This window comes from Carassius carassius, chromosome 3, assembly GCF_963082965.1.
Source record: "Carassius carassius chromosome 3, fCarCar2.1, whole genome shotgun sequence".
Taxonomy (NCBI): domain Eukaryota; kingdom Metazoa; phylum Chordata; class Actinopteri; order Cypriniformes; family Cyprinidae; genus Carassius; species Carassius carassius.
Genome location: NC_081757.1, coordinates 34,762,688 through 34,906,866, shown reverse-complemented (window position 1 = coordinate 34,906,866; position 144,179 = coordinate 34,762,688). Strand labels below are relative to the sequence as shown.

Below are 144,179 nucleotides of genomic sequence, written 5' to 3'. Positions count from 1 at the left end.
ACCTATCAAACTTTCTGCGTATGCAGATGATGTAACTGTGGTAATTAGAGATCAAAATGATGTTAAATTGTTAGAAAAGGCGTTAGAGTGTTATTAAAAAGCATGTTCAGCAAAGGTCAATTGGGGCAAGAGCGATGCTCTGTGGTGTGGTCAAGAACCTCAAAGTCCACTACTCCCAAGGGATTTAAAATGGGGGAGGACAGGTTTTAAATATTTGGGGGTGTTTTTAGGGACAGAAGAATTTAGAAAAGAGAAATTGGTAGGGTTTAGTGGAAAAAGTGTGTGCAAGGTTGTCTCACTGGAAATGGACGCTACCCCAGTTGTCCCACAGGGGAAGAGTGCTTGTCTGTAACAACCTGGCTGCAGCATCCTTGTGACACAGAATGAGGATTCTGGAACCCCCCAGAAGATCTAGTACGGAGACTTCAAAAGTGCATGGTAGACTTCTTCTGGTCGGGACAACACTGGTTGAAGGCGTCAGTGCTGTATCTACCAATACAGGAAGGAGGTCAAGGACTAGTGTATATAAAGTGTAGGTAAGATCCAGAGTCAAAGCCTTCAGACTCCAGACCGAAAAGACTCCTGTATGGAGAAGATGTGAGCTGGGCTAAAGTCACCTGTAACCTATATGGGACTAGACCGCCATCTACATTTATTCATTTAGCTGACGCTTTTATCCAAAGCGACTTACAATTGCATATGTCAGAAGTCGCATGCCTCTGGAGCAACTTGGGGTTGGGTGTCTTACTCAGGGACACATTGGTGTCTCACAGTGGATTCGAACCCGGATCTCTCATACCAAAGGCATGTGTCTTATCCACTGCGCCAACACCACAGAGTTTCTCGAGGACAGAATGGGGTGCAGAGAATGTGGCCGAAGGAAGAACCGATTCTTTTAAATCCTGCATTGGATTTGAACGTCTTAAAGTCACTATCTCTGAGAAAGACTCTAAAGACTGCAAAGCTTTTAAAAGTTGGAAAATTTTTCTTGGAGGAAGGATGGATATCTGCAGACGTTTTGGCCAGAAAACTGAGTATAAGATCAATTCGGCTCACCCAGATCATACTGACTCAGCTAAGGGTGCTTTCACACCAGCCTCGTCTAGTTCGGTTGAATTGTACCAGAGTTCGTTTCCCCCTTTGGTGCGGTTCGTTTGGGCAGGTGTGAAAGCAGCAATCGCACTCAGGTGCGCACCAAAGGCGGACCAAACAAGTGTACCGAGACCTGCTTGAAGAGGTGGTCTAGGTACGCTTTCAAACGAACTCTGGAGCAGTTCGTTTGTGGTGAGAACATGATCAGACCTCGAACAGACCCAACTGCAAAAAGTACTGATCATTTTTGGACTAAACCAGCTGCCGTAGTCAGCTGCACTGTGCATTATGGGATGAGAAAGTGTTTGTTGACAGTTTGCACTTTAGCATGGCAGCTCGTGGACAAACTTGGAGTAGTGAGGAGGTGCGGAGCCTCATACAAATTTGGTCCTTTGACCATTAGCATGTCAGAGTTAAGAAGAATTAATGCCCGCTTGCCATTTGCAGTGCATTAGAACGTTGTTTTCAAGCCACATCCGCGCTTCATTATAGAAATTTATTGTTTGCATATTGTGGTGTATACAAACAATGTACTAGATTATGGCCAGGGACAAAACCAGCCCACGCAGTCGTCTCTCCATAGTTGTATTGTCTCCGTGTTGTTTGCTGGCTTTTCCTTTTATGTTGTTAATTTTCCCACACATAAATTCTGACCAATCGAAAAGCAGTTTAGAAAATACTTCATGGCCAATGAGTGATGTGGATGTTGTCATGTGACTGCATTTTGGTTCGTTTCAACTGGTTCGGACGTAAGCAATCAGTGTGGTGTGAAAAGGAACCAAAAAAGCTGAAAAATGCTACAATGTATAATTGTTTGCCCTTGGTTCGGACCAAATGAACCGAACTAGAGATGTGAATTCGAGAGGTGGTGCCAGACGTTGGGTATTGTTTTTGCCCCATTGAACTTTATTTATGGGCCAAAATATATTAAAAGCAAAAAAGAGGTAATAGTTTTACTAAATTTCTTATTTGGACAGGCAAAAATGGCAACATGGTTGTCACGTAAAGGAAAATTAAATGATACGGGGTCAACTGATGTTCTATCAATTTTGAAAGGATTGATAAAAACACAGGTTAAAATAGAGTATGCATATTATAAGCTAGTTGATAATCTTGAAACTTTTAAATGTAAATAAGAAATAAATCAATGTGTATGTGAAGTTAATATTGAAAGTAATCTACAATTTAATGTCTAAGGTGCTAAACCTCTATTTTTTTCCCTCTTCTATGGGATATTGTTATAATTATGTCTATGGAATATTTTTCTGTTTTTAGAGGGTAAAAAAAGAAACTGTAGACTGTATTTAATGTGTTTTATAATTATGAAGTAGATTATTTTTTTGTAAAATAAAAGAGACCCTAAAAGTCAAGTGTGTGTGTGTGTGTGTGTGTGTGTGTGTGTGTGTGTGTGTGTGTGTGTGTGTGTCAAGTCAAGTCAAGTCAAGTCAAGTCAAGTCACCTTTATTTATATAGTGCTTTAAACTAAATACATTGCGTCAAAGCAACTGAAAAACATTCATTAGGAAAACAGTGTGTCAATAATGCAAAATGATAGTTAAAGGCAGTTCATCGTTGAATTCAATGATGTCATCTCTGTTCAGTTAATAGTGTCTGTGCATTTATTTGCCATCAAGTCAACGATATCGCTGTAGATGAAGTGACCCCAACTAAGCAAGCCAGAGGTGACAGCGGCAAGGAACCGAAACTCCATCGGTGACAGAATGGAGAAAAAAACCTTGGTCCTGTGGTCTTGTCCTGGTGGTCCTCTGTGTGTGTGTGTGTGTGTGTGTGTGTGTGTGTGTATGATGCAGGGCCCATGGGGGAAGGTAAGGATGAGTCCAAGGGCCCTGATCAGAAAAAGGGCCCATCATTATAAAAGAGAGGCCTGACCAAATCTGGTCCATTTCTTGTTAGTCATAACTGAAACAAAACAGTATCTTGTATAGTTATCATATGAGTTCTGTAAAGGGATGATGGCCCTTAAGTGGCCCACATGTGGCTATTAGGGAAATGTATTATTTAATCATATAGATCAATTGGAAGAAGATGTCACAGTTACATCACTTGCAGCTGCATATGCACTGTGGTGGCAGAAAAGGAAGGAAATGGGAAAAGTCTGTGGAATAAGAGAGGAAATTTATTGATGTGCCTTTGGATGTCATAATTGGAAAACAAATCGAAGAACATTTTTTATAGAATACTGTCACCAAAGACACCATTTGAAGTTAAACACAGATGTTTAAAAGGAAAGTTAATGGATGAAACCTGCTATGATGACTCTACTTTTAAAGGATAAATTTGATTTAAACAATAGGTCTACATAAGATTGACAAATGAAGTTCATAGGGGACATAATTTATCAGTCCTACAGTTACAGCATGCAATACTATTTGAACCTATAGCATTTCACATAACATGTACCTATTATATATCACAATTCTGACAACCTTTTTTTTTTTTTTTTTTTTTCTTTTTACAAATTGTGGATTTATAACTTGATTTAACTCAACAATAGTGAGTTTGACAATTCTGAGGAAAAAAACAGAAGTGTAGGAGAAAAGAGAGAATGACGAGTTGTTTTCTTATCAAAAGTTTGAGATATAATCTCTGAATTGCAAGAAGAAAGTCAGAATTTTAAAATATGAAGTCAACTTTACCTTTATTATTATTATTATTATTATTATTATTATTATTATTATTATTATTATTCTCCATGGCTTCCATATACTGCTACTTGAAAACTGTCCCTTTCTGCCTCCAGATAGGCTTTGTGCACAAAAGCATCATCACTTTTTGCAAACACCAATATTGTCTATTTACACCACACCTATGCTGAGGTGCCAATATGCAAAATTTAATCCAGGCAAGTTGTCATTTAGGGTATACTCAAAGATGGATCTTTCTATCAACAGGTACTTCAAGAACTAATTGGTGATATTAGCAAAGTTTTTGATTTTTTTGAATTTTGACTCTCTCCTCTTTTGACGGATTTCTTTCAAAGACTGAAAAACAAAGGCAGTTTGTTATACAAAGTAAAAGTCCAAAAATAAGGGCCACCCTAACATGGGCCCATTACAGTTTGTATATAGGTCTAGCAGGTTCACAGATGATGTCATCAGCTGTATCCTACACTGCCCTCTCCCAACTGTATCAGAGGAACAGGAAGTATGTGTGGATTCTTTTTGTGTATTATATATTCATCTTTAGCACCATCGTCCCTTCACATCAAAAGTTTCCAAAACATAAGGCTGAACCCTTCCATCTGCCACCCTCAGATTTACTCCAACTATGGCAACTACATGGACAAAAACAGCTGCATAAACTGAAGAAGATTGCTGACAACACAGTGGTGGTAGGCCTTGTAAGTACTTAGAGAATCTAGACATCCTCTACGGTGTCGCATTAACAGTCACTCCCTGAATTTTACCATCTCACAGAAGATCTCTCCTAAAAAAACATCTACACTTAGCCATGTAGGATCAGGCATTCAACACCCAGGACAAATTATACTGAGTGATCCCATCTGGTAAGTTCTGCTGGATCCTGATGACAGAGGGTTTGTAACCTCATGCAATCCGGCTACTGAACAAGGTCAGTTGGAGAGTCTGCATACACAGACACATACATAAATTGCCCTAAATACATATATATATATCTTTATCTCCACTATCTTCCATATATTTTGTTTTCCTTTTATTGTTTTCTTCTTTTCTTTTTCGTTTACATTTAAGATCATCATCATCATCATGTATGTCCTTAATTGGTTGTTGTTTCTGTATGTTGTTGCACTGTCAGATTAGGAATTAAAGAAAAAAATTTCACTACATAACAACATGTGTATGTAATATTTATATGACCATTAAAGAACTCTTGATATATCCCCTACTGAAACATTTGGTGCAGGTTTTTCTGATAAAAGGAGTGTATACAAGTCACAAAATTCAATGATTCTCTGATGTGAAAAGTGAAAAGTATAAAATAATAATATACAACTGTTTGATTTATTAGTTGAGTCTAATTACTGTACAGTCGTGGCCAAAAGTTTTGAGAATTACATAAATATTAGTTTTCAAAAAGTTTGCTGCTAAACTGCTTTTAGATCTTTGTTTCAGTTGTTTCTGTGATGTACTGAAATTTAATTACAAGCACTTCATACGTTTCAAAGGCTTTTATCGACAATTACATGAAATTTATGCAAAGAGTCAGTATTTGCAGTGTTGGCCCTTCTTTTTAAGGACCTCTGCAATTCGACCGGGCATGTTCTCAATCAACTTCTGGGCCAAATCCTGACTGATAGCAACCCATTCTTTCATAATCACTTCTTGGAGTTTGCAGAATTAGTGAGTTTTTGTTTGTCCACCCGCCTCTTGAGGATTGACCACAAGTTCTCAATGGGATTAAGATCTGGGGAGTTTCCAGGCCATGGACCCAAAATTTCAACATTCTGGTCCCCGAGCCACTTAGTTATCACTTTTGCCTTATGGCACGGTGCTCCATCGTGCTGGAAAATGCATTGTTCTTCACCAAACTGTTGTTGGATTGTTGGAAGAAGTTGCTGTTGGAGGGTGTTTTGGTACCATTCTTTATTCATGGCTGTGTTTTTGGGTAGAATTGTGAGCGAGCCCACTCCCTTGGATGAGAAGCAACCCCACACATGAATGGTGTCAGGATGCTTTACTGTTGGCATGACACAGGACTGATGGTAGCGCTCACCTTTTCTTCTCCGGACAAGCCTTTTTCCAGATGCCCCAAACAATCGGAAAGGGGCTTCATCGGAGAATATGACTTTGCCCCAGTCCTCAACAGTCCATTCACTATACTTTCTGCAGAAGATCAATCTGTCCCTGATGTTTTTTTTTTTGGAGAGAAGTGGCTTCTTTGCTGCCCTTCTTGACAACAGGCCATCTTCCAAAAGTCTTGGCCTCACTGTGAGTGCAGATGCGCTCACACGTGCCTGCTGCTGTTCCTGAGCAAGCTCTGCACTGGTGGCACTCCGATCCCGCAGCTGAATCCTCTTTAGGAGACGATCCTGGCGCTTGCTGGACTTTCTTGGACGCCCTGAAGCCTTCTTTACAAGAATTGAACCTCTTTCCTTGAAGTTCTTGATGATCCTATAAATTGTTGATTTTGGTGCAATCTTAGTAGCCACAATATCCTTGCCTGTGAAGCCATTTTTATGCAATGCAATGATGGCTGCACGCGTTTCTTTGCAGGTCACCATGGTTAACAATGGAAGAACAATGATTTAAAACATCACCCTCCTTTTAACATGTCAAGTCTGCCATTCTAACCCAATCAGCCTGACATAATGATCTCCAGCCTTGTGCTCGTCAACATTCTCACCTGAGTTAACAAGACGATTACTGAAATGATCTCAGCAGGTCCTTTAATGACAGCAATGAAATGCAGTGGAAAGGTTTTTTTGGGATTAAGTTAATTTTCATGGCAAAGGAGGACTATGCAATTCATCTGATCACTCTTCATAACATTCTGGAGTATATGCAAATTGCTATTATAAAAACTTAAGCAGCAACTTTTCCAATTTCCAATATTTATGTAATTCTTAAAACTTTTGGCCACGACTGTATGTTTATTTATTTGTGACCTTAATTGAATACCAACTGCATTGTAAACAATGCCGAAATATTGTGGATATTTTCACAACCTTATTCTTGCTACTGTGGGTTCAAGAATAATCTGATATGCAGACATATGTGCTTTGATGAAGAGAAATAAACCTCTGTCAAACACTGCACATTTTGCATGCATAATCTTAAAAAAAAATACCATTAGGATTTAGTTCAGCATTTACACATCAGCTAAGAATAAATGTAAGGCGGTTGTAGGCACTATAACAGTTGAAAACACATAAAACATCACTGCTTAACTCCCTACAGTCAATTGTTATTTTTCACTCATAATATTATGTTTTGTCAGGAACTGTCCTTACAGTGTAAGAATTTGACTAAATCTATTATCTTATTTTTGTGTAGTGCTTATATTGGTTTTGTAAGATGATTCAGTATATGCCGCTATCTCTCTCTCTCTCTCTCTCTCTCTCTCTCCCTTGTTTTTGAGAGCCTAATTGAAACCATACCAATTTTATTAGTAATCAATGAAGAAATATTGAGGATATTTTCACAAACTTATTCTTGTTACTGTACGTTCAAGAACAATCTGATTTGCAGACATAAATGTGTTTTGATTGAGATAAATAAACCGCTGTCAAACTGCACATTGTGCATAATCTTAAAAAAAATGCCATCAGGATTTAGTTCAGCATTTACACATCAGCTAACAATAAATGTAAGGCAGTTTTACACTAGAACAATCGAAAACACGTAAAACATCATGCGTAACTCCCACAGTCAATTGTTATTTTTCACGCATAATATTAATTATGTTTTGTCAGTGTAAGAATTTCACTAAATTGGCTTAATTCTTTTTAGTGCTTATATTGGTTTTGAAAGATGATTCAATATCTCCATATGCCGTTATTCTCTCTCTCTCTCTCTCTCTCTCTCTCTCTCTCTCTCCCTCTCCCCAAACACTCAATCCACTAGGGAGTAACGCACACTTGTACGTTTAGTATTGAGATTTTACATGCACCAAACAGACTGGAGTAACTGGCGCCGCTATGAAGGTTAGTAAACCTGCTTAACTACAGAATGTTTTTTTTTTTTTTTCAGTCAAATTAATTGCCAATTATTGTTAATTGTTGTTGTGTTGTTGTTGTTTTTTTCATGGCAATAATTTGAATACATTTAGGAAGCATTAAACTGAGTGTAATCTCTAATTTTCTTTCCCCCAAAGACCCTGATAGTTCCTGTAAGGTCCAGGTGGACACTGCTGCTGAGCGCGTATCTGACGCTGACTGCGAGAGCGGACTGTGGCGAAGACTGCGCGTACTGCTCGCAGCAACTGCCTCTTCAGGTCATAAAAATACACTCAATAGTAAGTCTACTGTTTTAGTACACGTACAAATATAAATAAAACCTCGCATATGTATAGAAAACGGGATAGGCTACTTATTTGAAATTTAATGAGCCAAAATGACAGCCTATAGCCTATGCTATTCAAAGTATCGATGTCTTGTGATCTGAAGCGCCCTTTGGCTGAAGGTTTATTACTATTAATTTGTATTTGAGATATTTGCATACATGTTTTCTTAAGTCTTTTTATATTTGTTTAATTAAAACAAATAAACCATAATTTCGTTAAATATTGCAACACTCTGGAGAAGCTATCAGTAATTCTATAATGAACTTCTAAAAAAGCTGGAAGATGATAGGCATCAACTCTTGCTTGGAAAAGTCTCGAACATTTTCTAAGAACAGTTCATATAGGCCTATTTCATACGTTTAGCCTACAATGGGGTCTATGATTATTTTCAGCAGTGGCAACAAATATTGTGATTACATTTTACAGCGATTTACATGGTCAGGATAGAAATGGATTTCAAAGCCATATGCATAGGTTATTAAGGTGATCAAGAACTGATATGAGAAGAAATAAAAAAGAGAGTCTGAAATCGTAAAACGCACCAGACTGTTTGTGAGACAGATCACCACTAGGCTGCACTAAATTGCCCTAAATCCTTAAAGAACAGCGTGTCGATTCGAAATGGCGCAGTCCGAACAGAAAGATATTATCCGCTGTTAATATAAATCACCTATGGATCAAAAGAATAATGGCGTGATCAAGTAGCCTAATTGAAATTTTGTAGCAGAATATTATACATCTTAAAAGCTATAGGCCTACTTTATTTAAAGCAACAATTAATACGATCTTACACTTTATGTTAATAATTTGAATCTAAACCAGTCTGGATCTCTTGAAATTCTTGCAGAAAAAAACAAAACAAAAAACATACACTTCTAATTGTTTAGTATTGCTGACCTTTGTCTAATGTCAATAATGATTTAAAATATGTGATATGTGAAGGAAACTAGTATTTGTGCCTATAGGTCATGAGGAGTAATTCAGTTTATCTGGAGATTACTGTAAATAAACTTTGTAAACTTTACTGCACAATGAAACCATGCAATGCACTTTGGTATTCTCTTTTTCCCCTTTGCACACTCCTTTATGTCCTTTCCCTTCATGCGTTTACAATACATTCCAGTTGTCTTGCTACAACGCTTTAACATCACTTGCAGACGGCACAGCAATCTTGCTAACCTGCATCCTATCTGTACATTTTGTACTGCACCTCTTCCTTTTTCTGTGGGTCTCTGGAATTGTCAGGCAGCTGTCAACAAAGCTGACTTAATTTCTGCTTATTCTTTGCAATCTACACTCTGAGACCTGTCCTGAGACCCGAGACTGAGACCTGGATTCATCCAGAAGACTCAGCAACCCCAGCTGCTCTGTCTTACAACTTCTCTTTCTCTCACAACGAAAAAAATTTAATTTGAAAAAAAAAGAAAGGAAAAAAAAAAACCCTTGAGGAAGTGAAAATTACATATTTTTCAATTTTGGTTGAATATCATGGATATGTTCTTGTCAGTGTGTGCAAATTTAATGTAAACAGAATTATGCATTTGTTGTTCTGTTATTTGTACTTGTTATGGACTTTTAGTGTTTAGTTTCAACTTGTTCTTGTTTCCTTGTTATCTCCTGATTTTGCTTCTGTGTCTTGATAGTTAATTTACTGTAAGTTAAATGTTTGTTAATTTATGTCCATTCTTGTCATTTTTTCAGTGGTTTGTTTTGTTTTGTTTAATTTTGTCTTGATTTGCTTTGCTCTGTTCTGTTTCTGTGTCTCTTTGTTCAAGTGTTTTGTTGCACTTTTGTTATTTTTAAAGTTATTTTAAGATTAAACCTGAAATTAGATTCTGCGCTCTCCACGTTTCTGAGTTCACCAAAATTTACAGAAGGCCTGACCAATAATGAAAGCAGCAGATGAACTCATGAGCTTTCGGCAAGGTATGAACACCATCGTGGCCTATACCGAATCATTCTGTCATCTTGCTGGCTATGTGGACTTGAGAGGGATTGTGTTCTCAAACGCTTGTTTTGAAAAAAAAAAAGAATACAATTTTTTAAACAAATCACGATATGTCCAAGCTGTCCCGATTCTGATGTGGTGGTCTCTTCCTCTGCTGTGGTTCTCTGATCTGCCAGCAACCCTGTGGTCTCGTTCTCTGCTGAGGTGATCTTTTTCTCAACCATGGTGGTCTCTGGCTTTGCTGTGGTGGTCTGTTCCGCATGCGCTTCAGTGGTCTCTTGCTCTGCAGTGTTTATCTCTGCTCCACTGTGGTGGTCTCCTGCTCACCTGTGGTCTCCAGTTCCTCCATTGCCCCAGAGTCCAGGTGCACGTTCACTTCAAAATCCTGGCCCATCATCCTGTCATCCATCGGCTGAATTTTGGTTCTTGGTTTGTTGTCCTTTGACATGACAGGAGTTGAGTTATATGCCGTATATAACCCTTGTGTTTACCTTGTTAATGTTTCAGGTCTTGTTCTAAAAAGGTTACGTTTTTGTCATGAGTCAGGTTTTTCTTCCGTTTTCGCTCTCGCACGCTCTCACTCATTTACACACACACACACACACACACACACACCTTATTAGCTTATTATATTACTCTTTGTCTGTCCCGCTGACCTCTCTCTCTTCATGCACCTGTTTGTCATTGCAATCAGCGCTCGCGCTGATTTGCTATGACACCTGTTTCTACTTTGCCCTAAGTGTTCACCCTTTATCTGGTGTTTGCTCGGGTAGATTCTTGGTTGGATTATTGTTACATGTCATGCGTTTTGTCAGCAGTTACATCCTGTCTGTATTGAGAGGTACTCACCTATTCTTGTCTTGTCTGCCTGGAACAGTCTAGCCCCTAAGTTTTTGCTGTATTCTGCTGCTGTTGCTGCTGATTGTAGACCAATGTGGTTCTCTCACCCTGCCTGAGTTATCTACTCCTGAGCTTCGAGTCTGCTACAAGGGAGTCCTGTTCTGTTACACATCGAGACAGGAGTCTTTCCGTTTGTTCAAGTTTCTATTTACCAGTTCTGTGTGCTGAAAGGACGGACTGCCTTTGTTATATATTTTTTCATTAAAGACTGTTATTCCTGTTATCTCTGCATTTGGATCTTTCATTTACCAGCGTGACAGAATAATCCAACCAACATGGATCCAGCAGACGAGAGGCCTGTCCGGTCGGCGATCGAGATCCAGGGAGCTATGCTTGGCAAACATGAGCAGGAGTTGGCCGCCGCTCATCAGGCTGTTAAGAGTCTTTCAGCTCAGGTGGCTGATCTATCTGCCCGTTTACTTCACCTGCATCAGGAATCTGCCATGTCTCACAATCGTCAGCTGCCCTCTGAGCCACGAGTCAACAATCCCTCCTGTTATGCGGGTGAGCCTACGGAGTGCAGAGCTTTTCTCATCCAATGTGAAGTTGTCTTTTCCCTTCAGCCCCAGACGTATGCAGAGGATCGGGCCCGCATCGCTTATGTTCTCTCTCTCCTCACGGGACGAGCACGCGAGTGGGGTACGTCAGTTTGGGAAGCGCAATCTGCATGCTGCAGCAAGTACACTCTTTTCAAGGATGAGATGATCAAGGTCTTTGATAGATCCGTCTTCGGCAGCGAGGCATCACGTCTACTTGCTGTGCTACGTCAAGGCAGAAGATCTGTTGCAGATTTCGCGATAGAGTTCCGGACTCTGGCTACTACAAGTGAGTGGAATGATCCTGCACTAACTGCTCGCTTTCTTGAAGGGTTGAATGTAGACCTTAAGGAGGAGATCTACGCGCGGGGGTCGCCAACTCAGCTCGATCAACTTATCGACCTGGCCATCCGCCTTGACAAGTGTTTCGAGCAGAGGCGTCGAGTTCGTTCTCCACTTTTCACATCCTGTGATAACTTTCCTTCTGCTACTGCTTCTGTTCAGAACCAACCTGATGCTGTACCCATGCAGCTGGGGGCCGTACGCATCTCCCCGGAGGAAAGACAGCGGCGAATTATTAACCGTCTCTGCCTTTACTGTGGTACGGCGGGCCATTTCGCTTCATCCTGCAGTTTAAAAGCCAAAGCTCGCCAGTAGACGGAGGAGTACTGGTGAGCGCTTCTGTCATCTCCTCATCACCAAGGTCTCGAACCACTATAGCCGCTGTTCTCCGTTGGGCTGGTTTTTCTGTTACCGGTCTTGCCCTCGTCGACTCGGGTGCGGAGGGCAATTTTATCGATGAGATGTGGGCTCGTGAGAACAAGATTCCCTTAGTTGATTTGACTGATGTCGCCACTGTCTTTGCCCTGGATGGCAGAGAGCTTTCTTCTGTTCGTCGTGTCACCAGTCCGGTTAGTCTCACTGTTTCCGGCAATCATCATGAGACAGTCTCATTTTATGTTTTTCAGTCTCCCTTTACCCCCATTGTTTTAGGACATCCCTGGCTTATCCAACATAATCCTCACATTGATTGGGTTAAGGGGTCTATTCATTCATGGAGTTTAGCTTGTCATGTAAATTGTCTGGTTTCCGCTGTTTCTCCCGTGTCTTCTGTTCCTCTTTTCCAGGAGGAGCCTGATGATTTGTCTGGTGTCCCGGAGGAGTACCATGATCTGCGGGCGGTTTTCAGTCGTTCCCGGGCGGTATCCTTACCGCCTCACCGTCCGTATGACTGCTCTATCGAGCTCCTTCCTGGCACCACGCCCCCTCGCGGTAGACTGTACTCTCTTTCGGCGCCCGAACGAGAGGCTCTGGAAGGATATCTTACAGAATCTCTCGATGCGGGGATCATTACTCCTTCTTCGTCTCCCGCCGGCGCTGGGTTTTTCTTTGTAAAGAAGAAGGATGGTTCTTTGCGTCCTTGTATCGATTATCGAGGGCTGAACGACATAACAGTCAAGAACCGTTATCCTTTGCCTCTTATGTCGTCGGCTTTTGAGATCCTACAGGGCGCAAGGGTTTTTACAAAATTAGACTTGCGCAACGCCTACCATTTAGTGCGTATCAAGGAGGGAGACGAGTGGAAGACCGCGTTCAACACTCCTGTCGGTCACTTTGAGTACCGGGTTCTACCTTTCGGTTTGGTCAACGCTCCCGCTGTATTTCAAGCATTAGTAAACGATGTCTTAAGAGACATGCTTAACGTTTTCGTGTTCGTTTACTTAGATGACATCTTAATTTTTTCACCCTCTCTCCAGGTACATGTTCAACACGTTCGCCGTGTCCTGCAGCGCTTATTAGAGAATCGCCTATTCGTCAAGGCTGAGAAATGCGTTTTTCATGCCCAATCGGTTACTTTTCTCGGTTCGGTCGTTTCAGCGGAGGGGATTAGTATGGACCCTGACAAGGTTCGAGCAGTTCTTGATTGGGCTGTTCCCGATTCTCGAGTCGCACTCCAGCGATTTCTGGGGTTTGCGAATTTTTACCGGCGCTTTATTCGTAACTTTAGCCAGGTTGCCGCCCCTCTTACCGCTCTCACTTCGTCCAAGTCCAAATTTGCTTGGTCTGAGACTGCTCAGGATGCGTTTGACCGTCTTAAGATGCTTTTTACGTCTGCGCCCATCCTGATCACTCCTGATCCAGAACGTCAGTTTATTGTTGAGGTCGATGCCTCCGAAATTGGGATAGGAGCTGTCTTGTCGCAACGCTCCTCCCAGGATGACAAGGTTCATCCTTGCGCATTTTACTCCCACCGTCTTTCGCCCGCGGAGCGCAACTATGACGTGGGTAATCGAGAACTCTTGGCTATCCGTCTGGCGCTAGGTGAGTGGCGACACTGGCTTGAGGGAGCCAGTGTACCATTCATTGTTTGGACGGATCACCGCAACCTGGAGTACATTCGCTCTGCTAAACGTCTTAACGCTCGTCAGGCCCGCTGGGCATTATTTTTTGATCGCTTTGATTTTTCCATTTCATTTAGACCCGGTTCAAAGAACCTCAAGCCTGACGCCCTTTCTCGGCAGTTTGACTCATCAGAGGGTGCCTCGACCGATGAGAGGATTTTACCTCAGCACTGTGTGGTCGGGGCAGCCGTCTGGGGAGTGGAACAAGCGGTCAGGCGTGCTCTTTCTCACACTGCAAGACCGCCCCGCGCTCCTGAGGGAACTTTGTTTGTACCCGAGGCTGCTCGTTCGACGGTTCTTCGCTGGGGTCATTCTTCTAAATTAGTCGCGCATCCCGGAGTTAGAGGTACTTTAGCGGCCATCCGCCAGAGATTTTGGTGGCCCACTCGTGAGCGCGATATTCGTCGTTTTGTTGCTTCTTGTTCTATCTGCGCTCAGACTAAGTCTAGTAATAATCCTCCGGCGGGTCTTCTCAGACCTCTTCCCGTTCCTTCGCGTCCCTGGTCGCATATTGCGTTGGATTTTGTTACCGGGCTTCCCCCTTCGTCTGGCAATACGGTCATTCTCACCGTCGTGGACCGTTTTTCTAAGGCTGCGCATTTTATTCCGCTCCCTAAATTACCGTCGGCTCAGGAGACCGCACAGATTATGGTGGATCACGTTTTCAAGATCCATGGTCTTCCTTCGGACATTGTGTCTGACAGAGGTCCGCAATTTACTTCTCTGTTCTGGAGGGAGTTCTGTCGCCAGATAGGGGCTTCCCCCAGTCTGTCGTCAGGATTCCATCCACAGACCAATGGGCAAGCCGAGAGGACCAATCAGATTCTTGGTCGCATGCTGCGTAGTCTTACCTCTCAGAATCCCGCGTCTTGGTGCGAGCAGTTACCATGGGCCGAATATGCTCATAATTCTCTCCCATCGTCCGCCACTGGGTTATCCCCGTTTGAGGGTTGCCTTGGCTTCCAACCGCCTGTTTTCTCCGCCCAGGAGTCTCAGGCCTCGGTTCCGTCCGTCGAGGCTTTTATTCAGAGATGTAAGCGTACCTGGAGGAGGGTGAGATCTGCCTTATGTCAGACTAGGGAACGTACTCGTCGTGCCGCTAATCGCCGCAGGGTGAGATCTCCCAGATATTTTTGCGGTCAGAGGGTGTGGTTATCCACCCGCAATTTGCCTATTCAGGAGACGTCTCGCAAGCTCATGCCTCGTTTTATTGGACCCTTTTCTATTGTTAAGGTCATCAGTCCAGTCGCTGTAAAGCTAAGACTGTCTGGTCAGATGCGCCGTGTTCATCCGGTTTTTCACGTGTCTTGCATTAAACCCGTTATTCGTGCGCCCGCACGTCCCTCCGTTCCCCCTCCTCCTATTGACGAGGGGGCCTCCATTTACAGAGTTCGAAGGCTACTCGACGTTCGTCCCCGGGGGCGTGGTCACCAGTTTTTGGTGGACTGGGAGGGGTATGGTCCTGAGGAGAGGCGGTGGATTCCAGCCCGGGATGTCCTGGACCGCTCGCTGATTGACGACTTCTACCGGTCCCGTCAGGCTCCTTCCTCGAGCGCCTAGTGGCGCTCGTTGAGGGAGGGGTACTGTCATGAGTCAGGTTTTTCTTCCGTTTTCGCTCTCGCACGCTCTCACTCATTTACACACACACACACACACACACACACACCTTATTAGCTTATTATATTACTCTTTGTCTGTCCCGCTGACCTCTCTCTCTTCATGCACCTGTTTGTCATTGCAATCAGCGCTCGCGCTGATTTGCTATGACACCTGTTTCTACTTTGCCCTAAGTGTTCACCCTTTATCTGGTGTTTGCTCGGGTAGATTCTTGGTTGGATTATTGTTACATGTCATGCGTTTTGTCAGCAGTTACATCCTGTCTGTATTGAGAGGTACTCACCTATTCTTGTCTTGTCTGCCTGGAACAGTCTAGCCCCTAAGTTTTTGCTGTATTCTGCTGCTGTTGCTGCTGATTGTAGACCAATGTGGTTCTCTCACCCTGCCTGAGTTATCTACTCCTGAGCTTCGAGTCTGCTACAAGGGAGTCCTGTTCTGTTACACATCGAGACAGGAGTCTTTCCGTTTGTTCAAGTTTCTATTTACCAGTTCTGTGTGCTGAAAGGACGGACTGCCTTTGTTATATATTTTTTCATTAAAGACTGTTATTCCTGTTATCTCTGCATTTGGATCTTTCATTTACCAGCGTGACAGTTTTGGCTCAGTTTTGTGTTATATGTTTCCTGGTTCCAGTGTTTTGTGTACTTTTGTTGTTGTTTTATTTTATAACAATAAAAAAATGAGCAACTGGTCCTGCTCTCTCCATGTTACTGAGTTCACCAAATATTATATCATTTAAACATTTTTGTTTGTGTGTTGGTGAGACTAGGGTTATTGGTGTATTTTGTTCACATTCAGTATGTCACTCTGTATTAGTGTTTCTATGGTTTCCCACAAGCTTAGCACACACTCAACACCTACTCATCCCCATATCACCCAAAACACACTCACTCATTTGCATATTGCCCAGTTATGAATTGGGAGATGAAGGCTGAGGGAGAACATTTTTTTATGTTTGAGCAAATATTTCATATCCCCTTTTAACTTTAGTGTCTGGGCAAAAGAGACATCCATCATTTTCTAAGAATTTTTTGTATGTCTCGTTGACTATTTTACTTTTTTTTCACAGGAATGTGTGGTGGAGTGTGAGGAGCATTTGAATGCAGGCAGCTCTTGGAGTTTGTGCAAACGTTTTATGCTGAATGCTGATAACACTCCTGAGGGTAACCGAGCATCCACAGAAATGGAACACTTGGACACCCATCAGCACCCAGTAGACAAAAAATACGGTGGCTTCATGAAGCGGTATGGGGGTTTTATGAAGCGTTATGGAGGCTTCATGAAGCGTTATGGAGGATTCATGAAGAAGACTGCAGAGCTCTATGGGCTGGAGCCAGAAGACGTTGACCATGGCAGAGCAATCCTGACTAATCATGATGTTGAAATGCTGGCCAATCAAGTTGAGTCTGATGGTGAGAGGGAGGAGGCGGCTCTGACAGACGTCCTTGATTCAAAAGGAGAAGCACAGAGTGTAAAGGGTATGGCAAAACGTTATGGGGGCTTTATGAAGAGGGGAGAGCTTTATGAGCTTTATGAGAGTGGGGTTAAGGCACTACAAAAACGATATGGGGGCTTCATGAGGCGTGTAGGTCGACCACAGTGGTGGCAGGAGTCTAAACGCTATGGAGGCTTCTTAAAACGCTCCCAAGACGAAGATGAAGATGAAAATTCATCAGAGATAGAAAAGAGGTATGGTGGATTCATGGGATATTAAGATGGTATTTTCTGCTGTCCTAGTCCCCTTTCTCTCTTGCCCCTTAGATACCACATGAGAACTGAAAGAGGAAACACGCTTTTAAATGCGCACATAATGTTTTAATGAAGTGTTCATGTCTTTATTGTGGTAATATGATTTAATGTGAATAAGACCTATTTACGACCTCAAACCATGGATATATTGTCTTAACATTGCATGTCAAATCTGAATTCAAATTTACATTTACAAATTGTGTAGCAGATTTTAATAATCATGATTACCTACTTTTGGCAAATGCTGTATCACAGCCATTTTTCTTTTTTAACACTACAATTCTGGTTGGCATAAGACATTCATTAAGTCTAAAATGATGAAAATGTTAGATAAAACAAGACTGACATTTATTTCTCCATTACATGAGGATTATTTATTCACAACACTTGTCTTTTACACAGATGTATATTTTATTGGCTACAATTCTGAATATTGTCATTTGCTGTATAGCTTGAATAAACTGCTCGAAACTGCACTAGAATGTGCGTCTTGAATAGCAATGCCTTCTCTCTCTCTGTGTGTGTGTGTGTGTGTGGCACAAGACATTAGCATTTTCTGTCTGAGGTTTGTGCCTCAGCAGCCTTTTGTTATTGAGTAAAAGCAAGTTGCATTACCTCTTTTGAATTGTGCTGAGAATATGATGTCTTCTCACAACCAAACACATTTATTTGAAGTGGTAGTGTGATTGCATGTTTTATGATGTGAGTTAGAAGTGAAAAGCACTTCTACTAATTACATGACTATCATGAAACTCATACAATCAATGCAAGAGGTAGTACATTTTCAGTGGGATTTCAATTTGTGAAGCAGCTTTCAAAAATTTTATCCTGCATGGAAAATTCACCACGCAAGGTCTTTATTATTCAGATTAGATTAAGCACCACTAGTGTGAGGAAGCAATACAGCATGTTATTACTGTCATTTGAATATATTTTACACGTGGCATATCTAAGCCAGATGTCTCTTACCTTTGATCCTAAGTATAACCATAACCCTGTGATTGCGAAACAAGAGCTCTGCCATGCATTAAATTAAGTAATTTAAATTTGGGGTATCATACAGGGCATATAAAATCAAAGGGTTATCAAGAAAGCTGTAGGTGCTCCCTAGTTTAATCAGCTAATATCAGTAATGGAAATTGATAGATCTTCTTCCCAAATCCCAATTTTATTGCACCAATTCTCACATAAGGGCTGTGAAAGTCAATGGTATCAAGAGAAGATATAGGCTCACCTTTGTTCTGTGAATGTGAAAAGTCTCATGATACACTTTATTTGGAGTGCAACCTAATAACTAAATGCTTGTTCAAACCAAGGACGACAACTGTAACGAAATAACTAGCCTATAAACATCCACATAACAGACCAAAACATTCAGTTTATTTATTCCTGCAGTTATGTTTTCAGCCTATCATTCAGCTAGACAAAATTCACTGTAAGTGATCTCGATTAGCCTATAGGCTATTATGTTAGGGATATGGATTCAGCTATTCTGCTCTCTCTCTCTCTCTCTCTCTGTTGTAGGCCTATGGTTATTGTCATGATTATGGTTATCAATGTTGCTTGAGCGGATCGTGTCCATTGCTACAGAAGTTATAGGCTAACAACACAACGCTAGCTTTCGAAATGATTTGTAAACGTGACATATTAATTCCACCACCATAATTAAATGAGCTGCTTGCAGCTGTAATTCACTTTATGAATTTATTCAAGGCAACTGATAAAGATTTACTTTAATAGTTACACAGTTTATTTTCGCATATGCGCGCGTTGTTAAGGAAACTGGCGGGCGTCAAATGGTTAAACATATGCCGCGCCCATCACATCCTGTCCCGTTAGTAGGCTACTCTCGCTACACAAATACTGAACTTTGTCATTCGGTAAACACGATTTGAACAGCCGGTGGTAAGGTCGATAATCCATCCACTCGGGTAAAAGCTGGAGCAAAGCTGTTGTTGTATTAGTGAGCTTTAATCGAAACGAGTGAGGTAAGACTGTTGTTGCCTATCAATAGACAACGAGTAAATACGACGAAAGGATAACTTCCACCTGTATTATTATGTGTGATAGCAGCGTACATTTTCGATTGTTGAAAAATTGAATAAACTTGCTAAGCGAATAACCATTGTGTCTAGGTTCTATTCATCATCATCATCATCATCATGAACTTTCTCTTGGAGACTCTTCAGGTGCTTTTGTTGTCACTGGTCTACAGCTTAGAAGCATTCGTTAGGTTATTTATACCGCCTCGAAAAAAGAATGTGTCCGGAGAGATTGTGTTGCTGACCGGGGCGGGCAGTGGCATAGGTCGCCTCATGGCCCTGGAGTTCGCGCGCCTGGGCGCGCAACTTGTGCTGTGGGATATTAACGAGGACGGTAATAAAGAGACTGCTCGTATGATTAAAGAAACGAATGGAGCGCGAGCGTACACATATACCTGCGACTGCAGCGACCGGGAGGAAGTGTACAGAATCGCAAACCAGGTAGAATACACGGTTGCACTTTGAACTGCATGTACAAAGACATGGTACACTACATGTAAACTGCAGTGTACATACTGTACATAGCTGACAACTGGGCATAGGCCTAGACACATTATATTTGATTTATTTATATATTTCACATTCATATTTTAGAAGTATTAGGATTTATTTATCTGTACATTTTAATGGGATTGCCTTTTCATTTATTTGAGGTCAGGAAAAGTATGTCATTGTGTGACTCAGGACCTACACAAGTGCCAAATTTGTAATCACCATAAACATTATGACTATAAACATTCACTCTCTTTTGCTTAAATGTTTATTGTGTTTTTATGTTGTTTTTATTTTCAGTACACTGTAAAATGTTTTATCATTACAACAGTGTCTATTAATAATTTTTAATGGTTTCAGCTATATTTTCTTAGTATAATAAAAAAGGTTGAAAAACCACAATGAAGTGATGTGGCTAAGTTATAACTATGGCACTGCTTTGATACTTTCAACTTTAGGACAACAGTAATCCCTTAGGTGTTAAATTTGAGTGAGTTTACATTTTGAGTCTAATAAGACCTTGTTTAATTCATGACTCAATCCCTTTGTTTTATTAAGGTAAAGCGTGAGGTTGGTGATATCACAATTTTGATAAATAATGCAGGAATTGTTACTGGGAAGAAGTTCATGGAATCTCCTGATTCACTCATAGAGAAGTCTATGGAGGTCAATAGTCTGGCACATTTCTGGGTATGTATGCCATCTATCTATCTGTCTGTCTGTATGTATTTTTTGCCTCTAAATTATGCTAAAACAAAGCATGATAATCTATATCTTTTCTTAGATGTACAAGGCATTTCTGCCAGCAATGATTGCTGCTAATCAAGGCCATTTGGTCAGTATTGCAAGCTCCGCTGGACTTATTGGAGTAAATGGACTGGCAGGTAAAAGTTAACAATGTAAATCTCTCACTTAGAAATAAACAAACATTTCAAATGACAATTGTGCTTTTGTACAGATTATTGTGCAAGTAAATTTGCTGCAGTTGGCTTTGCTGAGTCTATGGCACTAGAGCTGCTGGCCATGGGCTGTGATGGAGTGAAGACCACCATAGTCTGCCCATTTTTCATTAACACTGGCATGTTTGATGGTGCCAACACAAAGTAAGAAACATACTGTTTATAAAAAAGTAAACCTACATTTCCTTCCTGCTTAACCAAACATTTTCTGTATTGCTCAGAACACTGTTTATAATTATTATTATTATTATTATTATTATAAACCTGCCTGTGGACATGGCTGTATAATTTATGAGTGTAATCTGTGACAATGTAGCATGTACACTCTGCAGCAGTACTGTACAATGGAGAAGCATGTACATTTACATTTATTAATTTCCGTCATGACAACTCTCAGAAGAGTTTAGCATGGTAATATACATTCAAATGTTTATGTGTTTGGTCTTGGCGAAATAGATCTACTACACTGCCAAGACGAAGCAAGTACTAATGCCAGTACATCCACAGACATGCTGCTATGAGCACATAGAAAATACTGCTGCTGCACATTTAACATATGAAATAACCCCCATATGTAACATGCATAAAATTAACCTGTAGCAGATCTATACAGGTGGAGCTGGGAAGGTGGATGGTTTCTGAGCGTGCTGCAACTGCTACAGCAAGCACTAGCCAAGTACTGTATTTGAATGTTGAGCAGTAAGCTCATTTGCTGCTTATGTGAAGAGAAACCAATCAACTGTGACATTTGAATGATGATATAGTTACATCTATATAATTGAGTTAGAACATATTGGCCTGCGCCATCTAGAGTTTCATTACAGAACTTTATATTTAACACCTACTTTTATCCAAAGCAGCTTACATATGAGAAATAAAAAAGTGTTTCATCTTATAGAAATAATAAATATCTATACAATTACATGCTAGAACAATAAGAAATGGTGAACATAGAGCACAGAGATTTATTTTTTAATACAGTTAACATCAACAGGATTATGTCATGTTCTGAGGGCAGTTCTTGAATATAAACTTTTCTTGAATATTTAAAGGAAATTAGTCTGTAGGGTTAGTACAAGAGCATTCTACCAGTGATGAACAATGTACATGAAATTTGTGAATACGTGGGAAAGTGATAATGTGTATTTATTTGGTGGTATCATGAGTCAGCTCACTTTATAACTGTAGGCTTTTGGAGTGGATGTTAATTTGTATGAGTGGAGGTAAGAGAGTGTAGAGCCAGGGCTGTTCTGCACACAAACATCAAACATACAGTACAGTGCACTTAAACATGCATTACATTGTTATATAATAAGTTAAAAACATAGAACCAGTTTTATCCAGAGTTTCTGCAAATCTTTATGCATTATGCAATTTTAATTAACTGGGTTATAATGAAATAAGAGTAACAGTGAATTCGCTTGAGAAAGAGACACTCATGTAGGACAGAGAGAAGATGACAGAGCTCATGTAATTAACCCTGTGCTCTCTAATATCTCTGTGTGAGTGAGTGTGTTTTTCTCTTATTCTCAAAATGGAAGATTGTTTCTATGTTTGGAATTTATTACTTGTTGATTACTAGGTGGGTTCAGTGCATTTAAATGTTGAAATTCAATGGTCACTTTTCTCATTCAGCCTATATCATGTTAATAATTTTGTATATTGAAGGGTCTGTGTAGTTCACTGTATACATTTCATCGTTTGATTCTAAGGAGGTTTTTGTTTAACTTTGTTCATTTGTTTAATTCAAATTAAAACTAAAATGTGTTTAGCAAAGAGTGTCACAGTATTATTGGTAAGTAAAAGTATTTTCAAATTAGAGAATTATTCCTGTAGTTCCTCTTATCTGCTTTGTAAATGTCTTCAAAGACAAAGTGCTTATACTGGTGTGTATGTGTATTTTTTTGCAGATGGCCCAGAATCATGCCTATTCTTGAGCCGGAGTATGCGTGTAGGAAAATTGTGGATGCTGTTAGAAGGGAACAGGTTTATGTTTATATGCCTCGAAGCATCTACATAGCCATCGTTTTGAAGAAGTAAGTCATGCTGGACCTCAGTATTAAATATCTATTTTAATTTCATGTTTATTTATTATAATTAACATTATTTTAATCTGTTATAAAATGGCTGATATGCTAAAGCTATACAACTTAAAGGGAGGTATCACCATTGGAACAATTAGGTCTTAATAAAAAAACAAAAGCTATATATACAGTAAAAAGTTGTTTTTCTCTCTCTTATTGTGCTCTGACAATAAACGGGGATAATCTCAGTGCAGGTAATACTGAGAAAGAGTATGCATTGTCTATTTACAACAATGTGAGAATACAAAGCAAACATATCTTTTACACTTCTCTGATCTAGGGTTGTCTTTGACCTGTCTCATCACAAACATTATGACAGACACATGCAAGACTAAAGTCTTTTTCTCTGTGAAGCCAAAATCTAATTGAGAAATTTAAATAGTTGTGTGTATGTGTGTGTGTGTTTCTTTCAGTTTGCATGTATAACATTTTACATCTCTGTCTTGCTTCAACTCTGTCACAGTCTTTTACCCACTAAAATGGGTGTGCTGCTTGGTGAATATCTAGGAGCGTTCAACTTTATGGCTAAGTTCAAAGGCCATGGAAAAAAGAGCAAATAATTTCCACCACCAGAGGAATTCAGAACCAACCAGTGGACCAGATGGACAAATCACAGAGAGATATTTGAGGAAACAAAACAGTGTTCTGCCACAAAGTGCTAAGAGAGTGACTGAAATAGTTACACATAAAACAAGCATAAAAGCACTTATTACACTCAGCACTGTTTTAGCCATTACAATGAACCAGTTTTTATTTTGTTATTATTATTATAATTTTTTAATAACAGCGATAAACTAATTTTGAGCCATTTGCACTTAATTTGCACCAATGTTTTTATGTATGTTTGACCAGAACCAAACTACCTTCTAATGACTAATTTAATGACTGACTGATTGTATTATGGAAGCAGTTGACTTGGCTTATTATTATGGCTCATTAATAAATGTATAATAATATTATTGGTGTCACAAATCACCTGTTCTACGACTCCTACTTTGTGCATTGTTCATATTTTGTTTTGTTCTTCTGTTCATTGCTTTCCATTGTCACTATGTTCTCAGTTCCTGTGCTTAGTTTCTGTGTCCTTGGTTGCTAGTGTTCCTTTGTTGGTTTCCATAGTTAATCATTTGCTGTGTTTGAAATTGCCCCCTATACCCTCATTCACTATTGCCTACATAAGTCCACTAACATAGTCCACTTGAAGGAGTGAATGAAAACAAATGAGTGAATTCAGACACTGAGTGCACTGGAAGTGCTGCCGCCTTTGCATAGTTTGTGGTTGCAGTTTATAAACTTAACTCCTCAAACTGGCAGCTACAGTAAAAAAAAACAAAGAAAAAAAAAAACAATATAGTGTTCCTTTATCTCAAGTGGTAGAGCATTGCGTTAGCAAGCACAAGGTTGGGGGTTTGAATCCCAGGGAACACATGTTAGAAGAAAATTGTTAGCTTGAATGCAATGTAAGTCACTTTGGATAAAAGTGTCTGCTAAATACATTAATTTAATTTAATTTAAATAAAAGGGAAATTTGTAATTTTCTGATATTACGCTGTACCCACAAGTAGTTTGGAAAATAGATGTATAGATGATTCAGCTGTAGGAGTCATCTTTTGATGAGATGCAGAAATTTGTATCCTGTTTAATTATTTGTTATCTCTTACCTATATAAATCTACTGCATTTTGATCCTCCCCCTTAGCCTGCACATTACAGGATAATCAACCACAACAACTACATGGATCTGCCAGCAGTGGTACAGTTTCCTCCACCATACCCTTATATTTAGATCCGGCTTGTCTATCGCATTATCCGGAGGATTCCTTCTGGGCATTCCTTTTGGCTGGATTGAATGCACAGAACAGAGCACACCTGCCTGGTGATGGTCCCCAATAGAACTTCTCCAAATTTTATACAGTGTGTCCTGTTCCACTGTAGAACCCCTTTTAGAGTGATTGAGAAAAATGAGTCGGAGCCAGTGCTGTCACCAGTTAGCTTGTTTAAGGACTCTTTATTTTGATGTTCTTTTCTGTGTATTTTTCTTATTTTTAAGATAATTTCTTTCCCGTTTCCCTTTCCATTGTTTCTGAAACTTCCAACTTATATAAATATGTGGCATTTTGATCATTGTCCTTAACTTCTCCATCGCCTGTACTGTATGTTAATTTTTTTTTTTATCAATGCACTATAGCACCATAAAACACTAAAACGTAATTTATACAACAGGATCTGTGTACATTTAGTATAACTACACTAGAGGAGTGCAGTAAATAGACCTACATTTTGGAAGTTTGCATAATATTATATACATTTATTAATGTATTTACTTATATATGTTCATACCTTATTAATATATTTTATGTAAAATTAAATTTAAACATAAATATATACATAAATTATCATTAGAAATTATAATGCAAGATCAACGAGACAGAAAATGACTGCTTAAAATGTAATTGAAATCATAATAAGTTGCATTTGCAATGATTTATTATTTAATAATTATTTGATTGAAATGTATAATTTTATTGAAATCTTAAAAGTGTGTATACATTACACCAGAATGGAGGAAGACCTGGGGTGCAATGTTAGGGTGTATGCAGAATGCTTTTAGGCAGTGCGGTTTCGGAATACTTGTGGCACTTTTAAGAAAGGAAATTATAATTTCCCTTGCTTTGTTTCAGAGAACATTTGTTTAAAATGTTAGAATTTATATGAATTTCTGCTGCCTTTTATTTTTTTATGTCTGCTAATTTGACACTACTAAGGTTTTTATATGAATGAGACATTTTGTTGTAGCTTGAGTCCTGCCTTCGATGACATTGTCTCTTTGATTTTATGTAATCACGTTTCTTCGAGGATTCATCAATGTTTAAAATGCCATAGGGTCTGACTCATCTTTAAATGACTAACAGATTAGTCATTAGGGATCATGACATGAGTAGGAGTGTACAATCTCAGCATATCAGTAATTCCAATGAAGGGACACTAAAGGCTTCCTACTGTCTTTACCTAAGAGGAATTAATAAATGTTAAAAAAACAAAAAACAAAATTAGACTTCTAAATGTGAATCTTGTGACAAAACATTAAAGCTGTCTAAAGTAGCTGGGGTTGTACATCTCAGTGGAGTATCTGTTGTGGTGCCTTTATCTTATGTCTATGGTAAATTTTGACAGACAGTCCCTCAGTTATAAACTGGGGTCGTATGCATGTTAAAAAAGGTTCACGATGTGAAGACTAGATCTCAGCTCCTAAATTAGATGATTAAAGGTATTCTAACCTAATTAGAAGTAACAATATGACAGTAAGATTTCGGAGACCACAAACATTCTATTAAAGATAGAATGTGTTGGAAATGTATGATGATGATACAGAGTTGCTAAAATGATACAGATTGTGAAGGTATTCTTTTTGTTACTGACCTTGTAAGAAATTCAGTAACTTCTCCAACTCTATGAAACAATGCTCTGACAGAAATGAAAGTTATAAAGTCCCAATGACAATTTTTGGCAACTGGAAAAACGCAGCAGTTCACAGGTGATGACTTGGAGCCCAACATAGTCGACAATAAGCAGGTTATTAAATACATTGCAGCCCTAACCATACCAAACATGCTATGGCAATTCATTGACTTCCCGACTGACCTTCAAACTATACTGTAAAAGCAAGCCTCTTCATGTATATATGTATATGTGTGTTTATATATATATATATATATATATATATATATATATATATATATATATATATATATAATTTTAGGGGTAGTAGTATTATGCACAATCTACTGAACAATATCTAATGTATTTCTGGCACAATATGTATGTCCCAAATCACATACTTATGCTCTATGACATATTGTAATATGTAGGCCTATTTACTTTTTTTCTGGTTATCAAATGAAGACTTAAAACATTAATTTAATTTTTTTATTTATTTATGATTAAACTTAGATTAAATTAAACAAATAAAATGTTTTGGCAAATAAAGAGGATTTACTATTAAAATGAAAACTATTAAAACAATTATACAATTTTTTTTTTTACATATATATATAATTGTAGTTAAGTCAAGTCCAGTCACCTTTATTTATGAAGCGCTTTAAACTAAACAGATTGTGTCAAAGCAACTGAACAACATTAATTAGGAAAACAGTGTGTCAATAATGCAAAAGGACAGTTAAAGGCAGTTCATCATTGAATTCAGTGATGTCAGTTCAGTTCAGTTTAAATAGTATCTTTGCAATCATTTGCAACCAATTAGTGGTAGTAGTAGTAGTATTATGTACAATCTACTGAACAATACCTAATGTATTTCTGGCACAATAGGTGCTTCCCAAATCACGTATATGCTCTTTGACATTTTGTAGTACCATATAAATAGTGTGAGTAGTGCATTCACACTGAAAATTCCTAAAAGAAAAAAAGCACTTTAAATACCTGGATGATGCATTTAAATAACTGAAAAAATACAGTGTGGAATGTTGGACTAGTCATGCACTCAACTGTCGCCACTTTAATTACGTCGCAAAGAGGGAGGGGCTATCAGACTCAAAAAAACATACAAAATTCATACCCTACATGGTTGAGTACATAGTGTGTAAGTACATAGTGTATATCATATGGGACATAGTTGTCTTAGAGTTAAACCAAACTTATTTTGATGAGGTTGCCTTGAATTTACAATTCTGTGTGTATATGATAAGATGCTAGTTTAACTCAAATGCAACAGTAAAATGCTCATGAAGTGACTCTCAGAGCAGTTCTGGAGATGTTGTTTATGTATGTCCTAGTTAGACTGTAGACGCTGTCACCACGAGCTTCACACGTAAATTTAGCAAACAAAACTGCAGATCTGCACCATTCATTTACATAGAGTCACACAGAACATGCAGGATTCATATTTAAATAGTCTTTTTGCTGCTTAATATTTACAAATACTAGTCCATATTGCGGTTTTGATTTAAGTGTAATGACCTTTTGATTAATTCAGCCAAACTTTAACAAATTCTGTGAAATTCTGCGTTAATTCCTGTTCCTTAAACTTTAAATTCTGTTTTTATATCTGGATGCTGTGATTCCGTCCACATTTTCCACATTGCATAAATCATAGGGGCCTATTGCTCTGGGTCCTAAATGGTGCTTTTATAATTTATTCTCAAACTATCAGAAAACTACACTACAACATGTCTACAATGTCAGTGCCTTCTGGAAATTTAGAGCGCATGTAGCCTATACAGTACATCATACCTCGCCAATGCTGTCATAGTCTCCAAACACTGTTCGTCACTGGTAGAGTTCATGTTTGTAAAGTGTTGACACTCCTTTCTGATGCGGGAGTTCACAGCCATTGTTACTGTCAATGTGTATATACCCCGTGTGATAACGCTTCACATACTGTATAGCTCAGTAACAAACCAACAACCGTGATGGCTTTTTCATTGTAACTGGTGACGCCAACCAAGTAAAGACAGTTCTGCAGAAGTTCTACTAACATTCTAACTTTGCAAAAAGGTGAACACACTGGACCTGGTGTACACAACCAAAAAATACTGCATTCAAAGCTCTCCCCCGCACCTGCCCCCACCCCCTTCTCAGGTACTCGGATCACATCTTTGTCATGCTAATTTTAGCATACAGATCTCTTTTCAAACTCGCCAAACCGGTTCAAAAGAATATCACAGTATGGCCAGATGATGATGTCTCAGCACTACAGAACTGTTTCCAGGACACAAACTGGAACGTTTAAAGACACAACCTACAACCATCACACAAACCTGCAAGAGTACACTGAAACAGAGACTTCTTACATCAAAAAGTGCAATGATGATGTGAGTCACCAAGACCATAACCATATGTGCCAACCAGAAGCCATGGCTAATAGCAGATGTCCATAGGCTGATAAAGTTCACATTAGGATATAAAGCTGCCTTCAAAACAGCAAGAACCAATCTGAGACAGATGGAGCCTGTGGCAGGCAATTCAGACCATCAGCGACTATGGTGCTAACACATCCCTCCCATATGCACGCCAAAAAGGATTCAAGATTCAACCCTCCCCTGAGCATGCTAGACACATTATTATGGCTGGTGTCATTTTACACAGTATTTGCATATCCCTCCTTGGTGATGATGGTGACCATGATTATTTCTGACGAGAATGATGAAGATACTTCCTACCACACAATACTGAGTGTTTCTGGGAAAGCATCAAAATGGGACTGCTTTAGCTTTTTTGATACTGGCGAAACATGTTGACAATATGTAATGATAAATCAAATTTGTTGTCATCGTATTTGATTTACTCAAAACATATGCACAATCATTGTATGTTTAATCACATCAGTTTTAGTATGTAATATCAATATTCATATTGGATTTTAAGTTCACTACCTCTGTGAACAGACTGATGTGCCCTCCAGAAGCTTGTGCTCTGCAAGTGAACAGCAAATTGTACTACAGTACAATCCCAAAGAGGCAAAAAATCACTTTCACATACTTTTATTTTAATTGTACCCTGCTAATGGAATGACCTGCCCGACTCGATCTTAGCAGCTGAGTATTTAGCCATCCTTCAGAAACGGTCAACACATTTACATATTGTTTCTTTCTTTGTTAATTTTTATTTTATTTTATTTATTTATTTATTTTGACTTGATTACTTATATTTTCCTCATGTTAATTTGGATAAAAGCATCTGCTAAATGATTAAATGTAAATGTAAAATAAATGAAGAATACCAACAGATGTGACCAAATTATTCAGTAACCATGGTGATTAGCAGATGGCAGTAAAACAGAGTAACAAAAGTGACCAACTATAAATAACTAAGGAAGACAAAACATGAACTGAACGATGAAAAATAAATTAAATCACATTAAAATTAAAGAACATAATTTTTCACCTGTATCATTGTAAGGCAGAATGGACATTTGGAAGACACAGGGAGACATCTAGTGATGGTACAGGAGATACATCAGTTGGATTGTCTCCACCATCATCCAACACATTCACAACATTAAATAGTTAAAACAAGTTTATTATTATTATTATTATTAATTAATTTATTTATTTTTTTGATTGATTGATTGATTGATTGATTGATTTGCAGAATCTGGGATATCTGCATTGCACTAATGGGAGGAACATTCCTAGTATCTCCATTACAATTTTAGCAATCTCAGAAGATTACATGGAGGGCTGGCCTCCTACAATATGTACATGTATATATATATTTGTATATACATACACTGACCCCATTTTTCATGAGCTAAACTCAAAGATCTAAGACTTTTTCTATGTACACAAAAGGCCTATTTCTCTCAAATACTGTTCACAAATCTGTCTAAATCTGTGTTAGTGAGCACTTCTCCTTTTAATCCATCCACCTCACAGGTGTTGCATATCAAGATTTATTCCTAAATAAAAAGATCTTTGAATTCAGCTCATGAAAATTTTGTTCTGTATATATATATATATATATATATATATATATATATATATATATATATATATATATTCTTCGTGCAGTGGAGTATCAGTAAAATGTAAAAAAACGTAGTACCACAAATTTTTCAGAAACTATGCCTGACCATGTTTTATCTAAAGTGTGTTTCCTTATGCTAATGCAAATGTTTTACACCACAGACTAACAAAATGAAGCATTGGTTGGTTGACCTAAATTGGTATTATCTAATTGTGTACTTTAATTTAACAGCTGAATAATATTTGGTGGATTGTAATTCATTTCACGCTTTTCTATCAAAGTTATCTGACATTATCCAGATAAATATGTTCTGACACAGTTTAAAGAGTTCGTCATGTTTTATTACCATTTTCTAAACTATTGCAAATACATGTGATAACGTGACAAATGTTGAAGGTGTCTGAGTAAATTTTGGTTTGACTGTATGTGCGTGTGTGTATACAGTATGTATATATGGAAAGAAGATTTATGTGCAAATACAATGACATAGTAAATATGCTAAATAGCAAATGCATTCATTAGTGAAATTTTGTGACTGTTTTTAGTAGTTATATATATATATACACACACACACCTTTACTGCTTAACTGTTTATAGCCTCACCGTATCTAAACATCCCTATCACCCATCTCTCAACTGCTAAATGTGGACATTTAATCATTAACATTATGAATTTCTGTAAAACTGCTTTAATACAATTTGTATTGTGAAAAGCACTATACAAATGAAACTGATATGATACAACACTCACACATATTAAAAATGTGTTCCATTTTTAATAATTGAATACATTAAATTAGGCTGTAATAGATTGCCATTGACAGTATACAATCACAGCATTAGTTGTTATACAACCACATAATTGCTGAAATTATGCAAGATGACATTTAATCCCTTTCCCCACAGGACTGAAATACATTTTCATAAAACCAGAAGGATAAATTCATAGTGTGTGTCCTCTGCAAGAAATTAGCTTTTTTGATTCCAAACACACTTATGTTCTAACTGCTACTGTGCAGTTAGTAGGGCTTCCCTCCAAGGGCTGTTATGATCTGTTTCACTCCTCAGCGGTTGGCATATCAGGCTTTACTTCATCACGCCTACACTGCACCATCACACCATGCTGAGAATGTGAAATACATATAATGTTTATATCAACAAGAACCCAGTGAAGCCAAAGTGACTGTGGTAAAAATTTTCAACTACTTTTCTAAAATACTCCACACAACCTCTGGTTTTATGATAACTTCCTTTATGTATCATTTAAAGTCATTGTTTATATAATTTTTAATAGGCTATACATATTGCCTATATTTAAACTCATTTAACAAACATTAGAAGAAAAATCCAACATTAAATAGAAGTAATCCACGTGTAATCCACCAGTCTTGGTTATTCTGTTTCCACTGTAATGACATTGGTTCCCGTGCCCAAGTTGGAGTAGTGTTCGGCGGGGAACAGACAGCCACCCTGCATTTCACTCTATAGACAAAACATGCTGTGACTCCATAACCTGCAAAAAAACAAACAATAAACAGCTCTGAGGACGTTTTAACATCCAAAGTATTATATTATATGTATATATATATTCATTAGAAATAAAATCTTTTATTTTATGCAAAGCATCAGGCTTTTCCACCACGCAACAAGACCGTGATACTCGTTAAAAGTGATTAATCACGTGGGCCTGTATGTTGCCATGCATAAAATTTAATTATATACAGCATGGTAACGATTTTATAGATAAAATAAAAAGTACACAAACCTGCATTTTACCGAAAAATGGCAGCTACTTTTAGGTCTTGTGGAACATAAACAGTGACAAGGGATCAGTTTATAATAGGATTAATAGATTGGACGAGTGAAGGCAAAAGGGTTTTGAGTAAGGATGTTGGAATAGGATCAAGTGTGCAGCAGGCAGAGTTAGATTTGATAATCAGTAGTTCAACCGCAGATATATTTATGGGTAAGAAAGTGTTGACTGGGTGACCTATCAGACATAGAGAAAGGTGGGCAGAGACCGATGGAGAAAAGTCTTGGTACTTGTTATAAATTTTACGTAGGAAAACAGACTGAAAGCTTCCATAAAGATTAACAGAGCCATTAATAGCTACGGACGGTGGCTTAACAAGTTTGTTGATCTCAGAGAAAAAAGCTTTAGGTTTGCACTTGGCTTAATTAATGACAGTAGAGAGATATGTAGAGCGTGCAGTGTTAAGTGCTTCTTTATATTTCATTACTGAATCTGAAAAAGCAATAGCATGCACTACAATTTTTTTATAGTCGTTCTAGACGCCTACATTCAGCTTTCATTACTCTAGGTTAAGGTGTGAGCCAAGGAGAGGAGTGAGCAGAAGGGACTTTTCTTGTTTTTAGTGGACCAAGGTCATCCAAAATATTACAAATAGTTTAATTTTAGGTTGAGAATATCTCATCAGCGCTCAGGAGGTGGAATGTGGATGAGAGAGTGGAGGCAGCAATAGCAACAGAAAAAAAATGTCAGTGGTTACATATTTCAGGTTATAGTAAGATATAGTAGTTTTAGTTTTTGGTTTTACAAGGGTGAGAGGAAAACCAAAGACAATAAGTTTATGATCAGAGATGCCCAATTCATGACCCTGAGCACCAATATTGTTAATACCAATAATGCAAAGCAAATTAAGAGTATGAAAATGTGAATGCATGGGAAAATCTATATTTTGTGATACATCAAAATAATACAAAACAGACAAAAAGTATTTTTGCAGCACTATTACAATCAGAATCAACATCTATGTTAAAGTTACCTAGCATTATGATTATGTTATGCTGGGCACAGTTCTTCATGGTTTAGGCTTTAACTATCCTTACCCAGAAGCAGAAATCTAAGGTAAACCCGGGGATTCACAAACATAATTAAACAAATTTATCCTTAGAAGAATCCTACATTTTGTAGAGTCCCATGCAATTGTATGCCTTTTTTTCTCTCACTTCAAGATTGTACATTTCTCCACAGAATATGGTTATGAAATGTCAGATTAGTAAATTAGTAAATGATGATTAGTAAATTTATGCCAATTCACCATTTCCTTCATTAGTCCACTAATATATTCCAGTTGAAAGAGTTAATGAAAACTCGAAAAAAGCGAATTCAGACACTGAGTGTGCCGGAAGGGCTGCTGATTTTGCATAGTTTGTGCTTGCTCTTTAATATTCATTTTAATCTTAGCAAACTGGTAGCTCCACTTATGAAAAGATTTATCTTGAACTCTGTCATGAAAACTAGCAAGTATAAACCTTAATTAACCTATGAAAGAAATCTATACCTGTATGACATTACACTGAACCCCCACTGAGCAAGCAGGTTGGAAAATGTTTGGATGGAAGGATGATTCAGCTCCAGGCGCCATCTTCTGGCGAGACGTGGGAACTCATTCAGCATGACCATCACAGTGCAATATGGGTGCTATGGTTAACATTGGTTGTATAGTCATTTTTGTGGTCCATTGCTGGATTGAATTAATGTACTTGATAATGTCCACTATGTTTTCAAACCTCACTAGTGCCCTATTTAAAAATATTGGGGGTGATTTCGGACACAGCCTGGTAATCCTGAACACCTTGATGATCCGGTTCAGGTGTGTTTAATTAGGGTTCCTGTGACGAGTGGGGCGGGGCCGAGGGACATGGGAGCGAGGCCGGGGGAGTGATTGGAGATGAACTACACCTGTTCGTCCCACCGGTCTCGAGGCCCATGGAGGAGATGGAAGGATATAAAACTGGAGCGACGACAGTGAAGGACGAGAGAGGACCAGGCCTGGGCTTTTAGTTGTGTTTTGGGTTTTATTTGCGCGCACCAGTCGTCCGTGAGGGGCTGGTGCGCTGTTTTTGTGTTTATTTTGTTATTAAAATGTTTTTGATTATCCGCCGGTTCCCGCCTCCTTCTTCCGGATGAATATCAAGGTTGATATCGTTACAGTTCCCTTACGAAAAATAACCATGGTTTTATTATAGTAAAACTGTAGTAACCCATGGTTTTTTGGTGTGTTGACTACCATTTGTAGAACTACAGATTTACTACAAATACCATGGTTAAACTATGGTTAATTTGGCAAAACCATGGTTAATTTGTGGTAACCATGGTTTAACTATAGTAACCATGTTTTTTTGTTTTGTTTTATTTGTAGTAAAACCATGGTTACATTTCGTAAGGGTTGGAGCTACCCTTTGCAGGACAGTGGCCCTTCAGGAACAGATTTCAGGATTCAGACTCCCCTGAAATAATGCCGCGTTCCAGGCAACCCGTAACCCGTTTTTTCCAACCTTCTACCCGTGTTCTACCCCGAAAGTGCACTGGAACAGCAGTCAAACCTGTGACTTCCCACCTGTGAACTCGTACTAGATCGATGTACGCCCAGTTCCGAGCTGACGTCACATAGCCCGTGAAACAACAATGGCAGCCCCTAAAGATAATATTGTCTATGGATGCGGTGTTTATGCAAGTGGTACACATTGAAAAAACAATTTTAGGACAATATAATATTGCAATAAAAAGTATAATCTAGCTTCAATTGCTTGCGCTCAGAAAGTTTGGTGTGACTTGACTGGAACGCTACAATGTCGTGAGTCATGGTTTTAAGTCGTGACTTACGGGCTCAAAAACCTGCCTGGAACGGAGCATTAATTAATCAAAATTAATGTTGTGCATTACCATTTGAGACTGTATGAGTTAAAGTTAGTGAATGAACACTGAAGTGAATGTAAACTGAAGTGCTTTGCTAGCAGGTTAATAAACCTTTAGGATTAATCAGATAGATAACAACTCCTTTAACCATCACCATGTTTTACCCCACGAGTGACAGCTCTGTGTTTAAACAAAACATCTTGAATTTTATCAAAAGGAAAAATAGACTAATGTAACATTAACATGAGCTTACATGGGACATTTGCACTGTCTGTGGTACAGTCCAAAAAACAACAACAACAAAGTATACAGTGGTGAACAAAATTATTAGAACAGTAGTATTTTCACAAGCAAACAAATTCTAAGTCAGGTTTTAAATAAGTTATTTCTATCTTTTGTTGTAGTGTGTCAGTAGGAAATATCAGTATATATTTTCCAACATTCCTTTTTGCCATTAATTGTAATAATCCATTGAGATTTTTCAGAGGGGAACAGTAGTGAAGTATTTTTACTTTACTCAAGTAAATTTAAAAAGTATCTGTAGTTGTTTTACCGTTAATACTTAAGAACATTAAAAAAGTAAACATTAAGTCTTTGAATTACTTTTACTTGAGTAAAAGAAAGAAAGTAATAGATTTGTAATGTAATTAAATATTAAATTATATTTAATATGAGATGCAGTGCTGTAAAAAGTACAATGCTTTGAATTAAAGTTTTCTGACACTTCAAAAGTATTTTTACAGCGGAGTAAAAATACTTCACTGTTCACCTCTGAGATTTTTGTTTGCACAATGAGTCTGACAGCAGCCAGTGCTCTACACAGAGATCTGCTCTCATCATCATCAGTCTGTCTGGAATAACATGAAGAAACAGAACAAACTGAGACTGAGACTGGAAATGTTTCCAAGATTCTTGAAGAAACCTACCTGCAAAGCTTCAGTACTGTTAAAAGTTTTAAGCACTTGTGTAGATTTTCTTTATCAACTGACTTAAATCAATTGGTGGGACCATTCTTTGCATTTAAAGCAGCTTTTCCCCCATGTGGACTTGCACATAGGTAGCTTTGCAGGTAGGATTCTTGAAACATCTTTGAGACGTTGCCACAGTTCTTCTGGATTAAGTCTGTCTCAGTTTGTTCGGAGATTAAATCAAAGGTCTGTGTGAAGCACTGGCTGTCGTAAGACTCCTTGTGCAAACAAAAATCCCACTGGATTATTACAATTGGCAAAATGACAAAATACATTTGGAAAGGTAAACTGATATTTCCTTCTGACACACTATAGCTAAAGATCATGCATTTATCTAATTTGCATTTGGAAGCTGTTGATCTGAACCCACATCATTTGGTCAAAAGAATTCTGAAGTGTATAGTGATATACTGTCAGCCTAGATTCAGCCAAATGCAGCAAAGTTGATTGGACAGCACTTCATAAAATAAAAAAATAAATAAAAAGGCAGAAAGACCCACAAACAGAAAATAACTGAAGTCAGCTGCAGTAAAGGCCTCGCAAAACATTACAAAGGCAGTCATTGCCTGCAAAGAATTCTCAACAAAATATAAAAAAATTACCATTTTAATTATGATTATACTTATTTGTCCAATTACATCTGAGCCCCTGCAATTGGGGGGACTTTGTATAAAAATTAATGTAATTCCTAAGCATTTATCTTATAATTTTGTCAAACCCCTTGCATTAAAGCTTCTGCACTACAATTTCATTTTGATTGCTTCATATTCTAATCTGGTCGCATACATAGCCAAATTACATAAACTGTGTATGGACCTAACAGTGTATTTATTATTATTATTATTATTATTATTACATATTTTATTTTTTACTTTTTGTTTGCTGGGTTTCTGCAGGTTTTCTTTGGGTAACCTTAAAAAGAAAATTAAAACCAAGTATAAATAGAGAGGCTAATAAAATAATTAACTGAAGGGAACCCATATGTCAACATATTCTCTAATTGTAAATGTCTAGGGAGCACACAATATATTAGGAGCACTTAAAAGTCAGTATTTACAACTTTCTTTTTATTAAACTCTGGTTTGTATTGTGTTATAATTTTGTCAATCCATTTATCAATGCATTCATTGTGAGCATGAACTTTTGCTAAATACTTTTGCAGATTCATTGAATAAATCCAAAATATGGAGCATATGATTGCTGACATGTTTATTTAGGGTTGATAAAAAAAAGAAAAGAAAAAAATGATGTTGTTGGTTTCTGCTTAGATGCATGTTTATAGGTTTTGTAGGCACATCTAAATTGTGCCTTTATATAAATTTCTTAAATCAAATAATTAAATAGTAGGTGTTTTGGCTGATAGTGAAACAAAAATAGGCAAAGTGTTCAACAGTACAGTATTAGGGGTCAATAAGGTTTAAACCCATACATTATTAGATAGATAGATAGATAGATAGATAGATAGATAGATAGATAGATAGATAGATAGATAGATAGATAGATAGATAGATAGATAGATAGATAGATAGATAGATAGATAGATAGATAGATAGATAGCATATGTAATAGAACTTAAATGAAATTCAATTAAATTAAAATATACAAATAAAAACCAATTAAAAAAAAAAATATATGTATATATATATATATATATATATATATATATATATATATATATATTCTAATAGTAGCTTCTTATTGTTGCTAAAATAACAAGAAGGCCAAATGTATGTCTTTCAGGAATTTTTGCATTTCTTCATATACAATTCTTTTCATTTTCGTAAGGGCTACTGTTTCACATGTGGCATAATGCAAACTAATTTAGATCTCCACAACCTCTGTCAGGTTGGTTTAGTTCATCAGTTGCGAGGATATTGCAAAATAAACGCCTCAAATACCAAAAAAAAAAAACGTCATGAAGACATCGTACCTTAACTCACTTTAAAACAAACCACGAGAGCATGGAAAACAACCAATCTCAGTCATTTACTTTTTTATTACAATAAAAAGAAACACGTTAAATAGCAAAATACAAATAAACTGTGCTTGCCACTAAACAATAAGTTTATTGTTGCAAGTACGTTACTTACAATTTACATGTCGCATTGAACACTCAACCTTTCCTCGTCACGTGTAGTAATTCTTGTTTTTCATGCCCTAAGAGCAATAAAAACACATAGGAAAAAAAATCCTGACTGAGGTTAGTTTTTTTCAAAAGTCCCACCCCGTTGCCAGTGACACTGCGTTTTGGAAAAATCAGAGGAACAATGATGTTTGGATGGCTCACGGTTCTGAGCGTTCACCTGGAGTTCTGACTTTGAAAAACCTTTTTGCTGGGGAGGTTTTGCACTACTTTAGCGACCCGAATGGACATTTTCTGCTTTTGGTTATTTGTTTAAACAACACTGTTGTAATACTAATTAATATCTATGGGTATAATAGTTCTCATGAGAATGATCTACTGATTGATGTGATAGAAGGGAAAATTCTGCTGTGGCTTAATGCATACCCAAATACCTTGGTTTTCATTGGTGGGGACTTTAATATTGTACCTGATAATAATCTCGATAGACTGCCACCTAAACAGACTGCCTCTGCAAATTCTAAATTAAAGATTTTAATGGATAAATTTGATATTATTGATATTTGGAGGGAAACATTTCCGAATACTAAATCCTATACTTGGAGTAACAACAATTGTTCCAGACAGTCCCGAATAGACTGCTGGCTTGTTTCACAAGCTGTTAGGGACTTTTCTCCCTTCACCCATGACTGATCATAAAGCAACTCTTATTCAGTCCCCTCTCTCTTCGGTTATCTCTTCTTTTAAACCTAGAGCCTCTTATTGGAAACTTAACTCTTCTTTACTTAAACATGACCAATTAAGGAAAAACATTTTAGATTTGATTGAATATTACTGGATCAAAGCACAAAAGGAAAATAAATTCAGCCTCAATTGGGAATTACTTAAACATGAAATTAGCAAGTGTGCTAGGAATTTTGGCAGCCTTCTAGCTAAACGTAAAAGACTTGAAGAGGAGTCTGTCATTTCCAAAATAATGACTCTCTCTGGTAAAATGCAGGCTGGTTTGTCAGAAGCTGAATTGGCAGAATTTATTGATCTGCAAACTCAGTTAGATTCAATGTATAAGAATAAGGCAGAGGGCGCTTTTATTCGTACAGCATATTTTTTCAGAATGGAAAAGAATAATTTTAGAAATCTAACTAGTAACTCTTTAAATGTAAACGGTAAGATAAGTTCTGATCCTAAGGAAATCGGCACATTTTGTCACTTCTACTCAAATCTTTATGACTCTAAATATTGCAAAGACTCTGCTTTGTCTTTTTTCCAATCTCTGAAAAATGTTAGGACATTATCTAATGCAGATAAGAGCACCTGCGATAGGGATATATATATAGTGATGAAATAATTGAGTCTATTGAAGCTCTTAAGAACAATAAGTCTCCGGGCACAGATGGGCTGACAGCCGAATTGTATAATAATTTTGCTATAGAGTTAGCACCTTTCTTGCTTGAAACTTATTTGGAGAGTATTGCGTCTGAGACACTTCCACCTACAGTATCACAGGGATTACTTACTTAAATACCCAAACCTAAGAAAGACATTCTTTTGATTGATAACTGGCGTCCAATTTGCTTATTAAACTGTGATTATAAGATTTTAGCTTTGTTACTGGCCAAAAGACTGAAAACTGTTTTGAGTACAATAATAGACGAGACTCAATCAGGTTTCATCCCAAAGAGGCATATTGCTAACAATATACGCCTTGTTTTAGATTTGTTGGACTATGATGAACTGATTAGGAATGAAAGTTTTATTCTTTTTTTAGATTTTTAGAAAGCCTTTGATTCCCTTGAACATTAATTTATTTTACAATCCCTGTATAAATTTGGTTTTGGTGATTTCTTTTGCAAAATTGTCCGTACGTTATACAAAAATGGAAACTGCTCAATTATAATAATGTGTTTATCTGCTATATTAAAGAGGTATCATTCAAGTTGCTACATCGATTTTACCCAGTCAATTTTTTATCAAAAAAATGTTTCCTGAGTTGGATCCCTTATGCTCCTTCTGTGGAGTGGAAGACAAGTCTATACCTCACCTTTTATGGGATTGTGTTTATGTAGCTACTTTTTGGGAAAAAATTTGCCTATTTGTACGTGCTTCCTTATTAGTCAATTTTTCTATGGGGTATAAGGATGTGTTATTTGGTTCTTATAACTCTGACAAAAATCTGAAAGTCAAGTATTTTCTTGTAAATCTTTTTATTTTTCTAGCCAAGTTTTCTGTACACAAGTGTAAATTTTTGTCTGTCAAACCTCTTTTTATTGTCTTTTGCAATGACCTTAAATATTATTTGAGTACTATATCTTCTTCCAACAATGTCAAAGCTTTAAAATCAGTTACATTATGCACAAAGTATAATATTTATGTTTTTTTATAATGTAAACAAAAGGGACTTGAGGCATGTCTATCTCTCTTGAATTTATTTAAAAGATATGTTACCCCTGGCTCAATTATTACTATTATTAATTTGTAAATGTATAATTTTTTATTTTGTTATTTTGTTTTACTTTTGTCTATTTTACTTGCTTTTTACTTTACTTGCTCTTTGTCTACTGTTTATAATTATATTAATTTTTGTTTTTGTAGATGAAACTGTATTTGCTGTTATGTTTGTTCAATAAATAAAAAAAAAACACAAAACACCACAACTTAACTTATTTGTAGGTGATTGACAGGCGTGAATGACCAATCAAACAGTAAGATGAAAATCGTCACCGTAGCAGTTGCATGAATTGTCACCTCTTTCAGCCAATGGAATAAGGATGATAACTGTTTTACCCTCCTATTGACTAAACAGAAATAAAACGAAGTCGTGCAGATTGACAGAATTACCGACGAGTCCTAAATGTTAGATTTTCTTAAAGGGAAGTGAGTGGCAGTAAAATCGGAAAATGACAGTTTATTACACAAATCATAAGCGCGAGGAAAGGAGGGTTTTGTGGTGGGCGTGGCCAAATCTTGGTTTGGTTGCATCGCAGCGCATACACAATGGCTGCTGGAAAGAGGGGAAAGCAAACAATTTTTAGGCCCGCCGCGTCCAGCAAAAAATATGAGAAAAAAATTGTTAAAAATCCGGGGAATAGTTGAAAGTCAAGAAAAATACCATAGAAGGGATGTTAACGCTCCCACGGTGAGTTTTATGCATATTTAGGAAATTGTTACGACGTTCTTTAATTAAAATATCGGGGTTATTCAAATTATGAGAGAGGGGTGAGCTAGAGAAAAAAGTTTGGGGTTAATCAGCGCCTAGTTTGGGACCTGAGAGAAAAGCAACGAAAGACTGAATTATATAGTAAATGTAACACAATTCTGTTTTTTTGTTTCTGTCAAGTCAGGTTGCGCTCGGGCGAATGTCAATAAACAGAGAAACGCGTGAAGTTGTAAAAGTTGAAAAAAAGTTTTTGAAAAAAAAAGGTTTTGAGATTTTCTCCAAAATACAGTAACAACATGGCTAAGGTGATAGCTATAGCAAACCCCTGAGAATTTAAATATATAAAAAAGCACGCTGCATACATGGTGCGAAAGTTTTGACACAAACATGCACGCGAATCGAACATAAACACGGGGTTAGTGATTTAAGCACCTTTTCATGTTTGTAATCACATTTAAACGCACAATGTAATAAGTAAGCGGCGTAATTCTGCTCAGTGTTGGCACAATTTACAAAGTTAGTTGTTTGGGAGTCACAGTCAGTGAACTAGCCTATTGGGGTGTCAATGAGTTATACAAAGTTGCACTAGGGTCATTATAGGAAGAGAAAGCTGCTTGTCAATATCGAAAACAACCAAAATGGTGGGAGAAGTGAAGGGGGACTAATTAGAAGATGCTGATCAGAGCTCTTCAGTGTTCATCTGTCTAGCTTCTACTCCGAGAGAAAGTCACCAGGAAGAGTGATTGACGAAGGGCCATTCGATCTTAAATCTTAAATAACAGAATCCTGTAATGATGCTGACAATAGTTTGATTCTACTCTGGACACCGAGAAGTAAATAGCCTATCGGAGTTGTTGGTAAGACAAGGGTTGTGGTGTGTTTCTGTAGAATGTCAGCGTTCATTTATTGTAGGCTATAGTTTCCAATCAGATATAGTTTCATATGAAACGTGCATGTGATGGAGCTGCGTGTGGTAACGCGAGAGCATCAGCGGCATTGTGCGCAAAATAGCCCACAATGTAGAGATGTTAAAATCGGCGCACTGCGCGCGCGAGTGTTTGCTATTAGAGATAGAAGGTTTACATAAACATATATTGGCTACACACGGCATATGGCCAAATGCGGTGGAAGGTTGGAAGTTAAGATTCTCTATCTGGGCTATGAAGCACCTTTATCCATACTGCTCCTGGATGTTCTTATTAAAAAAAAAAAAAAACACGTGAAAGGGGTCATCGGGTTTTCCGCGCAGTTGTTGTGAATGTGAAGTTCGGAGTCCTTCAAGAGAAAAAAAAAACAAACACCAAACCTTCCCCTGTAGCCCACTATATTAGCAGTGTGAAATGCATGGATCAGTTTAGGGGAAAAAAGCCTAAGATTTAGCATTCAGGAAATGTTTTCGTAGCCTATATTTAGACCTTATAATTTGTTTCGGCAGTCAAAAAAATGAAATAATTGTTCGTCCACGTAACGAAGTTGTAAGATTTGGTGCCGCGAGGATTGTAAAAAATGTGAAATATGAATAACTGAATAATTAAAAAAAATTTGGAAACTGGTCCATGCAGGTTGCACTCCTAATAGCCTATAAGAAACTACACGGGAATTTTTTTTTTTGTAGACTTACTGCAGCTTAAACAACACAAAGACCATAGGTTTGATTCCTAGGGAAAGCTAGAACCTTTACCCAGATGAAAGTTGTGCCTTAAATAGCTTTGGATAAGCTTTTGCCAAATTACATGTATTATGTAGCCTATTTAATTAAATGTGAATGAGTAGAATATTTTATCCTTTATTTGTGTTTGTTTAGGCTACGTTTTATTTATTAAAACTGTTACAATTTAGCCAAGTAGTGAATTCTTAGATAAAGATGGTGCTTTATGTTCTCTTGCATTGAAATGTCTTGAACTTCATTAAAATATGTGTAATAAAGTATATATGTTAACTAATGAATCTCTGCAGACAATAGTGCTTTATCTCGCCAAGGACACTACAATTACAATTAATTTTTTTCCTTGTAAGATATTGTTTAATATTAAACAATATTTGTTTAATTCCCTTCTTTTTATTCTTCTTCTTCTTCTTGTTATTTAATAAAACTGAACTTACTTGTACGAATATATTGGACATAGCATTTCAGTTTTGTGCTGGTACAAAAACAAAAGTTTTTTTGTCATTTAATTTAAAAGTAATTACTAAAGCTTCAATGCTAGAAAAAGATCTTTGATGACAAAAAAAGTTGATGCAATTCTAAGTGACAACCCATTTTGTTCTAAATAATAGTCTAATTGTAATATACACATTTTAATAAATCATAGAAGATGAGACATAATAAGTTAACTGGTTTATCTTTTTTATTTAATTTCTTTTTTTAAGGAATGTCTGTTGTTGTTTTAATGTTTAAATAGTTGTTGGATTTTAGTCTTTAATCCATCCAGTATGGAAAGGAACAATGTAAAAGAAAACATAATTTAAATTTATTTGAGAGAAAAAAAAAAGAATTGTGTTGAATGGCAGCCTTTTAGCATTCAAATTTCACACTTCCTATTCTGTCTTTCATTGCAAACATTCCACTGAAATAGCAAAACACACATGGAATGCCATGGGGGAACTGTATAGCACTGAAAAAAAAAATGCAGGATATATAGCTGGTCAAATTTTTGTGAGTTTGTGAAATAAATTAAGGAAAAAATATGTGAAAGAGAGACTTGAAGTAAAGAATTGATGTTGGCAAGGTGAATACTTTCCTAGGTATAGTCTTTGAAATATAGGAAGGCAAGTGGATATCAGTGTAAAACGCAAAGTAAAGAAGAGCAGCTGAAGTTATTAAAGAGTTTAAGTTTAGAGAGTCTGGACTTCTGTGTTTTTAGTAGGTTTAGTGAGCCTTGCCCTTTCACACAGTTCTTCATACAACCTGCATATTCTGTAAATGATGTATGCCAATAAGTATAGTTTGCAACTTTGTATTTATTGCATGTTTTCTATATTTTAATATGTATGGAGTGTGCCACTGTGTTCACACAGTTTTTATTGTTTCAATAGTGTACACTTTACAATTAAATCAACCTGCAAGTGGCTTCTATGTGACAGTGCATACTATGATGGCATGGCCGTAAATGAAAGTATTTTATTAAAGGAAAGCAAATATTATATTACTTTGTAAGGTTTTAGCTAAAGTTTTTTATTAAGCATTCATCATTTTGCCTGGATACAGATTTCTGTATCCTGTTATCATTGTCTAGCTAGTGATCTCAAAGTGTGGTACGAACACCATCAGTGGTACACTGAGTGTCCCCAGGTCATAAACCGAGGAAATGAAAAATTTAAAAAGGTAATCTGAAATCAATTACAGATTTGAAAAAGTAATTTATTTTTATTATTATTATTTATTTGTTTGTTTGTTTAATAATTGTTGGGGCTCCAGAAATATTTCAATAGCTGTGCAGGTACTAGTGCAAGTGTGTTTATTTTTATTTACTATGATGGCATGGCCGTAAATGAAAGTATTTTATTAAAGGAAAGCAAATATTTTATTACTTAGTAAGGTTTTAGCTAAAGTTTTTTATTAAGCATTCATCATTTTGCCTGGATACAGATTTCTGTATCCTGTTATCATTGTCTAGCTAGTGATCTCAAAGTGTGGTACTAGTGCAAGTGTGTTTATTTTTATTTTTTTTACTAACACTGTACTACATAAAAAGTAGTCAGTTCATTCATCTAGCCAATTCATTGTTTGCTGTCTTTTTCTTAGGGCATTGTGTCTCTGCTGTGTTGAAGATTTGGGCTGCCACACTCTGGGACATATCACTCCTGTCCACCACATGGCTTGCTGTCGCTAATTTGCCATGGCAACGGTATCTCTGAACGACTGCCCCACCACGGCAGAACATTGTCGAGTGCGGAAGAGGAGAGTAGAGGGTAAAGTGAGGAAGAACTTCTCCTGTCAGTTGTGTGAGAAGGCCTTCAACAGCTTGGAGAAGCTGAAGGTACACTCGTACTCCCACACAGGAGAAAGGCCGTATCACTGCACACACACTGACTGCACCAAGGCCTTCGTCTCCAAGTATAAACTCTTACGGTAGGAACTTATACTTTCAAAACCATTCCATGGCCATCATATGTCTCTGATGCAAACCCACTGTTTTTGTCTAAGTAAAAATTTACAAATAAATGAGTGGTCTGAAATCATATGGTAATTGTTATTTTGCAAAATAAGGTGTTCTTAGTTCAGTGGTCTTGGAATAACATACCTACATCTTAATCTTGACCATCAAAAGGATTGATCACTTAAAATTAAACATTCTCCCATTTACTGTCCCTCTTGTTGTTTCAAACGGTATTTCTGAAACTAAATGGGGTCGAAACCACATCACCAAACTTGTGGATAAACTGTCCTTTTAACTACCACATGATTCAGAGGTAAATAAGTTTATTATGTTGTTGAAGCCCTAATACCAATTTACACCTAATATCAAAAGGTAATAATTGATTGAATTCAAAGGTACAGCACGCACATCCAAAACAATAAAACTGGGTGCTGGGCAGACAAGTAGTTGCAAAGGTAAACAATGAGTCCGCACACCAGAAAATGCTCCTTCGCAATTTTAATGATTGCTCACCACGTGAAGGGCTTGGGCCCGAAACGTTACATGTGGTGAGTAATAATTGATTGAAAGCTATGTTAAAGCCCCAAACTGCAATTCTAACTCCACCTTCTAAGCTAAAACCAAAAATCTGATGGACTGATTGATAAGAATATTGGTCCCGTAACTTGATGCAATCTTATTAAGCAAGACCAGATATACTCAAGTGTTTTTTTTATGAAATTTGAACATGAACAGTTTCTATTCTGGTCAGTGTAGTTTAATGTTTTTGTGTCCATAGGCACATGGCCACACACTCTCCAGAAAAGACACACAAGTGCAGCTACTGCGAGAAGATGTTCCACCGTAAAGATCACCTGAAGAACCACCTCCACACACATGACCCCAACAAGGAGGCTTTCAGCTGCACAGAATGCGGCAAGAGCTACAATACCAAATTAGGCTTTCGAAGGCACCAAGCCCTTCACGCCGCACACCGTGGAGACCTCACCTGCCAGGTGTGTCTGCAGTCATACCCAAGCACTCCCCTACTGCTGGAGCACCTACGTGGGCACGCAGGGAAAAGCGCTACCGCAACTAAGGAAAAGCGACATCAGTGCGAGCACTGCGAAAGGCGTTTTTACACCCGTAAGGATGTGCGACGCCACTTGGTTGTGCATACAGGACGCAAGGACTTCCTTTGCCAGTACTGTGCACAACGATTCGGCCGCAAGGACCACCTTACTCGGCATGTTAAGAAAAGCCACGCTCATGAGCTGCTGAGGGTTAAGGCAGAGCCCGTAGATTTGATGGAGTCACAATCCTCACCAACATCTGGGCCTCTCTCTCTAAGGTATCCAATAGGTCATGCTTCTTACTCACCACCACCACCACCACCACCACCACCACCACTGAGGGCGGAGCTTGAAAGTTATCTCTTAGAGCTACAGGCTGAAGATACACCCAAGCTGAGTGCTTCTGCAACGGTGACTGGAGAGACAACATCATCCCTGGACTTTCTGTCTCCATTGTTTAATTTTCTGCCTTACAATCAAGGGCCAGGGCCTACTTTGGGAATGGCCTACAGCCAGGAGGAGGGGCCACTGACCACCCCCATGCAAGACACCCCAGAGCCTCTTAGCCTCCTTCACACAATCACACATTCACACACACTGTCACAAACAAATGCACTCACTCCGAGTTATACACATCCACCATCTCTGAATACAACCACCACCCTGCCTCGCTTCCACCAAGCCTTCCAGTAACCCAAATACATTCACACACTTACAATTTTTTGTAGCACTTATTAAAACACTCTTATGTTTATTATTAACTTAGCCCTTAATCAGATTCATACAAGCATAGAGTATCTAAGAAATTTTAAGGAAAGTCTTGAGGACAGTATCACACTTTTCAAGAAGTTAAAAATGCAATGCTCATTTTATTTTGGGAATCATTTTAACAATGGAGGATGGCAATCACCTTACAAATATAACTGAACATTAAATATAAGGTAACGTGATTTTTAAGTTGTTTGCAGTGAGGTTTCACTCCCAAAATGCTGAAAGAGAAAGAGTGAGAGAGAGAGATTAACACTTTTAACTCATTAACACTTAAAATTTATAGCCGCGTTGAAGTTTCATCAAAGCTGAAAGATATTTTGTCTAATGTTGTTTCCATCTTGTTGTTTAATATATAGCTCATAAACTGTTGGGTACTGAACTACCACCATTTTTAGTGACAATGTCACAACTATTTAAAGCCAAAGGCAACCAAAACCTTCACATCTTAAAAAAATAATAATAATAATTACAAGGAAGGTTCATCTCTTTAGGTTTTTTTTTTTTTTTTTTTTGATGGCTGTTTGCCATCATGCTGCTACTCGTTGTAAGGGCCTCAAAGGATACCAGTGCAGGAATGCTTCACAATTCACATCAACAAAGGGAAAGAACGATGAAGACTCTCTCTCTCTCACCCAAATACACACTCACATCCTTTTTTACTTTCTTACTTCATTCAACCTCATCCACCAGAATGCTGGCTATTGCACTGATCAAAGCTGTCAATGAAAGAAACATTCATATCAGTTTTTGCTGTCTTGGTTTTAAGCTCACATCTTATATAATTTCCAAAATACAAATTACAGTCTGTGACAGTGTGTGTCATTATATTGACTTCTCTACAGTTTACCTGAATATAAGCTGAGGATGTAGTTGATCTCGGTATCAAATCTATTGAAGTTTGTAATGAACATAAAGGTTATTCACATTGACAGTAATTTGCAAAGCAACCATTTGCCATTTATGTTTAATTAGAGTTGCCAATTTTAGGCGACACAAGTGACCGAGACAACTTTATGCAAATGGCCAGTGAAGCAGTGTGTTGGTTACTAAAGGAAGTTTGCACACATATGATGAGATCACTCATATGATCTGTCACTGAATAAAGAAGCTGAAAAGGAATACCTGCTAGTAACCCACAGTACAGCAAGTGGTTGATCTTCAGCAATGTAACTGCTGTCAGTATGATTACATCTTCCTCTATAGACATCCTTTAGAGACTGATCTGTGTGTGTGTATTTGGACAGAATGTTGGCTAAATGTCTGTTAAATTGAATTGTGTTTTACTTCATATGGAGCAGAATGTTGTTAAAAGCATAAATATTCAGAGAACCTCCATTTTGGGCATATATTTCATAACAGCACTTTCAGAAAAAATATGACTTTTTTGTGAAAGTAAATAGTATATATGTCATAAGTAGCTTTTAGAAGATTTTAAGCATACATACACAATGCTATATGTGTGATATTTTTACAGGTACACATAATACAGTGTTTTTGTTATTGTTGTTTTGCTTTATTGCACAAAATATCTAATTGTCAGTGTCTCTCGATTGAGGCTGCAGCCAAACAAAGAAAAAAGGTAAATTCCATCAAGATTCCTTTATAAAGTACTTATGACATTTAAGGTTTCTGGTAGCTTCAGTATTGACAAAATTGTGTAGATAAAGGTGGCCCGCTACGATGAGGTCATCTGAATGAGTGATGTCATTCATTTATATTGCTGCTGAATCATGGACTTATATTTCTATAGGATTGCTCTAAAAAGAAAACTTTATCATTGGGAGCCACAAACTCTCCTGTTCATTGTCATTGGTACAATCACAACACAGACTGTGTGAGCGACACTCCTGCAATAAATCTGATGGATAATGCTGCTAATGGACAGTGTATAGCCCGTGGTAGTACAAACGACTTTCTCTCCTCCTTTAACCCCCCGACATTTTAAGCTGTGTTTTAAATTGTGTGTGTGTGTGTGTGTGTGTGTGTGTGAGAGAGAGAGAGAGAGAGAGAGAGAGAGAGAGAGAGATAGTGTGAGTGAGAGTATCATGGGTTGGGGGTTATGTGAGCCATATTGTTAATGTGCTTGTAATATGGTGCATATGACACATACCATTTAGAGGATGGACAACACCACAACATGGGGAAGGCCGTGGAGGTACTGACCTATGATCCAAGATAGATGATATTGGTAGATAAACAAGGTCAGACAGCATTCCAGCCATAAATATGTGTGTCATTGTGTTCTTTTTGTTTTAATGCCATTCTGTGTTAATGGCCTGCTATTGCTAATCAAGTATATTTTACTTTAATGTATTTTTCAAACTACTGTTGTACATGTATAGCCTAAGACAGACAGAATCTTATATATCTATGTGTATGAATGTGTGTTATGCATTTGTCTCCATCATGAGAGCCTGCTGCCACAGCTGATAATTAATTTGTCTCCTACTGATAACATCATCCAAAGAGAAAGTTATTTATTCACTGACTAGCTGAGTCAGGTGTGTGTTAAGGAAGGCAGGCTGTTGGCAGTTGTGCATGTTAGATGAAAAGTTTGTGTTTCTGTGTATGTTCAGACGACCTTTGCTGCTATGTGAGGAGAGGAGAGATTTGGTCCAGTGTTAATACTGTCCACAGTAATGAGTGATCAATAAACACAAGAAAGACTCACTCTACCAGGTGTTTGTGTAAATGCACACCCACACACACTGGTTTACATTTTTATTAGGACATTCGATTAACATAATGATTTTTATACTTAACAATCTGTATTTTCTACTCCTCTACCCAAACGCTATCCCTAAACCTATCCCTTATAAATATTTTTATATTAAAAGATAAAAATAATAATAATAATAATCTGTATGATAAATGTGACCCTGGACAACAAAACCAGTCTACTGGGGTATATTTTTTTAGCAATAGCCATAAAAATATTGTATCAAAATTGTCGATTTTTCTTTTATGCCAAAAATCATGAGGATATTAAGTAAAGATCATGTTCCAAGAAGTTTTTTTTTTTTTTAATTTCCTACAACAAATATATCAAAACATAATTTTTGATTAGTAATATGCATTGCTAAGAACTTAATTTGGACAACTTTAAAGACTTTATTTCGATTTTTTAACCCTCAGATTCCAGATTTTCAAATAGTTGTATATTGGCCAAATATTGTCCTATCCTAACAAACAATACATCAATGGAAATCTTATTTATTCAGCTTTCAGATGATATATAAATACATTTTAACGTTAAAAAAGAGGAAAAACCTGTACACACTGTGCTACATAATGAAGACAACAAGAACAAGAACAGTTGTAGGATAACTGTGATAACTTTGCAAACATAAGCAAATAAATAAATAAATACCTAAATAAATAAATAACTGACATAAGTTATTAGCAAAGATTTTCGCATAATACCCAAAAAAAGTTAAAAAGTTAAGATTCTGAATATTTTTTCAAAGTGTCTGTTACTTTCTTTTCCCTTTTTTATAACATAAAAAATATAGTGGAAATATCGTTTTATTTAAGCATTGTCAATTTAAATTGAATATTTTGTTAAAAAATAAATTCATTTTCATTTTATTTGCAACATTTATTAAATGTAATAAATCCATGTTAGTTTTTTTATCCTTTGTATTTGCCAATTGCCATTATCCCCAGTGATCGGCAAAAATCCAGGAAAAATGACTTTTTGCTAGGACGGAAATGTTGACGCGGTGTTGTTGTCACAGAATACCCGGATGCTTCATATAAATGAACGAGCAGGCCTTAAAGCCTTCCTTTCGTTTTGTGGTGGTGGTTGGGAGCGGGAGTTCTCAAGCGGAAAAGGTTGTGGCATTGGCGACAACGGCAACCCGACTTTGTGGGGTGGAGGTGTGGAGTGATGATGGAAGGAAGTAGCGTAGATTCCGGAAGTGATCCGGAAATGGAGGATGTGGATAGTGGAGGCGGCGAGAATGGAAGTAGTAAGTGGAGTGTAGTAGAAAATCGGAAAAGAAAGAAACAATCTTCAGAATCGGGTAGTGAGAAAGGAAATCTCCAGACTAGAAGAAGGAAAGAGGAATATAAGGTATTGTTGAAGTTTGTTGACTCTGTAAATGCGATTAATCCGTTGAAGCTGACGAAAACATTGAAAGAAATGATAGGGACAGTTGAAAGCATTACGACTTTGAGGGATGGCAATCTGTTGTTGTTTTGTAAAGACAGTAGGCAGCAAAAATCAGCTCTGGGTATAAAATCGATGATTGGACATAAGGTGTTGTGCTCGATACCGGAAGAAAAGAATTGGGTTAGAGGTGTTGTAACAGGGATTCCGACAGATGTCACGGAGGAGAAGATTAAAAGAAATATCACGGGAGCAGCAGTAAAGTTTGTTAAACGGCTCAAGTGTGTTAGAAATAACGAGAAGATGGATAGCCTCTCAGTAATGATAAACTTTGATGAAAATAAAATGCCAGAGAAAGTTTATTTAGGATTTGTAAGATATGCAGTAAGACCATACGTTCCTCCGCCGCTAAGATGTTATAAGTGTCAAAAATTCGGTCATGTAGCGGCAGTATGCAGAGGTAAGCAGAGATGTGCGCGGTGTGGAGGTGAACATGAGTACGGCAAATGTGGGCAAGGTGTAAATCCTAAATGCTGCAACTGTGGTGGGGATCATAGTGCAGGATACGGTGGTTGTCAGGTACGGAAAAAGGCAGTCAAGGTTCAAAATGTTAGAACGACAGAAGGAATAACATACGCTGAGGCATTGAAGAAAGTAAACCAGATTCCTAAAACAAATGAAAATATGAATGAAGAAATTCATTCAAAACAACAGAGTAAAGAACAAAGAGATGAAAAGGTAGTAGTGGATGATAAAGTGGCATTTGTAACATTTATCGCTGAAGTAGTGAACTGTTCAGCTCAAACTGAAAGCAGGACTGAAAGAATTAAAATCATTATCAGAGCTGCAGAAAAGTACTTGGATCTGGGGAATGTTACTGTTGACATGATAAATGAAAGGCTCAAGATTCCAACATTAAATAGTCAAGCAGTAAATAGTCAGACAACATGTGGTGGATCTTAATGGTGTTATATATTTTGCAATGGAATGCAAGAAGTTTGATTGCAAATGGACAGGAGTTTAAGAAATTTATAGCAGACCAAGAGAAAGGCCCAGATATTATATGTATACAGGAAACTTGGCTTAAGTCACAATATAACTTTCTAATACATGGATATACTACTATTCGGAGGGATAGACAACAAGGGAATGGAGGTGGAGTAGCTACTTTTATAAAGCAAGGAATCGGGTATAAAACAGTTGAGGTAGATGGGGAAGTAGAAGTTGTGGTGGTGGAAATATGGGAAGGATCAAGGTGTATTAGAGTAATTAATTTTTACAATCCATGTGATAGGTTAAGCAAGGATATTCTAGAAAGTATAGGAGGAAATGAAAGTCAAAAAATGGTGTGGTGTGGTGATTTTAACGCTCATAGTTCAATATGGGGAAGCGCAAAAACAGATTATAATGGTAAGATCATTGAAGATATGCTAGATTGGGGAAGATTAGTGTGCATTAATGATGGAAGTCATACTAGAATTGATTTGAATAAGGGAAGGCATTCGGTATTAGACTTGACAATAGTATCTGAAAGTTTAGCGAGTAAATGTGAATGGAAAGTACTAAAACAAAGTACTGTAGGAAGTGATCATTTTCCTATTTGCAGTAAAGTTGGAGTAGATATAGAACAAAGAGTGGGGGAAAGAATGCCTAGGTGGAGGTTCAAGTCAGCGGATTGGGATAAGTATAAGGAGTTATGTGGAAGCAAAATGAAGGACATTAGTAAATGTATAGAAGATGTTGATGTTTTTAATAATGAAATATGCAAGGTTCTTCAGAGTACAGCAGTAGAAGTAATAGGTAAGAGGAAGGCAGGCAGCAGGAAGAAAGTTATGCCATGGTGGAACGAGGAGTGTAGTGAGGCAACAAAAAGGAGAAATAAAGCACTCAAGAAGGTAAGAAGGTCACTTAATTATAATGATTTAATAAGTTATAAAAGGGCACAAGCTATAGTGAGAAGAGTCATTCGGACATCTAAAAGAAATTATTGGAGGGAATTTTGTAATAGAATAGGGGAAGACATTGAAATAAGTGAGTTATGGAATATGATACGAAAGATGGGAGGGATACAAAGAGGTTACAACATACCTGTATTAGAATATAATAATAGACAAATTATATCTGAAAGCGGTAAAGCAGAGGTATTTGCAGAAACATTCGTTAAAATTCATAGTAATTCGAATTTATCAGAGGATGCGAGGAAAACTAGGGACCAGATACTAAGTAAATATCCTCATTTATTGGAGGAAAAGGGACTTTCAGGAAGTACAATGGATTCAGAGTTTAATTTGTACGAATTGAAAAAAGCGCTTGCAGGGGTTAAGCAAACATCTCCAGGCAGAGATGACATTTGTTATGAGATGGTAAAACATTTATCAGAGACAGCATTAGAGACAATTTTGAGGCTTTTTAATAAGGTTTGGGAGTTAGGAAAGTTACCAAATGACTGGAAGCATGGTGTCATAGTGCCAATTCCAAAACCAGGCAAAGATCATACACAGCCAAATAATTATAGACCTATAGCTTTAACGTCTAATCTATGCAAAATAATGGAGCGTATGGTCATGAGTAGATTAGTATATGTCATTGAAAGGGATAATATTTTATCACCTTATCAAAGTGGATTTAGGAAAGGACGTAATACAATGGACTCAGTACTGTGCCTGGAATCTGAAATAAGAAAGGCTCAGGTAAATAAGGAAGCTTTAGTTGGGGTATTTTTTGATGTTGAAAAAGCTTATGACATGATGTGGAAAGAGGGACTTTTAATTAAGTTAGAAAAAATGGAAATTAAAGGAAGAATGTATAACTGGATCAGGGATTTCCTGTTTAACAGAACTATACAAGTAAGAGTAAGTACTGCTTTTTCTCAGATACACACAATAGAGAATGGAACACCTCAGGGAAGCGTTAGTAGTCCAATTCTGTTTAATATTATGATTAACGACATCTTTACAAAGGTTGATAGGGGCATTGGAAGATCTTTATATGCGGATGATGGAGCACTGTGGAAAAGAGGGCGTAATGTAAAGAATGTGGAAAGATGTTTGCAGAATGCCGTTAAAATGGTAGAAAATTGGGCAAATGAATGGGGATTTCGGTTTTCAGTAGATAAAACGCAGGTAATTTGTTTTGCAAAAAGGAAAAGTAACCCTACCATTAACATCAGATTGTATGGACAAGAAGTGAAGCAAACAGCAGTTGTGAGGTTTCTGGGTATATGGATGGATTTGAAATTGAATTTTAGTATGCATATCCAGAAACTGGTTGACAAATGCAAAAAAGCATTAAATATCATGAGGTGTTTAGCAGGAGTTGATTGGGGAGCATGTCGCCAGTCTCTTAAAATAATATATTGTGCTCTAATAAGATCAGCAATAGATTATGGCAGTATGGTATATTGCACTGCATCCAAAACACAACTCGTAAAAATAGAGGCAATTCAGTCACAAGCTTTGCGAGTTTGTTGTGGAGCGTTTAGATCCTCTCCAATAACAGCAGTGCAAGTAGAGATGGGTGTAATGCCTCAAGTAATTCGTAGGCTCAAGTTAAAGATGAGGTATTTTATAAGTATAAAGGGACACTTGGACAGTCACCCAGTTAAAATGGTGTTGGAGGATTGTTGGGAATATGGACATAAAAAGTTATCAAGTTTTGGATGGAAGGCCAGTGAGGAAGCCCGGAGAATGGGATTAAGTGACTTCAATGTTGCTCCTACTGTGGCTAGGTCAGCAATTCCTCCTTGGTTTTTCCCAATGCCTTTGATTGATACTCAATTGCTTAAAGAAAAGCATAACAATACAAATGGATTAGGAAATTTTAATATACAGCAATACATTGATCAAAGTTATTATAGTGCAGTTCAAATATACACTGATGGTTCAAAAGATCCAGAATCTGGGAAAACAGCAGTAGCGGTATATATTCCACTTTTTAACATTAGAATAGCAAAAAGAATATCAGATTATCTTTCAGTATTCTCTGCAGAAATTATTGCAATATGTCTAGCGCTTCAGTGGATAGAAGAAATCCAACCAACAAGGGTAGTGATATGTACAGATTCTTTATCCGCACTAAATAGCTTGGAAAGTGGAACATCATCAGCAAGGCAAGACATGATAAATGAAGTAATGCAGAGTCTTTACAGAACAAGACAGTATGGACTTCTGGTGAATCTTGTATGGGTTCCATCGCATATGGGTGTGAAAGGAAATGAGGAGGCTGATAATCAGGCTAAACAGGCATTAAATCATTCACAAATTGACATTGAAGTGGCATTAAGTAAAACAGAAATTAAAGTGATAATAGCTAAACAAATACAGGAAATTTGGCAGAAAGAATGGAATGAAGGAAAGAAAGGTAGACATTTTTACTGCATTCAAGGAAAAGTTGGGTCAGAGAGAAGAAGATTCGGAAACCGGAAAGAGGATGTTTTAATAACAAGAATGCGTATTGGACATTGTTTATTAAATCAAAGCTTACAAAGAATTGGTAAACATGAGAATGGAAATTGTGACAAATGTGGGTTAGTTGAAAATATAGAGCATGTCCTTTTAGAATGCGAAGCTTATGAAAGAGAGCGGTCCCAGTTAAGACATGCTTTAAGAAGTGTAGGAATCAATGAGTTGACACTTCAGGTTCTCCTAGGACAAGGTGCTAAACAATCAAGAGTTTATCATGAGTTATTTATATTTTTAAAGGAAACAGGATTATTTAATAGGATTTAAAACTCCATTATGTGTAAATTTTATATGGATATATATATATAATTTTTTTTTTTTTTTTTTTTTTTTTTTTTTTTTTTTTTTTTTTTTTTTTTTTTTTTTTTTTTTTTTTTTTTTTTTTTTTTTTTTTTTTTTTTTTTTTAAAGAGTAGATCTAGTTTAAACTTCCTTTCCAAATATGCGCTTCACACTCCATATCAGTAGGTGGCGGGAATGCACCTTTTAAGTTGGTTTGCCAACCGCCATTAAATCCTAGAAGAAGAAGAAGAAGAAGAAGAAAGCCTTCCTTTCTTTTAGGACCGGAGCGAGTTCGTGTTGTGCATTTCCCGACTCACCGCTGTTCGCTTCTATTTCCACGAATAAGTCGGTCAGGAATTAGTAACCATGGTAATTTGAAGTTTAACAAATATTGTATTAACACGGAGAAGCAGCGGTTGTTGTGTCTTATGTGTCGGTGTTTAGGTGTTGAGCAGCTCGTGTAAACACGTGCCGCGCTCCATGTTTCTGAATCGCTCCGGCGTTGCGCCGAGCCATGTTTTGCAGGCTTGGGAGTTTGAGGAGTCTGCGATCAATGAAAATCATTTTATGCCAAGAGACAGCTTATGATTCTCTGTTGATAAATTATGACACAGTTAACTTGGTGTTTTATATGGTAAAATAGTGTATATGTTTGTGAGTACACATTTTATCTTCCAATTTCTTTTGGAAGTAGAACATAGACGATTCATAGCATGAGTTGCGTATTTTTGGCTTGTTTAAAATGTTTTATGTTTTACGACCTCCTCACTTCGGAGAGACTAAACATTTGACATTAAGTATGAAGATTATGTAAATGTAGTGATTTGCACTGTATTTTGTATTAATATATTTGTCATAAAATCCAATTTCAATACATGTATTCAATTCAAGTTTATTTCTATAGTGGTTTTTACGATTAAAATAATTGCAAAGCAACTTTACAGAAAAATATTTTCTACAATATTTAGTAGCTTAGTAGTGGTTATTTCTACATACGGTGGAAATGTATGGGAAAATCTAAATATATTGTGCACTGAGTATTTGATAATTACAGGTAAAAGTGTGCCCCAGACTGTTTTAAGTGAAATAATTTGATCCAGGATTTATTTAGAAATGTGTATGGGTTTGTTATGACACCCTCTGCTGATACCTTGACCTGTTTAAGTTTAGTGGGTATGTCAGCCCTCTGGGTTTTAACATGAAAGTAATTTAGGAAAAAAGTTTAAGTATCAGAATTTCATTGTTTGCACTGTTTAAGAAGTTTATTAACAGCATGTGTTTTGCAGGCATTCAAAGACACTGGTAAGGCTCCTGTTGAGGCCGAGGTGGCAATTCACCGTATCCGCATCACGCTGACCAGCCGCAATGTCAAATCTCTGGAAAAAGGTGTGTTTGCTCCCTGGTGCTCTGCTGGTATTAAATTGATGGCAGTGAGGATAATAATATATGAATGACATAAACATGAGCTATATTATACGCTATTCTGAGCCTTTCTTCACAAAACTAATTTGTGTGTCTGAATAGATCAGGCATGTTGTCATTAAACACTTTTTTTTTTCTCTCTGTCTCTCTCTCTCTAGTGTGTGCTGATTTGATCCGAGGTGCCAAAGAGAAGAGTCTGAAGGTGAAAGGACCTGTGCGTATGCCCACCAAGGTGAGTACCAGTTTTGACTTCTGTCTTGATCTTCTCATATCTAAGCAAATGGAAGTTTCAAAGGACTTCAATTAAATACTTGTATCATTAACAGACAGATGTTTGCCAAGAGATTCTCCCAGTTTAAGATGCATATCAGGCTGTCATTCTAATTAATATTATTATTTTTTTCTTATTTTCTCTCCCTATCAATAAGACTCTTCGTATCACTACTCGCAAGACGCCATGTGGTGAAGGTTCCAAGACCTGGGACAGATTCCAGATGCGGATTCACAAGCGCCTCATTGATCTACACAGTCCATCTGAGATCGTCAAGCAGATCACCAGCATCAGCATTGAGCCTGGTGTTGAGGTGGAGGTCACCATTGCAGATGCATAGTTGCTGTTGTCCCACTTAATCAGCTGTGTGTTTGCTATCAGCTCAATAAAATTGAGATTTTTGGATTTCTGTCTGGTGTGTTTTATTTATTTATTTTTTTTTCTTCTCCCAAGTAACCTCAGACTGGTTTGGTCTCCCATAAAATTAATTGCTTGTCTTATTCATGTTGCAAGAAGCCTGTATGCATTTATTTCATTGTCAGGAGCATACTGACATTTAAAAAGGACACTCGGTGCATTTCAATATTGTTTGGGTCCAACATTCTTGAATGTTGTATCTTGTGATCTGCAGAAGAAAAAAAAGTTATAAAGGTTTGCAACTTACATGAGGGTGTGTCAGAAGAATGAGTACTCCGATATGTTAAATTGCTAACCACACACTATGGCCTTGATGTTGAATGAATTTATATATATATATATATATATACTTGTTTTGGGCAAGACTAATAAAAAAAATAAAACCCAAATTGCACCACAATGAATATACATCCTAAAAGGAACTTACAGGTGTGATAAATGTCTTTTTAGGACCTGATCATTAAGTACTGATTGGTGAGCAGCTGTGACAAATGCATTTTGGGTATATATTGTCTTGCCCGTGTTATCAAAGCATTTTTTTGGTTGTTGTTTAAAATAGTTTCAGTTGTTGCAAGTTATATCAGTTTGCTTTTGGTGTCTTGTCCAAATCTCTTACCCAAGCTAATGTCAAGTTGAAGACTTGAAAATTTGACTCCCATTGTTTTAAACACATAGCGGTTTTATTACCATTTAATCATGTCAACCGTTATTGACATGACAAATGAGGACACTGTGTTAGTGGCTATGGAGTCAACTGCTTGTGAGCCTCATCATGCAGCTCTACCTGAACTTTCTGGAGTTTCTTCCATAACATCACAGGTAAGATTGCAAGTACTAATGTTCTTTTGAACTCTTTTAATAACATGTTGTATTGTTTTATCTATGTAGTGTAGTACTTTGTAGGGTGTTTGATGTCTTTGCTATGTGCAGAGTGAGACTGCTGAAATCTCTGAAAAACAGCAACTTCGAGTTTACTTGAAGGTACGCCCTTTCAGTGAAGAGGAACTCAAAAGCAGTGAAGATCAGGTATTGTATAACTTAGTATAATGTTAATCAAGTTGTGTGTTTGCTTTAGGAAATGCTGGACTTCTGTGAACGTCATTTTTTTTTTTCAGGGTTGTGTTGTTTTGGAAGACTCTGAGACCATTGCCCTTCATGCTCCTAAAGGATCTGCCACCATGAAAAGCAGCGAGAAAGGAATTGGTCAACAGGTTTATAAATTTAGCTTTACCCAGGTACAATACCATTTTAAAAACCCAGAATTTGGACTAATCTTGATTCCACAGATAATGACCCCCCCCAAATCCCCCCCCCCCCTTTTAATTTTTTTTTATGGAATGCAGATCTTTGGACCCACCTGCACTCAGGCAGAGTTTTTTGATGGCACAATCAGTTCACAGGTGCATGACTTTGTTCATGGGAAAAATGCATTGGTGTTCAGTTATGGTGTGACCAATGCTGGAAAAACATACACCATACAAGGTGAGCTTAAAGGAATACTTCACCCGAAAATGAAAATTGTCATTAATCACTTACTCCCATGTTGTTCCAAACCCGTAAATGCTTCATTTGTCTTGGGAACACAATTTTAAGATGTTTTGGATGGAAAACCGCAGGTTTGAGATTGTCCCATAGATTGCCAAATAACACCGTCAAGGTCCAGAAAAGTATGAAAAGCTTTATCAGAATAGTCTGTCTGCCATTAGTGGTTCAACTGTAATGTTATGAAGCTAAGAAAACAAAAACAATGACCTTATTCAACTACTCCTTTTGTCAGTCTCCTCTGTGTCTCTCATTATCGCCATAGGCTACCCATGCTCTCCTGTGTCCTCTGCACCACAAGGATGCACTGTTTCTTTGTTCATTTTTATTTGAAAGAAAACCGCGCAACCTTCTGGCACAGCTGATAGAAAAGGGCATACACCACATACTGTGTAGTATTCTCATTGCTTCATAACATTACGGTTGAACCACTGATGGCAGATGTACTATTCTGACAATGCTTTTCATACTTTTCTGGAACTTGACAGTGTTATTTACTTGGCCGTCTCTGGGACAGTCTCAAGCCATCTGGTTTTCATCCAAAATATCTTAAATTGAGCTCCTAAGATGAACAAAACTTTTTTTTTTTTACGCGTTTGGAACGACAAGGGCTAAGTGATTTAATGACAATTTTTCATTTTGGGTTGGAGTAACCCTTTAATACATTCACACTGCATATGCATCTTATCTTATTTTGTTGTTGTATGTCTGTAATTGTTACATGTGAATCTGTCTGTTTTAAGGTTCTCAGAAAGATCCTGGCATTTTGCCCCGTGCTTTAGAGGTTGTATTTAAACACATTGCTGGCCGCCAGTATGAATATATGGACCTAAAGCCATATTTGAGCTCAGATGTGCAAAAATTGGACTCTGAGCAACTAAAAGTAGAGAAGAATGCCAAGGCGGCACTCTTCAGTTTGCTCAAAGAGGTAAGACTGGTCTGCACCATATGTACTGCTTCTGAAAGGCATTGTTAAATCTTGTATATCTCTTTTTAGGAGCCTGAACCCACAAAATCAAGTAGAAATAGAAGTTCAACATCCTCAGTCAGTAGTTTGTCATTTTCCAGCGTTTCGTATGACCACACAGGTAATCTGCAGTAGGATCACTAAAATGTGTGTAAGAACCCGTTTTCAGCTTTCTGCCCATGTCTTTCAGCCGACAGTGTTGATGGGACGGTTGAAGGGCAATGTCTGTACTCTGTTTGGGTGGCGTTTTATGAAATCTACAATGAGCACGTGTATGACCTGCTTCAGCTAGCCCACACCAGCAAAACTAAAAGACGTCTTGCACTGCGGGTTTGTGAGGACAGCACAGGGAGCTCTTACATTAGAGGTATAGATTCTTCACTAAAAATAGATGTTTATTTGTTTTTATTGCTTTTAGTGAAGTTAGTTGGTCTCTTTTTAGATTTAAGATGGGTTAATGTGCAGAATGCAGAGGAGGCTAGTAAGATCCTGCGTGTTGGCAATAAGAACCGCAGTGCAGCAGCAACCAAGATGAACCAGTCATCCAGCAGAAGGTAATTTATCCATATACCCATTTAAAGAGACTTGTGTATTGCGAGTATAAAGGTGCTTTTTCATGGTTTTTAAATTTAAATGTTCCCTCTTGGCGGTATGACCTGCCGAACTGAGATGCTGAATCCTTTGCTATCTTTAAGAATCTGCTTAAAACACATCCCTGCCATCTTTATTTTACCCTCTAGCTCTCTCTATTCTGACTCTATTGTGTAAAAAAAAAAAAAAAACCTTGCCCCTTTTAGACTTGCACTCTATTCATTTACTAACTGCTTGTTTTCTTAAAGTCTTGACACTAGCTTGCTCTGTTCTTTTTATTTTATTTTTTTAATCCTTGCTATGTGTACTGTTAAACTGAGACTTGTTAAAGTGATTGCTTCCATTGTCCTCATTTATAAGTTGCTTTGGAAGAAAGTGTCTGGTAAATGTAGTACAGTACATACTTTGCAGTTTAGTGCAGCCTATACATTTGAAGCAAGTGAAGAACACTTTGGTCTGTTTGCAGTCATAGCATCTTCACCATCAAACTGATACGCATGGAAGGAGACGTTGTTCAGGGACTGTCCGAGTAAGTGAAATGCATATATGTTTTGAATTGTGTTATTTTGAAAGTGTAACATCTCCTCTTTTCTTGCATAAGTCTCTCACTTTGTGACTTAGCCGGCTCTGAAAGGTGTAACAAAACCAAAACATTTGGAGAGCGACTGAAAGAAGCCGGTAATATAAACAACTCATTACTGATTCTAGGCAAGTGTATTGCAGCACTCCGGAATAACCAAGGTTGCAGGTACATTCAAATACTAACTAGATGGTTAAGAGTGTCTGGTTTATGTGCGGTTTTCAAAACTGTTGTTTTCTTCTCTAGGATGAAGATGAGTTACGTCCCATTTCGAGAAAGCAAATTGACAAGGCTCTTTCAAGGAATGTTTTGTGGGCGTGGCAGGGCTTCCATGATTGTGAATATTAATCAGTGTGCCTCAACTTATGATGAGACCCTACATGTGATGAAGTTCTCTGCTGTTGCCAGACAGGTTTGTGAGGGTTTTGTGTTTTTAACATGAGCTTTTGCAATTGGCTGAATCATCATAAGGTTACAAATGAGAGATTCTATAGTCATGGTTTTGATGTTTGCATAATTCATATGACTACACTGCTCACTCAAGTGTGCCATCTGAGGTCTGTGTATATATTAGGTGTTACAGGTTATACCTCAAAGATCTCTTGAGTCTCTGGCACCACGACTCGTAGGTCTGGATGGGAAGCCATTGCTGAAAAATGGAATTATTGATGACCATGCTGTGGATGACTACTTGTCAGAGGAAGAGCTGCTGGATGGAGATGAGGCAGATATGTCAATATTGCCTCAAGAGGTGATTCTTTGCTTTTCTTGAATGCGTGCATTAGCTGTGACACTGCTTCACTACAGTAACTGAAGTTGCTCAGTGCTCAAATAAGACTAACACTTTTACAGAAGCCTTTGCAATGTGTTCACTCACTTGGCTATTTTAATAATTCTGTAGGAGTTGGTGAGCTTGGTGGAAAGCTTGCGTGTAAAGCTGTTGGCGGAGCGCAGGAAAAATCTGCTGCAGGAAATTCAGATACGAAAGGAGATGGGAGATGCAATGTTGCAACAGATCATGGAGGCAGAGGAGCTGCACAGGTATGTTCTTGTGAATGCAGAAGCAACAGAAAGGCAAATCATAGTAACATGGACTTGTGAGGGTTTTTTTTTTTTTTTTCCTCAAAGTCGTCAGATGGTGGACCTAAAGGAGAGTTATGAAGAGAAGATGGACAGCACATTTGACATGTATAAAGAGGCGTTGAAAGAGCATGCATACCAATGCGCTCTGGAGAGACTAGAAGAAGATTACATCCCTGTAGAGGAATACAATGAGGAGCAAGAGCGAGTCAAGGTATAGACACAATTGTTCAAATATAATTAACCCCCAACTATATAGTGTAACGGCACTGGGTGTGATACATTTGCCTGTATATTAACTATATCTAGGTATGAGAATATAATAGGCCAGCACTCTAGCGTTGTAACTGTACAAAATGTCAACCTTGTTGCCTTTAGTGCTTTCCCCACCTTTGACGAGTTATGGCTTTTCATGTTTTTTACTGTTATACACTTGGGGGTGCTATTGCACATCTTCTGAATGAGTGCAAAACCTTCTGAACAGGATGGAGAAAAAAGTGATCTCATGTAAATGGATACATATTAAAAATTAATGCGATCCGCAATAGGCAGCATACAAATGAAAACCACATGACGTTACAGAGGAATTGTTGATCCAGGAAGTGTTAGTCTGTGCAAGCTTTGGGGGTGTTGATGGAAGAGATTTTACTGGATTTGTGCTTTTATTATACTAAATATTAGGTAGATGTAGTTTTTGACTAGGCTTTTTTTTTTAATGCTGGCAGGGGAAAGAGTTAATTGATTAACATACTATCCATAAAACACGTGATTTGTGCTGGTCATTAATATAGGAGCTAGAAAAGCTTGTTCGAGAGTTGGAGGAGAAATGCCAGCATTGTGGTCCTCCTCCACTCCTGCAGGACAACTCCATGCAAACAAATCCAGTGCCTGCCACAGAAGAATCAGGTATTCTCTATTTGGTGTGTGAATGGACCTGTCTCTCTGCGAGTTGTGGTGAAAATCTATATCATTTGTTTTATCTTCGGGTTTTTTTTTTTTTTTTACTGGAAAATGTAAATGCAGCTGTGTGTGGTGAGGATTTAGTTTTTGTTAGATTTGTACAGTCATCTCTATCCATCCTTTGCAGAAAGGTTCAAAATGCTGTACAAGGAAAAGTGTGCAGTGGAGAAACTGTGTGTTGAGAAACAAGAGGTACATGGAAAACGGAAAGTTTCTGTAGCAGTTTCATGATTTTATTGTTCTGAGGGTTTTTGAGTTAATTGTCTTTCGAGCAGCGGATCAGTGAGTTGAATGAGACTCTGCAGGAAGCTGGGGAGAGCTACATGGAAAAACTTGCAGAGGTCCAAAACCTACAAAACAGACTCTCAAATCAAGTAAGAACAAACTTTGATGAAACCTACTGTATGGCCATGTGCTCATTATCAAAGCTTTCTATTTGTTTACAGGAGCAAAAAATGGAGTGTTTACAAAGTGATGTCATGGCCAAAGAGAAGGAGATAATCCATTTGCGGCAGGAAATTGCAAAGCTGTCTAATGATTCTGTAGGACAGTCTCTTCCAAGATGTGGTTTGCTGGTCAACATTAAAGAATCAATGACGCCACAATCTACAGGAAGTCTATGTCGCACCATTAAAAAGTCTGTAAGGGCAACAACATCTCTAAGAAAAAAGCCGAGCTGATTACACTGAAGCTCTACTGTAGCACTATTTGTTAAATGTTTTTATCTTTGTAATAAAAGTCTTTTTAAACTTTTGAGTTCTATCAATGACTGACTTAACATGCTGATACAATATTTACTGCCCAAAGGATCTCAGAAACCAATTAATTGTCTTTATAAAGGAGTCATGGTATGAGAAATCATGTTTGAGACGTTGATGCATTGGAGGGGTTTGTACCACGAAAATTTCCTGCATGTTTCATTAAAATCTCATTTTTATTTTAACCAAGCTCCTGACACTGCTTAATTGGACATTGTGAAATTGCTGACATTAAAAAGGCAAATACATTTGCATATGAAGATCCTTCTCCAATTTTCCCATTTTGTAAACCGGTATTATTGGCTTAGTCCCTAATTTTAAACCTCACTTGTATCTAATTTGGATTAAGTTTACTTTTAATTTTATAAATGGCTCAGTCTTTAACTTAAAAAAAAATTCCTGTTGCTCTAAAAGAGTTTGCAATTGTGGCTGATGTAGACACGTGTTAAAATTTCATGCTTTTACTTTCCCATCCTTTTCTCTCAGTGGATCTTTGTAATAAAACTTTCCAGGAGAAAGAAAGTGCAGTAAAATGCAATTTGGGTACTTTTTTTTTTTTTTTTTTTTTTTAATACTTGAAATCCTAAATTGTTCTTTACTAAAAATAATCTTAGGAACAGTGAAGTGTACTCCGCTGTGCTGTTTTGGAACGCCATGAATGTGATCCAAAATGTGCTTTGAAAATGTTTCATATACCTTTAAGTATACTCCTCATACACAAAATACACTTATTTTAATTTAACACATGTATTCATAGATTTATTTTTAGAGTTTAATTTCAAGTTTATTGTAATTGTCAACACTCACTTTGTTTGAGTGGGTGCTTATTTACATTTTGCATATTTAACTGGGTGCTTATTTACTGACCTTTAACCAGTCCAATAAGGTCAAATAAACCTCAATTGCAATCTTTTTAACTCTAATTGTATTTCCCCGATTTCTGTAATGCAACTGTATATAGACTAGATGCACTACAACATATTCTTAATGAGTTTGTATGTCAGTCTTTTTCTTCAGTGACAATGATGCTGAATTGTAAGCCTGTCATATTCAATTGTAGATCTAATCAGAGCACAGTATACTCTCTAAAAGTTACTGTCAGCTAGCACCCCATTCTAGACACCTTATATTAATATCCTTCTTGTATTTGTCAAATATCTTTTGAATATGGATGCCAATTGTCAATTTTGAATCCATCCACAATCTTAACACACCTGCTCCAACAACTGATTATAAATCTTTAATTTAACTTTAGGTCTTTTTCGCTTTCTTAAAAAAACGTATTACTAGCCTCTTGGAATTCATTTCTACATAACTTACATATCTTTCTCCTCTCTCTCTCTATATATAATACAATAAAAATAAAAATCACTCATGCGTGTGTCATTCCAGCTTACAAATTATTATTTTTTTATATATAAATTTGTAAACTACACTCACCGTGTTGTCACTGTCATGTGACCTACCAGCATTGTGTTGCTTTACTGTCATTCACAAAAACTCTCATGGGGCCTCATGGGATAGTAAAATGTCCACCACATTCACACTTTAGAATCTCTCCCACAAGTAGTGGGTAATCCAGGTACTTTTTTACCAACCCATTTATGAGTATTGTGAATTTGGTCATATTAGTTTTATAACTTTCTTTTTTTGACCTGCTACATAATAGGGAAGTATGCAATTTTAGATACTTATTTTATTGGATTGCATCCAGGAGGGCTGCATCACTGTCTTGCGCTACAGCACCACACTGGTCAAACTATGTTATTGCAGGACCTTACTTGTCTATTTTTGACTATGTTAATAATGTTGATTAATCATTTCAGCCCCAGCAGATGTTGAAATATGGGCTACAAATTGAAATGTCCCACTTCTGACCTCAATGCATCAATCATACCACAACATGGCACCATGACTCACCAAAAAACATTTTATGTTCTGGAAAGTCTTATGATCTAGTTGGGCTGTGATTTTATGCCCTTCACTTGCTAACTTCTGTACGTCATTGATTACACTGCACAAGTGCCCATTACTGGCAGAACCCTTGCTATGGGCTAAATTGGAACCACCTACGCCCTTGATTACTGGAGTTAATTTACTATTTATTTATTTTTCCCCTTAAAAATTTGTTTGATGCAGCATTCTCTCTCTCTCTCTCTCTCTATATATATATATATAGGTATGCTTGGGCTGTATTAAATCTTAAACAAATAATTAATATATTTTAGAGTTGTTCGGGGTGGGCGTAAATGAAATGAAATGTGCTATAACATCACAATCATGTTGCAATATGGGTCTGTCCATATGAACTATCCTTGTCCACTTTACTAAGTAGAACACACTTCAGAGTGAACTTGGAGCATATTGGATTGATATATTACATATATGACATGCTGTCTTAATATTACTACAGTTTGTTCTGTGTTGCATTTCTGTATTTTTTTTTGTTTGTTTTGTTTTTGGCACAGCTAGGCTCTACCCTCAAACTATGTCATTGCGGTTTGCAAACACAAAAATGGTCTTAAAATTTCATGAGTAAAAGAACAGTGAATGTGTCAGTGACGATAGCCTTGTATACGCTTTGGGCAGTGTGCCAACATACAGCACTGTCGCACTCGGGGCATCCCGAGTTCGAATCTTGATTTGAAAATTCCCAAAATATAGATCTTAATAAAAAAGTGAATGCTAATGAATGTGTTTATCTTCAAAGATGTTGCTAGAAATGGTGCTCCCAGGGGTGGAGTGGCCCCTTTGGTTCACTGTCAACATCACTTTATATGACTTTCTCTTTGATGATGAATCAGCAGAACGGCTGTACATCTTACGGCCGTCGGCCTGCTGATTCATCATCAAAGAGAAAGTGTCACATAAAGTGACGTTGACAGTCAACCAAAGGGGCGCTAATGCAATCTAACAGTGGGTAGTACAATTCAACAACGAAAAATGCTACTGTAAAGTTATGGTTTATTAATGTCTACACCTACCACAACCCTAATCTTACCCTTACAGTACTGCAAATACAGTAATTATGTGTTATATTCGCGGTTGTAGCTAGGGATACAGCTACAGGAAACCAACAATAGCCTAAATATTATTTTCTACCAATTAGATGCGTTTTTATTAAAGTCTACACCTACCCCAACCCTAAACCTACCCTTACAGTAATGTAGATACATTAAATATCGTTGTTTAGCATGAGAAAAAGGACGCGATATTGATGTGCGCATGCGCAGTTAACCCTGGTAGGAAAATCTGACGGGTAGGAAAAAATGTCAGGACACCGGCCCGCAATGTCTTTTAGTATGGCACGATGGATCGTTTTAGACTAGAATGATCAATTTAAAAATATTTGGCACAGGTAGGCTCTTAATCATAAACAGCATTATGATCTTAATGCTATTTCCAACCAGGAGAGATCGCTCCAGCCTCTCCCCGTATTAATTTCAGTGTAGACATGCACACTGCACTACATAAACATTCACTTACATTAGCAAATTATAAATGAAAAACGGAGCATGAAAACAGCATTTTCCGGTCAGGATGGTAAACAGATTATCTTTTTCCAAGATCAATGGGATACTTGTATGTTTAGAGTTTTTGGGAATATGTTATTTAAATCGTTATCACAACACTATGCACTAGGGCTGTCAAAATAGCTGAAAAAGGCAATTTAAATTTTGTACTTAAATATTTTCAAAATTTGAAATTTTTTCGAATTCAAAATGCATAATTTCAGTAAGGGTGAAGAAAGCTATTGGCTTCTCTCCTGAGGCCACAAGAGGGTGCATCGAGCAAAATATTTCTAATGCACGTTTATTCAAACCATAAGAAAACATTACTGTGAAAAAAAAAACATAATATTTAAAATAATGTTTATAGACCAATTATAATTAATTAAGTTGCTTTTAAAAAGTTATTAAATGTTTTTAAAAAGTTGAACTTGCATTAATTTTACATGGCTTTCTAAACATGCGACTCTCTTGTGTGAGACGTGAGTCCAACGGTGTCCCTCTAGAAAATGTGTGAAATATGCATTCTGTGTTTCAGTTTTGATGTAAACAAGATCTTTTTCACATTGATGTTCTCTTTTTTTCTATGGGTTTCAACCGAATATACGCTAACATAATTCTTATAATGCAATGACACTTACATTCATCACATCTCGTGTGCCACTGATAAGGGTCAAGTATACTATTTTTGAGACCACGCGGACGGTGCACGTACACAAGGTGAATTTTGAGAAAGAAGTATCCAAAAACTTAAAAATGCTGCCTTCGGAGAATGCATTCCAAGGTAGGAAGGCATCAAGGCACATCCAAAATCAATGTTAGCTTCACTTCCTGTCTCCTGAGATACCTTCATCTTGCCGATTTTTGAAGGCAGCATAGATGTATCCTTTGCTGCCTTTGATATCCCACAATCCTGTGCGTGATTGTCAGAGGGGGGGAATGACTTGCTTAAGTCGATTATGGTAGAGCTCAGAAAAATAAAATAAAAAATGGTGTCGGAGAATACGGTTGGAGGCCAATTTTTTATACAAATGTAAGTTATATTTTCATTTCGACCGCTTTTGATTGCTTTTCCACCGAGAAATAAGTGTTGTAGTTGCTAAATATTTGCTTGGTTATCACCAAACTGCTCTCTATAGTTCAAATATCATTTCAAAAGGGTCATCTGAGCATACAGCCGCTTTCATAACGGCTCGGGCTGAAAATGAGCAGGCATTGACTGGCCATAAAAACAGTGCTGTATACGGGTGGAAGTAAGTTGTTGAATATAATTTTTCTTCTTAATTAAAAATTATTAAATGCCAATGTTAATGTTGCATTATTTGTAATCTAAATGCTTAAGCTTTTGCTGTATGAATTACCATTGTCATGGTGTAATGTACAGATGTGTAACTCTAAGCATATTATATAATATCTCCTTTGTGAGTTAACAATGAATGCTTTACAGGGATAGGTTATCTGCAGAGGAGGACAGAGTACACAGCTTTATTACATGAGTAAAAGTACAGATACCCCTTGCTAAATTTTACTTAAGTACAAGTAAAAGTACTACAGTCAGTTGTGTACTTAAGTGAAAGTACTGAAGTACTTGTTTTTAAAAGTACTCGAGTATCAAGAGTACAAGAGTACATTTTCTAAATATTGCATTACTACTGCCACAGTGCTTACATTTTAACGCATTCTCATCCCAAGGCGTCATATACTGACCCTCTTGACATTTCGTCAACATCCTACGCATATGGCACCCTCTAGCGTCAATATGAGACACAGATTATGGGTTAAGGTTAGGGTTAGGGTTAGGGTTAGACCGCTAGGAGGCGCCTTCTGGCCCATTTTTATCTGCTTTTAATATTGACGCTAGAGGGTGCCATGTGCGTAGGATGTTGACGAAATGTCAAAAGGGTCAGTACATGACGCCTTGGGATGAGAACGGTCTGTACATTTATGTACAGAAACGTACATGGAGTTATGAAAAATGTTAATGTTAATACCTTGGAGAATGTAAAAGGAATTGAAAGTAAAATCAAATCATTTTCATCTTTTTACTGTTTCTTTATTTAACATTTGGGCAATAGCACAATGGCAACGCTCTGACAAACCTCTGTTAGAGTTTTAATGGATTTTTTGCACCCACATTTGAACCTGACTGTGTTAAACACACCGCATACTCAAGAACATCAAAGCAAATGCTCAGCTTACATTAATGTGTAATATCAGAAAAGAAAATTCAGCTAACAATTGTGTGTACATGTGAGCAGGGTGCGATTTGCCAGGGGGGGTGCGTGGGATTTCCCCCTTTCTGGTCAATGTATCTCTGCCTCTGCTGAATTATTTTTATCCCCGGTGGGGATAAATTTATCTCCCCCTCAAAGTGATCAGTGCTATACACTAGTGGCGAGATGGATCACAAAACTTATCACGGATCCGTGTTTTGATTAAAGTCAATTTTATTTTAAAATGCGCTACTTAGGCTGGCTCTGATATAGCTGCCGCGCAGCCTCTCTGTATTCACCACTCTACAGACTTGCTCAATGTCCCGCCCACGGCGCTATCTGATTGGTTACACCTCACAAGTTTTAGACTATCAACACTTGCGAGACGGTTGAAGCCGGTCCGCTGGGCAGTGGAGATGCTAACTTGGCGACTTTGTCGCTCGTTTTAGCGCCTTTTTTTCCCAAAAAAGCGACTAGCGACAAATCTAGCGACTTTTTGGGCAATCATTATTAAGTCTCTGAGACTCTCTGGTGCTGCCGTACGAGCTCGAGGTCTCTCTTTCCCAGCACGAGCCTCTCTCTCTGCATCTGCGAGCGAGCGCAGAGAGCAGCAGCACTTTCAGTTAAAAAAAAGAAATATATTCTGTTGCTTCTAATTCTATTTTACAAGCAAGTATAGCCGACATCAGTCACAGCACAACCACTGACTTTATCGTATGTGTATTTGATTTAATTAGTGCAGATTAATGTTTGAGAGCTGGTTATGTAGTCTTAATGGACCGCGTTTCAGTCATTATAATATTCATTCCATTTTCTGACAACAGAAACATTAAACTATAGTAATAAAAACAGTTTTATTGAGAATTAAATTAAATGGCTAAATTAAATTGCAGTATGTGAGCATAGGGAGGCAATACAATACGACTCACTTACGTCATAAATATGCTAATTAGCACATTACGTCATCTAGTTCATGTTCTCATTATTTAGTTTTATGGATTAAAATGTTTCAAAACACCCCCCCCCCCCCCCCCCTGTTTATTTCACCAATCGCATCCTGCATGTGAGTTTCTATGTTTTTTCATCAATCAAATAAATAAAATTAAACCAGCAAAGAAGGCAATATAGCAATGTTCTGACACACTTCTGAACCTGACCTTATACACGCAGCATAGAAGAGAAAATAATAATGATTAAAGAAAATCAGCTTATCAGCTGTGTTTAGGTCAGCTTACAAAGAAAAAAAAAATTATTCTGCTCATTTGAGTGACAGTATTAAGCCCCTTCATCTCACATTGACATACAGGCAAAGGCAGAATAAAATACTTTCAGCTGAATTAACACCATTCTCACATACACAAACTTTGTGTGTGTGTGAGTGTGGGCATGTGTGTGTGTGTGTGTGTACGTACTGTCATACATACAGTGCTAGTGAGGCCAGCAGGGGGTGCTCACCCTGTGGTCTGTGTGGGTCCTAGCGCCCCAGTGTAGTGATGGGCACACTATACTGTCAACAAGCACCGTCCTTCGGATGAGACGTTAAACCGAGGTCCTGACTCTCTGTGGTCAGTACAAATCCCAGGATGTCTTTCGAAAAGAGTAGAGGTGTGACCTCGGAATCCTGGCTAAATTTGCCCATTGGCCTCCGACCATCATGGCCTCCTAACAATCCCCATGTCTACTGATTGGCTTCATCACTCTGTCTCCTCTCCACCAATAAGCTGGTATGTGGTGGGCGTTCTGGCGCAATATGGCTGCCGTCGCATCATCCAGGTGGATGCTGCACACTAGTGGTGGATGAGGAGATACCCCCTGTCTATGTAAAGCGCTTTGAGTGCCTAGAAAAGCGCTATATAAATGTAATGAATTATTATTATTATAATATTCATATACACTGGTACATATCGATATTTGATTCATTTTACAGCCCTATTGTAGATGTATTCATTCAAAAATAGCCAAATTCCATGACGTTTCTGCTGTATAGCCAGTTCCATTTGTGACTGGATTCCACGTATCCTCATGCTTTTTTTAAGTGGGTATTAGGATATCCTTGGCCTTTTCTAGTGGGTATACGGCGTATCACCTAGACTACACGTCTTAGCAGACCCGTTTTCATGCGAGTTTAGGTTCGACACTAGGCTAACGTTACATAGTTTTGCTTCAGGTAGAATGATAAGGCTAATTATATATGCATGCCACTTTCTGAAACAACCTTACACAGTTTTGATAACGTTATAATGAACACAATGTTAATGTAGCCTGGCTGTGATGAAATGCCGACTGCACACATACACATTAGTCTTGGGATTCCACAACTTCCCTTAATCATTCTCACAACTTATTGCTTTTAGCCATTTTGTTTATTAGGAAGGATGTAGAACTTCAATTCATAATTTGTTAGTTTATTGGAGGTACAGAAAACGACACAGCAACTCTTCGGCATGATTGTCCCGTTTATTTCAATTGGCGCCAAGGCAATGTTTTCCCCCACGGGCTAAATTCACATCACGTGATGGGTCGTTCCCGGGGGCGTTCCCAGACCAACTGTCTGTATCTGTAAAGTCTTTGGCGGGAAGCTGAATGTGATTGCTGATAGGCTGTCCCAATCAGTGGCGCCTGCACAATCCAATCACGTTTGAGAGGGAAACAACATACCGAGGGTTTCTGAGATTTTTTCTTTTTTCCTTTTTTTCCATCCACACGAAGTCACGTTTTTGTGAATACGCACAATTTTTTTATTGGATAGTCTATTTGTCCACACGGATCCGCCGTTTTGCCATTTCGTCTGGACGGCGAGTCCGTATATCTTCTGAAACGATGACGTCATCAGCCCACGTCTCGCCCCAATCAGACACCGCTACATTACATAACAGCAACAAAAACATGAACAAACACTGAACGATTGTCTTTTTTATTAAATAACATTAACAAAGATTAATAAATGTATTGTTCCATGTTCGTTTGTGTACCACGCGCAAGGTTTATGAGCATAGTCCATGTCTTCTTCTCCATTTTAAGTGTATCTCTGTGGCAGAATTACAGCGCCACATGCTGGTCTGGCATGTATACTACATCGTTTTGCAGTTTCGTGTGGACACGGGTATTTCTTGAGACGAGGAAAAAAAGATCGGATTGGGGTAAGCTCCGTCTCCTTGTGGACGGTGCCGAAGAAGTAACGGGTACTTACGGTTATGGATAGAAATGTAGCGGAGTAAAGAGTACAATATTTGCCTCTCAAATGTACTTGAGTAAAGTCATGAGTACTCCCCAAAAATGATACTCGAGTAAAGTACAGATCCCTCAAAATTGTACTTGAGTACTGTACTCAAGTAAATGTACTCCGTTACTGTCCGGCTCTGGTTATCAGTATGTTTTTAAAACCTTTAATCCCACTGAATTTTCTCAAGAAAAGTGCTTCAGACAATTAGACTGGAGGGGAAAGTAACACCACAATAAGCCCTAAAAAAGAAATATAAGGTATGTTTTATACATATTTTTGGTACATATTTTTACATGCATTCTACAGTTTATAAAAAATATATATTTTTCTGTAGGAGCTAAAAAACCCACCAATTGTTTCAGGGGTGGACAAGGGAGAGGATACAGCTGCATCATGGCCCTGGTTCACCCTAATGGATGAGGCTTTGGGTCAGAAGCATTCACTTACTCCTCCAGTACTGCTTGCCTCAATGTCCCATGCCTCTTCCACCTGTAGTAAGCAGGGCCTTCAGCTGCTTCTCCCTTGCCCCTCAATGAAGACCGAGAACCTGAACCAAGCAGACGAAGGGGTAAGAAGAGGAGCCTAATTGAAATGTTCAGAGAGAAAATGGCCAGAGAGGAAGCCAGGGAAGAAGCCAGACAAAAGGCTGCAGAAGAGAGGACCAACAGACAATTTACTTGAGACTCTTGTTAAGAAAAACTAAATTGTATATATTTTATGTATTCAAGTTATGTATTTAAGTTATGTTAAAATAAGTTTGTTTACTTGTATAAGTACTGCAGTGGATTTGTTTTGATATAAAAGAACAGTATGTTGAGAGAATTTGGGAATAAACATACTTAAGTTGACAGGTTCCAATCTCAATAGGTTTAATTGAATAATTTTCTTATTAATTAAATACTTATGTCAAGTCACCTTTATTTTGTAGAGGTCGTCTTTAAGTGACAACCTCATGTTAAAACTTATGCATAAAAACTTATGCATACTCATATGACATGAAGACACCAGTCATATCAGTAACTTTTATAAATACTGTTTTATTCTACATTGACCTGTGATGTTAGTATTAAATGTGTGGAACAAGAATATAGAACATACAAAGGCAATAACAAAAACAAATGAAACAATAACAAGGTCAGACATGTGAAATGAAAATAAAGGGTAATATCAATCTTGTTTGTATTTAAGTTGAATTGTATTGTACATGGTAATCAAGATCAACAACATGTTCCTGCAGGGCGGACAGTTGTGCAGCAGTGCGTTCACGCAGAGCACTTCCATTTGTAGTCTCCCCAGCCATGTCTTCTTCTTGCTCAGGTTGCTCTTCTTCTACTGCCATAAAGTCGCCATTGCCAATACAGATGTTATGCAGTATGGTACATGCCATCACAAAATCTGGGACAAATGATGTTTCAACCTCCAGGGTGTGGAAGAAGATGGCCCTCCACCTGGCCTTCATGATGCCAAATGCTCGCTCAATGACTGAGCGGGCTTTGGCATGATGAGCATTAAACCTGTAAAGCCCCCAAAGTGATAATATAAGAAACATGTAATGAAGCTTAATTTTATTTTTATCTTTTTCCAAACCTCTGTTGTGCCACTCCTCTTACAGGCTGCCTGAAGGGTGTCAACAGGGCAATGGGCCTCTCCAAACAGAGGTAGCCTCCATCACCCAGTAGGAAGTGTCCCGGTGGTGGATATGTCCCACTGCGATACAGGTTGCTGTGTCGGAGGACTCTGGAGTCGTGCGCAGAGCCAGGAAAGCCAACAAAGCACCCAGGCACCCATTGACCATTGAAAAGCTGTACTCCCTGCCAGCTGCCTGAAACCCTCACCCACCTCCATTTGTGCGTCCAAGGTGTTTGTGACACTTATTACAAGTGGTTTCAGACGTCTCATTGCCCCAGCCATTTGATGGACGAGTTGGTGAACAGTGGATGTGGGCATGTCAAATGCCCTGTACACCACATGGTAGGAGCTTCCACTGCCCAGCCAGAAAAGGAAGACCAGTAGTTCAATGGTTGGACCCCACCCATGAACCCGCTTCTGGTCCAGGAGCTGGAGAAGGGCTCTAATGGACGCACGACGCAGCCGGAAATCAGGCTGTATGTCACCCCCTTCAAAAAAGATATGTTGGAGTGGGACTGTTTGGTTGCGGATGGAATAAACTGGCGAGCTCTGTTGGGAATAGTTAATACAACTGAAAATCTGCTCATTTGGGAATGCTCATTTGAGGTATCGCTTGTCTGGTTGTTATCCTGTCCTGGAGGCTGAGCTTCCCTGGTCTTTTTCTGTTGCTGCCGAGCAGCAAGACATGTGCAGTGCCTGAGAGGCCTGGGGTGTTTAAGCTTGTGCTTGTTAAGCTTGTCCAGCAGTCTTGCTCTGCGCTGCCTTTACTGATCACTAGCCTACATTCTTCCTGGGCTGACTCAACGGCCATTTCCTCAGCTTGCCTGTCTTCAAATCTCATCCTTGCCCATCATTTGGACTGTTCACTCCCCTCCTCACCTTCTCTTGTCCTGTAAGCTTTTTTGTTAAACCCAGGATCACTCATTTCTCCATTTGAGTCCTCTCTCATAGAATCCTTAACAGACCCTACTGAAAATCAGAGAAAAAAAATAAACAAATTGTAGTTGTGGTAACAGAAGATCAGGTTGTTTAACTTTTGTCATTGTTGTTTTGTAGAGCTGCCAGAAATCTCTGAAAACTTTAGTGCAGAACACAAAAAAGTTCATAGATCTGGAAGAACTGCATGAATAATGCTTGCTATAATGTTAACAGCCAGTGGGTGGCACTTGATGGCACCATAAGGTTCACAGAGTTGGAGCTTAGGTCAAGCCCTAACCAATAGGTCCAGAGAGGAGGATCCCATTTTGGATCTGCAGCGACAGATGGATGGACAGAACTCTATATGCCTTTTATTTGTCTTACCTTTTCTTCTGCTGTGATGAGCTCTGACATGCCCCTCAATGTGACATCATCAGCTATACTTCTCAAAGATATATTTATCTTTAAGATAAACAGTATGAGAAAATTCATATAGATATAAATGATCAAGCTTTACTGTCTCAGATCCAGTTTACCCATATAAAAAAAAAAATCTGTATTTTGTTATTAAAACTTGTTGCCTAATAATTCATAATTCAATAATACATTATGTAACCTTTTCTTTAATTAAAACACATGCATAACAATAAAAGAAAAGGCCAAAAAGTGTTGGTTCAAATTTGTTTTTAATTGTTTAAAATAATCACATTTCAGTAGCTACTTAGTTTTTACGTATGGGTGGGTAAAAATTAAACTAATGTGAAGTGTGATGAAGAAAAAATAAATAAAACAGGTAGGTAGACAAAATATAAATAAATCAACTTGCTCTCTGTGTGTGTGTGTGTGTGTGTGTGTGTATATATATATATATATATATATATATATATATATATATATATATATATATATATGTATACACATACATTTAGTGTGCTGTGTACAAACAAAGGTACTGTATTATATATCTATTATATTGGTCAGTCTGACCTCCATTGGTAAATACATGTTGGGAAAGAAATATTAGTTCATTAAAAAGTGGAAACAAACAATATGTTTAACGCAATTATAACATTTTATTTCAGAAACAATAATAACATATCAGCTGCCACTGAAAAAAGTTATGCATTTTGACAAAACAGTACTGTTTTTTTGTTTGTTTTTTGGTGTGTTACCCTTTCTTTTCTTTTCTTTTCTTTTCTTTTCTTTTCTTTTCTTTTCTTTTCTTTGTTGCTAGGTCAAATAATTATCTTGAGTGTGCTAGATTTTTACTGTTTTTATTATAGATTTTATTTTGCACTACTCTTTCTTTATTTTTAATATTTTATGTATAACTGTTCTACTTCATATGTACCATAAGCTATTTGTTTACATTTAGCCATCATAATTAAGAATCTATCACACTTTAAACTATGCACATTAATTAAATGGATAGTTCACCCAAAAATGAAAATGCTGTCCCTAGGTGGGACTTGCAGTAATCAGGTTATAAAACATTTGATATTTTTTGTCTGACTTATTTAATTAAAGGGATAGTTCACCCAAAAAAATACAAATGATGTCATTAATTACTCACCCTCATGTCATTCCAAACCTGTACGACAATCGTTCATTTTTAGAACACAAATATTTTTGACATTCCGAGATCTCTCTGACCCTCCCATACACAGCAAGGATCTTTACACGATCAAGGCTAAGAAATGTAGCAAGGAGATCGTTAAAATGATGTGACATCACAAAGAAAACGTTTTTTTTTTTTTGCACAAAGAAAGAATTTGTGTTCTGAAGATGAATGAAGGTCTTACAGGTAATGAATGTCATGATAGTGAGTAATTAATCACAGATTTTTTGGGGCGGGTGAACTACTCTTTTAAGTAAATAAGTCACTACAGTGTTTCTTCTACAGTGCATAGTGACCTAACAACAGTACTACCACAGGTACCACACTGCTATATAGCTGTTGCCTTACATTCTATTGCTTCTTTTAAATAGTTTTTCTATGTATACATGTCCTATAAAGACGTAATTGTGCTACATATCACTGCTGCTCACTGCACAGCAGGAATACTGTATTGTACATACAATAAATTTAAATGGCATTGCAAAGTGTTTTTAAAATGGTGTGCCAAGTTGTTCATATTTAAAAATACATCTTGAGTCTTTCAGAAAGAATTAATTGCAGACAAATGATTATTGAAATACATGATTTAGCATTACTTTTCAGAATATATATTAAAATGGTAAGCAAGTTTAAAGAATGGGGCAATGCTGTCCACAAAACATGTATAGAATCTCCAGTGCATCAGGTTCTGCAGAGTGTCTTGTGACTTCTACACTTTGTCCTTTGGCTGGCTGAGTAATTACAGGAGATGTAGTTTCTATCACAGGATGCACCTTATTAGCTGATTTTTTGATGTCCATTGGTGTGAAGCTGTGTTTCTCAGTCCAACATTTTGGAGGCTCTGTTAAAGGAGTCACTTTGTTTTCTGTTTTCCTTTTTGGAGTGTCAGTTTTTTGGTCATTTGGCTGTATCTCAGAATCACTGGCATCTGGAAGGTGAAAATAGGTGATTGTCCTCCCTGGGCACTCTTCTTCTTGTTCTGTGAAAGAAGGATCCTTGTCAGGCATCACAGAAGAATGGCCAAATAATGAATATGGAATATTCTCTTTTCCAGAATCCTGCTCTGACTCAGCCAACACATCCTTGTCTTCTATTTTCTTGGATGTGTCTTCATTCTCCGAACAAGATTTCAGACTCATTTGATTTTCCCTAAGTAACCAGCGACCCTTATCAATTAAGACTGCATCCTTGGGTCCCACCCTGGCATTCAGAGTGACACAGTTCATTGGCTCATTTAAACTATCTACTGAGCTTGTGGCATTAAAATATGACAAATCTGTAATGGCATCTGTGTGAACTTCATGGAGGGAGGGCAGACTTGAGGCATTTGTACCTCTAAGACCTTCTCTCTTCTCGATTTTGTCGGTTGAAGGATTTCTCTTCTCATCAGAACTACATCCTTTAGAGCCTTTTCCATAAAGCTGCTCAATAGTTCTTTTTACATAACCCTTTGCAATGGACAACCTGCATGTGTTTTTCTCTTCTCTTGACAACTCTGACGATGTTAATAATTGGTATTCTTTTCTGTGAGAAGATTCAAGTTGGTAATTTGACAGTTCAGAACTTGGACTGCTTAGCTGTGCCTGTCCATGCCGCATGTCTGTATTGCTCTTGGCAAGAAACATGTCTCTGATGGATTTCACTCTGTTGGTCTGAATGTGTTCCTCTGAATCTTTTGCCAAATCACTGTTTTTGGAATCATAACTGAATGCTAATGATGATGAGACTGAATCCATTGATCCACTTTCTGTGGTTTTGACAATATTTGATGCCTCTTGATTAGTTACACTGATGTGATTCAAGAGCCTTTTGCCAGTTGTCTGTTCTGTATTATATTTTCTCTTACTCACAGATTTTTCCTGGTCTTGTAGACTACTGATAGGCTTTGCTATATCAGTTGCTCTTGCCTTCTTAAAATCATTCTCATTTTCTTTATACTCAGTGATTTCTTCAGGAATCTCCACACAGTTCTCCTGATAGATGGAGTAGCATTCTGGTGCTTCTAGGATAACATGTTCCTCCTCAGAATAAATCATACTTTCCATACAGAAGTCTTGGTGTGTTATTGAATGTTGTATTTCATCCACTTCTATATTTGATTCAATATGATTATGAGGGATATCTTGCACCTCAGATAATACAAAACCCTTCTCTGTTATTTTTGTTTTATTGTATAACTGATCTTGATTTTGCATGGCCTGAAACTCATTTTGCCAATGTCCTGATATTGTCTCCTTTGAACATATCTGTTCTGCTCCATCACTTGGCTCAGGACTTTTCACATTAAGATTATTTTCTTTACTGAAATACTTATCTTTAGGAAATGTCTCATCACTATATTTTACATTCTCATCAAGTTTGTTGACCTTTTCATTTCTGATAATTGGTGGTTCTGATAATTTCGACCCTTCCTCTTCAACTGAGTCTCTGTCTTTTTCTACTTTATTTACCACTTTTCTTAGCACTTCGTTTTTTAATACTGTCTTAAGAGATTCAGAATTCTCCCATTTAGAACTATTTTCTTTGCATATACCTCTTCCCTCAGTAATTTCATTTTGACTTTCTACTCTACTCATCTCTTCTACTTTTTCCTGATGTCTCGTAAACGTTTCTTCTTCTTGTATCTTGTGTTCTACGTTCTCCAACTCTCTGTACATTTCAGTCTCAAAGCTAGATTCACCAAGTAACATATCTTTGCAGATATCAGAATCAGGTATGACATCCCCTTTAATTTTTTTCTCTGTGTTGTAAAAGTTGTCATTTCTCAAATCCTGTTGGTATCTATCTTCATTCACAATATCCTTTTCAGGTCTTTCCAGTAAGTCTACCACGAAAACCTGTGAATTGTCGCTATCTTTAAGGTGTGCAGTTATAGCTCTATCAATAACTGAATTAACATACTTGTTCACACAATCTTCCAGCACAAAATCTGATAAACTATCAATTTTCTCTTTAGAGTGGAGCTCTGAAAATCCATTCATTTTCATTGATTGGATTGATTCACTAACTTTGTCAGTGTCTTCTATCTGACTGCATTTCATGATGCTCTCATCTGAATAGTTAAGGGCTGCCAGCTCCTCTCTGACTCTCTCTGGAACACCTAACTGTTCAGTCAGCATTTGGATAGCATGTTCTTCCTCCTCTGAACTTGAACTTTGATTGGCTTCACTCAAAGTGGTCTCTGGTGTGGCATTGCTACACCTTGCTTTATTGATCAGTACTTGGAAGTCCTTCCAGCTCTGTAACAGCTGATTAGATGCTGAGTTGTGAAGGTTGGATAGACTTATCCTAAGTTGCTCTGCATCTTCTATTGCTGCCAATTCGTTTAGAGATTGCATCATGTGCATAGCCTCAGAACAGCTTAGACTGGCATCAGCCTGACCACATGCATTTAAATGGCTTAAGCCATCCTTTAAAGTCATAACACAAAGAAAGGCAAGAAGCACCCTAGAGGAAGTTCCAAATGTAGATTCCACATATGAAGAAAAATCTGCCACACATATAGAAATTTTTGAGCATAACCATTTGTGTTGTGTGATCTCACGAAGTGACTCAATGCAATAACAAAGCTGATCAAGTACGGGCTTCATATCTGGCCTAACAGCCATTTTTACATTGTAGAATTTTTGTGCTTGCAAATCTATCAGTTCTATTGAAGGCTTTGTATGGATACCAAGCGGTCTCCTCAAAGTATTTTCTGTGTTATATGAGTCAGTCTTACTTATTGGCTCAGATGTCTGTTGATTTTCCCTTGTTTTTGTTAAGTGATCACTATTTATCTGTTCAGGCTTTTTTGTCTTTGGTGAATATACACAAATCTCTTTCTCTTCAAAAACTTCATTTGTTAATGCTTGTACTGAATTACAAGATTGATAATTGAACAGGGATGCTTTAACCATTGTGTTATTTTTGGGTATAGTTTCTAAAGAGGGCTGGTAAAGCAGTGGTGGTTTTACCTTTGTACTTCTCTGTAACCAGAGTTCAACATATTCTGATGTGTGCCGACTCAGCGTGCCTTTGATGAGTGTTGCTTTTTGAATTTTTGTCTTCGGCAAAGTGTAACTACCTGCTTGCACTTGGATGTTGTTTTGATCTTTTTCAACCAAAAAAGAGCTTAGGTCATCTGTTTTCAGTTGAACATACTCTAACTGCTCTGTTTTGGGTTTTAGAGGCACATTTCCATTTCCATTATTATTTCTCCTTTTTAGTAGTTTTTGAGCTGCTTTTGTTGTGGAATTCTTGTTTAGTTTAACATCTCCTTTCTGGCTTGATATATCAAGTCTTTTTTTCTTTTTTTCTTTCAGAATGTCAGCTTTATTAGGCCTTGGTCTTCTTTTTGGAATAGCACACTTAAGCAAATGATTCTTCTTTACTACTACTCTAACTGCCTTCCTCTTTGTGGTAGTACCAATAGTAAGAACTTGTTTAGATACTAAGACTTTTGAGGATGTGGTAACTGGTGTCACTGCCATCTTGACATCATATTCATGGTGTGAACTGCCAAAGAATTGCAAATGATGTTGCGTTTTGTCTGAGAAGTTCTCTTGACAAGTCTGCTTTTCATTAATATGTAAAGGTGCCTCATACATCTTTTTCTGATTGTCCTGAAACTGAAGATTCTCTGAACATTTGTAGTTGCTCAATTGTAGCCGTGTCGTTGTATGAATTTCAGAGGCCAAGGTACATCGAGGCTTGGGTACAGGTTGGTAACACTGCTGTACCATACAGTATTCCTGCTTCACATCTCCACTGTCCAGTTCTTCAGTGTCAGAGTATGAATGGTTCTTGTGAAATTCTGTATCACTTACTGTCTTGATGCTCTCAATGGATTCTTGTTTGTGTTGTACCTTGTGCAACCCTGGAAAGTGGGAAAGCGGTGAGGGTAGTCGCTCTAACTCCATGCTTGCAGCAGCTCCACTTATCTCAGTATCTTCATTTACCTTATAGCCATCCTTAGGGCAGAAATGGTTGCTGTCATTAGGGTCAATCTCGCTGACCTCTATAGTAGGAGTATCACTTTGAGGGGGTAAGTTATCAGGTAAATTAGCATCCAGGTCAGGACAGGAAATAGTGGCTGCTTTAAATTGATTGTACACACTGGATCGACTGACTGTGGTTGTCCAATGAATTGTTTCCTCTTCTTTAATAGTAAGGCGTACTTTCATTTCTACTGTCATACTTCCATCTTGATTGACTCTGAAAGCTTTCTCAATGTCATCATCAGAAGGCATATGTATGTCATCCACTTTCTCACCATCCCGACTGGTAATGACTTCTGTTTCAGCAACTGACTCAAGATGCTGTCCAGGCTCTACTTCCACAGAGCAGTTTGGATTGCTTTGAAAATCATACATACTTCCTGACATAGTGTTTTGAATTTGATTCACAAAGTAGTGTTCAGAGGATGGGGAGAAGGGACAGGATTTGGTGCTGCTGGACTTATTTTTTCCTTTAGAATGTTGGTGATACAGGTATGTGGATAAAATAGGATTTCACAGTGTGGTGATAGATGCAGATGTTTTTAAGACCAGGAGGTGTTTGGTCAAGTCAGGACAGCAGAAAAGCATTGCAAGTGAGAAAAATAAAGAGCATACAAAAGCAGATTAGAGAGAGCATGTATGATATAATCCATACTGAAGGATGTAGGCTACTGTGGGTATTACAGTAGATATGAATGTCTCAGCACTTGCTTAAAGCTAGTCTCAGTAATAGATTATCCTGACATGTACATTAGTGTATCTATAAAGCATTTATAAATTGGAATCTATCAAGAATTTTTAACAAATGTCTTACATTTGCAAACAATTATTGAATTTATATTACTTTGTCCTCATTTTTATAGTAGTTGAGCTCAGTATTTGAATAAAAGTGAAATGAATAAACTTACTGGCTATTGGATGTCGCCGTTTCAGTCTTTTAACTGGCAGCCACATTGGTGGAGATGACTTCTGAATATCATAGTTTCTTTTTTTGAAAGGTTCCCGGCCAGCAGCCACCAATACCCCAGAGCATAATATCAGTGCAGGAAGCCCATCCACCTATGATATCATGAAAAACATCTTTATAGTGTATCAACAAACTATCTATTCAACAAAGCAGGGATTAATTATTAGTATTGTCAGTAGTCATCCTAGATTATATTGCAATTCATTTCAATTAATCAATTTTCTATGATAATGCATTTCTGTTAGTGCTATGTCTAAAATGCCTGTTAAAGTTCATTTTAATGCTTCCTTTTAGCTTCTCCTGCTAGGCTACTTTGTTTCCAAATTCCAGCAGAGTATTGCTTTAAAGGAACACTCTAATATTTTTGAAAACAGGCTCTTTTACTAACTCCCCTTGAGTTAAACAGTTGAGTTTTACCATTTTCGAATCCATTCAGCCGATCTCTTGTAGCACTTTTAGCGTAGCTTAGCATAGATCATTGAATCTGATCAGACCGTTAGCTCAAAAAGGACCAAAGAGTTTCAATATTTTTCCTATTTAAAACTTTACTCTTCTGTAGTTATATATTGTAAGACAGACAGAAAATTAAACGTTTCTGTTTTCTAGGCTGATGTAGCTAGGAACTAGACTCTTATTCCAGTGTAATAATCAAGGAACTTTGCTGCAGTAACATGGGTGCAGCAGGCACAATGACATTATGCAGCTCCTGAAAATAATCCCAGCTAGTTTGGTGTTGGTCTTTGTTTCCAATGCATCTATCCATTGTGGTCAGCTGTGCCATTTAATTGTAAATTGTATATATATTAGGGGTGTAACGGTTCACAAAATTCACGGTTCGGTTCGATACAATACACTGGTGTCACGGTTCGGTTCGGTACGGTTCGGTTCGTTTTAGATACAGCAAAAAGAAAAAATTAGCAGATAAATTTCCTTGATTTTTATAAAAAAAAATGTGTTTATTAAAACTAACAAAGTATGTTTTTTTTTTTTACATTGAACAATGATGGAGCTATTCTTTACCCATCTTCTATGGTGTTTTCTTAGCAGCATACTGTATAAAACAAAAACAGCTCCTTATAAAAAAAAATTAAAATGTTATATTAGTTATGAACAAATACAAAGATGTAACTTTTTATATGGAACTCTATAACTCTTTATATTGAGTGTGTTTTTACTCAATTGGTTCTCTATAGGGCTTATGTTTTTTGGAACAAAGCAGGAATTACGGTCTGTCTGAAATGAACTCGTGAAGGAATATTGTAACGGGGCTCAATTACATTAAGCATGTTCTTAAAACCTACGTTTTCCACTACAGCACAGTTACTCATTGCGCGGCTGGCGAGCCGCATGCAGCTTGTCAAGCTGTAACTGGCGGCTCGCATAGTACCTGTAGCTTATAGTATCACACTGCCACTTGCCTTCAGAGCATGTGAGGCGGGAGCGAGCGGGGAGCGCGAGCGGACGGATCTTGGACAGAGCGCAGAGCGGCAATTTCAAAAGGACGGTGGACGGAGCGTCGCATTTCCCGCTCCAATTTCGCTCTGCTCACACCACGAGTCTGAAGCATGCTCATTCACGCCTGACCCTGAATCCATTAGTCTTGCACAGTCATCAACAGTAGACTATTTTCAAGCAAAACTCGGCTCAATAATGGAGTTCAAAAAGTAAAATGAGAATTCATACAGGTGTAGCCTATATCAGTCAAAAATGTGCCATGAAGAAGAAATAACATATAGGCCTAGCCTCGCACTGGACTATAAGTCGCATTTATTTAGAAATGTATAAAAAAAAAATAATAATAAAAAAAATCTTATGGACGGGACAGTTCTCCGTTACGGACGTGAGCGCTCTGACAGCGGCACTAAGACTGCTTTAAAACTTTCACTGAGACCTCAAACAGAAAGCACAAAGCCTGTCTTTAAATTTGATTTCGTTTTGTATTAATTGTATCTTAATTTTAATCAAGGTTTCATCAACCAATTGTCTGGATTTAATAAGAAGTAAATAGAAAATAGATAACCACGATACGAAGGAGCCGGTGTGAACCTGGAGTATATATTAAATAAACAGTTGATTGCAAACTTGCAATTTTTTTTGCTCCTTTTCTTGTCTTCTCCCTTATTCCATCTTTTGCACTCAGTATTATTAATATTTTTTTTGTATTGGTCACTTACATTATTACCATATTTCTGTTTTCTATTTTGAATATGTATACATTGTTTTTTGATATTTATTTGCTATAAGGTTGTGCAAGGTGGCATCTGCAAACTTTTAACATGTAAGTAGTTACTGTAACAGAAATTTTTGTGAGTGTAACAAGAGCATAAGGTATGTAAGGTTGACAATGCAAAATTTATTACCATGTAAAAATATTAAATAAACTGTCTGTAAAGATATTAGGGATGTAACGATTACCGGTTTGACAATATATTATATATAAAATTACCCACCTTAAGAATTACCATTTCATATTTTAATTATCATTAAAACCGTAGGCTATTAGATTACCACGATTTGAACAACTCATGATAAATAAATACTGTCCAGCATAAAGCTTAGTTTGCAGTAACAGTTTCATGTGTGCAGAGCATGCAGAGTATTCAGAGTAGTTTTGTTTTGAGTGAAAACAGGGCGAAAATGCTGGGAGGTTTTAAAAGAGTGCTAAGGGAATTATACAAATGAATATATCAATTAATTAATTTTATGAATGTACCTCTGAAGGTTCTGACTATCTTCAGGAACGATGCAGTAACATTTTATTTTCATCTTAGCTCCATGTAATACCTAAAGGAACTGTTCTTAATTGCAGTACTGCTTTGTCCACGGAGTTTACAGAAACAGCTGTGATATAGCTTTTCCATAAGCGGCACCTGCTGTCAGTTAGTGGATTTACAGAGACTTATATTTACATTAGCCGTGTTTACACTCTCGAGCTTAAACCGGGCATGCTAGTGCGTGCCAGGGCCAGTCGCGTTTCCACTGTCACTTCCGGGGCTTGATCGTGCCTCGTCAGGGCTTCCTCGGGGCCAACGGCCAGGGTTTTTGGCCCGAAGAAAACCTTGGGCCAAAGCAGGCCAGCTGGGGCTAGAGGAGGGGTTATGAATAAAGGAGGAGTTTCTCCGCATATGGATATTGTCAGCCGGGATCATTTCAGAAGGCTAACAGCTATAACATCAGTATTTATACTCTACTCTTCACCACAGTGGTAACACTACAAAACCAACATAACATAAAACTATGTAAATCCTTACATAACACAACTTTTAAGTACCATCTTATGTCTCTCTATGTTGATCTTATGTAAAAATACACAAAATAACACTTAATTTCTACATTTATTTTCCTTGTTGTCTGATGCAAAGCATGCTGGGAACTAGAAAACTCAATCATATTAAGTTCACCTTACTACAGCAACATTTTGAGTTTACAAAACTTATTTCAATTAAGTCCAATGAACTCTCATTATTATTTGAGTGACAGTAACTCATTTAATTTAATTAATTTCACTGTTCGGTTTTACAGTGCAATTTCCCGTGTTCTCCAGCTGATACTTCATAGTTCCAAAAAAGGATGGGGGGGGGGGGGATGGTTACGTCCGGTTTTTGATCTGTGTCACCTGAATTACTCAGTCATGTGAGTGACTCTCAGGTCTGATCAGGTCTGAAGACAAGATAGATCTAAAACATGCATATTTCCATGTCTCCATCATTCCCCAACACAGGACGTTCCTGAGGTTTGCTTGTGCTCTGGCTTCACTGCGACTCCAGGGCATCTGCATACTAAATTCTATTGAAGATTGGTTGATTCTAGCTCAATCGGAGCAGAAGGTGGCTAGACATTGAGTCATTTTGAGACATTTAACGTCAAATAATCTAAATGAAGCCTTTTAAAAGACAATTATTCGCTGTGGTACATGTTTGTGACATGCGCCAGAAAGATGCTCAAGGAGCCTGAGATGTGCTAAAGCAGCTTATTCTGTTTTTCTCTTTATTTGTCAAAGGCATGACATTTTGTAGTTATTTTGAACATAACGTTACACAAATAAAAAAAAAAAATTACCATACGACTATAAATTACAGAGTATTAAGTTATTTCCCCTCAATGGGGGAAAAATCCAAGTGAACATCAGTCAGTACTCAATACTAATTGAAAAAACATATTTAGACTGCTTTAAATACGACTGCTGCTTACTTATTGTGCACTTCGTTACTGGCCTGCACTTGACTGTTGTCGCACCTGTCTGCTTATTGAGTCTATTTAGCCTATTGTAATTTATTAGAACTGTGTGAACTAGGATGGCTACATTATGTTTTTTTATTTTATTTTATTTTATTTATTTTTTTGATGTGGGTGCATATCCTATGTAAAATAATCCTATGCATCTCGAGGTATATATTCCAAGCATTCTGAAGGTATACTGAGGGTTTGGTGAGAAACAAAACGAAATGTCAAGTTATATTATATTTATATTATTTCCATTTTGTCTTGGTGTTTAAAATATGTATTTAGAAACGAATTCATTAATAAATTTTTTAATTAAAGAAACAAACTTACTGGGTGAGCAGGGTAGGCTATAACAGCCATCATACCGTGCCATGCCATGCAGCTGATGCAAAGAATAGAATTTATATCTAAACAGAAGAAAGCCCTGTCTAGACTCTGCCCTGGTATGAGTTGTGTCCAGCTATTTATTAATCTGATTGTTTGATTAATAAATTATGAAATGTAGTTTCAATAAATGTGGTATTATTCTGCGTGATACTGCAGAAGAACTGATGATGACCTGGTTTGATCGTCGGCTAACCAATCAGCAGAAAGTGGTGTTTAATTCCTGTCCACGTGTAGAAATGGAATATTCAATCTGTTTATTCATTTTTCTACCCCTGAATGAAAAACGAACATTTAAGCTGAATTCCTAAAAACTTAAACAGGAGCCGTTTTCGAATTGTTCTACTTTCAATATAAAAATTTTCAAAAATAATGATCGAATGATACATGGGTTCTTTCCTAAAGCGTTCGACAAGTGTTAAATATGAAACCCTACCAAAAGATATATGAACGATATATGAACAGAAAATGTGTAGTGTATTTTGTCTAAAATATTAACATTTACATGGAATTTGTGGCATACAATGTCTATAGGTCTTGTCCATATGTACAAAGTTTTGAGAATGTTTAACTTATGTGGACAACAAATAGACATGTAAGTCATAATATGTCATACAAGACAACAATTGCTAACACTATAACTTATTCAGTTTGACCAATTTCCCAAATCATTCATTAATTTCGCAAAACAGGCATATTTCTTAACATTTTAAAACTATTAACACATTCCACCTGTTTTCACACACATTACAATATATTTTGCAGGACTTTGACTTTGTTTCTAACCTTAGGGTTCAAGGGTTATGATCCAAAACACAAATATCCTTGTAAAAGCGCTGACTGCTTTTGGACAGATATTTGTCTGCATGCATTAGTTTTGGTGCATGATGGCATCATCCTGCCAGATTTGAGGTCTAAGTGATTAACGGTCTCTGACTTTAACTTTGACAATGAGCCTATATAAAAACTGTTTGAGGTATCAAAAATCTTTTATTAGATTTTTGCCAGTATCTGTTCTAAGTGCTTGGGTTTTTGACCTAAATCAAAATGGCTGACTACTGAAAACCATTTGTTAATTGGACCCAAGTAAAAGACAAAGGTGAGATTCGTGGCCATCATGCAAAATTTACAAAAGTTGTATGAATATTTGTAAAATTTGTTATATATTGTATTTTGTTGCTGGCCTACAACTTCAAAGGTTGCTTCAGCACAGGGTGCCAAAGACAAAAAAAGTTTTGTAATGATATGTCAATGTGTTCGTAAAGTAGAATACTTACTATCAAATTAAAAATCACACAAGAAAACTACTATGCCACACGCAAAACTAAAGTCAAAAGATACTGTTTGGTCAATCTGTTCACAAGCTATAAGTAAAAATGGCACATTTTCATATCTCTTGAGCAGTAAGTGGTGCTGTGACAAAATTGATAGGGTGCATTCATTGTTGGATGACAATGACACACAAAAAGTTTAATTTCAATTAATCATTTTGGCATCATGCAGTCAATTTTATTAAACATTAATTACTTGTATATCAACACAAAATCCATAATGTCTTCATGACATTGTCTGAAGATGGTCTCAATCAGATTTGGTGAAAAAAAGGCCAATGCTCTTAAGAGTTCAGTTGTTCTCAGTCTGACTCAATGAATCTATCAAGACCAGATTTACTACAATAGGGAAAATTAATGAAAAGATATTAGCAATATTTGCCCCAAATTATTTTGAATACCTTTAATGGATTTACTGGAGTCCAATCACCAAAGCCACAGGTACCCAAAATATGCAATAAAACTGCCATATATCTTTCCATATTTTTTTCCCCAAGAGATATAGCCTCAGAATCTTTTTGGCATCATGCCAGTAAATTGGTTGATATTGATGTTAAAGGGTTAGTTCACCCAAAAAAATCAAAAGTCAATCTTTCGTTCATTATCTGGCTCGGCTCAGTGTTCATCTTCAGTTCTCTCTTCACAGCAGTTCAGTCAGTGTACTGTTTGAGTGCATCCATTACTCCGGGATATTGGTTTGTTTGAACTCAGAGGGAGTGTCAGCCACATTAAAAAAGTTAACAGCTTAAGTCATTTGTGGATTAATGCGTTTTGGAGACGCGAACTGTTTAAAACGATTCAGTTCAATTTGGTTCAAGATCTGGTTACATTAAATGATTCATTCGCGAACCGGATATCACAAACTGCTGTGTTTTGAACTCTCTCACAACAGACATGGAAGAGAAGACAATGATGAATAAAGTCGTAGTTTTTGCTATTTTTGGAGCAAAATGTATTTTTGATGCTTCAAAAATTCAAATTGAATCTCTGATGTCACATGGACTACTTTGATGATGTTTTTCTTACCTTTCTGGACATGGACAGTATACCGTGCACACAGTTTCAATGGAGGTACTGAGAGCTCTCGGACTAGATCTAAAATATCTTAAACTGTGTTCTGAAGATGAACGGAGGTCTCACGGGTTTGGAATGACATGAGGGTGAGTTATTAATGACATAATTTTGATTTTTGGGTGAACTAATCCTTAAAGGTTAGGGTTTATTCATATTATTTATTAATGAATGAATAAAAAAGGTTTTGGATATCAACATGAAATCTATGCATTTTTGCTGACATGGTCTGAAGATTCTCTTATAATTTGTTGAAAGTCAGACTAAATGTCTAGAACGAGTAGGTTTTCATAGTAGGCTTTCAAGAACATTTGTATTACAATAGACACAATTAATCAAAAAATATAAAATTTTTCAACTGGAGGTTGAGTGCCTTCAGTAAATGATACCTAAGACACACAATAAGTGTTGTAATGATAATAGAGGTTGCACCGACTAATTGACTAGTCGACTTCAATGCACTACCATGACGCTTTAAGCTTGACGTTGACTAGTTGCCAGTCCTATAGAGGGCGCAACAGGATAATAAATGTTTGAAGGACTTCCACATTTACGCACCGTTTCCAAACATTTAAAATGACAAATAAATGTATACTCCGAAAGGTCCACACAACGTGTGGTGGTTATATTACTGGATGCTCGAAATTGAATGGGAGAATGCACATTCTAAACAGCTTATGGTACAGGTAAGTTAATTGCTGTTCTAATCTAATGCGCTGCTGCACTGTAGGGCACACACATAGGCTACAGACATTAGCTTGTATGTCTGTGCAGATCATTCGCAGTCAGAATCATTCAGCGCAGAAATGTACTGTCAACGCTGTTCTGTGTTTTCTCAATAAAATAGCTTAAAAACTGAAAAGTTCAGGCATATATTTGTTAATAACTAAATCCCACAGCGTCACTACTATTAGAGAGAGCCATGTAGAAATAATTCACACACAGAATCGCTCTCACAAATGCATTCATATAAATGTAATCTTTACTGTGCTACTATATCTGTATCTGATTTAGAACGAGCAGAAATCTGCGAGAAATAAAATGACCCAAAGGCAAAAGAACTGATAAAAATGAGCTGTTATAGGAGCAATAGCCATGTACACAGCGCTGTGTCATATGCAGTGTTGGGAAGGTTACTTTGGAAATGTAATAGGTTACAGATTACAAGTTACCCTGTTTAAAATGTAATAGTAGTGTAACTTTTTCAATTACTTTATTAAAGTAATGTAACTAATTACTTTTGAGTACTTTTTGATTACTTTTCTAAATTTGTGAAAATTAAAGAATAATAAATAAAAGTATATACATCAACTTAAATACAGTTATCTAATAAGCATGTGACGTATTCTGTGTAATAAACTCCTGAAACATTGGTGTTTTTTTCTTGAAACTGCTGTCTCTGTATATGATGATAGTTTCTCAAAATAAGTAAAATGCACATGAAGTGACACAGAGCAGTTCTAGAAATTATGTTTATGTGCTCGTGTACTCCTATATTGAGATGGCAGAGGTTGAAAACACTGCGAGCTTCAGTAGACCTATGTGTAGTAAATGAAACCATGTCTTTGCCATTAATTTACAGGAGGGGCGGACTGGGAAAAAAAATCAGACTGGAAAAATCAAACTCATACAAACAAATTCATGGAAAAAACTATTTTTTGTATGGACCTGACATAAAAAAGGTTTAAATCTTTAATTTGGGGACATGCAAAATAATTAAAAGTTCTCTCCTGAACTGCACCTTCACTTCCATTTTTCTCTTCAGTCTCTTTATTTTGCCCTGTTATGCATCTCTCTCATGACTTTAATACTCAAGATTGAACAAAACTATACTTTACAATACAATACTCTACAATACTACAATATCTTTATAGAAAAATCCTAATACTGTACACGAGTCATGTTTTTCCCTTACAAAAAATTACCATGCTTTTATTAGCCTATATAAAAGTAAAATAACCTTGTTTTGTTTTTGTTTTTTTGCAAATGGATTTGTATATATTTTTAAATAAATACATTTGTAAAATAATTTTTCATTTTTGGTTACCACAGTTAAACAATAGTAACCATTTCTCTGGATTTATAGTTAAATATTAAAATGTTAATTTTCGTAAGGGTTGTGGTGTTGTCTGTCGTAGCTCCCCCTAAACCTATAAAAAAATCGGAAATTTTTTTCAGCTAAATTCCTACTGTAACATTACAACAGATAATAATTATGTCCTTTATATAGTATTTTGAGTGATGACTGATGAGCAACGTGCTGCTGATTGATTAAAAAAAACAAAGACAAAAAAAGCATCTTTACAGATGAAACTGACCTGAAACCCTGAACAGTAGTTCTGCTTCTCTGCTCCAGCTGTGCGCTTCCACACTCCACTCTATTCTCTCTCTCTATTCTCTCTCTCTATTCTCTCTCTCTCTCTCTCTCTCTCTCTCTCTCTCTCTCTCTCGCATTGATTACTCTGAGTCTGATCCCAACCGTTTGGCGGAGGCGCGGAGAGCGCGCGAGTCATGACTAACAATTCATGACTTATTAGAGATTTAATTATCAAATGGCGGATTCGCAAATGATCGCTTTAGTATACAATAATGATATTAAATAGTGGGGCAAAATCGGCTGCCAGGCCACCGGGAATTGTCCCGGTTCTCCCGGTGTCCAGTCCGCGCCTGATTTACACAGACACGCAGAATGTGCAAGTCATATATTGCATTTTTGGGGCTTTATATTCACAGACACTAGTCCATGTCATGTTTTGATTCAAGTGTACTGACCTACTTTTGATTTAGTCATCCAAAATGTGGCATATTCCGTCCGCGTTAGGCATTCCGTTTTTATGACTGGATTCTATGAACCAGACTGTATTTCCGCATCCCGGAAATTATTAGGGCGGTATGTCTCAGAATAGTCAGTGCAATTTGGGAAAGAAATCAGTTAAATCTGTATGTGGATGTGTGTAAATATTCAAATGTAATCCCCTTTGTAATCGTTAAAAATTTCATAAGTAACTGTAATTTAATTACTCATTTTTTCGTAGTAACTGTAACTAAATACAGTTACAATAATTTTGTAATTAAATTACGTAACGCCGTTACATGTAACTAGTTACTCCCCAACACTGGTCATATGGCATAGCTGTGCACAAGGGGTTTTTCACAGCTCCAGACTTATTTGTTCATTAATGACGTCATCAGCGACTAATCGACTTTGACTCGACTTTCATCACATAAAAGTCGAATTTAAAAAATCAGAAGTCGTTCAACCCCTAAATGATAACCCAATGTGTTCTGAAAAATACATATATAGACATATAGAGATAAATATAGAGACTATGTGGAGATAATAGCATCACATCTACTTTGCCGTGCTCATCACCAAATTGGTTTGCATATTATTTGAGAACAGTTTGGATAATAAACTTGAATTTTAATTAAACTTGATAATTCAGCAAAACTTTGGTGCTTGGACCTTAATTATGCTTAACACAACAGTTAATGGTAACATTATTAATAACATGTTTTTGGTGGTCTAAATGACATCTCTCTAATTCCCATCTCTATGTCCTATCCCAGACTGCAATGCAGTATAATAGGATGAAATAGTAAAGAGGCTTAGGGCCACTGGGCAGCATGTCTTCCTCAATCTGTAAATGCTATTTATACTTACTCAGACCAGTGTGTTAGCTTGCTTATACGATAGACACAACTGACACGGTCACAAATCTAATCTCTAAAAAATACTTTGAAAATATGGTAATGGAACATTTCCTTTTGGTTCTGTTGTTTCTTGCTTGATGTGAAGTTGACATGTCAAAACAAGTAATGTGTCTTTGTAGTTTGGCGTTTCATCCTGTTGTACATTAAACTGTAAATTGTGGTAAAGTGAATATGTACTGTATACAGTTGAATGAATTGAAATTCATAATTGATTAACTTTGCACAGTTAGCAATTAACTGACTTTATCTGAAAAACAAATTTTACTGTTTACTATTGTTTACTATTGTCTTTATTTTTGAGCTGTTTTAAAGCAGAATTGAATTATGTTTGTATCACTGAAAAATAATTTTCCTATTTACCATTGTAAAACTCTTTTAAAACAATCCATGCTCTATATAAATAAAGCTGACTTGAATTGACTAAAGTACATGGAGAAAAGGTGTGTTTGTGTGTGTCATTAAGAGGCTTAAGCAGAATAATTAAATTAAAAATCAAATATTGTACCTGAAAATGAATGTGATTTTGGGACAAAATTCTTACCCTTCTTCCATCAGGTGAATGTAACCTGAGCACCGGGAAGTGCATAACCTCTGACATGTGATCTAACAGTGCTTCAAATGAGTATGCTTTTCTTCTCTGCAGTATCAGGGTGTGCTTCACTTCTGTCTCTCCATTACGAAACAGTACTAGCCGCTTTGGTGTGTGCAACAAGATGGCATGCTCATTCAGTCTTGCACTGCAGGTTCCATGTTGAGCAGAGCTATGTGTATACCAAGCCAAGCACCGGGCACTAACAGGACGAGCGTGATACCAGGGAGGCAGTTTCCGGCGTGCTTGTTCCAGGTCAATGGGTTTGACAGTTCGACGATCAGAGCAAATGTAGGAGTGACCATGATGTAACTGATCAAGAGACTGAACGGCCGTATGACCACGAGGAGTTGTAATAGTGCGCACTCCAAATGGCAGTGGCACACGCTTAGATAGGCTATCCAGGAGAGCCTCAAAAGTTTTAAAGGTGCGGCTGTTGATAATCACAGGAAGACCGCTGAACTGAGAATCACCACTTTTATAAAAGCACACACGTTTGGAGGCAGTTGGCTCAGTGATGTGTAGTGGCCGTGATGTCATCTGAGTGTGACCACTAGTGGTAGACTGAGCCTGTGGAATAGCCTTCCGCACTACTGGAGCTTCACTCATGATTGCAATTTACCTGCATCGTACATGAAAGGCAGACATGATGAGGGTGAAGGAAATAACTCAAACAACTCAATTTAATAAATAGATATAATGTGACTGATTATGGCCAACAGAAAATATTAACAAACCATATCAATCTGCACATCGCAGAGACTTCAAAATCATGCTTTCAACCAAAAACACACTCAAGTGCACCCATTCCAATTTTTAATATAATCAATATATCTGAAAACACCAGCTTTAACATCAGAATTTTAATAATTTAATTTAGTTTATTATTTATTAATAATAAACATAATTTTCTCTATGCTGGAGGAAAATGCCTCTTTAATTTTATAAATGATTAAAACAAACACATACTGATTGACCACTAGTCTAAATATATGAGAGGCAGTAGGTTACAGACTGCACATCACTGTTGATAGCAGATGTTGTTTCCTGTTTAACAGGCCTGGATTTAACAATCACTAGAACTGCTCCAATCAAATTGTCATTCAGCCACTTAATTTAGTTTAACACCACTATATTATTATATACTATATTATTACTATATTAATAAATATCTTTTTTCAGACAACAAGCTTTAAATTGTAAAGAATGTCTCAAAGTGTTTTAAGAGATTATATAACAATCTTTCTTTAATTAGTTTCAATAATCATTATAAGGATTGAACCTTATTAACACACTTAATTTTATCTTTTTGACAGTCAGAAGGGCTATTATGAACTGCATTATATTCCATCATAAGGTTAACATAAAGAAATGTTTATATATATATATATATATATATATATATATATATATATATATATATATATTATGTACAGCATTACCTTCCATCATAAGGTGGCAATAAATACATTTCATTTTTTCATACACAAGAGAATAATTATTTTCATTCATTTTCTAAAAACGAATGTCCCTTCGTGATCTAAGTATGGCTTCATACAAAGAAGATTTGTTTGATGACAACTACAGACAATTTAAGCAAACCCATTACAAAACTCAAAAACAACTTTAAATAACAAACTCCATGTACAGTCATAAAGTCTGAAAAATACTCACTGTGTTCCTCATTTTGAGCAGGGTTTAAATTAACGCACCTAAGCACTGTCATATGCTAGACGGAGCAGCCCAAGATGGAGACTAGAAGTTATTTTGGGCAACTGCTTCGGACTTAATTTGCTTAATCTTTGGTCACTTGTAATCTCACCAACCAGGGACAGCATTACACATGCAGCCCAGCTTTAAGAGTGTGTGAGCTGCGCTCACTATTATCTACTCTGTTGATCTGCCTACAGCCTTCAGGTCTCTCTATTATATAGCACCCTCACACAAGCCCACTAACTATAAGCAATGCCTTATGTTAGAATGAATACCTTTAAGAAATATACAATTAGTGATGATGGAAAATAAATAAATAAAATGCTATTCATATAATTAAAATAAAAAAAGAATAGCGTATAAATAGTGTTATGTAGTTTTAGCACCCATTCAGCTCTGTTCTAGACCAGATGTATTTCGGGGACAGTCTCGATTTTTTGTTGTCTTGTCCCCGAGTTGTCTGCGTACATGTCCCCATTATACCTTCAAAAACCCCTCAAGTACTGCAAAATCCCAGACAAACATTGCCTGTTGGATGCCTAGTGTTTATTTTAACCAACAACAAAATGGTCTGCTATTTTCATGACAAGACACTGTAATATTTTGTCAGATAGCTTAAATTATTCATGTTAAATTAAATAATACCATGAGCTATCCCTGGATGAGAAGCCTCTCATTGATAGAGCGCACCGGACCTTCCAAAGACGGCCTGAACCTACTGAACCACCTAGACCCTTTGTACTGAGGCTAAACTACTTTCACACACTTGAGGACATCCTACGCAAGGCTGCAGCAGAGAAACAACTCTTCGATGGTGGTAAAAGGATCCAAATATTTCCGGACTACCCGTCTGCCATAGCTAAAAAGAGGGCACTATTCAACCGCACGAGGGAGCTGTTACGGGGCAGACCCGGGGTCAGGTATGGCCTCCTCTATCCTGCTAGAGCACTATTTGTTTCTTCTACACGTGAGTTACACACTTAACTTTAAACACACGTACAAACTTTAAAACCGCCATTTTCATAAAAAAAAAAAAATTGGAAAGTGTTATGTCCTGCCTCATACAGATCGAGGTTTGCACTTTTATTTTATTTTTTCTCTCTTCCTTCTTTCTTTTTTTCTGATATCTTATCTAGAGCCCTGACAATTGTTCAGCTAGTTCTTTAAAGTGTGGAAATGGCTCACTGTTATTTAAAGGTAAGTGTTATTGCCTCCGTTGGAGTTGCAACTCAGTTAAGTTTTTGGTCATACATATTTAAAACTATTTCTCCTATTTAAAACTATTAATATTATTATTATTATTTATACAGTCGATGCAAATTCCCACCTTGGGGAAAGCGTTCTTCTTCTTAACTATGGACATTAGGTATATGGGTATTTGTATATGTATGGGTGTGTTGTGTCAAGTCAAGTCAAGTCAAGTCACCTTTATTTATATAGTGCTTTAAACAAAATACATTGCGTCAAAGCAACTGAACAACATTCATTAGGAAAACAGTGTGTCACTAATGCAAAATGACAGTTAAAGGCAGTTCATCATTGAATTCAGTGATGTCATCTCTGTTCAGTTTAAATAGTGTCTGTGCATTTATTTGCAATCAAGTCAATGATATCGCTGTAGATGAAGTGACCCCAACTAAGCAAGCCAGAGGCGACGGCTGCAAAGGAACCGAAACTCCATCGGTGACAGAATGGAGAAAAACACCTTGGGAGAAACCAGGCTCAGTTCGGGGGCCAGTTCTCCTCTGACCAGACGAAACCAGCAGTTCAATTCCAGGCTGCAGCAAAGTCAGATTGTGCAGAAGAATCATCTGTTTCTTGTGGTCTTGTCCTGGTGGTCGTCTGAGACAAGGTCTTTACAGGGGATCTGTATCTGGGGCTCTAGTTTTCCTGGTCTCCGCTGTCTTTCAGGGATGTAGAGGTCCTTTCTAGGTGCTGATCCACCATCTACTCTAGATACGTAAAGGATCCGGGTGACTGCAGTGACCCTCTGATCTGGATACAGACTGGATCTGGTGGCTACGGTGACCTCGGAATTACAGAGAAACAGACTAATATTAGCGTAGATGCCATTCTTCTAATGATGTAGCAAGTACATCGGGTGTTATGGGAAGTGTTCCCGGTTCCGGTTTACCTAATCAATGCAGCCTAAAAATCCTTTAACGGATTTGGATAATAAAAGCATATTAGTATGTTATGTGTAAGCCAGGTTAAAGAGATGGGTCTTTAATCTAGATTTAAACTGCAAGAGTGTGTCTGCCTCTCGAACAATGTTAGGTAGGTTATTCCAGAGTTTAGGCGCCAAATAGGAAAAGGATCTGCCGCCCGCAGTTGATTTTGATATTCTAGGTATTATCAAATTGCCTGAGAGTAGAGGATTATAATGTAAAAGGAGCTCATTCAAATACCGAGGTGCTAAACCATTCAGGGCTTTATAAGAAATAAGCAATATTTTATACATACAATATTCTATACAATGTTTGATAGGGAGCCAGTGCAGTGTTGACAGGACCGGGCTAATATGGTCATACAGTACTTCCTGGTTCTAGTAAGAACTTTTGCTGCTGTATTTTGGACTAGCTGTAGTTTGTTTACTAAGCGTGCAGAATAACCACCCAATAAAGCATTACAATAATCTAACCTTGAGGTCATAAATGCATGGATTAACATTTATGCATTAATCAAATACAACATGATATTGTCTGCGATTGGTGAGATTACATGCCGAGATTGAAGGGCTGTAAAACCACTAATGATGTCATGCGAGCGAATTGCAATAGCTAAAGGCTCTATTGCTAGAGCGAATAAAAGGGAGACAGTGGGCAACACTGTCTCGTGCCCCGCTCCAAGCAAAAAACAGAGTCAAGATTTTCACTATTGGTCTGAATGACTGCTGTTGGGTGGTTATAAAGCATCTTAACCATATTAATATATTTAGGACCAAAATTCATCTTTTGGAGGACTGAAAGCAGATATAGCCACTCAACTTGGTCAAAGGCCTTTTTGGCGTCTAAAGAAACTCAAATAACCGGATATTCCACCTGAGAGGCAGAAAAATATTGCATTTAATAGCCTGCAAACGTTGTCAAAAAGGAATCAATTTTGAATAAGTCCTGTCTGATCCATATATACTAACTGTGGATTACTTATTCCAATCTTAATGCAATAATTTTGGCAAACACCTTGTAATCTTAGTTGAGGTCTATATGAGCCACACAGACAGGGGTCTTTACCAGGCTGAAGCAGAAGAGTAATCATAGCCTGTTCGAGAGAATCTGGTAGATGCTGCGACTCTATAGCCTGCATATACATATCCTTCAGTGGCTTATTTAATTTGGGTATAAATGCTTTAAAAAAATCTATAGAAAAACCATCCAAACCAGGCGACTTGCCAGCAGCCAGGCATAATATGGCCTCTTGTATTTCGACCTCAGTGATGTCCCCGTCCAAACAGTCCCTGGACACTTTAGTAAGAGATGGTATGTCCAATTTATCCAGGAAAGTATGTGTTTTCACCATATCAGTACCTTGGGAGGTATATAACAATTCATAGAATTGCATAAATTCCTGATTAAGAAGAGTAGGAACTCTGATAACAGTATTGTCAACCTGACGTATTGCATTAATAGACCTCACTGCATCTTCTTTTCGTATTTGCCTGGCCAACAATTTGCCAATTTTATCGCCATGCTCATAATATCGTTGTTTGGATCTAAGGAGGACACACTCTGCTTCTTTAGTGGACAGTATACCATACTCAAGCCGCAGTGAGCTTAGAAACATATTTTTATCTCCACAAACAGAACAGACCTGTTCCAATTTTTTGATGTCTTTAGAAAGTAAATTCAGTTGACTATTTTTACCAGATTAGTATGATATAATTACTCCCCTTAGATAGGCCTTTAGTGACTCCCAAACCACCCCTTGAGAAGCAGAGCCCTATCTTTTTACAGTAAAGTAAAAAAAAAAAACTTTCTATATTGTCATTTAAAAGAGCTATAAAATCAAGGTCATTGAGGAGATAGTTACTAAATCACCATCTTCTAATATGTGTTCTGGTAGGGGGAGCATTAACCGTAAGGATTAATGGGGAGTGATCAGATAAGGTCCGTGGAAGGTATTCACATGAATCAACTTAGTATTCCTGTGCTTTGTGCAAAAGAAAAAAGTCAATTCTGGAAAAACTTTTATGTGGCCGGGAATAAAAAGAGAAATCTTGTTGGGTCTTATGTAAAGCCTTCCAAATATCTATCAGCTCTAATTCAGCCATCATGTGTTTAACAGCTCTTGCTGATGGTGTCAAAGCAGAACATTTAACAGGTGATCTGTCTGTTGGATCTACTGTCTGTTGGATCTAGGACCAAGTTAAAGTCACCTCCAATGATTGTACAAGGCAAAACAAGTTTGAAATGTAAATTATGGAAGAATTGAGGTTCATCTTGATTGGGGGCATAAATGTTTGCTATTGTGATACTTTCAGATCAATCAATCAGAGCAATTTCTATCTTATTTCTCTTTAAAAACAAGAGTATTTTCTTTCTATTTAAATTGTTATTAATCCCATTAACATTCCAGAACAAAGTTATACTTATCTCTTTCAGCTATAAGTCAAAATAAAATAAACACAACACAAACAAATCAAGAAAAAAAGAAAGCAAGAACGTGGCACCCCCCCCCCCCCCCAAAAAAAAAACAAAAAAACAAGTGTAACGTTGCTTACTAAACATGCACAACTTCAAGCTTAAGCTTCCCACATATATCAACAGAATAATTAACGCTGACTATGCCATCTGCTGTGCAGGGAAATTTAGTAAGTAAAAACTGGCCAGAATTATTTCAGAGAACAACTTATAGATGGAATGGTAAGGTAGAAAATTAGACAGATTCATTATTGTCCATTCTTGCAGCTATTCGGAGCTCACATGTCCACAGATCAAGTAACTATTTAAAATGTACCTACAGTCTCACTCTGAACTCGCTGACTATAGAAGTGTTGGGTGATAAGTTTTCAAATAAGCCTCATCAGCGTCTTTTGAGCTGAAAGATTGTGCGCCCTCTGGCAGAGCCACTCTCAAAGTGGCCAAGTACTGCATGCTGTATGAAATATTATGGTCCTGGAGCCGTCTTCTGAGAGGAGCAAATGGCTGTTTCTTCTTGTAGAGGGACGTTGACATGTCCCGGAAGATCATGATCTTTGATTTTCCATATGTAAGCTTTTTTCTCCCGTCCAGCATTCAGTATTGAGACTGTATCTCTGAAGCAAAGCAAATTAATCACTATGGCTCGTGGTCTTTCGTATTCTGCCGGCCGGCGCTGAAGCGTACGGTGAGCTCATTCAATTTCAAAGGGGCGCTCCTAAATGACACCGATGATTTTAGGGAGCCATTCCTCCACAAACGACACTGCGTCTCTCCCTTCTACCCCTTCAGGAAAGCTAAGGAGGCGTAAATTGTTACGCTGGAGCGATTTTCAAGATCATCGACCTTATCTTTCAAAGTAAGGATTTCATACTCCACGTGCTTTTTACCATCCTCGATGTCTTCACGCAGATTCCCAATGCCTTCTTCAAAACCGTCTTGGCGTGATTCGAGTTCACACAGTTTTTGTCTCGTTTCCTGAAGGTCGCTGTTTACTTTGTCTATTGAGTCCCGTATTTCGCACTGCATGACACAGCATGACACTGTGACACAGCACAGTATTTCGTCTAGCATGACTTGAATTTTCATGAAACCTTTCTCCAGTTCTGACTGGAACCATTCAGGAGACGATGACAAGTAAGCCGTTAAAGCTAGAGGTCTGTCTTCGGTAGTGTTAGTTGTTTCCTTCTTGTTCTCGATGGGTTTTTTAGGGGACATCCTCAGAAGTTGCCAAAAAAATTCTATCCAGTTTAAATTAAATAAAATACAAGTGCAGCAGCGTTTTACTCAAGTTAATGAAATATAAACAGGATTTTCCGTGGGAGCTATGCTTTCCGCATCTTACTCTATGGCGGCCATAATCGGAAGCCCATGTAAATTCTACTTCATGTTAGAACCATCACTTCTACCACAAGAGACTGCTTTGTAAGTAATCTTCCCGATGTATCTAAATTCCTTAGCATATCCAAAACTTCAGAACAACTTGATGATGTAACAGAAACTATGGACTCTCTCTTTTCTAGCATTTTAAATACAGTTGCTCATTTATGCTTAAGGAAGGTTAAGGAAAACAGTCTGACACCATGGTTGAGCACACTCGCACCCTAAAGAGAGCAGCCCGGAAAATGGAGTGCAGCTGGAGGAAAACAAAACTAAAGGTATTTGGTATTGCTTGGCGGGAAAGTAACCTATCCTACAGAAAAGCATTAAATTACAGAAAAGTCTCTTCATGAATCACATTCCTCACGTTCTCTGCCTAGATCATTGCACCCAGCTGTCACGGATTATCAATCATTGCACTCAGTCAATTCCCCATTAGCGTTTGTCTCTCCCTGTGTATTTATACCCAGTCTGTCTTAGTATGTGTCACGGAGTCCTTGTTAATTCACATCCGTCTCTTGTTGTGCTCTTGCCTTGTGTCCTTGTTTGTTTATGTTTGGTTTTGTTTGGTATCGACCCCTGCCTGTACTGTTTATTCTTTGGATTGCCCCTTTAATAAAGACGTACTCGCATTTGGTTCTCTCGTCGTGTCTCCTTGTATCCCGAACGTGACATTTATACAATGATAATCCTGTTGAACATGTCCCTGAAGATGTCACTAATGAATGACTTAAAGATAGAGGGACTGTTAACTAGGCTGAAAGGCGTAACCCCATATTCATAATTCCCGGTGGTTGTGGCGTAAGTTTTCCATTCATCACCTGTCCGAATCTGAATTAGATTATAAGCACTGCATAGGTCCATCTTGGTGAAGAATTTTGCAGTTCTCAATTGTTCCAGTGCAGAGGGTACAAAGGTTGTCCACTGACATAATATTCCCAGCTGCACCAGAGTCTAACATAACGCGCAAGGACATAGCTCCTGTAGGAAGTGTGAGGGTGACAGGAACAGTGATGCAATTATCAGCACTGAGAGCTAGAATGGGTCACTCACCCGAGTTGCGGTGTCTCAGCGAGCAAGAGAGGGGCATGACACTCATGTGGCCTGGTTCGCCACAATATAGACATATATTCTAATCTCCATTAAAAGCTCTTCATTTGCATTTTCGCTTTTGGGTCCTCATCTCTCCACACTACAGAATAATCTGGCCACCCTGTGGACCCAGCAAGCCCGATTCAGACTGCTGTTGAGCTGCAAGGAGCCGGAAGGCATGACACGGAGCTAGCCGCTGCTCGGCACGCAGTGGATTCCCTGGCCGCCCATCTCTCAGATGTGTCAGCTCAAGTTCACCAGCTCAAGAAGGGTTCTGCTGCTTCCAGGGGGTTGGAATCCCCAGAGCCCAGGGTCAACAACCCTCCATGCTATGCCAGTGAGCCTTCACAGTGTCGGTTGTTTCTCACCCAATGTGAGCTTGTCTTTCCTCTCCAACCAGTGACCTACGCTAGAGAGCGAGCATGGGTCGCCTACGTCATCTCGCTCATGACAGGTCGTGCCCGCTGCATGGGAGGCTGAAGTCGAATACATCACTCGTTTTGACTCCTTCAAGGAAGAGATGATTCGGGTATTTGACCATTTGGCTCGTGGAGAAGAAATGTCTTGCATCCTGTCCACTCTCTGCCAGGGGGAGACGTTTTCTTGAGGGACTCAGTTCAAGCATCAAGGACGAAGTCATCACCCATGATCTGCCCACTCGTCTCGATCCCCTTATCGAACTGGCCATACGAGTAGAAAAGAGATTTGATCTCCGCTGCTGTTCCAGGGTCGTGGACTCCTCCAGGAAATGGCTCAGGTTTTGGTCAATCACGTCTTTAAGATACACGGCCTCCCTACTGACGTTGTCTCGGACGTGAGACTTCAATTCACGTCCCATTTATGGAAGGAATTTTGTCGTCTCATTGGGGCGACTGTCAGCCTCTCCTCTGGGTTTCATCCCCAGACTAATGGCCAGGCTGAATGAACCAATACGTCCGCTATCGGTCTCTCTCCGTTTAACTGTTGCCTTGGCTTTCAGCCTCCTTTATTCTCCTCACAGGATGCTGATTCCAATGTCCCATCAGTGAAGGCATTCATCAGTCGTTGTAAGCGCACCTGGAGAAGGGTTAGATCTGCGCTTTGTCATACTAAAACCCGTACTCAGAAATATGCCAATAAGCGTCGTGTCAGAAGTCCTAAGTATCTTTGTGGTCAGAGACTGTGGCTATCCACCCAGAATTTACCTCTCCTGACTACTTCCTGCAAACTGGCCCCCCGCTTCATTGGACCTTATCAGATTTCTAAGGTCATTAGTCATGTTGCGATCAAATTGAAACTCCCTTCCAATCTTTGTCGCATCCATTCCGTTTTTCACGTTTCATGCATTAAACCAGTCATACGCGCACCTTCTCACACTGCTTCGCCTGTTCCTATTCGTGTCGAAGATGCCCCCGTTTACACAGTGCATAGAATCCTGGATATGCGTTGTCAAGGTCGGGGCCACCGGGCCCAGCCATCAGGCCCAGAGAGACTTTGCTATGAGTGCAGTAATAACTTAGACAGGACACAGGTGATTTCTGTGGTACCAGTATGATTGTTGTGGATTTGAGACACGAGGGGATGACTGCCTGGCTCAGCAAGGTGTTGAAGATATCTGTTAGGACATCTGTCACCTTTGCAGCATAATCTATCAGTACAAGGCCAGGTATGTTGTCAGAACCCGCAGCCTTGAATGGGTTAGATAAGGTCTTCCTTACTTTGGCTGGACACACACAGAGCGCCTGGTCATTGGGAGGTGTGGGCAGTTTTATGCAGGTGTGTCATTCTGCATTTCAAACCATGAATAAATATGGTTGAGTGAATCTGGGAGTGATGCATTTGAGGGATCATCACAGACCTGTGGCAGGGGTTTGTAGTCAGTGATGGTCTGAATGGCGTGCCACAAGCTCTGTGTGTCTCTGCTGTCTGTGCCTCTTTAAACATGTTCCAGTCTTTGAAAACAAACACACAACAATCCCTTGTCTCGTGCTGTGTAGATCGACTTTAATTAAATCCTATTTATTTATTTTTAAGAAAGACGAACATTTGACAGCATGAGTGATGGAATCGCTGGTCTAGTGGGGTTATTCCTTAGCCTAGTTTGTATACCTCCATGCTTGCCATGCTTGTCTCCTCTCACGCTGCTGGCGTTGCTGCAGGTAGCATCAGTAGGCTAGACCGCGTTCTCGGGGTTGGGCTTCAGCAGCTGACAAAGGTCTAGGAGTCACCTGTCATTTGCAAGTGATAAACAGCGCTTGAGACTCGTAGCAGCAGATTCACGCTGTTGTCATTATGTACTTCTGAAAAAGCATAAAATAAATAATAATAATAGTAATAGTAATAATAATAATAATAATTATTATTAATATTATTATTAATATTATTTATGTGCATATGGCAGACATTTTCACAAAAATTAATACAAGACGTAGTCATTTTTTTTGCACATGCACTGAAGGATTCGAGAAGGTGTACTGTTGTGTTTGTAAAAACAATTATTTGAGAGAAAAAAAAGGTTTTTTTGGAAAAAAAAAAGATTTTGTCTGTGACTTCAAATTTACTGACACACTTGTGCCTATTCTCTACAACTACAAATTCCTCTGTCACAGTTTCTCAGTGGTTTTGCCCCAAAAATACATTTTAAAAATAACTTTTAATGCAACATAGTAGGGCATTTTAAGGCATCCGTACATGTACATGAGCTGTGTTGCATTAAAAGTTGTCATTATTAATGTTTAATGTCAAGTAAATTCACCTTTATTTATTTAGCGCTTTTAACAATACAGATTGTGTCAAAGCAGCTTTACAGTTGTAGTTGGCCAGAAAAAGTCAACAGTTTAATTCCAGGCTGCAGCAAAGTCGCTGAGGATCTGTCTCTGGGGCTCATCTAGCCCTCCTTTTACCCTCAAATCTGATAACATTTGTTACCCACTGGGGTCATTTTGACCCCAGTAATTTAAACCTCCAGAATATATATATATATTTTACAAAGGTTTGTGTCTCAGGCAATTTATGTCTTTGTTGACTACTTAAATAGCCTTTAAAGTTGACATTTTTGTTGTTAATGTGTGGGGTCAATTTGACCCCAAGGAAAACGTCCTAGGTTACATATGTAACCATGGTTCCCCGAAGGGAACGAGACGCTGCGTCCAAAACGCTATGGTAACGCCCTTCAGCGTGTCCAGCTCTGAATAATATGTGAAATTAGTCTCATGAATAGGCGTGTCGTCATAGGCGGGTGACGTAGCGACCAGGAAGCTATGAAAGAACGTCAGGTGGAACGAGCGTCAGCTTCTAGGAATGAAGCGAACTCTGGCAGGGATGCCGGAAGTATGGCTTTGAGACGCAGCATCTCGTTCCCTTCGGGGAACCATGGGTTACATACGTAACCTGGGACGTTCCCCTTTAGGAACTCGAGCTAGATCCAAAAGGCTATGAGAACGAGAATACCCACACCGACAGACTTGCAAATCCCTGCCTAGTGTGTATACAAGGAGCACACTTAAGGCAAGAGAAAGAAGAGCCGTGAGTGGCTCGCAGATCTAAACCATAAAATCTGATGAATGTGAGGGGCGTGGACAGTCCAGCTGCGTTGCAGATGTCCTGTATAGACACACCTGACAAGAAGGCCTTGGAGGCTGCCCTACTTCGGTTCAAGTGAGCCTTGACTCCCAATGGTGTGGGGAGATCAGAGGATTCAAGGTTTTAGGATAGCATCCTGATCAACCACTTCTTCTGGTCGGAGGCCTCAGCCTCAGTGCACTGCAGAGGAAACATGTAACCAGAGGGTGTCTGCCCACTGAATGGCCACCAAGAGGGGCGTGGTAGACTGTAATGGCCACCACGTAGACCCTCAGGGTGGAGTGGGTTAAACCTGCAGATAGAAGGGCCTGCAGGAACTCCAGAACTGTCCCAACTGGGCAAATAACTGGGTTGTGCTGGCAGTCTTCGCACCAGGAGGTGAAAGGGTTCCACCACAAGGTGTACAATTTCCTCATGGAGGGAGTTCTGGATTGAAGGATGATCTCAGCAACCTCGGTTGAGAGACCAAAAGCTACAAGATGTGCCCCCTCAGGGGCATATTGCATTTTGCCCTTCCAGTGTCAGCATTCCAAAGGCTTGCTGTTGCATCTCCTTTTGCCTTGTAGACTCCTGCCAAAATGAGCAACCCAATGTAGGCTTTCAAGTCAGTCAGATCAAAGTCTTTCCAACCATTCCCATACACACGCCTACGCCACACGTCTAAGTTTGTCATTTCAAGTACTTTCATTTCAATTGATGGTGTGATGAAAAGATAAAATGCTGATTTTATATCTTGGACATGGCTGATAGTATATCTAGTGGGCCCTGGAACCATTTTGATGACATTAGCAGCACTAAGTCTACCCTGTTGTTCAGGTGGTGACTGGGATCATGATAACTTTCCATTTTTGGAAGGTAATGGGTTTGTAGGTGGTTGAGAGACATCAGGAGGGTCAACATTAGGAGTCTCATTCTCATCTGAGGAGGATGCCTCATAATCAGGGTCCTCAATATTATCATCGGTCTCAGAAACATTCTCCTCTGTCACTTTCACTGTCAAAATCTCAAAATCTCATTGACAGAAAATCTTTGCTTAGATGTAATTTTCAAATGAGAGAGATGGAGAACATAGAGATCACACAGAGCAGAAAGAGAAATGGTTTAGAATGCTTCTGTTCATGCTTTTTATAATGTTTGCTCCTCCCCTTTGTTTGGTAAACCATGATAATTAGGTTTTCCCCTCCCCACGGCACGGGAAATGTCAAAGTTCTCACAAAAAATATGTTTTCCCCTCCCCCATGGCATGGGAAACATCAAAGTTCTCATGAGAATTATGTCCCATGTCATGTGAACTACTTCAGATACGGTTATGTTAGGTTAGAGCCCTAAAACAGAGGGAAGTTTTTTGAATATAATATTGAATATGTAAAATTATAATGAACATTATATAATTATAACATGTTATAGTGACCTCAATAAAACAACCAAAACAAATGTGTGTGAAACATTATATCTCTTATGTTTTATACAGCTAAAAGAGCCTATTAAAAATATATATATAATAATTTCAAAATCAATGTAAGCTTGAAAAAGTGTATGGATCACCAAGGAACACCGATGCTACAAAATGTGTACAGGACATTTAAAAAATATCAGCAGGTTAATTTTATGTTTACAGAGTTGTCCCCATTAAATTAGGAAAATTCATTAAATCTTTTTTTTAAATAATTTTTTTTTAAATAATGTATTTACAGACGTTAAATATTGAATGTTAATAGGAGGGCTAGTTGTCCTGGTCTCCGCTGACATTTAGAGCTGTTGAGGTCCTTTCTATGTGTTGATCCACAATCTGGACTGGATACTGGTGACTGCAGTAACCATCTGATCTAGATACAGACTGGATCCGGATGGCTGCGGTGACCTTGGAAATATAATGAAACAGACTAATATTAGTGTAAATGCCATTCTTCCAGGCCCGGCGCCACAAGGGGGCAAAAGGGGGCAAAAGGGGGCAATGCCCCCTCAGATCTGACTTGTGCCCCCTTTGTTTCATTTTTGTATTCATGGTTAAAAATAAAATGTTAAACCTTTTGAGTTAAATAATAATTTAACCTTTTTTGGTTAAAGCGTCTGCTAAATGCATAAATGTAAATTTAATTTATCCCCGTGGGATTTAGAATGTTCAGTGTTGTGACTCGTGACATTACTGCCAGATTCAAACGTCTTTCGCGTTGGTTGGCGCTGAGCCAGATACAGACGAGCTCAACGCTGTCATATATCACAACTATGCAGTGTTTTCAACCTCATAATGTTTCTTTTAGATTTCAGACATTTAAATACACATAAGCGCTGGTAAAACAACAGCCTACATTTGGAGTTTGTAAAATACACACTGATGTCTGTGGAAGCAAGTTCTAGTGTTGCGTTGGTTGGCGCTGAGCCAGAGACGGACGAGCTCAGCGCTGTCATATCACAACTATGCAGTGTTTTCAACCTCATAATGTTTATTTTAGATTTCATACATTTAAATAGGCTACACATAAGCACTGGTAAAACAATAGCCTACATTTGGAGTCTGTGGAAGCAGCTATAATAATCTATTAAAATATAATTTGACGACGTGTGTTTTTCATATAAGACAAACACAGTGGAAGTAGGCTAACGTAGACTAACCATGTTCCGTACACTTTTCGTGATTCACCGCACGCCAGTGACCACTCATCCGTTGTAGAAAGACATACAAGCATGCTTGTGTGCTCATTCTCCGGGGGAATACCTATTATACGGTCTACACTTTGATTGATGTCTTTAGGACCAATAGTTTTTGAGAAAACTGGGGAAAAGTACCACCTCCGCCAGTGTACGGAAGATGATAGGGGTCAACGGTGTTCCGTACAGGCTTATAATGATGTTCTGTACAGCGCTCATAACTTGATTTTATCGGCGAAAATTGACATGTAACTCATCAAAAGTGAACTGTTTATTTATTTTAACTGCAAGAAAACATAATTCCAATGAATATCAAAGATTATTACCTTTTTATTTGATTCAAATACAAGTTAATTGCTGCTTTAATAAAGGGCGCATGCGAGTTAGGCATGATTGTGTCGTGATATTAATTATGACATGTGAGTTAAGCATGAACCATGTGAAAGGTTAGTGAACATCATTTCCATATCTTTCTGAAGATGCAGAAGACGAGAAGGGCAAGTAATTTGCACTGATTAATAAATAAAAAAAAAGGTTAACCAATGTGAAAACTTCATATAATAAGAGGTCTCTGCTGCCTGTCTCAGGTGAGGGTGGTGCTAAGTGGTTATCGCCCGCAATCGATGATTAAACATTCCCATTTCAAAGCGTTAATTCAACAAAAGGTAATGTATTTAACAATTTGTGATAACATAATATTAATTTAATAAAGGCTGTAGTACTGTGAGAAACATAAGTGGAATAGAAATCTATATTTTCGCTGCTCTAGTTGTCTTCCCTCCCAAGCTGAAGTTTTGAAGTAAATCTTCCACACCGTCCATTTTCAAGCGCGGTGGGCGCAACGAGCAAACTTACTCGAATCTTACTGAAACAAACAGCAGATGGGTCTCTGTTTAGATTGGGGGTGAAAGAGAGAAACATAAGGATGAAACAGATATATAGTTTATGTACGAACTGTAATTATTTATTCTGCAATCGGCGCTAAAACGTCACCTGTACGGAACATCGTTTTGTACGGAACATGGTTAGTCTACGGTAACTATAAAGGTTACTCTATTGTTATAAAGGTTTTTAAATGACCAAACACACTCACTTACACATATTTGAGAATCGGAATATCAGATAGTTGATGACATGGTAAGTAAGTTTGTGAATATTTCGAATAAAAAAGGAAAAACGAAATGAAGGATAGCCTACATCTGTTATACAGTGTCATTATTGTGGCTGTGGTGTTTCACGTGACAAATATGACGCGTTGCCATGGAAACATTAAGGGGGAACGTTCTAAAATAACTGTCGTCTTGAAAAATCTTACTCTCGGGAGTTAAAATATTCAGTTAGAATATTTTAAACTTAAGTGTGAAAGGGTTAATTATTCATAATAAATGACGCTGGCTTATCTTTGACTGTGTGATTTCCTGATGTGGGTATTAAGTCACATGGAAAATACAGTTGTTTAAATTTAAAGCAAGGAGCGTGGTTTTATCCAACCCCGCGCCATTCGGTGTCCGTCGAGCAAATATCTGAACGTGTGATATTATCAGCAATTCAGTTTCAGCTAAAATGTGAATTACCATTAATATTCAACAATGGACATAAGAAAGTACATGCAGCGTATTTCAGACCATAAAAAGGACACTGAAAGTGTGATTGAGAGTACAGCTGATGAAGATGACAGCCATCAAAACGCAGCTACATTTTTTGATGAGCACCAACACTCAGAGCCAGCAGCACCCAGCACGAGCGTCGACAGCCAGGCCCAAGCAGCAGTCCCATCTCAACCCCAACCTCCTCCACTGCTGCTGCCTAATGACCTCGGAACAGAGAGCCCAGTCCAGGTCTGCCTGCAGTCGTACCCAGGTCGTATGTTCAATGGCAGGAAACATTCATTCTGCAGTGTTTGGTTTAAAGGAAGGGAATGGCTAAACATGAAAGGTTACTAAGGAGATTCAGTGCCAAATCAAGGAGACTGCAGCTCTTCTTAAAAGGTATAGGACATGATCTATTTGCTATTTTTTTTAAATTAAATTTAATAAATTGCTAGTCTCTGGTTACCTGCAGTTGCATATGGAGTGTTTTAGGGAGCGCTGTATTTAAAAATCTGTCGTTGCAAAGCGAGTTCTCAGTGTGTATTAACAAAGTTCTTTCAGGCAAGTCGTGCCACTCGGCCGCCATCTTGGCAATGCCTCCAGGCAGCTATTTCAGAATAACAAGACCAGCTCCTATCTAAATGAATGGGCAGAGAGTCAGAACTGCACTTTCACTGGTCACCGGGACATAAAAACAGCATGTATAGAAACAGCAGTGAAATATGATAAAAATCGCTGAAAACTTTTGATGACTTTGCCCCAAAATAAGGTTTAAAACGCCTTTTTCCCCACAGGTTATACCTTTACTACGCATGCGCAAGGGTTCCTCAACTGTGCGCATACGTCAGTGGAACCAGACGATAGGCATAAATGTTTTCCCGGCTTGACTGTTAAAAGCAGATGATTGGCTTTCCAGCGGGAGGGGCGGGACATGTGCACACAACCGCCATCTTTGCCATTACGGCTTTTCCTCATGTAGTTGTACTGAGGATTGAGGAAGTGGCATGTCTCTTATAAACTGTCTCTGGTATTAATCATTGATGGTGTAATAAAGTTAAGCCCCCTTAACAATTTCACATGCCCCCTCAGTCATTTCATCCTGCAGCCGGGCCTGCATTCTTCTTACGATGTAACAAGTGCATCGGGTGTTATGGGAAGTGTTCCTGGTTCCGGTTGAACTAATTAATGCACCCTAACAATCCTTTAATGGATATGAATAATAGAAATGCGCTAGTGTGTTATGTGTATGCCAGGTTTTAAAGAAATGGGTCTTTAATCTAGATTTAAACTGAAAAAGTGTTTCTGCCTCCCAAACAATGTTAGGTAGATTGTTCCAGGGTTTGGATGCTGAATAGGAAAATAAGTTGTTGTAAGTTGATTTTGATATTCTAGGTATTATCAAGTACTGAGGGGCTAAACCATTCAGGGCTTTACACTGTAAGTAATTATCACTTGCTAAGACTTATTTCTGTCTTAAATCTTGGAATATTTGAAATTTGCTGGTAAAATGAGTCACAATGAGCAAATTTTCAAAAATTGACCAAAAATGACTGAGCAATATCCATTTGAAGTTGATGAATTCAGCAAAGTCATTTCTGAGAAAAATTCAGTTAAAAGTTTTCTGAAGGTTTCAAAGCAAAATCACCCAGCAACATTGCATCGTTTCCTCCAATTCCTGGGTCATTCCACAAAATCGGTTCCTTTTGTGTAGCTAATAAATAATCAAACAGATTTAATAAAACAATGAATACATTTCCAATTTTTAAAACATAACAATACAATGTATTCTTTCATCAATATTCAATAAAAAAGTCAATTACATATTATTTAAATAATTTAAATAGCAAATAATTTAATTGTATGGTTTTTGGCCTGTCCCTCACTATGATTTTCTTTTTTTAGCAGGACTTTTAATTTAGTAAAATGAAGGCAAAAGTATATATATAGAAAAATCAAATTTGTATAATTGTTTTAAATATAGTCTTTTTAAGAGTATATTGTTAAGCATAACTCTTTGTCAGTAATGCATCCAGGTAAACATAATTACAAATAAGAGCAGCAAAGTGACTGTAGACATTCACCCCAGTCTTGGAATGTTCAAGAAAGTCAAGATCTTTATCTGGGGCCTGTACCATGAAGCTGGATTAGCTGGCTGGCCAGGTAAATTTCAAGTTAGTTTGCACCAATCCTGGGTTTTAGGTACCATGTTAGTGGCTTGACTTTTAGTGGATCTCAAGCCTGAATTGACAAAGAAAGTTGATGATCAGCATCATGGTACCAACAAAGCCGGATTGGAGGTTTGGTTTTGTCAACTCAAAACTAATCCTGTAACTCTGAATTTGTTCAGCTACCATCATGGTACAGACCCCAGGTTTCAGAAAGACCAAGATCTGATCATCTTCCTTTCCTAATAACTAAAAAATAATAATATTTTTTTTTAGATATTATTATTATTATTATTTTTATCTTATCTGTTATTAAAAATAACAGGAAAAGAAAAAAAAACTTTTGCACTGCAAAAGTAATAGTCTGGAATACCAGGTTGTAATGTAAGTTATGAAACAGTATAGGAAAATACATGACAGTTTCAAAAAGAACAGACTTCAATAAGGAAAGCAAGAAATAGTCAGCCCCATAAGCATGTATTATCTAGTGGCTCACTCTAGTGGAAAACATTATTATTGCAGCCTTATCCTTCGTTGAAATTGTGGAAACACTGAAACTGATTGGCTACTGACTAGCATTTTTTGTTGATATGTCTGACTTCATTTCTGAGAAAAAAAAAAAAAACTTTTTAACAGCATGTGTCACAAAGATGATGCATTCCAATTAAACTTCATGGATCATATGATTGCAGAGATTAATTTAGTTTTCAGTTTTGGCGGCCCCAATGGGCAGAACTGGACAATTTGGTGTGTGTCATCAATGTCCTGTTGTCTGTGTGTCACAAGTTTGGGCAGTGCATTTAGCAGATATAGATCCATCTGTGCAAAGGATGTTGGCAGATCAATAATTAATAAACTCTCTCTCTCTCTCTCTCTCTCTCTCTCTCTCTCTCTCTCTCTCTCTCACACACACACACACACACACACAAATAGAAATTTTACAAATATTTAGACATTGATGGCCCACTGTAGCTGAATTACTTGATACAGTGGGGCAATACATCTTTGACCTTATGTAATTCTACTCAAATACATGAAATAAAAGCTTTTAAATATGGTTACATTTAAAGTGTAGTTGTTCCAGTCTATTTGTTGTTGTTGGAATGAGGCTGGACTGAGGTTGGACGCATAACTGGGTCACTGTATGTATTGTTGTTATAGGGCAGGGATGCCAGATAAAGCCTGTGCTCGACTGATAGTGCCAGTGTTATTGTAAGGCCACAAGGCCATCTGATAAAGGTTTTCTGTGGGGATATGGCCAATTTGGGATGGTGCTGAGCTACAATTTTTAATGCTTCCTATTAAGTCTAGGCAACAGGACATACTCACACATATATACATTTAAAGAGCACACATATGTGTGAGACATATATCTTATATACATCCTTTGAAAGAGGGACTTCAGTCATTCAGTCATATGGCAACAGATAGACTTGGACATATGACACTCTTTGTGCAGGGCTGTAACTACCACAGACATTGAGGGGGACAAGTCCCCCCAATATTTAAAGTGATCTGCTGCACTCCACTGCTGTGCTCTTGTTAGGATGAAAAAATAATAATAATAATTAAAGTTATTTTCAGACTGGTCGGCCTCTGTGCTTGTCAATGTCAATATAACTGAGATGGCCAATCAAATCAAAATAGGCAAGGTTTGTCATTCACAGAAACAGAGCAATGAACACATTAGTTTAAGCATAGGTTTAATATTGAAACTAGAGAGCTAGGTAAGATATGAAATTTGCAAATATTTTAGTATTAGTCAACTTTTCTTTCTTTTTTTATGGTAGAAATATGTCCATTTTGAGAGAGAGATAGTTGAAAGCTGCATTTGTGAATTACCTGCAACTGTGCATCTCTTTCTCTACAAAGATGTGAGTTTAGTTACTTCAAAACACCGATTTTACCTCCTCATTGCTGGGTAATATAAGTGATCTAGTAGCCATTTTATAAATGAGAGCAGCGGGGCAGGGTGCAAGTTTCTGTGCTCTAATTTGTGTGCGGGTGATGTGCATGCATCAAGTGGCGCATTAATATAGCTTTTTATATATACTGTCATTGAAAAGTTTGGGTATTAATTAGATTTTTTTTTACTGGAGTCTCTTATGCTCATCAAGGCCATTAAAAAAAAACTATTTATTGTGAAATATTAAATATTAGTTTCCTATTTTAATATACTTTAAAATATAATTATTTCTGTGATGCAGTGCTAATTTTTCATCAGCCATTACTCAGTCTTATGTGTCACATGATCCTTCAGAAATCATTTTATTATGCTGATTTATTACTCGATTTTAAACTGTTGTGCTGACATTCTAATAATTTATTAAAAAAATACTTTTGAATAGTGGGTCTATATTGGAACACAAAATGTATATTTTGAATAAACACTGTTCTTTTTAACTTTTTATTTATCAGTGATTCCTGAAAAAGTATCACAGGTGCCAAAAACATATTAATAAGCATATAATAAGCATATTATACTTTTTTTTTTCATTATATTTCATTTCACTATGGATATTCTAAAAAAAATCTCACATAAGATGTGTATGTACATGTGCATGTTTGTTGTTGTGTGTGTACAGGTTTGACTATACTTGTGAGGTCCAAAATGTCCTCACTGTTGAAAAATCTTCTCAATAATATAGTGAACCCTGTTGAACACAGACTAGTGAGTCAGACCTCAAAGCTTACAAATCATGTTGACTGTCATGTTGCATGTGTTTTCTTTTGCTTCAGAGACTCCATGGTTAACAGTCATGTTTTCATGGTTCCAGATTAATTTTACCTGTGTCTTGTTTAGTTTTTTTTTGGTTTTGATTGCTTACATTGTCCTCATTTGTAAGTCGCTTTGGCTAAATGTAAATTTAATGTTTATCCGATTGTATTCCCTTTTCTCAATTTGTTTAATTTGTTGATGTCTTGGTCTATGTTAAACTGTCATGTTGGATTGTGGTTGCCTCCATACTTTTAAGATATTGTTTCATCATGCTCATGTAATAAAATCAGCAATTAGATGGACTTTTATATGGTTTACATTTAAATCTGGTGATTTGCACAGGTTTCTTTGAGGATTATGTTTAAGGGTATAGGTAAGGTAAGTTGATATAAAATCAGTCAATGTCAATGTTTGTACTTATGCACTGTATGTTTGCATGTATATGTGTGTGCCTACTTAACATTTTTTTTTTGTTTTCTGTTAAAGTATTCTTTATAACTATTATAATATATGAAAATATACATTTATGGAAAATCCCCATTTAGATAGGTAGGTACATGTGTACTTTGAGTGACAGATTCTCTATCTATGCAGAGATCAGAAGAGGGAAGCTGCTCAGCTGACAAACACATGGGAAGTTAATAGAGAGGCTAAAGTGTGAAATTACTTCTCGTTATCTCTCTCTCTCTGTGTGTGTGTGTGTGTGTGTGTGTGTGTGTGTGTGTGTGTGTGTGTGTGTGTGTATTTTATGGTATATTTTGAGGACAAAAAAAAGTCTAATTTCTTGGCTTACTTGGTTCAACTTAATGAGCGAAATCAGTTTGGCTTAATGACTGAAATCAATTTAGATGTTAAAAGGCATATTTTCAGACAAAAAGACCCATTGTAAGAGCAGAATTATAAGTGGATAGATAATGAGAGAGAGAGAGAGAGAGAGAGAGAGAGAGAGAGAGAGAGTGAGAGAGAGTATGGAAACAATGAAGTTACATGATGGTAATGGTGGCCGGCTATGCACAAGAGTGGGAAATACATCTGAAATAATTAGGATTTAAGAGATAGTATCAACACATTTTGTTTCATTTATGGTAAATAGTTTCTTTAAAAACAGAATTAAGGTAAAGGTATAGGAATAGTTCACAGAAAATTAAATTTATGTTATTATTTACTTACCCTTATGTTGTTCCAAACTTGTATGACTTTTCACATTCACAAAGACATTCATCTTTCATCTACTGAACACAAAAGTTTTTAAAAAAATCTACACCAGTGGTTCTCAATTCCGGTTGTGGCGACTCACCACTCTGCATATTTTGTATGTCTCTCTTATGCTGGTTACACACCAAAAGATTTTTTACATCTTATAAGATTTTCAAAATGTGATAGACCACAAACATGAGGATAAAACATCCTAGATTTAATCGTTTTGCTCCTATAGTGTGTCGTGTGCCATGATGTGACAAAGACAGAACACCACACACGAACAGATTTTCAACCAGAGTCTCGACTGTGAACACAGGAAATCTTGCAAAATCTTGTGAGACTTCACAATAAGCATGGCGGACGATATGCAGGAAGAAATTGCAGTGATAGAGTTTGGAGTGATTTTATACACAACATGTTGTATAAACATTTGTGCTGTTGCCACAAATCAACAAGCTGATCCTCCATCTCTGCTGTCCACATCAATTTCACTTTGTGCTGCACCATGACACCATGCTTCCATCTTCCATTATCTCGCTTTTTGATTGGATATTGTTTCGTTTCACGTGATAATCTCCAGAGCGTGTGCGCGTTTGTCCTTGGGGTTCCCACCACACATCAGGATTTCTGATCATAAATATTAAACATGTTGAATATTTACGATTCGTGATTGGGGCTGCTCTGACGTTCTTCCGATCAGGTTCGGACACTCTTAACACACCTCACACCAAAGGAAAATCTGATAAAATAATCTGTAGAACCATCAAGATAATCGGGACATAGCTAGGGTTGTCGGAAGGGGGGAAATCGGCCCAAAATCAGCCCGATTATCTTTTGGTGTGTACGCAGCGTTATCTGACACACTTAGTTCAGTTTATAGAGCCCTCACCTAATAAGCTGCTGATCTGAGTCAGGTGTTTTATATAAGAGAGACTTACAAAGTGTGCAGATTTGGTCTCCAAGACCAGAAATGAGAACCACTTATCCACTCACAACTCTTCCTCATAAAACGACAGTTCATAGATTGCCAAACTCTGTGTGAAAAGTAGGCCATAATTGTGTGTGTGTATTTTTATCAGTACCCCAGCTGGTCATATATGACACATAGATTTGTGAGAGATTGATTCTACATGCACAAATGCACACCGATAGATGATTATTAACTTTTATTCAAACGTGTCTATCTTTGAATCAAAGCAGTTTACTCAAAGTCAGAATCAATATTCAGTGTTTGATATGTCTGTGTTTGATCCTGTGTGTGCATGATGACCTAAAATATCTGATTCTGATATTTTCTCACCAAAGCTAAGCTCAGGTCATAGTTTCCAGGTCATCATATATCTATTTGGGAGAACAATGGGGCAGTTAAAACACAATATATCACTCTCACTCTATCATTATCTTTCTGGCTCCAACTTTCTTTTTTGATTCTCATTAAATGATACATTTTTGCAGTAATCACCGTCACCCAGCATAGTATGTGTTTTTTATTTTTTATTTTTTATGTGCGGTATGTATGTGTGGTTGGCAATGCTTTGATATAGGGTCAAAATGGACATGTCATTGATTTTCATGAGGAAATATTTAACTTTAAAATTTGAACAGGAACATATGCCAAAACGTGTCAATGGATTATAAACAAAATATTAAACAAGTAACATTTGTTTTAATTAAAGATAGCATAAAAGATAAGAACAACTTGGTCAATTTTCAACCTGCTTTGTATTGTTGTAATTTTATTCCGAGGTCACTGTAGCCACCAGATCCATTCTGTATCCAGATCAGATGGTCACTGCAGTCACCTGGATCAAGTACGTATCAAGCCCAGATGGTGGATCAGCACCTAGAAAGAACCTCTACAGCCCTGAAAGACAGCAGAGACCGGGACAACTACAGCCCCAGATACAGATCCCCTGTAAAGACCTTGTCTCAGATGACCAACGTGACAAGACCACAGGAAATAGATGATTCTTCTGTACAATCTGACTTTGCTGCAGCCTGGAATTGAACTGCTGGTTTCGTCTGGTCAGAGGAGAACTGGCCCCCTGACTGAGCCTGGTTTCTTCAAAGGTTTTTTCTCCATTCTGTCACAGATGGAGTTTTGGTTCTTTGCCACTGTTGCCTCTGGCTTGATTAGTTGGGGACAATTCATTTTCAGCAATATCGTTGACTTGATTGCAAATGATTGCACAGATATATTTAAACTGAACTGAGCTGCATGATGACATCACTGAATTCAATGATAAACTGCCTTTAACAATCATTTTGCATTATTACACACTGTTTTCCTAATTAATGTTGTTCAGTTGCTTTAACACAATCTGTTTTGTTTAAAGCGCTATATAAATAAAGGTGACTTGACTTGACTATTAAAAAATAAAAAATAAAAAGTGAGAGAAGATGCCCCCTTATGAAATATGTGCATTTTATTTTAAATGGTAACATATTTAATAGAAGTTTAGCATGAGCAGGATGATAGTGCATCTGCTAAAGTGTTATTATAGGAAATATGTAGACAAATAAAAATACTTAAAGTAAATACCAACATTTTAAAATCAATAATTTAAAACTGTATTCTGACAATTTAGGGGTTGTTTGCACAACAATTTTTAAAAACAGATTTGTCATAGACTCTGTGTAAACTAGAAAAACATGAATTTGTGAAAACATTGATGTCATGCACATGTGTATTATGTCTACATATTTCTTAAGTGTTTCTTTACAAAGAGACATTGCCAACTACTAACCTGGCATGCATAATACATTTTAATTCGCAGATCTGTGTGAAAGGGGGTTGTTTTGTACAATTATGTCATATGTATGTGATACGGAATTATATAAAAAAAATAACACTAATAACACTAGTAACAACATTCCACTTGGGGCCTTCTGTGGTAATTCAGGCAAAGAAAAACAAATTTACACTAAGTAAGAGGTGAGGGTAAGTCTCTACAATCAAGTCTCAAGTAAGTAAAGTCCCAGTGCAAACAAACCATTAGGACAAGTATAAAAACTAAATAAATAAACAAACAAATAAATAAATATATATATAGGCATGTAGCACATAACATTATGGTAAGAACAGACAAAGAAATCAGGGGACAGACTACTAAGTACTAACATAAATGAGGATAATTAGCAAGACCCAACTGAACCAAATGACAATCAAACATGAGGGAAAAACTAAAGTCAAGGCGACCTCATGGGGAGAAAACACAACAAAACAAATCCATGCGTCCAACATCACCTCCACCTCCTGGAAGGTGCTTCCTTGCACCAATTAACGTCCAGATGGGTCAGGGGTGTTCACCTGGATGGGCAGCCTCCAGGGTGGTACCAGTTCCAGGAACCATAGCGGAGCAGGCAGTTCAGGGTGCCGTGGCGGAACAGGCGGAACAGGAAGGTCAGGGCAACATGGTGGAACGACATCAGTGGCCTTGGCCTCAGGCCACTAATGGAACAGGCTCAGGGCTGGGCTCAGAAATCATCCACAGGCTACACTTAGAAAGAGAAGCCCTCCCTGGGCGGCACTCGGGGACAGGAGCCCACTCTAGGCCATTCTCAGGAATGGGAGCCCTCTCTGGGCCAAACTCAGGAACGGGAGCCTTCACTGGGCCCAACTTAGGAACAAGAGCCCTCTCTGGGCTAAACCCGGGATCTGAGGCCCTCCCTGGGCCAGATGTGGGAATAGCAGCCCTCACTGGGCTGCACACGCGAACAGAAGCCCTCTCCAGTCTGAACTTGGGAACAAAAGCCCTCTCTGGACTTTATTAAAGAGTTTGCTGATTTTACATCCAAGTTAGTTCTGGCTGCAGATAAAGTTTTAATAGTTGGTGATTTTAATATTGTCAGGATATACACATGAGACAGAGGTAGGTGAATTCAGTACAGTGTCTATTTAAGTATGCAAGTGCTCTGTGAATACTTCATCTTCAAGTGCTCGATGAGTGCTTCGTGTCTTCAAGTGCGGACAGTATGATAAACACAGGGGACGGGATAGTAGACAGGTGAGCACGTTTAATTCAGGAGTGTCTAAGCCACAGTCACAGATCGCTCCCGTATGTTCTCTTCCTTCACAGAGGCCGAAGACAATACCAGCTCGGGATATACACAGGAGACTACAGAGACTGTCGAATCACAGATAACGATATGGTGATCCGTGGTCCTGATGCCAGCAGAACAAGGACACAGGTTAGTGTTACACAAAGGTAAGTATACGTTACGTCTGGTAAGCAGTGAAGTGTCAGGAACTCAGGAGACAAGTGCGAAGAGACTGTTCCTGTTGGAGGCTTGACGGAGAACTGAAGTATTGGTGAGTGTTTTATAGTGCTTTGATTGGATCCTTGATGTGGCTGGTTAGTACTCAGGGGAACGTGAGCATTGTGGATTGGTTTGAACCGGGCTTGCCAGATCCCTGACAAATAGCCATGTTGATAATGAAAAACATGCATTGGGATCAGCATTTATAGACATTCTGAACTCTATTGGGGTTAGACAACACATCTCAGGACCTATTCATTGTCAAAATCATACTCTAGATTCAGTGTTTGGAATAACGGCGTTTAAAAGAACAGCGTTAGGTAACAACGTTATTTTTTCAGTAACGGGGTAATCTAACTAATTACTTTTCCCGTCGTTACAACGCTGTTAACATTACTGAACGTTAAATGCGGTGCGTTACTATGCATTGATTTAATATGCAATCCGAACGCACCCCTGGCTCACACAGCGAGTGAGCAGGTGGGTTAATAACGAGATAAGTGATTATGATTGGCTAAGGTAGAGTCATGTGTTTCATGGTAGCCAATCAGAGCCAGTGTTTTTACACACACGCGCCAGCGGCGCCAAACACACACAGTCTCACACACGCAACAGCTACACAGATATTCGCAGCAGCAGCAGAAATGGCGAGTCAGGAGCAATCCGATGAAAAGTTGGCATTTTCAAGGTGGAGATATAAGCACTACTTCAAATTCATTGTAGTCAAAGGCAAGAACGTGCATGTAATGTGTACATGAAATGTGTGACACACGCATCTACAAAGCTAGTGGCCAAAAACACTTTTCTTACAAAGAGTGCAGGATAAAACTCTTGCTGTCTGTTGACGTGCAATACATCTCGAAAGTTATGTACGAACACCTGTCTGTTCTACTTATTTCAACTGACTTGTGAAAACTGCTAAAAAAAAACAAATTCTTTGACATATAGCAACTTTTTTACAGTAACGCAAATAGTTACTTTCCCTGGTAACGAGTTACTTTTATTATAGAGTAATTTAGTTACTAACTCAGTTACTTTTTGGAACAAGTAGTGAGTAACTATAACTAATTACTTTTTTAAAGTAACGTTCCCAACAGTGTCTAGATTTAATACTGTCACATGGGATTGATGTTGATGGTGTTGAAATTATGCAGCCAAGTGATGATATCTCAGATCATTATTTAGTTTTCTGCAAACTTCATATAGCCAAAGTTTTAAATTCTACTTCTTGTTACAAGTATGGTAGAACCATCACTTCTACCACAAAAGACTGCTTTGTAAGTAATCTTCCTGATGTATCCGAATTCCTTATCATATCCAAAACTTCAGAACAACTTGATGATGTAACAAAAACTATGGACTCTCTCTTTTCTAAAATTTTAAATACAGTTGCTCATTTACACTTAAGGAAGGTTAACGAAAAGAGTCTGACACCATGGTATATTGAGCACACTTGCACCCTAAAGAGAGTAGCCCAGAAAATGGAGCGCAGCTGGAGGAAAACAAAACTAAAGGTATTTTGTATTGCTTGGCGGGAAAGTAACCTATCCTACAGAAAAGCATTAAGAACTGCTAGATCCGATTAGTTTTCTTCTCTTTTAGAAGAAAACAAACATATCCCTAGGTATTTATTCAATACAGTGGCTAAATTTACGAAAAATAAAGCATCAACAAGTGTTGACATTTTCCAACATCACAGTAGTAATGACTTTATGAACTACTTTACTTCTAAAATCGATAGTATTAGGGATAAAATTGTAACCATTCAGCCATCAGCTACAGTATCGCATCAGACAGTGCACTATAGATCCCCTGAGGAGCAGTTCCACTCATTCTCTACAATAGGACAGGAAGAATTGTATGTTAGACCCTATTCCATCTAAGCTCCTAAAATAGGTGGTTCCAGAAGTCATAGATCCTCTTCTGACTATTAATAATTCATCATTGTCATTAGGATATGTCCCCAAAACCTTCAAACTGGCTGCTATTAAGCCTCTCATCAAAAAACACAACTTGAACCCAAAGAACTAGCTAATTATAGAGCGATCTCGAATCTCCCTTTTCTGTCCAAGATACTAGAAAAGGTAGTATCTTCACAATTTTATTCCTTCTTAGAGAAAAATGGTATCTGTGAGGATTTCCAGTCAGGATTTAGACCGTATCACAGTACTGAGACTGCTCTTCTTAGAGTTACAAATGACCTGCTCTTATCATCTGATCATGGTTGTATGTCTTTATTAGTGCTAAAAAAATAGTCTGCTCTGTCAATGCTTCGTCATCATTTAGGAACCTAGGTGTGCAATTTCATAGCAAACTTTCCTTAGAAAGCCACGTTTCTTGCATTTGTTAAACTAAATTTTTCCATCTCAAAAATATATCTAAATTACGGCCTATGCTCTCAATGTCAAATGCATAAATGTTAATCCATGCATTTATGACCTCAAGGTTAGACTATTTTAATGCTTTATTGGGTGATTGTTCTGCATGCTTAATAAACAAACTACATCTAGTCCAAAATGCAGCAGCAAGAGTTCTTACTAGAACCAGGAAGTATGACCATATTAGCCCGGTCCTGTCAACACTGCACTGGCTCCCTATCAAACATCGTATAGATTTTAAAATATTGCTTATTACTTATAAAGCCCTGAATGGTTTAGCACCTCAGTATTTGAATGAGCTCTTGTTACTCTTGTTAGCTAATTTGATGATTTTTAATGCTTTGAAATGGCCACATTAATCGGTTTAATTGCAGATGAGTGGCAATTTAACTATATCCTATAAACAACAAGGCTAGTATTTTGCTGCCCTACTTGACTAGTGGACTAGCGTATAGTGGATGTTCTGGTTATGTAGGCCCCTCCTCAAAGGCAGAGGTCCTTGTCAATTACCTGCTCTGCCTATAGGTAGTACCGGCCCTGAGGCACAGAATCCAAGTTATAGTTTGCAGTCGGCTGTAGTCTGTGTTTTGTATTTAAGCTCAATTTTTGGGTCAAGATGCAGCAGGTGAATATCAGGGTACAGAAGACAGGAAGCAATAATGCAAGTAATGATATTTATTGGTTAAAATGAGAAAGGCTTCAGTAGATGGCGGATGGCGCAGGGACCTCGATGGCAGCACTGGACGGGTGAGGTGGTGAGTTGAGTGCGTTGGTGAGGAATGATGAAAGGTCCAAGTGATGACGATGTAATCCACAAAACATAAAACCGGAACAGAACCAGGAGAATGAATGCAGAGCAGGATGACACCAGACATGAATCACGAAGGATGTCAAACAACGATCTGACAAACAAGAGACGAAATACAGGGCATTAATTAGGCAGTTGGTAAATAGGTGCAGCTGCCGCTAATTACTAATGATCAGCGGTAACGCCCACATCAAACAATCAGCGTGACATAACAAGACAAGCAGGAAACAATGCATTCATGAACCGTGACAATGCGGCGTGAAAAACTCTTGACTTTCATCACCGCTACTTCTTTGAAGTAGGCTTGGTGTGTCCAGGCCCAATCAAGGTGTTCAACTGATCAGTGTATAGTATACAGTGGAGGTAGCACAACATATGGATTTTCTCCACCAGGGGGACAGCACAGTTTGTGAATGCACAATCCAGTTCTAAATCCCTGGCCACTTAATGTGACTGAACAATAGGATTAGTTCATGCGTTGGCTCACAGATGAAAGCCAGAACTTGGTATCTAAATGAGCGTGTGACACAGTTTGATGACATGGTAGACCTGGCCTTTAGTGTGGTTAATTGTTTGGCAATGCACCATTTTAACTGTGCTGCCGATGTTCAAGTTTCATTGCTCAACACTCATCCTGAATCCTTGACAGAACATGAACCACTAAAGTAATATGGCAGACACATCACGAATGAAGTGTTTCTCCAAGCATTATTTTCATAACAATAATATCGTAGTCTAGCAATTCCATCTGTTAAAGACATAAATGTTTGGAGATAAGCAATATTAACTTCTCCATTGTTGTTCAGTTGTAGTACAAGCAGGGTATGACGGTTGGTCTATATTAGTCCCACCCCTCCTCCACTGTGATTGGATAGCTGCCTAAAAACGTAGCACTTGGAACACTCCTGCCATTTTAAAAAATGCTGTGCTCCCATTCAAATCATCAAAAAAATATGCTAGCCTCAGAAAAAAAAATGCTTTGGTGGACACGTCTACTGTATTGATTAAACTGTGAACTGAATTTTGTTCTTTCCTGGAGCCCTTTCTGTCTTAAGTATTGTTTGGGTGCTGCCATGTCTTCTGGCTCCTGTGCTTTCTATACCAAAGGAGGATGAGGTGACGGAACTGTCTGAGGTCCCAGGGTCTTCCATGATCTTTGAAATGATGTTATTATGTTATGACTTAGACATTTTTACATATATTAACAGTATTATTATTTATTTTAATAGTAATTGGAGGCCCACCTGCAATACCATCGCGACACACTAGGGGGCCACAGCCCACAGGTTGAAAACTACTGTTCTGGGTTCTTTAAATGAGCAGAGTCCTTGGTTATTATATGTCACCGCATGTATTTATGCCCAATGTAGACCAAGAGGGCTGGACAAAATGGACGATTTCCACAAAAAAAATGTAAGTTGTGCCATAAGGGTGTGTTGTTATAAAATTTGAAAGGTTCTCCCATCAGACGTTCCACCCTTTTCCAGATCCAGATCCTGTTTGAATAACCAGATGGCGGTGGGTCCACACGCAGTGGCTTCTCCCTCTCCTGGCAGAACAGTGTTTTTGTGTTTTTTGTCTTGTGAGTCACAGTGTTTTTGTACGTCTTCATCATGTCTACCTGTCTTTAAACGTGCATACAGTCGTGAGTTTCTGCTTAGTGTCGGCAGAACCAATTTTTTAGAGTTAAACTATGCGCATGCCGAAGAGCTGCGGTACCCCGGTCTGTTCCAGAGGCCTTCATCGCCCCCCACTGCTGAATCTAGCCCACAGCAGAGGCACCACAAGTGGTGTGAGTTGAAGCCATCTATCCCCACCATCATACTGGCTAATGTACACTCTTTGGACAATAAACTGGACTACATCCGATTACTACGCTCAACTCAGAGGACTGTAAGAGACTGTTGTGTTTTTGGGTTCACGGAAACATGGCTCAGAAACAGCATTCCAGACTGCGCTATTCAGCTCACTCAGCTGACATGCTATCGAGCCGACAGAGTCCTCGTCACGGAAGGTAAATCACTTGGCGGAGGGTTTTCTGTTCTCATCAATGATGTGTGGTGCCATGATGCTGTTGTGATCTGCAAACACTGCTCACCCCTGGTGGAGTTTATTTTTATTAAGTGCCGGCCGTGCTTGTTGCTGTATACATCCCTCCCAGCTCCAACAACAACAACAGGAGTGAGGCACCAAATGATCTGTATCAGCACATCTGTGAGCAGCAGACAGCCCTCCCTGATGCTTTCCTCATCTTAGTTGGGAATTTCAACCATGCAGATTTAAAGAGTATGTTCCCAAAAATACACCAACACATTAACTTTCTAACACGAGGTAAAAACACTTTGGACTTTGTTTACACCACACAGAGAGGAGCTTACAATACACACAAAGCTCCAGGTCCTGACAACCTGGGCATGTACTGGGAGACTGTGCAGTGGAACTCACTGATGTCTTCACAGACATTTTCAACATCTCGCTTAGTCAGTCTGTTTTTCCCATATGCTCCCACAAAGTTATCATCACTATGCATCACTAAACTCTGAACCTCAGTCACCCCCCCCCCCCCCCAGCTCCCACTAACACACTGGGACCTGCACCAGACACTTTGTGCAGCATTGGTCTGCTCACTACCTCATTCAGCATTTAACTGACCTCATTCAACTACCTTTTCTGTCAGTTTAAATAAAGAACTGCTCTCTGAGATTTTGACACCTTAATCAGATTACTGCTGCTTTACTTTGGAATGTCTTCAAGCAAGTCCTGGATGATGATGTCTTATGTTCTGCATTGTCTCCTTTACTGTGCTTTTAATCTTGTAATAGGCACTTCTCCTGGTCCTCAGTGACTTCATGTCAATTATCTGGCCATGACGGGACAATGGCTGATGGCGAGGGGTCAGGGCTTGTCTGGGTGGCGTAGGGTGTGAAGTGAGCTTGGGAGTAACAGTCCGGGGTTGTACTGTGACAGAGGGTACCGCAGGCAACAGTGAAGTGGGAGGTGGTCCGGGGTTCACAGTAATAGGCCCGGAAACAGAGCTTCCGTCCAAATCCATACTCATCTCAGATTCTGCAGCGGTGTTGACAGAGGCTGGCTCTGGAAAGGAGCTCACTGCAGCTGGTTCGGGATCAGCGCTCACTGCGGCTGGCTCGGGATCAGCGCTCACTGGTGACTGTCATTTGGGACATCAAGGTGCTGGTTATGGATGCCCCTTTGGATGGCTTGAGATGCCCAGAGGAGGATTGCCATCCAGGATTGAGGAGGATGATGGTATCCATCTGCCAGGGGGTTTTGTGGCCTTCAATTGTTGAGGAAGTCCATCAATTTGTTGTAGCCTGCTCATTTTGTGCCCAGAATGAATGTTCCAACAAGCCTCCCTCCTAATCCCCTCCCGTGCTTGGTCACACATTGCCCTGAAATTCGTCACAGTCCTTCCCCCATCACTTGTCAAATTGGTCATTCTTACTATGGTGTAACAATTTTCCAAGGTTTTCCAAGGTAAAGATCTGCCCATTTTCATTGGTTCTGCCTCCCCTACTGGCTCTGACCCTTGCCTTCCCAGACCTCAGTACATTTGTCTGTCCCTACTGATTCTGCCTACCTTTTTTTAGAGTGTTAACATGTATGTGAGGCACCAGTAAGGCACAAGGGAGTCTGGGGTGAAGTGAGGGGTGGGAGTATGGGTGTGTGTACCTTTTTAACCATATTTTGGGAACAAATGTGTACCCAGCATTGAGCTAAACACAAAACTGACTGACAAACATATTTGTCTATAGTTTATTTTTTTCATTGGAAATTTTTTTTGTTAGTATTTATAACTGGCTGTATATTAAAACAGTTTAAGTGTATAAAAATGTCCCCATTTAGATAAGTACATATGTGTGTTTATGTGTGTGTGTGTGTGTGTGTGTGTGTATGGGAGAGGTCTCTCACCCTTATCTAGACTAGTGCTTCAGCCTGCATTTCCTGTCCTCCACAAACTGCTTCCTGTCCTTGGCGTAGGAGCACATACTGTCTGCCTTCAGAAATACACATCCTCTCTCTCACAGACAGATCCACACATAGGCTTACACTCATGAATATACACACATACTGTCGCCAGGCAAGCCATTGTGGGGAATTACACAATAGCATTGGCTTCTGAGTGCCGGGGACTTTATATGAGTCAGACGGAAGGTGTATATGTGTTCGCACTCACCATTACACAAAGACGCAAATGTGGTCTAATGGTTCTTCAGATGTGAAATAGATGATATATTACAGTGCCAGTATGGAGGGCATTGGCTCTATGCCAGAATGCAGTGAAAATACAAACCGTTGCTTTTATGTGTATGATAAGGTGGGGTAAGTTGATGTTTTATGTGTATGCTAGGCAGAACAGTGATTTTGTGTCTTGGTGAATCTAGAGTTTTGCTTCTTTAGCAAATGTGCTTCTCTCACACACTAAAAAGCTTAAAATAAAATGTTCTCCTGTAAGCATACAAACATGAAGCCAAATTAACATTATGAGTTAGAGAGTAAAAATTCAAATCAAGGTAAGCTAAAACAGGATGTGGTTTTAGTAAAGTTCCCAATTGCTCCTGTAACACTGCACATTAGCAGTAAGGGACTTTTTTAGTTCTCAAAACATGAACATTTTAAATTTACATGCATATTTTTACAGTGTCTATTAAAGCAATAAGCTACGAGATCAAAGCCTTTACCACAGTGATCCCTTTGTATTGTCCCAATATTATATACATTTTATATAATAGTGTAATTAATTTAATGAATTTATTATTATGATAAATTGCATTACAGATGTCAAAGTAAAACACTTTACAGTTTCTCTTGTTAATTTTAAACTAAAGATTTTTAAGAAGACTTTACATTAGCTACATTGTACTATATTAGAGCCAGTCCTCCAACAAACACTAATGGTAAAGCTCACTACAACTTAATTCAATGGTGTGAGAAACTGAAAGTACATTTAACATAATACACTGCATACAATACAGAGTAACACCTTTCTCTTCTTGCGCAGTTGGCATGCTATTATCAGCGCGTGACAATCCTTTATTACTACTACTGTTTGCAAATTTAGGTCGGCTGCATCTGCTGGCAGGATATTAATCCTTAACCAAACTTTGCATATACTGTATATCTGTATAACAAATATTTAAACCTTAATACGTGCCAACCAACCAAAAAGAAGAAGAGGAAAAAAAATGCCGTTTCAAAGTATTTATTTCTAAAATATTAGAAACCCTCTCTTAAAGCCCTCTCTAATTTCTTAGAGATGGATATTATTTCTTGTGCAAAAAAACAAACAAACAAAAAAACATGCGTGCTTGTAGCTATTTATTTAAATTTCTTTCTTTATAAACTAAGTAGTTTGTAGTATAAACCGCCTAAGAAAATACATGTCATAAGTATCCCAAATGCTGCAGTAGCTAAAAGATAGATTAAATGCTCCACAAGCAATGTAGTTTGGGGATAAACTAGGTCGGAACCATAACTTCATTATATTTTACATGTGAGGCAACAGATATGTCCTTTCATACTTATTTTCTTTTATTATTAAAACTGACCTCCCGAAAAGCAAAATGTTTCCAGTATTGTCTCCCGTGAGGCGAAACGCTCTGAAGAAGGATTCTTTCACACCTTACACGGCGCGGTCCGCCCACCTGGGTCGCGATTGGTGGCTGCTGAGTTTAAAGCTCCCCGAAACTCGCTATGCACGTCTGACCTTACTGTTGAATATACTGTATGCGTTTAGCGAAGGGAAACTGAGCAAAGCACATTTAAGGATAAGCTGATTAGGCCAACCAGAGGCTACAGTCTACTTTCATCAGTGATCACCAAGGATACGCGCCCGGGGCGTGCAGGAGATGAGCAGTCCCGATGCGGGTTACGCCAGTGACGACCCGAGCCAGACCCGAGGTACCAGCTCAGTCCTGATGTCTGACATGAGGCAGTGCGCGTGGGTGGACCCGCTCAGTCCGCTTTCCGACACGAAAGCAAAACACGAGTTATGTACTTCAGCGGGTCCCGGGCGCGGAAAGAGCGAGCCGCGCATCCGCAGGCCGATGAACGCATTTATGGTGTGGGCGAAAGATGAACGCAAGAGGCTTGCGCAGCAAAACCCAGATCTGCACAATGCGGAGCTGAGTAAAATGCTTGGTGAGTATAGATAAAAAAATAAATAAAAATAAATAATAATAATAATAATAATAATAATAATAATAAAGTGTACCTTGTGCATTTCATCTTTTATTTTCGCTTTTTTAATGTTTTGCATTATGTAAAATGTTTAAAAGATATAGATTAATTAAACAGCTTGTTATTAGAACATAATTATTCAAATCAAAAGAATCATTGTTAATAAATCATCAATTCTAAAAATAAAGTTTATAAACACAGTTTGAATAAAATAATAATAATGTGGGAAATATCAATATTGGCGAACTCGACTTAAAGCAGACGCATTACATATGGAAGTCATTGTCCCAGTGTGATACAAAAGTAGAATCATTGCATCGCTAATGCCATATTTTCATTCAGCCTACAGCTTTGTCCAAGTGTAAAAAAAAAAAAAAAGACGTTTGATATTACTTACAGGTTTAGAAAGTTTTAGTAATATTACTCACATCATTTGTATACGTTTTAAAACTATGAATGATGTGTCTATGATAAAATGTCTAAAATCTATACAGTTATAGATTAAGCAATTAAGTGAATAAGCAATGTTAAACAGTTAAAGCAATTAAGTGAATAAGCAATGCTGACAGTGAACCACACAACAAAGTTGACATTTACCTTTATAATGTAATTCTTTAATGCAATTTATATTCATATTATGATTTAACAGAAACCTTTTTATTGCTCTTAAATGTTTGATTTATATTTTGTCCATTGTTGCTTTAAAATGATGTTATTTGCAGGTAGCATGAATGTATTTATCATTAAGTCTAATAAGGAACTATTATATACACAAATTCTGGAATAGAATAAATCAAATAAATTAGAATGAATCAGATATATTCATCCATAGATATTATGCTTAAATATCAAGCATGTTGTCAGATATTACTATGTAAAATGCTCAGTGTGCAGTCCACAATGTTTTTCGGAATTTTTATTGATGTTTGTGAAAATGTTCAGTCTCTCGAATGTGTTAATTTCATTTAATAATTTATATTATATTCCCTTTCATATTATTTGTAGGTAAGTCATGGAAAGCTTTACCACTAGTGGACAAACGTCCATTTGTTGAGGAGGCGGAACGTCTCAGAGTGAAACATATGCAAGACCACCCAAACTACAAATATCGGCCACGGCGTCGTAAAAAGGTGAAACGAAATAAACGACTGGACTCCAGCTTTGTGCTTCATGGGGAGGGGGATGCTCAGAACCCTCTGGGCATGGAGGGCATGAGTGTTGGATATTCAGAACTGCCCCAAGCTAGGCTGCCTCCATACTGTGAGACGCAGACTTTGTTTGAGCCCTACAGCTTGCCTACACCTGACCCCTCTCCTATGGACGCTGGGATGACTGATTTTTTTGCCCATCTTCAGGACAATCACCATCAGTCAGCATACAGCTACCATAACCACCAAGAGCACCACTTTCAGGAAAACACAAACACTCTCAGCAACATGCATGGTCATACTAACATGAAATCACTCACAAACACACATTTTCAAAGCATTACTCACTGCAACATCAACACACACACCAATCCTAATTTACACACTTCCAGCAATACACAGTTTAATCTAATGAATAATCCTCACCCTCATCAAACTCTTAATGAGAGTACCAAACCACAAACTAGTCACAGTTCTGGTACTCATTTTAAGTCCCTCACCCACCCGATATCTCACACCATCATTAACAAAAGCTATTTTTCTCACCAAGTCAAGCCTCCTGATTACCTGAACTGTCCTTCAACTTTAGATGACCATTATAATTCTAACTCTCAGTTGAAGCATGAGGAATTGTCACTTCCTGTTGACTGTCACACATATAAGCATGACATTTCTGAGCCAAACTCACAGGCCCCTGCAGCAGCTCAGAATCAAGGATCTAGTCAAATGGTGGATGAAGTGGAGTTTGAGCAATGCCTCGCTTATGGGGTCCCCCATGTACCTTTGCAGGGGTCCAACCTAATCTCAAGTGTACTGTCTGATGCAAGTACTGCTGTGTACTACTATGGCTATAGTAATTCCTGAGGAGATTTCATGTTCTTTTTGATTAAACCTGGATCACATATATTTTCAATGTAACCCCAGACACTAATTATTTTCAATGTTCAATCAATGAAAATTTTATGTCACACCGCTTTAACTAATAGAACTGTCTAACTGAAATTTCAGGGGCCTTAAAAATTAACTTTGTGTAGTTGCTTAATGTCTTTACAAATGGCAATATTAAATCATAATTTGAGTTTAGCAGATTTTAGTCCATGTTTGTTATAGCTTTGAGGCCATACATACTTAAGCAGGAGCACATAAATTGTAAATCTTTTTTTTTTTTAATGTGAATGTGAAACAGATCAAAAATACTTATCACATATCTCGCTCACAGGGCAAATAAAAATGTTGGTCCAATACTCTCTAGATAGACAAAGTCTCTAGAAAGTATCCTTCCTAATACCTTCCACCAATGCAAAGGACACAAAAATGAAAACTTTGCTTATAAAGCTATTTCATGAAGTTTTTAAATAAGAAAACTGCAAATATTGTCAGCTTACAATATGTATAGAAATTCCCTTACAGAGGCACTTTTAATGTTTATATTATTATTGCATTTTTAAGGATAAACAAAAAAGAAGGAAGGAAAGCAGTACAATTTCCCCTTGAATCAAAGTTTCAGTCGAGGAACCACTGCAAACTTTTCAGTCTTATCTTGTTAAACTGCTTATCTCATTATTATATACTGCTCAACCCTCTTTTGATTTAAATATGATCAGAATCATAATACTAAACGAAAAAAATAATAATATGAATGCTAGCAAGAATGTGAGCTAACAGTCTCAAAGTATGCAAGCTCAAAAATAGAAACTGTGAAAGCAACATGCACTGCTTCACAACAACAGCATATACAGTTATCTGTGTTACTATAAAGTGATCTTGCTTAGAGGTATCAGAATATTTAAGTTCTCCGTAATGTTCCATGCAAGTATCATCTTCCATGTTTCTACTAAAATGTATTTATATAAAAAACATGACTTTTCATACTTTGTTGTAGTTGGCATACCTTATAACAGCTTTAGATATAGTTGAAGTCTGTTATGAAACTTCAGTGGAAGCATATGAGCACAGGTCTCCGTTTGATCTCCATTTAACCTTATATACAGTACAGACCAAAAGTTTGGACACACCTTCTCATTCAAAGAGTTTTCTTTATTTTCATGACTATGAAAATTGTAGAGTCACACTGAAGGCATCAAGGGCTATTTGACCAAGAAGGAGAGTGATGGGGTGCTGCGCCAGATGACCTGGCCTCCACAGTCACCGGACCTGAACCCAATCGAGATGGTTTAGGGGTGAGCTGGACCGCAGACAGAAGGCAAAAGGGCCAACAAGTGCTAAGCATCTCTCGGGGAACTCCTTCAAGACTGTTGGAAGACCATTTCAGGTGACTACCTCTTGAAGCTCATCAAGAGAATGCCAAGAGTGTGCAAAGCAGTAACCAAAGCAAAAGGTGGCTACTTTGAAGAACCTAGAATATGACATATTTTCAGTTGTTTCACACTTTTTTGTTATGTATACAATTCCATATATAATTCCACGTGTTAATTCATAGTTTTGATGCCTTCAGTGTGAATCTACAATTTTCATAGTCATGAAAATAAAGAAAACTCTTTGAATGAGAAGGTGTGTCCAAACTTTTGGTCTGTACTGTGTCAAGGAAGAACATTTGAGATAATGGGAGGATTAAATTTATTTATCTATTTATTATTTAAATTATTTTCATGGGGTTGGAGCAAATTCCAAAAGACCCACACATTTGAGTTTTTTTTTTTTCTTTTATAAATGAAATTTTTGAAAGGAAGACAGTTTAACCCCGGCGCTGTCAGAGCGCAGAGAGCCGCATCTCACGGACAGCAACACCGAACCAAGCTCTACCTCAGGAAGTTCGCGTCCTCCAGCACCTGAATGAACAAATACAAATCGCAGTTTAAACAAACAGAAAAGATGTGAAGAGCCCAATTTAGCACCCGCTGTGTTCTGGTGTTTAGGACTCACACAGAGACGTGTCTCAAAGCGCTTGAACACTGAATCTGCCTCTCCTTGCTTTTGTACCGATAAAAAAAATGTCTTAAGTGAAAAATAAACAGTTGAGAAAGAAATCGGATGTGTATCATTATAATGGATGCATTGTCTTTTAAAGTGACCGCGCCCAATTTACTAGCTCTTCTGTCGGTATCTTTAATGTTAATCCAAGAAAATGAAAGACAGAAAATCACTCACGGCTCTTGACTGAATTACTTTGTAGTTTTAACAAGAATTAATCCACAGTCAAACCAAAAATAAATCAGTCACCAGATATAATTGTTTATATTGTTTTACTAGTGGGTGCAGGACCCTATAGTTCATTTATGAGTATAAGTGAGTATAGCAAAATAAAGTGAACTGTGACGTATTATACCCCAAAAATCTTCATACTGTAGAATATCAGTGAAATTGATAAAAAATAAATAAATAAATTAAAATAAATTACATTTGGGACCAAATATTATTCAGACACTTTTTTATTTAATTGCGGCAACCATTTTACATCACAGACTGAACATAATTAGTAATTTTTCAACAAAGTATTGATAGTTGTGGAAATATTGTTATACTAACATTTGTCTGAAGTTTTGGTTGATTGAAATCCATTACATATCTTTCTATCAAAGTTAGCTGACATTATCAAGATGAATTTGTTCTTACACAGTTTAACTCTTGTCATAAGAGTTCTTCTTCTTTTTTATTACCGATTTCTAAACTATAGCAAATAAACTGTAATAATGTAATGTTGAAGGTGTCTGAATAAATTTTGGTTTGGTTATTTTACATTGAAGACTATGCAGAGCTATTTTACATTTGATTATTCTGTTTCTGTACCTAGACACCTACAAACTTGAAAAAACTTAAACATTGTGTAAATTGCACAAATAAATAAATAGAACGAACATACAAATTAAACAACTTCAAACAGGGCTCGCTGGTACAACCTGCACCGGGGCCCTGCAAACCCAAGCAACAGCACTGCCTCTTCTCATGTGTCTGACAGCAAAATGTATGAATCAGTGACATGCACACATACACACTAATGTTTTACTGGGACATTCCATAGGTGTAATGTTTTTTTTATACTGTACAAAACTGTATTTTTTATTCCCTTACCCTAACTCTATTCTTAATCCTACCTCTCACACAAAACTTGTTTTGCATTATTAGATTTTCAAAAAACTTCATTTTGTATGATTTATGAGTTTGTTTTTTCACTCCTATTTTCATTCCTATTACTGCTATTACTATACATGTGGGACATTTGGTCCCCATATAATAGGAAATACCAGGTTCACACACACACTGTATATCTATAATCAATGTCTGTATTCTGTGTCTGTATATTTGTGTGACAAAATACCTTAAAACTAATAAAAGCCACACCTCACAGGTTTCAGTTGTGAGTTTGCATCAGTTTAGTGCTTATATTCAAGCTTTAAGGCAGAGAGGCACAATGTCTGTGAGAAGCAGCTGCAATCGATGGGATGTCTCCTGTCTGACAAGGAATGTGCCTTTATGTGTGTGTGTGTCCGTGTGACAGGAATTTATAATCCTTGAAATATGTGTCTCCTCCCTGGCCTTATCACTTTCATAGGCACGGCTTTCCCAAACCCACTCCAGTTGTGCTGCTTCTAAATATAGACTCAGACTGCATAGTAGCTCTATGCAATGACACAATAAGCTATTTTTCACTGATTTGACCCCTAGAAGTATAAATATATCTGACACACATGAATTACTTTGTTACTGGTTTTGTTACTTGAAGTAAATCTCTAAATGTGTCTTATTTTAACAGGAATACAGATTAAAATTAATTTATCAGAAGTCGTATTGTAAAATTAGTTTTTCTGTCCATTTGTATATTAATTTAATATATTAATTGTCCCAAATAAAACAAGCATGTTTTTCTATATTCATGCCCCTCTAAGTATATTTTCCTCAATGTCAGCGACCTTTGTCTATTTCTTCCGTGTAAAGTGTCTAGACCAGGAGTGCCCAGCCATGGGCCACTTGTTTTGGTTAAATCCTTATTAAGTATATATTAAGTGTTAAGTTGAGGCTGTAAGACTGGGGTCCTACAGTTAACCTCAGTTTTGTCAGAAACATTGCTTAAGTATTCTTCTGAATCATAACATTAAGGTCACGTCCAACTTATGTTGCAATTATCTGTTTATACCTTTCTTTTGTAATAATATCTAAACTATTACAGTACATACTTATCTCCTTCTCGTCCATTCTGCTTTTCACTTCCTGCTCTCTAACTGAATTTCATGTGTCATCAAAATCACGTGACTGCAAACAAGCTATACAAAATGCTTTAAAGCAGCTGTACTGTAAAAATAAAATAAAATTAAATAATAATAATAACGCATCAGTGTCTCAAAGTTTATTTCAGGAATCAATAATTTCAGTTATAATTACTTAATACAAATATAAAGCAGCATAGTGTCAATAAAGTTATTTATTCAGCAGCCTCTTTCAATATTTTCAAATACTACTTAATTAATTATTTTTACTGTCTGGGTTACAGTCCTTGCTAGTTGTTTTGGGGTCTGTGATGTGGTCTTAGTTGGTGATAGAGGGGCTGAAATGAGGCCTTTATGTATCTGTAGTATCTACTGGAAGGGTATATCAGGAGGAATTTGAGTCAAATGTCTAAAATCCATCTCACAAGCAGTGGCACCTCCTGGCTTTTTTGACTGGGATAGCCCATGTGAGTCACAGACTTATTCAAGGGTAGAATGAACCTGTAAAGGTTATCCATGAAAGATATTTTGGACTGCTAAGCCGAATGCAGTTTTATAAAAAAACAAAACAAAACAAAAAATAAAAAAAAACTGATACAGATACAGAAAAAGCTTGAAAAGACTTGAACTTGAACATAAACAGACATAAACATAAACAAAACTAATCAACAATGGGTTACACAACTAGAACGTACTCGGTTACTAAACGTAACCTCGGTTCTCTCTAGAAGAGCGAACGAGTACTGCGTCTTAGCTAAGACGCTACGGGAAAAGTCTCTTTTCACGAAATACTGAAGCAAAAAATTATCCTTAATTTTGTATTTTTGTAAAGCGCATTTGCAGCAGTACACAGCCATAGGCGAGACGGCTCGTTCGCTCATTGGCTTGTTCTGCGGCAACTGCACAGCCTATCGAGCGCGGGCTGATGCAACATCAGACCAATAAGGGCGCTTCGCGCCCTTCTTGCCACTTCCCGCCGAAACGGGTGTGGCCCAACCTATAAAAGGAGCTCGAAAAGGCTGACTCACCTGATTTATTTCATCGCCGAAGCGAACCAGAGTGAATCGTGCGCACGGCAGAGAACGCAGTACTCGTTCGCTCTTCTAGAGAGAACCGAGGTTACGTTTAGTAACCGAGTACGTTCTCTTACGAGAGCTCTCTCGTACTGCGTCTTAGCTAAGACGCTACGGGAACCCAGTGTAAAACGCCGTGCGCGCAGGGATCACACACCAATAAACCTGAAGCAACGCCCAGGATTTACAGTGCACAGTCACCTGAGGGACTCACAGAGAGTCCAGGACAGAAAAGGGAAAAAGCCCTCCGTCCCATATCTAGCAGCATCCGTAGATGCGGCAATATGACGTCACACAGCCGAGGCAAGGCCTGACCAATGTGGCAATGCGGGTCTTACGCAATACTGCCCATATAACAGTCGGCAGCGCATAGCGCTCGTGAACTCAGAATTCCCCTCAGGGCCCTGATTCGCCTATACCGACAGCAGCCTTGCTTGCAAGGCGGGAACCTCCAGGTTATAGAACCTGATAAATGTAGACGGCGAGGCCCAACCTGCCGCCATACATATATCCTGCAAGGAGATCCCAGTAGACCACGCCCACGACGAGGCGATGCCTCTTGTGGAGTGTGCTCTGACGCCCAACGGGCACTGAAGGCCCCTGGAAGCGTAAGCTAACGCTATGGCGTCAACTATCCATCTGGATAGAGTCTGTCTCGAAACAGCCATTCCCTTGGAACGCCCACCGAACGAGACAAATAGCTGCTCCGTCTGCCGAAAGGCAGCAGAGCGAGACACGTAAGCTCTTAAAACCCTGACAGGGCAAAGAAGACTCGAGTCTCCATCCTCCCCTGACACCGGCAGGGCAGACAGGGCAATAACCTGAGCCCGAAACGGTGTGTTGAGGGATTTCGGCACATAACCGTGCCTAGGTTTGAGTATGACTCTTGAGTCATTGGGCCCAAACTCCAAGCACGACTGGCTCACCGAGAGCGCGTGCAAATCACCCACACACTTCACAGAAGCGAGAGCCAACAAGAATACTGTCTTGAACGACAGATGCTGAAGGCTAATCGATTGGATAGGCTTGAAAGGGGGACCTTTCAAGGCCTCCAAAACCGCCGCGAGGTCCCACATAGGGACTGACGGAGGTCTGGGAGGATTCAGCCTCCTAGCTCCTCTGAGGAACCGGATGACTAAATCATTCCTTCCTATTGACTGACCGGACGCCGTTTCAGAAAACGCCGCGATGGCAGCCACATAAACTTTGAGCGTGGATGGGGCTCTGCCCTTATCCAACAGCTCCTGAAGGAAGGAGAGGACCTCCGTCACCTCACAACTAAGGGGTGAATAACCTCGAGCTGTGCACCAGCTGGAGAACACCGACCACTTCGAGGCATACAGACGTCGTGTCGACGGAGCTCTAGCCTGAGTGATGGTATTTAGCACTCTCACTGCGAGATCAGCGGGTAACCATTGAGTGCCCATACATAGAGGGACCACAACTCCGGTTGAGGGTGCCAAATCGAGCCCCTGGCCTGCGAGAGGAGGTCTCACCTCAATGGTACCGGCCACGGGGCAACATCTGCTAACTGCATCAAATCTGGGAACCATGGTTGGTTCTTCCAAAGAGGTGCTACAAGCAGTATTGAACATCTCGTTTCTCTCACCCGTTCTATCACCTGCAGAAGGAGGGAGACGGGAGGGAACGCATAAAGCGGGCAGCACGGCCATCTCCGTGACAGCGCGCTTTCGTTCTTGGAAAAGAACGCGGGGCAGTGAGCGTCTTCGTGGGACGCAAAGAGGTCCACCTCCACCATGCCAAATCTCTGCCACAACAGCCGGACTGTTTGCGGGTGTAGAGACCATTCGCCCGTAGGAACATTGCCTCTGGACAGCCTGTCTGGACCCAGATTCTGCAGTCCAGGCACATGCACTGCTCTCAGCGAGCACACGTTGCGCTGAGCCCAAATCAGGAGGCGTTCCGTCAGCCTGCACAGGTTTCGGGACCCGAGACCGACCTGGCGATTTATGTAGGACACCACGGACATGTTGTCCGAATGGACTATGACGTGGTGATCCTTGATATGGGGACAAAAGCGCGTCAGCGCGTTCTCCACTGCCAGCATTTCCAGGCAGTTGATATGATGGAGCTTTTCCCATTCTGACCATAGGCCAAAGGACGGTCTGCCTTCGAGCAGCGCTCCCCATCCCGAAGTGGAGGCGTCCGTCGACACCATTTTCACACTCGGGGAAGTCCCCAGGCTTACACCTGATCGGTACCAGCCGTTCGCTGTCCAAGGTGCTAGAGCCGCAACACAGCTCTGATCGACCTTGAAATGCAGCCGGCCAGACGCCCACGCTCTGCGCGGCACCCGAGCCTTCAGCCAGAACTGCAGGGGGCGCATGCGGAGCAGGCCCAGCCGCAGAACCGGAGATGCTGAGGCCATGAAACCCAGCATCTTTTGACAGTGTTTGAGCGACACAGTCGCGCCACAGCGGAAAGAACTCGCTGCACGCTGAATGCCCATCGCGCGCTGTGGTGACAGCCGCGCCGTCATGGAACACGAGTTCAGAACTATACCCAGAAACAGGATCGTCTGACTGGGGTTCAGCGAACTCTTCACCCAATTGACACTGAGGCCGAGCTTCTCGAGGTGATCGAGTAAAACGGCTCTGTGGTCCATGAGCTCCGCTCATGATCGGGCCAGAGCCAGCCAGTCGTCCAAATAATTCAGCACTCGTGTGCCTCTGAGTCTAAGAGGAGCGAGCGCTGCAGCCATGCACCTCGTAAACGTACGAGGAGCTACGGACAAGCCGAATGGCAGGACTGCAAACTGGTATGCCTGGCCCTCGAAGGCGAATCTCAAATATCGCCTGTGGTTTGACGCTATCTGTATTTGAAAATACGCGTCCTTCAGATCTATTGACATGAACCAGTCCCCTCTGCGAATCTGCGCGAGGAGCTTCCTGGTCGTGAGCATTTTGAAACTGCGTTTCATCAATGCCTGTTCAGCTTTCTTAGATCCAGTATGGGCCGGAGACCCCCGTCTCTCTTGGGCACCAGAAAGTATCTGCTGTACAGCCCCCCCTCGCTTTGAGACACAGGCTCTACAGCCCCTTTGCTCAACAGTTTTGATATTTCGGCCCGAAGTATGTGTGCTACTTCTGTTTTGACCGTAGTTTCGACGCGCGCTGAAAAGCACGGTGGGCGTCGAGAAAACTGTAGCGTGTAGCCTCTCTTTATAATGCCTAGCACCCAATCCGAAACCCCTGGAAGCACTGACCATGCATTTGCATGAATGGCTAAGGGCTGGATGCGAAACGCGCTCTGTTGACTGGGCAACGGCGGCGCTCGAGTGTGCTGCGCATCTGAGGCGGGGAGCGCGTTGATCACAGCGGGCAGATCGCTCTTCCTCGACCCCGTTCCGGCGCTTAACCGACTGGAGGGAGGCTGAGCGGGTCCCGTGGGACTCGATATATCTGCGAGTAACCGTGGGCTGCATGTGTGCACTTTTACCACTTTAAACTCGCTGTCTGCCTGTGCAGAATGTACGTGCACGGGCCTCGTTTTTACAGAAGCCCCGCGCCGTATGTGACATAGTGTATGTGGGCACTGGGAAGTGGGCACGTTTACTATGCGGCGCGCTCGACCGATCTGTGTCGATCTTATGTGCGCTAGCCCTGTGTGCAGGGCTGTGCTTATATGTGGAGATGGGCACTGGGTAGTGGGCATCGTCACTGCATTTATAGCACCATCGGCCGTGGCCGGACGAGCACGCACGGGTTTCGTTTTTACAGAAACCACATGACGCGTGTGACATAGTAATAGTGGGCACTGAGGGGTGGGCACGTTTACTATGCAGTGTGCGCGACCGACTTGAGTCGACATTATGGGCGCAGGCCCTGTGTGCAGGGCTGTGCTTACATGTGGAGATGGGCACTGAGGAGTGGGCATCGTCACTACATTTATAGCACCATCGGCCGTGGCCGGACGAACGTGCACGGGTTTCGTTTTTACAGAAACCACATGACGCGTGTGACATAGTGATTGTGGGCACTGAGGAGTGGGCACGTCTACTATGTAGTGCGCGTGATCGACTTGAGTCGCTTTTATAGGCGCGAGCCCTGTGTGAAGGGCTGTGCTTATATGCGGAGATGGGCACTGAGCAGTGGGCATCGTCACTACATTTATAGCACCATCGGCCGTGGCCGGGACACCAGAAATTACACCTTTTTCGGGAAATATCTGGGTAGCCGTGATAACGGTTTTCGTGTACAGGCAAGCGGGCAACCGTACAGGCTTGCGCATTGCAAACAACGCTGAAACAGTCACAATCTCTGGAAACTGAAACAGCGTCGCGCTTAGGTGAGAGCCCGGCCGCAGCGGAACTCGTACACCGGCGCTTCGATGAAGCAGCCATCGTGTGTAGTGCCGACGCAGCGTCATGCAGCATGCGTAGATGGCTTTCCCAGGATGGCTTCGGGGCTCCCGGCCTCACCGTAATCCTCTGCCGCGGTCCCCGCGGCGCGGGGCGACGGCCAGTAGAGCGAGAACGGGGGTCTCGAGCTGCGTTGCTGAAGCTGTTGTGATAACGGCTTTTGTGTGCAGGCAAGCGGGCAACTGTGCAGGCTTGCGCATTGCAGAAAACGCTGAGACAGTCACAATTCCTGGAACTGAAACAGCGGCGCGCTTGGGTGAGAGCTCGGCCACAGCGGAACTCGTACACCTGCGCTTCGATGAAGCAGCCATCGTTAGTAGCGCCGACGCAGCGTCACACAGGAGGCTTTAGATGGCAACACCGCTTTTGCCGCCGTCCAGCAGAGGGCGGACAAAGGTGCGTCGCTATCGCCTGTTCCACCGGCGGAAGTGAGTGGTAGTTCCTGTTTTTAGCATCATCAGTGTGGAGAATGCTAGTGAGACAGACGAACGAGTTCGTGCTGAATATGGAGCGTTCCAAGCCTTCGCCACCTCTTCGTGAAGCTCAGGAAGAAATGAGGCGAGCTTTGAGAAGTACGCTCATCCGAAAGGGAAATACCATCCAGCCGGGAACGAGAGGGGGGGGCGCTGGTGCAAACCACTCGCGGCCGAGACTCATCGCGGCCAACACGATCATTCGCCCCGGCTCCTTCTCGATGTCAGCTCGTCTGCTGGGCTTCTGAGCAGAAGGCGCGAGATCCTCGGAGCTCGCCCAGCCCTCACTGCCCGAAGCTAGCAGAGAGCGCGTGTCCTCTTCCCCCGACGCGGCCCTGAGATCGACTTCCTCGGACGACGCGCCGGCAAACAGCGGGCGCTGCCCACCGGGAAGCGATGCAGGGGGGGCCGGTGAAGCAGGGCGAACCGGCGAGCTCGGTTGAGCTGAAGACGGTTCCGGAATCCGCTGGAAGCGATGCTTTTACGGCGCCTCAGCGCAGCGGAGAATGCAGGCTCAGAGAAAAAGGCCAGGCGAGTCCTCAGAGTCACCATGGCAACAGCTCGCAGTGGGGGCATCCGCCGTCAGCGAGCGAGCGCTGCATGATCTTCACCCAGGCAGGAGACACAGATGAAGTACCGGTCTCCCTCGCTGAGTGGGGCTCTGACGAGCCGCAGGAAGGCATCTT

The 144,179-nt window shown here is 38.6% G+C and overlaps 7 protein-coding genes and 1 non-coding gene across 9 annotated transcripts; 7 read left to right on the top strand and 1 right to left on the bottom strand.

Moving 5' to 3' along the window:
- The first annotated feature begins 7,587 nt into the window (after positions 1–7,587).
- Positions 7,588–17,741, top strand: penkb (proenkephalin b). The gene is made up of 3 exons (XM_059536413.1): positions 7,588–7,735; positions 7,906–8,046; positions 16,567–17,741. Exons 1-3 carry the CDS (start codon positions 7,730–7,732, stop codon positions 17,209–17,211), a joined length of 792 nt encoding a protein of 263 aa, XP_059392396.1. The 5' UTR covers positions 7,588–7,729; the 3' UTR covers positions 17,212–17,741.
- Positions 17,742–19,070: 1,329 nt separating this feature from the next.
- sdr16c5b (short chain dehydrogenase/reductase family 16C, member 5b) lies at positions 19,071–23,779 on the top strand. Its single transcript, XM_059536399.1, has 7 exons — positions 19,071–19,234; positions 19,382–19,729; positions 20,339–20,470; positions 20,565–20,664; positions 20,739–20,883; positions 22,650–22,775; positions 23,287–23,779. The coding sequence occupies exons 2-7, from the start codon at positions 19,409–19,411 to the stop codon at positions 23,381–23,383; spliced, it is 921 nt and encodes a 306-aa protein (XP_059392382.1). The 5' UTR covers positions 19,071–19,234; positions 19,382–19,408; the 3' UTR covers positions 23,384–23,779.
- Positions 23,780–40,960: 17,181 nt separating this feature from the next.
- Positions 40,961–49,763, top strand: plag1 (pleiomorphic adenoma gene 1). Of its 2 annotated transcripts, XM_059536380.1 has the most exons (3): positions 40,961–41,154; positions 44,921–45,247; positions 46,054–49,763. In XM_059536380.1, the coding sequence occupies exons 2-3, from the start codon at positions 45,015–45,017 to the stop codon at positions 47,018–47,020; spliced, it is 1,200 nt and encodes a 399-aa protein (XP_059392363.1). In that variant the 5' UTR covers positions 40,961–41,154; positions 44,921–45,014; the 3' UTR covers positions 47,021–49,763. The 2 variants fall into 2 exon arrangements, with proteins under 2 accessions (XP_059392363.1, XP_059392371.1); XM_059536388.1 differs by lacking the exon at positions 40,961–41,154 and having other exon boundaries at positions 45,106–45,588.
- Positions 49,764–56,199: 6,436 nt separating this feature from the next.
- Positions 56,200–58,048, top strand: rps20 (ribosomal protein S20). The gene is made up of 4 exons (XM_059523451.1): positions 56,200–56,319; positions 57,237–57,336; positions 57,531–57,604; positions 57,801–58,048. Exons 1-4 carry the CDS (start codon positions 56,317–56,319, stop codon positions 57,981–57,983), a joined length of 360 nt encoding a protein of 119 aa, XP_059379434.1. The 5' UTR covers positions 56,200–56,316; the 3' UTR covers positions 57,984–58,048.
- On the top strand, positions 57,376–57,444 carry LOC132128898 (small nucleolar RNA U54). Its single transcript, XR_009428408.1, has one exon. It is a non-coding gene; the product is annotated as a small nucleolar RNA U54 (small nucleolar RNA).
- A 533-nt stretch (positions 58,049–58,581) lies between the features above and the next one.
- On the top strand, positions 58,582–64,533 carry zgc:56231 (uncharacterized protein LOC406257 homolog). Its single transcript, XM_059536370.1, has 18 exons — positions 58,582–58,879; positions 58,991–59,086; positions 59,176–59,295; positions 59,404–59,542; positions 60,346–60,530; positions 60,600–60,690; positions 60,760–60,936; positions 61,012–61,123; positions 61,627–61,689; positions 61,762–61,908; positions 61,987–62,152; positions 62,315–62,491; positions 62,642–62,781; positions 62,869–63,034; positions 63,612–63,726; positions 63,908–63,972; positions 64,056–64,154; positions 64,227–64,533. Exons 1-18 carry the CDS (start codon positions 58,757–58,759, stop codon positions 64,458–64,460), a joined length of 2,415 nt encoding a protein of 804 aa, XP_059392353.1. The 5' UTR covers positions 58,582–58,756; the 3' UTR covers positions 64,461–64,533.
- A 12,550-nt stretch (positions 64,534–77,083) lies between these two features.
- On the bottom strand, positions 77,084–95,628 carry LOC132125122 (oxygen-regulated protein 1-like). The gene is made up of 3 exons (XM_059536362.1): positions 94,860–95,628; positions 83,536–83,686; positions 77,084–83,097 (listed from the first exon to the last, which is right to left on the bottom strand). Exons 1-3 carry the CDS (start codon positions 95,514–95,516, stop codon positions 78,278–78,280), a joined length of 5,628 nt encoding a protein of 1,875 aa, XP_059392345.1. The 5' UTR covers positions 95,517–95,628; the 3' UTR covers positions 77,084–78,277.
- A 35,136-nt stretch (positions 95,629–130,764) lies between these two features.
- On the top strand, positions 130,765–133,558 carry sox17 (SRY-box transcription factor 17). The gene is made up of 2 exons (XM_059523444.1): positions 130,765–131,217; positions 132,262–133,558. The coding sequence occupies exons 1-2, from the start codon at positions 130,926–130,928 to the stop codon at positions 133,266–133,268; spliced, it is 1,299 nt and encodes a 432-aa protein (XP_059379427.1). The 5' UTR covers positions 130,765–130,925; the 3' UTR covers positions 133,269–133,558.
- The last annotated feature ends 10,621 nt before the right edge of the window (positions 133,559–144,179 follow it).

What these genes read in the sequence shown, in the direction of transcription:
- rps20 (XM_059523451.1), top strand. An exon ending in TGTCAAATCTCTGGAAAAAG is followed by an intron (nt 57,337 to 57,530) that starts GTGTGTTTGCTC and finishes CTCTCTCTCTAG; the next exon opens with TGTGTGCTGATTTGATCCGA. An exon ending in CTGTGCGTATGCCCACCAAG is followed by an intron (nt 57,605 to 57,800) that starts GTGAGTACCAGT and finishes CCTATCAATAAG; the next exon opens with ACTCTTCGTATCACTACTCG.
- sdr16c5b (XM_059536399.1), top strand. Translation starts at nt 19,409, where the DNA reads ATGAACTTTCTCTTGGAGACTCTTCAGGTGCTTTTGTTGTCACTGGTC. An exon ending in ATAGTCTGGCACATTTCTGG is followed by an intron (nt 20,471 to 20,564) that starts GTATGTATGCCA and finishes ATCTTTTCTTAG; the next exon opens with ATGTACAAGGCATTTCTGCC. An exon ending in ATAGCCATCGTTTTGAAGAA is followed by an intron (nt 22,776 to 23,286) that starts GTAAGTCATGCT and finishes ACTCTGTCACAG; the next exon opens with TCTTTTACCCACTAAAATGG.
- zgc:56231 (XM_059536370.1), top strand. Translation starts at nt 58,757, where the DNA reads ATGTCAACCGTTATTGACATGACAAATGAGGACACTGTGTTAGTGGCT. An exon ending in AACCAGTCATCCAGCAGAAG is followed by an intron (nt 61,124 to 61,626) that starts GTAATTTATCCA and finishes GTCTGTTTGCAG; the next exon opens with TCATAGCATCTTCACCATCA. An exon ending in TCTCTGCTGTTGCCAGACAG is followed by an intron (nt 62,153 to 62,314) that starts GTTTGTGAGGGT and finishes TGTATATATTAG; the next exon opens with GTGTTACAGGTTATACCTCA.
- penkb (XM_059536413.1), top strand. An exon ending in TCATAAAAATACACTCAATA is followed by an intron (nt 8,047 to 16,566) that starts GTAAGTCTACTG and finishes TTTTTTTCACAG; the next exon opens with GAATGTGTGGTGGAGTGTGA.
- plag1 (XM_059536380.1), top strand. Translation starts at nt 45,015, where the DNA reads ATGGCAACGGTATCTCTGAACGACTGCCCCACCACGGCAGAACATTGT. An exon ending in TCCAAGTATAAACTCTTACG is followed by an intron (nt 45,248 to 46,053) that starts GTAGGAACTTAT and finishes TTGTGTCCATAG; the next exon opens with GCACATGGCCACACACTCTC.
- LOC132125122 (XM_059536362.1), bottom strand. Translation starts at nt 95,516, where the DNA reads ATGAGTGAAGCTCCAGTAGTGCGGAAGGCTATTCCACAGGCTCAGTCT. An exon ending in ATTCACCTGATGGAAGAAGG is followed by an intron (nt 83,687 to 94,859) that starts GTAAGAATTTTG and finishes ATGATATCATAG; the next exon opens with GTGGATGGGCTTCCTGCACT. An exon ending in ACGGCGACATCCAATAGCCA is followed by an intron (nt 83,098 to 83,535) that starts GTAAGTTTATTC and finishes AACATTCTAAAG; the next exon opens with GAAAAAATAAGTCCAGCAGC.
- sox17 (XM_059523444.1), top strand. Translation starts at nt 130,926, where the DNA reads ATGAGCAGTCCCGATGCGGGTTACGCCAGTGACGACCCGAGCCAGACC. An exon ending in GGAGCTGAGTAAAATGCTTG is followed by an intron (nt 131,218 to 132,261) that starts GTGAGTATAGAT and finishes TATTATTTGTAG; the next exon opens with GTAAGTCATGGAAAGCTTTA.